The sequence below is a fragment of the Callospermophilus lateralis genome, chromosome 10, assembly GCF_048772815.1.
Source record: "Callospermophilus lateralis isolate mCalLat2 chromosome 10, mCalLat2.hap1, whole genome shotgun sequence".
In the NCBI taxonomy this organism is placed as follows: domain Eukaryota; kingdom Metazoa; phylum Chordata; class Mammalia; order Rodentia; family Sciuridae; genus Callospermophilus; species Callospermophilus lateralis.
The window spans coordinates 22433984-22578162 of record NC_135314.1 but is presented as its reverse complement, the minus strand read 5'-3'; positions in this window follow the sequence as shown (position 1 = coordinate 22578162).

The following is a 144179-nucleotide window of genomic DNA, read 5'->3' as shown; positions in this document are numbered from 1 at the left end:
AAGAAAGTTCCAATTTGGTGCAAGTACATGTCAGCCCTTGCAACCAATAGGAAAATAGCCAGTGATGGGAAGGTCATCTCTAAACAAGGTTCCCCATTTTGAAATTTCAATTATGTCCATTGTTACTTCCACAGCTCTTTAGTGTCATTAAGTTATGATTTTTGTAATATATTAATTTTTTTCTTATTGTTACAGTAGAATGGGAGCATTGTCCTGAATTTCAGAAAACATTTAATTATATATAATTATGTATACATAATGTGGTTTTCCTTTAAACTTTCAAGTGTCTTCCTTATACATTTAAATAAACCCAAAATCCTTTCTAGGGATTAAAAACATTATATTATCCTACTGGAGACTGGTATTCTGACTTTGTCTTGGAAAAGTTGTGGTTGACCAGGAAGTACATTTCCAGTAAAAGTAGATTTCCATTTTTAGACTTTCCATCATAGGATCTACCATCCAGGATAATTCTGAATGGCCCAGTCTCTCTCCTACTACTCTTACACTTGTCAAACACTCATTGCCCATATTTTTTTATACTTGAAAATGCTAAACTGTCTTTCATCTTAATTTTTTTATCACTCGCACATACGTTGCCTAGGACTGATGAAGCAGAAAGCTACTCCTAACAAAGAAAATGTCATTTCCATAGGGAAGGCTTCTCTGAATACCTTTCTTGGATAAGTAAATTAATGTTAAGCCATAATATTCTTTTACTCATTGAGAATTCTCAAACCCTATGAGAATTTGCCTGTTTTGTTCATTCCCCACTGTATAACTGCCACCATAAGGAGAGCAACAATAAACCTTTTGAACTATTTTATTATTATTTTTTTACTAAATTATTTCCAGAACATGCATTTGCAAATCTGCTTTTATATAAAACCCAGTTTTTCATTTTTTTTCTTTGACTAATTTTCATATATTTGTAAAAGAATATCTTATAGATTTATACATCTACCACCAGTGTGTGCACTATAGTTTGAATGTTCCTGTTTCTTCAAAATTCTTGTTGAAACTTAATCTTCAATTTAATAGTGTCAAGGTGTGGGGTTGTAAGAGCTAATTAGATCCTGAGAAGCTTCTTTTTCATGAATGGACTTAAGTTTCTTACACAAGAAGCCTCATGCAGTTTTGGGTCATTTTGTACCCTTTCTCCATGTGGAGACACATCTTGGAAATAGAAGGCATCCTGCCTCAGGTAGCAAACCTGCCAGTGTTTTGATATGGGTGTTCTCAGAATTTGGATCTGTGAGACATAAATTTCTTATGTTTACAAATTACCAAGTTGGTGGTATTTTATTATTTTAGCAAAAAATGAGAAAGGTAATGTGGAGGGTCAGCAGAATTATTAAATTTAATACAAAAACAGCAAAAAAAAATTTTAGCTACTCTACTCTTTGTATTTACTAATTGAATATTCTTAGATATTCTTATAAGCAGAATAAATTTAATTTAAATTTTTTTTGTACTCATCATGTTTTATGCCCAAGAAATATTTTCTACTTAATCTTGAGAAAGTTTTTGACATGTAACACAGCACTATATTTACAAACTTTATGACTCAGAATTAATATGCAATCTATATTGAGTGAACCATCCAAACCTATACAGAGATAATATTGGCTAAAATAAAAATGTTTTTAGAATTTCAAAATACTTCCGAAATAAATTTACACTAACTAAAATAAAAATAGAGTATTATTTCCTTGGATAGATTGAATAGATATTAAAGAGTTTATGTTTTTTTATTCTAGAAAAACATAGTAATTAATGAAAAATATCATTCCCTAGTAGGAAAATCAAATGCAGTTTTTATCCAAATGTTGGTTTTTAAGTGGTGTATTTAATGTTTTTGTCTCATTTTTTTCTGTCTTGTTTCTATTCATCATTATGATTTCTAAAAATTCACCAATGATTTACAAATCTCTCTGTGCCCTGTCAATATGTAAGAGATTAAATGGGAAATAAGAAAGGCCATAGCATTCCCTCTTCCCAACTATAATGTCTCTTAACTAGGAATTTGATATAGCTGATGTGTTTGTATTAATAACATCTGCTGCTCTCATCATTAAATTCCATCCAGTGGTTAATGCCTAGAGCTGCAAAAATATGAACATTAGCTGAAAGAGTCTCAAATTAAAGAAGGAAATTAAAGCTTTGAAAAACATATTACCACCTATAGTTTTTCATAGTGGGCAAAATCATAGTTAGCCCCAAGCCCTACACAGAATACATCCAACTTCTTAATAGCAGAAGAAATTTAAATCATCAAAATTATTATAGAAAATTCAAGTTTATATTGTTGGGTTAAATAAAGATTAAGAGGCTAAAGCATTGAGCTTCATAAATGTGATAAACATATCAATGATCATAATATGAAATGGGGACTCATTTTTTAACAGTTACACATCTGAATGTATGCACTATTAGGTGATTTGTAAGTAAAAAATTTAAATACTATATTCAGATGACATTTTGATTTATGTTTATTATATACATGCATGAAAGTTACATTTATGACTATTTAACACATAATATAAAGGTTACAGAACAATGTACATTCTTGGAGGTACACAAGTAGGTGATCATAGAGACTATAATCTATGACTATCCTTGGTTGTAAAGTTCTTATTCATTATATAGTAAACAAATGTGAGAGCAAAAACCTTCACTTGATGCCATTTATTTAAGGATATGCTTGTTGACTTCATCTATTCTGTGTAAAATATATGAAATGTAGGATAATCCTGACACCAAAATCAAGTTTTATATGATTGCCATAAATTAATCAATATTGCTCCTCCATTTCTAACATAGTTTGACACGCATAAAATTAGGCTCTACCTCTAGGCTTCAGAGATTTGGTTCAGAGAACTTCTGCGATAGTTACCTTGTTCTCATTTAGAGATTGCTGAGATTCTTTTGTGCACTGAGATTGGTATCTTTAATTTCAGAATTTATCACATCATTCAGTTTCTGCACTTTCCCAACACCATCAAAATCTTCAATGTTCCGTGAATGGCTAATATCTCCTTCTTAATAAGAATTTAAACCAATCTCTAGAATTTTAAAAATAATAATAAATATACATTAATCATAGATTATTTTTTCAGTACTCCAAATATTGCTAAAATGTAATCTTACCATCTCAACTTTTTCATCTGTAAATTAAAATTACTGTTGGATATATGATTTCTTTAGGATGGACCATGAGTATTTTCAGTATCTGTAACAGTATTACTGTCCTAATTTCTAATGATGTTACTGATTAATAAAAATTGACTTTTATCTGAATACTGCAGAATTTAAAATGTTAGATAATAAATGTAGGATTCATAGAGTATTAAGACACATATCCTGATTCATCAACCAAAATTTTATTCAGGATCTAAAATCAATGGCAGGCTTAATGCTTTTTAAAATAGATAGCACTGTTTTAATTAAAAATGTCAGCAATGTAATTACTCCTTAAGCAAAAGGCCACAGAGAGGAAAATTGGATGATACTTAAATTGAGCATATGAGAAAATTAATTTGCGTTAAAAAAGTAGCAATTAGATATATCCGTGACAGCAGGAAAAATCAGGATTTGAAGTATTAGACTCCTTTGCAACATTGCATTTATTGAATTTATTTATTTAAAAATATGTAAACCTCTAAAAGTGTGGAAAATAACACTAGTTGTGAAATCAAAAAGTTCATGTTATATTAAAATATTTCTAGAGTAATTCATATTTCATTTAATATTTTAATTTTTTCTTTAGTAATAAATTATTGGAATTAAAATTTTAAATCATCTTCAGAGAGATCTCTTTTTGATTTTTGTGCTTTTTTTGATGATTGCAAGACTACTTAATATCTAAGCAGACTGATCACTTGAAGTGTATGCAAGGGAAGAAACAGTTATTCTTCCCCAAGTTCTATTATTCTCTGTGCATATTTCTTGTCCCAATCCTTAATTAATATCTGTGAGAACATCTCAAAAGATTAATCTTATTCAATACAGTTGATTGTAAGATGTCACTTTCATCAATCCTGTTTTTTTCATCTTTATTTTATAAATGAAGAGAGACTAGACTTCTTATTTATTTATTTATTTATTTATTTATTTGGGGGTAACTGAGGATTCAACTCAGGTGACTAAAGGCAAGTGTAACCCTGTCCACTTGAAGGAATATTAGATTTTTTTCCATTCAAGTACACCCTGCAATAGATTTTTAACTACAAATAATCTTCTCTTTGATTTTCATTTGTGTTAAACTACTTGGAAAATCTTCCTGCTAAGGAGTTCTTTTGTACGCCAACAAAATATAAACAATAATATTCTAGGAAAATAAAATTTATGCTTAACCAATCAGAAATCTCCAACTAAACTCCAACTGAATATTTTTGACTAGAATGATCCAAATCTGGATAAGGGTCAACTTTAACCAAATATGTATTTTATTTTGCTTTTTTTTTTTAAATCTTACTTATAAAAGCCCTTTCTTTTGCTCCGTCCACTGCCTACCAAACTCTTTGTCATTGTCCAACTCATGAGTTGCTAATTACTCAAACTCTTTAAAATTGTATTGTGTCTCAGTTTATCTTTTAACAAATGTTTGAACTGTTTCTCTTTTTCTTTAATAACTGCTGCCATAATTGATAAGTGGATGATGTATGTGGTTGTAGGAGATTACAAATACCAGATAACTTCACTAATCATCATAGTGATGACCTTTCCATACTGTTCACCTGGGCCAAATTTCTTATTTTCAAATTTCTTTAGAAAAGGGCAAAAATGTCTATCTTTCCATTTATTTGGTTATCATGAATCTCTCTTTGTCTCTGTCTCTCTCTGAAATCATAATTATTTTTCATTCCATCTAAGAGAAAAATAAGACCATATTATACAAGATGAAAGAATGTTAATGTGCTTTTTGTGCTGAAAGTTATATAGTTGTGTATTAGAATTAGGTATTGATTTCTTTGCTTCTATATTTTAATACATTTTTTTAGTCATACTGTATCTTTATTTTTTTACTTTTTCATATCAATATAATATCATTAGAATCTTTTAAAAATCTTTTCTCTTTAAAATAAATAAGATTATTTAAAAATTCAAGATTTTTTAAATTACAATATCTGTTCTCAAATGACATATGGAACTGTCAGGGTTTTGCTTAAAATCAAATGAAACAAAATTCATTTGAACAACAGTGAAAATATGATGAGGATTTGTTGATATAAGAAAATTCCCCAGTCAGAATGGCAGCTATTATGAAGACAAACAACAAAAATAATTGTTGGCAAAGATATGGGGAAAAAGGCACACTTGTACATTGCTGGTGGGACTGCAAATTGGTACTGCCAATAAGGAAAGCAGTATGGAGATTCCTTGGAAAACTGAGAATGGAACCACCATTAGACCCAGCTACTTCTCTCCTTGGTCTATATCCAAAGGACTGAAAAACAGCATACTATAGGGAAATAGCCACATCAATGTTTATAGCAACACAATTCACAATAGCTAAACTGTGGAACCAACCTAGATGCCCTTCAATAGATGAATGGATTAAAAAAATATGGCATATATACTTAATGGAATATTACTCAGCTATAAAAGGGAATAAGATCATGGCATTTGCAGTTAAATTGAGTTGAAGAAGATAATGCTAAGTGAAGTTAGCCAATCCCCCCCCCGAAAATGCCAAATATTTTCTCTGATATAAGGAGTCTGTCTCATAGTGGAGTAGGGAGGGGGAGCATGGGAGGAATAAAAGAACTCCAGATAGGGCAGAGGGGTTGAAGGGGAAAAGAGAGGGGCAGGGATTAGCAATGAGGGAGGAATGTGATGGACATCATTATTCAAAGTATATGTATGAAGACATGAATTGGTGTGAACATAATTTTTATACAAACCGAAATTCGAAAAATCATGCTCTAAATGTATAAGTATTGGAATGCATTCCGCTGCCAAGTATTTAAAAAATAAAATCAATTAAAAAAATTCCTCATTTTTGTTTTCTTTCCATGGCATTTCTGTTTATGAGTTTTCCTGGTAGCATCCTTCTCCATCAGTGTTTAAATCTTTTTTTATGTTGTTGTTGCTGTTATTTTTAGCTATACAGAACAATAGGTGTATTTTGACATATTATACATACATGGGGTAAAACCCATTACAATTTTGATTCCATTTTTATAGTTGAAGATAATGTGAAGTTACACTCATTGTGAATTCATATGTGAGCATAAAAACGTTATGTCCCATTCATTCGATTGTCTTTTCTATTCCTGTCTCCCCACCAATCCATTCATAACCCTTGTATAATCCAATGAACTGCTATATTTCTCCTCACTACCCTCCCTTGTTATGGGTTAGCATCCACATATCAGAAAGAACATTCAACCTTTGGTTTTTCAATACTAGTTTACTTCACTTAGCATGATATTCTCCTGTTTCATCTACTTATTGGCAAATGCCATAATTTCATTCTATTTATAGTTGAGTAATATACCATTGTGAATATACACCACATTTTCTTTATCCATTCATCTGTTGAAAGGTATCTAGGTTGGTTACATAGGTTGGTTATTATAAATTAAGATGCTATAAACACTGATTGACTGTGTCACTATAGTATGCTGATTTTGAGTCCTTTGTGGTTATAAACTGAGCAGTAGGATAACTACAAATGGTGGTTCCATTCCATGTTTTCTGAGGAATCTTCATACTGCTTTCTAAAGTGGTTGCCCCAATTTCCATTTCCACCAGGAATGTATGAGTGGTCCTTTTCCCCCACATCCTTACTAATATTTACTGTTACTTGTATTCTTGATAATGGCCATTCTGATTGGAGTAAAATGGAATCTCAGTGTAGTTTTAGCTAGCATTTCTCTAATTGCTAGAGATGTTGAACATTTTTTCATATATTTTTGACCATTGTATTTCTTCTTCTGTGAGATACATTTTCCCATTTATTGAATTCAGCAAAGTAGCAGGATATAATATTAAAACCCATAAATAAATTGCATTCCCATACACCAACAAAAAATGAGCTGAAAAAGAAATAAGAAAAATTGTCCCATTCACAATAGCCTGAAAAAAATATAAAATACTTGAGAATCTATTGAACAAAAGAGATGAAAATCCTCTACAATGAAAACTACAGAACATTAAAGAAAGAAATTGAGGAAGACCTTAGAAAATGGAAAGTCCCCCCCCCATGTTCTTGAATAGGCAGAATTAATATTGTTCAAATGAACATACTAAAAAGAGAATTATACAGAGTTAATGCAATTCCCATTAAAATTCCAATGACTTTCTTCATAAAAATAGAAAAAGCAGTCATAAATATATTTGGAAAAATAAAAGGCCCAAAGTAACCAAAGCAATCTTTAGTTTTTTTAGTGAGAAAAGTAATGCAGGAGACACCATAATACCAGACTTTAAATTATACTATATAACTATAGTTTAAAAACAAACAAAACACAATGGCATGTCATTGGCACAATAACAGAATTGGAGACCAATGGAACAGAGTAGAAGGCATAAAAACATACCAATGTCAATAGAGTTTATCTCATACTAGACAAAGGTACCATAAACACATGTTGGAGAAATTAAATTATAGCCCCTTCAAGAAATGATGCTGCGGAAACTGAAAATCCATATGTACTACATTGAAATTGAACCCCTATCTTTCATCCTGCACAAAAGTCAATTGAAGTAAATCAAGGCCCATGGCATTAGATCAGAGACCACTAACCTTCTAGAAGAAAATATAGGCCTAACCCTCCATTATTGGCTCAGGAATAGACTTCCTCAATGAGACTTGTAAAGCACAAGAAATAAAATCAAGAATCAATAAATAGGATGGCATCAAACTAAAAAGCTTCTTCACAACAAAGTAAGCAATCAAGAATGAGAACAGAGAGCCTACAGAATGGAAGAAAATTTTTACCACCTGAACCTCAGATAGAGCATTAAACTCCAGGATATACAAAGACCTCAAAAAACTGGATGCAAAAACAAAAACAAAACCAAAAAAACAAAACAAACAAACAAACAAAAACCTCAATTAATAAATGAGCAAAGAAACTGAATAGTGTTTAAATGGATCCTGAGAAAACTGCAAAAACAAATTGCTTCTTCATATTATGTAGCGTTCTTTTTCAATTGAGAAAAATTAAAATTTTGCAATTTACTTTTAAAATATAAATCACTTTCTCCTTTTTTCCAAAGAAACACTGATGTAATTAAATATATTTTCTCATTTGTTTATTTTGGAACATGATTAACTTAGAGGTGAAATCACTAAGGAAATGGCTAATATTAAAGTGTAAGTCTGGATCTCATAGAAATGCTGTAAACTAAAACTTAGATTTGGTTATTATAAGCATACATGTAAGAAGTGAGAGTGCTTGGAATGTATGTGCAGTTCTTTTCCAGAGATTTTAAGTAGTTCTATTTGATAGCATAACTATTTGAGGAATGCCAATAGTTGGAGACACTCAGGGAAAAATAATACAGTGAAGACTCTTGAGAAAAAAAATAAGAATAAAACTGCAATATCTTGGTAACTGTAATAAATAAAACAAAACAAAACAAAATATCCCAATGTCAGGGAACATTCCAAAGATATAAAATTTCTCAGAGAAATTAAATGACAATTAGAATTTATCCATTCGATTGAGCAATGAGTAGGTTTATGGGGGGTCACGTTTTTGAGTCATTTATGAAATGGTAAAAGTGGATGCTTAAATGCAGTAAATAAAAAAAAGCTTGAGGTGATGAACTGAATTATAAATATTTGTTTGCATAACCTCCACCGAACTGACTGGCAAACTAAATGAAGAAAATGAAAAAGATGAATAAGGATTTTATTTTATTTTTTTATAGGGAGAGATATACAGTTGGTTAGGTTTTAGCCTCATGTAATCTATATTTTGTTTGATCAGGAGAAAGTTTGAATTGCCTTTTTAGACAAAAGAATCACATAAGATGAGTAGGTCAATATTTCTACATAGTTATCCTTAGTAAAATTAAGACATAAAATCCCTTAAGCAAAATTAATACTTAGCAAGACTAAAGGATTAAAAATAATTATACACCAGCTGGATATGTTGGTGCATGCCTATAATCCCAGCAGCTTTGGAAGATGAGGCAGGAGGATGTCAAGTTTAAAGCAGTCTCAGCAACTTAGAAAGGCTCTAAGCAAGACCTGATCTCAAAATTAAAAATAAATATAAAGAAAGAGCTGGGTATGTGGTTCAGTGATTAAGTGCACCTAAACTTCAATTCTGGGTACTGAAAAAATATTATTAGAAATAATTATACACTAGATTCATATCTCAGTGTCAATGAGACATATTTCCCAATATCAAAATCTACTTGCATGCTAAATTTTATACCTCTTTAAAAATGTGCAAAGGGCATCATTCTTCTGGGCCTAAAACCTCCTCAGTGGTAGTTTTCTGGAGACCTGGTGGAGGCTATAGTCTATGGCCACACCAGTGCAGCATTCACTTTAAGAACAGCTACTGCATATGGTAGGGTCAAGTCTCAGACAGTTGAAGTTTGCATTGGATGTCCAGTAGTGAAATGTTACAGCCATTGTTTTTTAGATTACCGAAGATCCGATATTCATTCCAACTCAGAGGAGCTTTACATATGTTTAAAAATGGTTGTAACAGGGTAGGCTGAAATCAGGTTGGATAGAAGGTGAAGGCAGCAAGATTTGAAGCATCAGAATTTCCCATGTCATCACTGCCTTGAAAATTGAAGCAGTCACATGACATGAAATGTAGGTGGCCTCAGGGAGATGGTCAATTTTTCTGCTCATCACTAAAATAATCTTACTTCTAAAGGTTTTTGAATCCTAGTAAATGCTATTTTTCCTCATATTTTCTGAAGGAAAGACTCAAACATCATGGAAAGTTGTTTGGGTGCTTGTTAAGTTGTTATGGATCTCAATGTTGGTCCTTCATGATTCAAAGGAATAAGAGAGAGAGAGAGAGAGAGAGAGAGAGAGAGAGAGAGAGAGAGAGAGAAGAAAGGTATCTTAGGATAAATGTTTCCCAAACTGATTTTGAGTTTCATGGTGTTTTTTGTTGTTGTTGTTGTTGTTGTTGTTGTTGTTGTTGTTTTGGAGAGAGAGAGAGACAGACAGACAGACAGACAGAATTTTTTTAATATTTTTTTTTTCAGTTTTCGGTGGACACAACATCTTTATTTTATTTTATGTGGTGCTGAGGATTGAACCCAGCACCCTGTGCATGCCAGGCAAGCGTGTTACGGCTTGAGCCATATCACCAGCCCAAGTTTCATTGTTTTTAAAACCTTTGTTTTCATCGCATCATTGGTATTAATCCACATAGTGGAAACTTGCTATGGACAGACATTTATATAACAATGTGTTGTATATTAAAACATTTTTAGATTCCTACTTTAAATGTCTAGACATGGGTATTCAAAAAAAATTTTTTTATGATTCAGATTATGCCATAAATCCTTTGGATTGGATTCTTCTGATAAGGCTGTTAGTCTATATAGGAGCAGATTGAATATCTGTGTAGGATCCTGGACATATTCAATGATTTCACTGTGATTTCCTTATATTGACTTATTCTTTGGATATTAGTTGTAACTAGTTCAGCACTTTTATTGAAGTAATGACAGTAAAATACCATTTGATTGATGATATTGTATCTACAATATTTTGAGTAAAAACTGTAATATTTTTGTGAATTTGAAAAAGCTTATGTAATTAGATTAGCTACATCTAAACAAACTATCTGTATGGAATGTGCTATATGAACAGAACTGTAGATGGTATCTAGAAACTAAAAACAATCACTGGATGAAACCGACAAGAAGGCAAGTACATTTAGAGCTATGACCACCAGAGATTGAATTTGACCAACAATGTTCATAAACTTGGGAGACAATTCTTCCCTAAGACCTTCAGGTAATAATTTAATTTGACCAACATTTTGATTTGGTATCCAAGAAACTAGGCAAAGACCATCAGAATCTGTCTGAATTGATTTCAGATTTACAGAACCGTGCAATGATAAATAGGGGTAGTTTTAAGCTATTGCATTTTTGATAACTTGATACTTAGCTGTAGAACACCAGAACATTCATCTAATGATATTCCCCACAGGCAATCACTGCAAAGGTTCCCTAATTTAAAGCAAGAACAACAGTCTCTCTTTTATGTTCACCATATTTGTCAATGAAAGTGAGCTCGGTTCATGATTGGTTATTATTTTTATTATTTCACAGATATTGTAGATATGGATTTCTCACCAAGATCTAAGAGTATTAACGGCAATTTTAAGATGAGCAAACAAATTTTTTATTTCTTCACTGATGAAATAAAAAGTAGTATGCCAAACCTTTTCCTTGGAGAATTAGTGTTTTATTTGATATTAAAATATTAAGACAAAAAATAATAATCCCTGATGTGTGTGGTGGACTTTATTGTTATCCAGAATTATTTCTGTTCTCTGCAGCTTTTATATGACTTCTCTGTGAGATGATAAGGCTTCCACACAATCCATTGATGAACTATATGACTAACTTTGAACTGTGGAAGGAGGAAAGTAGTACTAGTGAGTCAGTTCTGTAAGGAAGTTGAAGAGGCCAAGTGGGAGTCTCCAACCCTTTTGAAGCTCTTGCTGTAATTCATGAGATAACAGACCCAAGGTGAATGTCATAAAATAACAACTATTTTTAATACTGGGATTTTATTTGTAATGGTTTAAGAGGTGATAAACTCACTGGTAACTTTCTCTGTTTTTTTTTTTTTATTTTTAAATAAGTGTATAAATCATGCCTAATTTTTAAGTTCAGGTTTTAAAAAATCCCATTCTTGCTTAGGTGATTATGCATTGAGACATATAAACATATATGTTTACTTTTAGACATTTCAGTTATATGAATTAATATTACATATATTTTAATATTTAAATAGATTTTATATATTTATTTTAACTTTACAAAATATTTACATCCTTTTTATCATTGAGGTTTCCACATAAGACATAATAAAAAAATTCAATCAATGACCTAGCTATGTGAATTTAAACAACAAATTATTTTCCCTGTTATGAACATTTAGAATTATGGAAAATAGAAAGTAACTTTATGTAATAGAGCTAACTTGTGCCAGGACAGAGAACTATCTTTGAATAATATATCAAATATTAGGCTCTGCCTCATTGCCCGAGTAATCAATTTCACAGTGAGACTATTTAGTCAGCTTTAGAGATGAGTGTAATGCAGGAGAAAGGTTTAGAAATATATTATTATGCCTACTTAAGAAAAAATACATTTTCAAGTACAGTACTTCAGCTAAAAATTTTACAATACTTAATGGGAAACAAAGTGCACTGGAGGCTAAGTGGAAAGAATTGATGTTCAGTTTTGACTATAGGGAAAAAATAGATAGGTATATTTAAAGAAAACTCAAATCCAGCTACTTAAGTGGAACCTGTTTGATGCTTCTATCCTTCCTTGAAACTTTTCTGATATAGTAAATTAATCCAAACTATTAAGCTTTTATACATGCAAAATGAAAAAAATTACTGTAATATTTAATATATGTGTACTGATTAGTAATATTTTATAATGTTGAGCATATAGAAAAACAAAAATATGAAATTTACATGTAACTAAAAATGAACATAAAAATACATGAGAAGAGTTGATAATTTTTCCACACTACATTAAAAAAATGTAATTTATGATAGTAAAACAATTTTTTTCTAGAAACACTTCAGAATATTATTTTAAATATGTATGTGGTTGAAATTAAATTTTTATTAAATTATACTAAAAATAATCTTTTATATTATTTAAAATAATATAAAATGATTTCAGAAATAAGTATTTGTTGAATTACTAGCTTCCATATATTCATATAAAAATGAGAGAGGATACAAATTTTTAATTTTTTTTACATTTTCATTAGAGAAAACACTTAAAGGAATTACATATGCACAAAGATTTGTATATATAAACACTGTCCTAGTCAAGCTTTGGTCTCTATGCCCAAAATAGCTGGGAAAAACAAATTAAGGAAGGAAATATTTATTTTGGCTCTCAGTTTTAGAATTTTTAGTCCATAGTTGGCTGGTACTATTCTTTGGGTCGGATATGGGAAAGAACATCATGGTAGAAGTGTATGGTGCAGGGAAAGTTCTCAGAATAAAAAAAAATAATAATTTTTTACTTTTTGAGAGAAACGTTTAATTCAGTAGTCTTTAACATGCAATAACTTAATTTGGTATTATGGAAAATAAGGTAAATATTGATATATAACATTTAAAGATATATATCTGAATGTTAATCCCAATTTTGAGTAGTACTAAATATTTTATAAGGGTCACTGAGTATCTTTATGGATTATAAAAATAAAATTCGTCATTTAAAAATAAATTAAATGAGTTACAGAACACAAATGGCATGAAATTTAACACTTGGACATTGATTACCATTTTGAAGTTTCAAATTCAATCATATTTTATATTAATTAAAAGAGTTACAAGACAGGAATGGTGGTGCATTCCTGTAATCCCAGCATCTCAGAGACTGAGGCAGGAGGATCGTGACTTCAAAGCTAGCCTCAGCAAAAGTGAAGTGCTAAGAAACTCAATAAGAGCCTGTCTCTAAATAAAATACAAAGTAGGGCTAGAGATGTGGTTCAGTGGTCAAGTGTCCCTGAGTTCAATCCTCAATACCCCAAAAACAAAAATAATAAAGTTGCAAAGAAGGGGTAAAATACATAACTATAGCATTAATTAATTCTTAAATACATGCTACTTGGTTTTAAAATTGATATTCACTCCTCAGTCATATATGTCAGGAATACCTTTCACTCTGAGTTTTTCTTTATTATTTCTTCTGTTTTTTCTTTATTCGTTGCAATATTTCTAAATATCTTATTATTTGATTTGCAAATGAATGATGACTGTTTCTCAGATTCCTAGAAAAATACCAGTGAAGAAGACCTGAAAAGATATTGAATGTATTTAAAAAATAAAAAACAGTATGAAAATGGAGATATTTCCTTATGGTTATTCAAGAAATAAGATAATTAGTGCCTTTAAGTATATAATTAAATATTTAAGACAGGTAAGGTATAAATTTTAGGAACTACATTGACTTTATATTTAGAATGACTTCACCCAGAAATGATGGCTCATGCCAGAAATCCCCAGTGACTCTGGAGGCTTAGAATGGAGACTTGGGAGTTCAAAGTCAGTCTTAGCAATATATTGAAGCCCTAAACACCTCAGGGGAGGCTATGTCTCAAAAAAAAAAAAAAAAAAAAAAAATCAAACCAACATATTGGTTCATTCTCCATATAAATTGAAGTAATCAAATAACTAAAATATCATCTTTTAATTTTTGAATGGCTTATAAGTGCTGGGTAATTCACATACAAATGCCTTCACAGTCGCAAATCATTTCTTATGAATGTAACTTAATTGAAGTTTCTAAGTATATGAATGTATTCAAGTTCATGAATACAATTATATGTGTGTGTTAAAATAGTTCAGATATCAGCATTCTATAACAGCTGTGATAATGGTTTATCTTTGAAAACATTCATCTAGCAATGTAAGAAAACTGTAAGAAAATGTGCTCATATTAACTTTTTAATATAAAAAGTATCATTAAAATTATTGAATTTGTAAATTTATTCAAATTTGCAATGAAAATTTATTCAAAATCCAATATTGTTTGGCACTATTACTATTGCTGTATTCTTCAATGACTGAATGCAATGGAAAAGTTGACAGTCCTTGTAATACATGACTATTTTTAATTGTATATTGACCAATTTTAAAGCTGTGAAAATAGATCTGTTGTTCAGATTTTTAATTCATTAAATTAATTCACTTTCTATGAAGACTGAACCATGGTGTCAGTTCAACTACGAAGTCACATTAGTGTCTGAATTATATTCCTAAATTGTTTTAAGTTAGCAATTTAATGAAATAATTGGCAAGATTTAGAGTTTTTCAGGCATTATTTTAAGGAAATAATTTTAGTATTTGATAATATAAATGGACTGATTCATTACTAATTAGAATAGCAAGATATATTGCTTAATTATAGAAGAGAATAACAGTAAATCATAGAAAACAAAACAAAGATGACAAAATTGTCATGAGTATATTCATTCCCATAACTTAAGAAGATCTGAAGAAATATATTCAGATGAAAAGTTATAAATTTTTGCAAGCTGTACCTCACAGCATTAATCTCCAGGATATACAAAGAACTAAAAACATCTTAATATCAAATAAACAAATAACTCATTCAATAAATGGGCAAAAGGAGCAGAACAGGTACAGAAGAAATACAAATGGTCAACAAAAATATGAAAAAATGTTAAATATCACTCTCAATTAGAGAAATACAAATTAAAACTACACTGAAATTCCATCTCACCCCAGTCAGAATATCAATTATCAAGAATAAAACTAACTATAAATATTGGTGAGGATGTGGGAGAAAAGTTTGACTCATACATTGCTGGTGGGATTGCAAATTGGTTCAACCACTATAGAAAGCATTATGGAGATTTCTCAGACAACTTGGAGTGGAACCACCATTTGACTCAATTTTCCCACTCCTCAGTTTATACACAAAGGACTTCAAATCAGCCTGCTAGAGTGATGCAGACACAACAATGTTTATGGCAGCTCAATTCACAATAGCCAACCTATGGAATCAACCTAGGTGCCTTTCAACAAATAAATGGATAAAGAAAATGTGGTACATATACACAATGGAATATTACTCAGCCACAAAGAAAAAAGAAATTATGGCATTTGCCAATAAATGGATGGAACTGGAGACTATCATGCTAAGTCAAATAAGCCAATCCCCAAAGACCAAAGGCCAGATGTTCTCTATGAAATGTGGATGGTAACATACTATAAAGGGATGGGAGATGGAAGAATAGAAGTTCACTGGAGAAACAAAGGGTGATGAAGGAGGCAGGTGGAAACAGGAAAGACAATCGAATTAATTGAAAAGAACTTTCCTGTTTATATACGAACACACAAGCAGTGAAAATCCACATCATGTCCACCCCAAGAATGGGATTCTAAGTTATGCATCATGTATTTATAATATGTCAAAATTCAGTCTACTGTCATGATTATTTAAACAGAGCAAATAAATAAAAAATGAAAGGATAGAAAACAAGGGTAAATATATTTGCTCTATTTATTTACTTAGTAGTATATGTTCAGTTAAGACAATCAGAAAATTCCACAGATGGCAAAAACTTGAAAGCCATTTGATTACGTCACTTCATGAATGCCATTTTGTAAATGGTTATATATTTTAACATTTCAACTATTTGTGAGTAAAATGGTTCAGCATAAACAACAAACATAAAATTTAGGTAGCAATAATTTTTGCTACTTTTTATTTAAAAATCAGAATGCATACATGATTTTAGGGATTTGGGGGTTATTCTGGTGAATTTCAAAGATGTCAATATCAAACTATATACATGAAAATTTATTTCTATTTATGAAACACTGTTTGGAAGTGGTAAATTAATAAATTAAAAAGTCTCTTTGTCCTCACTGAGAACAAGAGGCTCTGTGAAATCACAGTGAACTTGATGCCCTTTGTTTCATCTCATTGCCTGTCAGCTTTGCTTTTCCATTGAAGTGATATAATACTCAGACATTAGTTATCCAGGAGACTTTATTTCATATTAGAAGCTTTCCATATGTTATAATATGGAGATCCTTTACTAAGGTTAGTCATTATCTTTTGTATCACATCTCATAAAATTAAATATAGCCATTTTTATCTTTCTTCTTCACCTGAGGGACCATTGTGTCATGCTTACTATTTAGCACATAAATGCTCTTTGAAATGTGCTGGATTGATTTGGCTTAAAAACAATGATAATTAAATGCAAACTTAATTAAATTTGTACCTTAATAGTAAATGTAATGGTGCTTCAGTATCACTTGAGGGAACTAGCTACAATTATACCCACTGTTTTAGAGAGGGTACAATTTTACTTTTACATATTAATAAGCAGTTTGTTAGTATTCCAGTAAAAACTACTTTAAAAGTTACCTATGTATTCTTAGTCAAATATGTGTGCTAATTTCCAGTTTAAACAAAAACTTTTGTTCTAAAATCATAAAATTATTTTATTTCTTTTTTGAAAATATCACTGGTTGTTCTTAAATAGAATTAATATATTATTTATTTAGCTTGTAAACTCTACATTTTGTAAATAAATTAATTTTAAAAAAATAAAATAAAATTGTTAGTGTTGTGTATATATATATATTAAATGACCTGTTACTGTGAACTTTGGGGAAAAGAAATTCAAATTTAATCCTCATCATTTTAAAAATGTTTGTTCATAGGTCAGTGATTTAATCTCTTTTTTAATATGTAACTGGAAGAAGTAAAATACATTCATAAATTACACTGAACCTGAAACATTATAAACACTTAAAATAGAATTCATTTTTAAAATAATTTTGTTATGAATTATGAAATATTTTGTATAAAGTTGCCTAAAATTGTTTTGAAAGTCCAATTGTTGATGTTTTAAAAATAATTCTCTATTCTATATTGGTGTTGGTCCAGTGATAATTTCTACTTCAGCTCACTAAACTATCATGAGTGATAAATGTGTAAAAATGTAAAAACCAAGACTTCATAACCCTAGAATTTTGTAGTTGTAATATATCTTAAGGATAATCTCATGTCATCTTAGAGACTAATTGCTTCACGACCACAACTGGTAGTTAGTAGACTAGTGTTTCTAGATAAGCTATAATGATAAGTTAAAGCAACCTATCTGGAATGTCAAATCACTCCGCTATATGCTATTCTTAAACTCTCATTGATTTTCTGACAAATATCACCATACTCATTTTGGAGGAATACTTACATAATAATGAAACTTGTTGAAATATTCTTATTGTATTAATTTGGTAGAAAATACACATGTAGTTAATGTTTTCCCTGATCTTTTCTTTCTTTGTTCTCTATTGATTTCAGGTTATAGGCAATTAGTGCATTTACTAATTAGTGCAACCCGGTGCATTGCTACTAGGAAATTACATTTGTTAAATACATAATTAGAGGACTTTGGAATCTAATGTATATGATAGTACATTAGTTTTTTTAAGTTTATTTTGAGAGAGAGAGAGAGAGAGAGAGAGAGAGAGAGAGAGAGAGAGAGAGAGAGAGACTGATTGATTGATTGGTTGGTTTTCCCCCCATGGACAAAACATCTTTATTTTATTTTGTGCTGAGGATCTAACCCAGCGCCCTGTGCATGCCAGGCAAGCGCACTAACGTTTGAGCCACATCCCCAGCCCCGGTACATTAGTTTTAATTCGTTTTATGTTAAATTATTCCCAAAGTTTGTGACTTAAAACAAAGGCATTTAATACATCAGTTTCTGTGGATTAGAAGGCTCAGTGATGCTCCAGATACCTTCAAGGTGCCAACTAGACCAGCAATCATCACAACACTCCTGAGTTAGGTGCCCCACTAAATTCACTCACTTGTCTGCTGACAGGATTCAGTTCTTCACAGGCTGTTGGGGGTTCTACCTTGGCTCCTTCCGTGTGGGCATCTATGGGGCAACTCATAACGTGGCTGCTGAGATACTGCCAGAGAAAGAGAGAAAGAACATCATGGAAGTTACATCCTTTAAAAAAAAACTAATCTTGCAAATAACATTCCATAATGTTATTTGCTTTAATTATTACTAGCAAGTTACTAGTTCCTACCTATACTCAAAGGAAGGGCATTGGACAAGGAACTAAATATCCGGGGTTGGGGATCACTGGCAGTCACTTCACCAACTGCATATCACATTTGTAAATGAATCTTTTGGTTTAATTAATTTTTGAACTGCAATATAATTTTTTCTTCCTGTGTAAAAGTGGTTTTATCTTTGAAAAGTGGTCAAGAGATTTATTGAAAGTATTGTACAGTTTTTTCTTGATAACTTTTTTTTTTTAAAAAATTGTTGAATTTCCTGCCACTCATTGTAATTCTTTTTTTTTTTCCTTCTCATGAGATAAAGTATCTATAGAGGTCAAGGTGATATTAAAATATTGATAAGCATGTAAGGCATTTTCTTTCTAAATCATATAGTTCACAATCTATTTACAGCTTTCATTTTTCTTGTTATTTATTTGCAGTTATTCATTTCAAATTACAAAACATTCTTTTTTTACATTGCAACTTGGATTTTGTGACTAACATGTTAAACTCAGCACCATTATTTGATAAAAAAAAAAATTCTTTTGAACTCAGAAATACAAATCAAATCTCTAAAATACATTAAAAACTATTAGATATTCCAGTAGTGTTTTTAATTAAACTAAGCCTCACTATACTAGATGGATTCTCTTTTATAATATAGAACAAATGGATTGCTTTTCTACTTCCAAACAGTGGACTCATTAATAGAATATTGGAAATGCAGTTCACACAGATGAGAATCTAAGAGAAGAAGGACAATGGATTTATTAATGTAGAATCCAATAATCTTAGAAATTATAATGTTTGACATATCAAAATCAAAAAAGAATAATTAAAAGTATTCATTAAATGAGCAAAAATGCATAATAAGTATGATAAAATACAATCTGGGTATCAGAATAGTGTACTTTTCTTTAAAATAGAAACAAGTACTTCCTTTCTCAAAATTTGAGAACTCATGAATTTAAATCTTTGTTGAAAGGTTAAATATAATCACAAAACCAAGATAAAGGTTCTTTGAAATCAGGTGATTTTCATTTTCCATTTGTTTTTAATTTTATATTAATTTCACATCAGGGAGCCTGTAATATATAGATTGCTTCCTGAGATAATATTTATGGAAATGTTGAAATGAAATAAAATATTGCAAGTAATGTATTAGAGCTTTCCTCAACAAATGTTCAACAAATGTAGAATACTAAATGAGGAAACATAGTTTCATTTGTATATAGTTCTGTTTTATTATTTCTACTTGTAATCAGGTAAGTAATTCATGATCACTTTTGATGTACATTAGAATATTTAATAACCAGAAAGGAAAAATTATGTATTTCCAACATTACACTCACCAACAAAAGATAAACATATTGTTGTAAATCTTCCCTGGATATATTCAAGAAAATATATACTTATCTATAGTTATTGCAAAATACCTTTACTGCTTAATTAACTGCTTTATGTTTGTCCACATTAATCACACATAACAAGGGATAAATACAGCCACATACTGATTTTTACAATAGAAATATACTCAAATTCTTACAAAGATATACAAAGACCATATTTTCTCTTTTTCAGTGATTTTCTTAGCTGAATCTTCATCCTGCTGTGGAAGAGTTCTTAACATAGGAGTGAAAGTTTGAGGAAAAAGTAAATAGCATTTATATGCTATTAATGTGAGGAAATACCTACATCAATACTTACATCATAAATGAGAAAGCAAACAATTGAGGGCTTTTGCAAAAGTTAAAATATATGTAGCTTTCAGGAAAATGTGATAATACATTAAATTTTTAGTTCTCTATATCTAATTACCACAAATTTACCAGTATAAAACAACAAGTATTTATTATCTAATCATTTTTCTTAGGGAATTTTGGGGGCAATCTGGTCATTTCGTCTGCCAAAATTAGGGACTTTCAAAGAACAAATTCAAATAATTAAGTATTTAATTAAAGTACTACATCATTATCATTTTTTTTTTTTTTTTTTTTTTGTAATACTGGAGATTTAATTTAGGGAAGCTCTACCACTGAGACGCATCCCCAAGCTTTTTTCTTTCTGTTTTTCTTTTTTTGTTCTGTGACAAGGTCTTGCTAATTTGCTGTGGCTTGAGGCTGGCCTTGAATATGCAACCCTCCCACCTCAGACCTTCAATTTGCTAAAATTAGAAGTTTGTAACATTATGCCTGGTGCTTTGATCTAATAATTTTTTAAATGAAGGCAGATATCTTTATAAAAGACAGATTTACTTATACACTTATTGAGTAAAAAAAAATTAATTCTAGAGAAAATATGTGTGGGATTCTATTTTATAGTATATATATGTATACACATTGCATATGATTATGTATACACAAAGAAACATACATAAACATATATATGTACATGAAAAGCAATATATTGTTTATGATTGAATATTTTATATATATATATATTTTTTATATATGTGCATGAATTGGAATGACAGTAAATTAGATACTTTAGGTTATCAGCAATTACTTAGAAATTATTTTAGAAATATTATAGTTTTATTTTGCAAATAATAAAATATGATCAAAAATATAAAATTCATAGGATATTAAATTCTAGATAGATACAGTAGATTAGTAACTGTGGAATTTATAAAACTATATTTACTAAGAAATAATCAATATATCTTTAACTTGTTATGAATAATTAAATTAATTAATATAGTAACAATCAGAAAATATTTGAAAGAAAAATATCACAGGTTAAAATCTATAATTCTGCTTTTAGGAAAATTTCACATCTTATCAAGTTTAGTAAGAATTGGTATCATGTATTTTGGTATTTACAGATATATGTATATGTCTATATATACAAATCTGTATATGTGTATATATAGACATATATATATATATATATATATATATATACAAATGTGTGTGTGTATACACACACACACACACACACACACACACATATATATATATATATATATATATATATATATATATATATATATAAATTTAGCTTTACAATGTCTCTAAGTAAATTAAAGTACAAAAATTTAACATCAACAGAGCTGTTTATTGTCATTTTGCTAATGGGTAGTGGAAATATTATGACAGGGTTTCCTAACTTCAAGACCCATTGTTTTTCCTCCCCCATTAAATGACCTTTACTAATTTTACTCTAATTTTTAATTTTAATTTCAATACAAATTATTCTAATTTACTTTAAAAAAAGCTTTTGGAATTATGTATAAATTGTTATATTGTTTAGGAGTTTTTCATAGTCCACCTCCCACAACAAACAAATTTTGGTCTTTAGCATGAAAATTTAAGAGTACTCTATATTTTACCAAAAATGTAAAATATTATTTCTTTCAAAAACTATCTTTCAGACAATATTAAAACAAAGAATACATAAGATTTATGTATAATTCAAGCAAAAATATTATTTATAGAAGTCTAAAAATTAAAAATTAAAATACCTAAAAATTACTCTAAATTGCAATTTAAATAATGAAGAACTTTTAAAGCAAAATATTCATTTAAATATTCAACTAGAAATTACTATTAATCGTGAATTTGGAATTCTTTGAAATAAATTTGTGTACACTCTCTTCACTGGGCTAACAATCTATCAGAGAAGATTCAATCAAGTTATGAACATCTAATGGAATTTGAACTCCTGTCATATACTAAGTGGCCTCAGAGAAAACTTCCCAGTGAAAGTGATAGTCATTTGATATTGGAAATTATAATTTAAGCCTGGATGAATAACAAATTTGAAGTTTTCCAGCAAGGAAAAAATTTGTTATTGGTGTTAGGCCATAAAGTGTCTATTGTTCATCAAGTGTTGCATCCACATTTGAGGAGTTTGGATATTATTCTAAAACCAAAGAGAAATAATAAAGGATGTTAAATGAGAATTAGTTATTATAAATATTTAAATCAGTCTCTTTTACTGCACTGGGAAGTATAGCTTGGAGGTTAGTTACATGGCACATCAATTGAGTCCTGCTAGCAATTTTAGATGGAAGATAACTTTGAATACCCTAATACCATTGTGGGTCCCCAAAATTAATTATATTCAAGTATTCTGCACCTTAAGAGAGGAGGGAAGCTCAAGTTCACTTTTTAGATTCCATCACATATTACTGGATCTGTGGTAGTATTATTCACTAAGAGTAAAATCTCAGTATGAACAGCAAGCTATTTTTCCTAAACAAAATGATTTATGTCAATTCTGTAGTAGAAAATTGTGTTAATTCATGAGTGGTAATATTATTAATAGATAAGTTACATGTAAAATTATATTGACTTATAATAATGTTGAATATTTAGGAGATAACAATATTGCATATTTATCACTATAGTATTATGAATAAAATATGAGAAAATATATAACAAACTAACAATAATTATTATTAATGTGTTTAATTTTTTAATTCACTTTTATCATATTTATTTTCAAATTTTGAGGTCTGTATACTTTCTCAGAGATAAATAATGTATCAAAACAGTTTGATTCATGAGATATTCAGGCCTTTTATTCTTAAAACTTTAAACAGCAGACTTGAAGTTTACTATTTTTGACTCAGCATGATAAGATTATCCTGGGTTATCTAGGTGGGTCAATGTAATTACAAGAGTTTTTAAGTGAGAATAAAGAAGTTAAAAGTTTGAGAGCCAGAGATGAATCACAATATTTCAAGCAGCTTTTACTGGCTATAAAGATAGAAAGGACTCTCAAATATCAAATTTGGAGAACCTTGATAATCTGCAAAGACAAGGATATAGATTATCTTATAGAGTAGCCATATGAATACATCTTTGTCATACTTGATTTTTTTAGCCTAGAGACATGCATTTGGAACTTATTATTTATAGAACTATAATTAATTTCTGTTATTGTTAACTAATAGATTTGTTGTGAAGTGCTGAAGCAGCAATAGGAAGTAATAAAGGATATTTATGTACTTGACCCCATTTCTCATTAGTTGAGAGTCATGTCTGAGTGTTACCTGTCCTTTTCCTTTCCCATAATAGCTGCTGTGGTCTTGTAGCTTGAATGTTATTTCAAAGACAAATTTTTATGAATACTTTGACAAGTATTAAAACCATCTATAAGACACCAGAGTATCATTTTCAGGTATTTGGTCTCTTTCAAAATGTACTCATATTTTTTTTTCTAAACCACTTGAGAGTTCATTGTTTAAATGATATCCTTACATCCTTAAAATTTTAACATGTACATCTTAAGACATACTTTAATTCCTATCTCATCATAGCACAGTATAGTATAGCAAGTAGTACAGTGTTCAAATTATACAATTTAATGTTAATGCAGTATTTTCATCTAATATAATTTCTTAGGTATTTTCCCATTTATTTGTCCATAAATATCTATTATACTCACATATTCACAGGGCAATTTCTTATGGAATAGTATATTTTTTTCCTTCAAACAATAAGACACCAAGTTCCTGTCTCTTTAATTCCACATTACCAGTTAAAAAGCCCTCCCTTTGTCTTTATTTTGCTCTTTGACTATAAATATAAACTTTTTTCCTCTGACTACATTGGGATTTTCCCTCTAAATTGGCACTTAGAAGTTTTTCTATGCTATTTTTTATGTTTTGCTTTTCTTGTAACCATCCTACTTGCAGTTCAGTTTTCTTACTTTTATAGGTTTCGTAACTTGTCAGTTTTGAAAAACAATGATTAGTATTTCAAGTCAAATTACTTGTGTCATTTTAGATTTCTGTAATTAAATTACTCTTAGATATTTTTTTCAAGCTTCTATATGTCCATTATACAATTTTAACTACATCTTAAAACTGCTTTTCTGTTGTGTCTAAAACTGGGTAAGAACTAATTAGGAAATACAAAGTGTTGAGTTTATACAGAAAAAAAAAACCAGAAAATTGATTTGTTGAAAGCTTTCCTATATTTTAGTGTACCTCTCTAGATTTTATTGCTTTTGTCCTGCTTTATTGGGGTGTCTGATTCATTGATATTCCCTTTTTGAATAGTTTGACTTTCCTCTAATCACTAATTAGAATTCATACAACATATTTGATGCCATTTTTGTGTAATTTTTATAGGTTTACTCTCAGTCCAGGGTGTTTATTTAACTCCTAGAGCACATATTTACTTCCAGAGCTTAGATTTTTGTGAGCCTGAAAGGCTCATCTTCACTTTATTATGGCATATATAGACTTTAATATCTGTTCTTTGCACATTAAGATAATTAAATAGACTGGTAAGTTCCTTGCATCCCTGTTATATTTTCTGTTTTAGTTTTTAATTGCCTTTCATATATGCCAAGTTTTGAAATTAAAATATGATAATATATTATAAAAATATATAATATTAATATTCTATTTTATAAATATTAATTGCATATGTTAATTACAATTAATAGTATAAGCTGCATCCAGAATTTTTACCTCCATTGAATTTTCATCTCTTTAAGCCCCAGTAATTTTGCTTAATCTCCAATTCAACATTTTGATATTACTAAATGAGACTGTTGAAAACCCTAAGTCAATATTTATTATTTCGAAACCTCATTTCAACACCAGAAATTTGAAAATTTCTTGTACAAAGAAGTGGAGGTAAACAAACGAGGGGCAAATCTCAGTTTTAGTGTGCTTCCCTTCTCTCTAGAATTTTCACCCCTCACATTCTATCTGCTTTGTTTTGCTCACTTATACTAAAGGAGAACTAGAAGAGTATTTATTCTGTACCTTGTGGTCTTTATACTTATTTTTAGCTAAGAAGTTAATTTAATTAAAAATGTTCACTCAGGACCTAATGTTGCAGATTCATTCATTGATATTTTAAACAATTTTTGTAATTATCACATATATGTATACATAATAAAAAATTTTACAGATCAAATAATCATTTATTTTAAATCAAACCTCATTTAAAACTGAAGATAATTGAGTAACCATGAATAATATATATTAGTATAGTTTTACTTTGCTTAATCGATAAATAATTTTCATGTGGTACCAATTGAAAAATATTTCATTTCTTCAATGCAATTAGTGATAATAAGAAATTCATGCATTTATTTAGCAATAATCTTCAGTGGTTATAGAATTGTTCAAGCTGAAGAAAAATTTAAATTATTGATTCTGAAATATTGATTATGAGTATCATCTTGAATTACACATTCTGGCAGGATATCTGTTATACTACAGAGTCAAATTTAGTTTATAGAGATTAAGTGTCAAAAAGTGACTCATTATTCCAATAAATGCTATTTAAAATTACATAATTGAAACATTACATATACAAACAGTACTGAAAAATAAAATTTGTAACATTGGTTTTTATCTGAAACTGGGAACTTTGGGAGGAGAAGCCCAGTTTCAAGGTTGTAAAAAGAATTTCAGGAAGATTTATAAAAAAATTAAGAGCAGTGACCTTAGATTATAGAGTGTCCTTTTAAACATTTACAGGGTTTTATTACTGAAGATTTTATGTTTAAGTATAGTAATAAAAATGAAAATTATTTCCTTTCTTGGCAGAATCTTTAAATGCTAAAGAGACTATGACTTTGACTAATCGAGTAGAATCACAATTTGGCTACTCCTATCAAAATATGTCTTTCCATCTGAGCTTCCTTAAGACATAGCATCTTAATTAGAAAGTGATCCTTTCATCTTGAAATCTACATAAAAGTTACAATATAAGTTTTCATGCTGCCAGTAAAAGAAGAATCTCTGTTAATAAACCACAGTCTTAAGACTATGTTATTTTATATATTTCTTGAAAACAATAATGATTTTTCTCCAAGAGAACTTTTTATTTTTAACCCCTTTTGAAAATATAGCTATAGTTTAAACTTTTCTTACTTTTGGCTGCAGTCTTTTATTCTCACCTGTTCCCAGTGGCCTATATTGTGATTTTATGGGAACAACATGAGTAGCTAGTTATGATGCCTTTCCTTTTTGCTTTACATCTTTCTGCTTTATTCTATGTCTTCTACATTCTAAGACATGTATCATAGTATCATTTTTCTTCTGTTTTTTTATTATACAATGTATCTATGTTAATGAACACCATGAGATGAGAAATATACATCCAAGACGCTCTGGGTAAGGTTATGATAAGTTTCTCCAGATGGCAGATCAATGAATGCACTATCTAAAGGATGTCAGAATGATTCAGGAAGGTCAGTCTGTTGATGGCTTTGTTATAGGTAAGGGCAAAAGGGTGCCCACAAGGCAAAAGAGAACTGGACTCTAGAGTTCTTCAGAACCTAAACAGGGAAATGAGAAATATAACTGAAGTCAAGAAATTTTGTTAATTTTTAGTGATATTTCAAGAGGAACATGTGAGTGAAGGATCTTCTCTCTAAACAGTGATCTAATTTTTAACCAGAATTAAAACCCCTGATTCTGTGCAGAATTGAATATTATTAGTAAAAGGTATCTGAAAGGAGACATTGCTTTTTGAGAGAATATGAAATTTAAAAAGAAAGTAGCAAACAAACCAGACATGAAAAAAAATATGGACTTTTAAAGAAGTAGTGGTAATAAAAGTAAATTTTAAGGCAAAATGGTATCTCTAACATATAAACAGAATAGTGGCTGTTTACTGAGAAATTCTTTGAGGATACTCTGAAAATTATATTATTTCTCATAATTTAAAAAAAGTTGTCATGCTAATTAAATTGGTATGCTCAGAGTTTAATACTTTTTATATAAAGTCACATATTTCACAAGTTGTAGAGAATTTAAGGTACTCATAAAATATGGTAAAATACTTGTTTGTTTCATTGATGATAAACTCTTGAATGTCAAAATAAAAATTTAAAAGAACTATGATCAAAATGTCCAGCTAACCTAATCTTACATATGGAAAATACATTTGTAAGATTATAAAAATAATTTGTATTTAAATAAGCCATTTCCTTCTTTTGAAAATAACTAAGTAAAAATTAATATCTATCTGTATATGTATTATATATAGATATAGATATTATATAATATAGATATATGTTACATAGAGAGATTTTCTTCAAATATACGGAATGGATATTTATATTGTTATAAATGAAGTAAATATAGTAAATCTTTTCACTGACCATGAAAATTGGAAGATCCTTATTCATTCTTTTAATCAAATAACCTGAGCATGTAAAACAGTATAAGAATATATAAAACCTTAAACATTTATAGTTCATAATCTTAAATGCTGAAAAGTTATTTTATCAAAGCTCAAGGAGATTCTCTTTTCAAAATAAGAATTATTGTAATGTAAAACACATTTGAATTAATACAAAATAAATCACCAGGAACACTATACCTCACATGTCAAAACTTCATCTGTGACATTATCAGGGCAATGTGTAAAGCAAACAGTTTTTACCCAAGAGCTTTGCTTGTCAGAAGTGAATCATAACATAACAAATATACCTGAAAAGATAAATAAATAATAGCTTAATAAATAAAAATTGATGGCCTATAGAAATTCTCAATTGCAATGTTAAATTCAAGAGTTTTAAATTAAAGAGTTTTAAAATATAAAAGCCATAATTCTGAAAATACTACTTTAATAATAATAATTGATAAATCAAAAATTAAATCTTCAATAAGTAATAAGTAAATAAATATCAGCATCCTGACTTTTTAAAATTTTAGATTGTTTGAATCAATATAGATGTTCATGAAATGATATATTCACATAGAAATTTTACATTTATAGCAGTATTTATATTTAAACTTCCTTTTAAATCTCTACATCTATGGACATACCAAAGTATTTCCTGTTTTACTAAAAATAAATTTCATTTTGCTTTAAATAAATATTTTTAAAATGGTACAATAATTAGCCCAAGTTGCCCTAATAGGTATGGTATTGTCCCATTAAGGTAACTGTCTGAAGGATGTGAGAATATGTTGATTTGTAGGATTTTATATGGCTCTTCATCCTTCCATGTATCATGACAAGCCTTTTATCTATGCTCTCTGACTTGACCTCCCCAAATACATAGCTCACAAATAGAATGCACTGAGCTTTGTGTGGGGAAGAAAACACATTAAATACTCTACTGCAGAAGTATTTCCTTGAAATTTGTGACCAATAAATTCAGCTGGGAATCTATTGACTGTCATAATTTCAATCTTAAATGTATTACAAAGGCCTATGTGTTAAAAGGCTTAGTCTTCAGATTGGCACTATTGGGAGGTGGTAGAAATTATAAACATTGGGGACTGATGGGAGGTTTTAGGTTTTTTGATGTGTGTGTTTGAGGGGATTTACATTCCAACCATGAGGTGAAGGTTTTGATATGCCACACGTCCCCACTATGATGAGCTAAACACCATACCAGAAACCAGAAAGCATGGGTTTCACCTGATTATGAACCAATACCTCCAAACAGGTAGACAAACCAAGTATTTTCTTTTTATAATTTGATTATCTTTTTATTTATCTATTTTGATTATCTATTTTGTTGCAGTAATAGTGAGAATCTAAAACATTGACATTTAATGTCCCCCCCTTCAATTGAGCAAAAATTTTCAGCAATGATTATAAGTATTAAATTCATTTTTATAATCCTGAAAGAGTTTTGTCCCATATCTTAGGCATGTGATATATCTTATATACCCAAGAAATATTTATGGAGATAGTTCTGGCAATTAAGTGCTTTGGTTATTTTATCAGGACACTAAGCATTACAGTAATGCTTCCTTCAAAGCCTGATAATATAGCACCTAAAAAGCCAGATGTGCCTGAAAATGAAAAATATAAGTGATATAATTAACAAACCTAAAATAAATGCATATGGGTAGTAGTACATGAATATAAAATGAGCCCTGAGATTGATGGTGAAAGGTAATATTTGAAACCAAATTTTCTGAACAGAAAAAAGATATGCCTAATGTCAGAAATTCCTACACTTCATAAGATCTCCTTCAAGTAAATTTTCTAATAGTAAAAGTCCATCTATTTCAATTTTAAATATGAATGTGTCTTTAAGATGACTATTTCATTGATTAATTATTAGGCATTGCTAACTTTGACATATTAACTTTTTACACTTTTTCAATGATATTTCTCTGAGAGAAGATTTAGAATGAAGAATTAAAATGTAAAGATTATGCAAATCTTTTTGGTACAAGCATTTCATGAAATTCCCAATGCAATTTATTTGATAATTTAAATGTATGGTTATATAAATGGCCTTCTGAGGAACTTTTCACCATATAATGATCTTCTAATGATTTGAGTTTGACATATCTGAATAGTCATTTGGTTTATTTCACTTTATAAGGGAAAATTTTAAATTTGACTTTAAATTTGACTTCATAATTATAATTGTTGGTAAACTTTGTCTCTATATTTCACCATTTGCACAGAATATATTATTAAGTTATAATGAATTAATAAAATTAAATTAAGAATAATATAAAAGTACAATGAAATATTTTAATAATATAACTATTGGAATCTATTTGTGTTTATTAAACTTCTTTTATGTAATCAAGACTAATTTAATTTTGCACGCACTGGAATATTTTGGTCCTTTTCCACAATTTACCAATTTTATAATCTACTACCAGACAATTACATGCACAATTCTAAAATGAATCCAAACATTTCTTGTCCTATGGGATACAAACATTATATTAATACTTACTCTTGAATGTATTTCAGTCTGTGTATATGATTAATTTCATAACGGCGATCAGGCTACATTATATGACAAAAGTGAAGGGATTTTGCAGATATAGCAGAGTCAATAGTTGACTATGGGAAAGTAAAATGAGAATTATCTGAATTGGTCTGAATTGATCATGTGGAGACTCTAAAATGGAGGAGATAAGAAGAGTGAGAGAAAACAGTTCTGTTATTAGCATCATAATATGTGGCCTTCAGTACCTAAGAGTTGTCCCTGACCAACAGCTGGGAAAATATTAGGGGCCAAGTATAAAGACTGAATTCTGTCAATTACCATGGAAGCCTTATTTAGATACTGAGCTCCAGGAAGGAAGCGATTCAATTTATATCTTGATTTCAACTCTGATGAATTTCTAAGCACAGGATCCAACAAACTCATGCTCAGACTTCTGACCAATAAAAGTATTAGTAACATAAGTACTATGTGAAACCAAAAAAATTGTGATAATTTGTTACACAGCAGGAGACAACTCATACCATGACCAAAGTAAACTCAATCTGAGTTCTGAATGTTAGAACTAAACTAGACAACAAATAACATAGAACCCAAATCCATCACACATGGTCAAAACAGTTTCATATTACTGTTCCTCTATGTTTAAAAATGATGGTATATTTGATTATGAAAGGAATGATATGAACAATAGGAAGAATAATAGTAACAGGTTATTTTTTTCTGTGTGTGTGTGTGTGTGTGTGTTGGATGTGTGATGAATTCAAGTTTATCTTGATCAATTAAAGTAAATCTTGTGGGACTCTATCCTGTATATGCATACTCATTTTGGCCAAATTCTCAACTTCACAACATACAATTTTTTCAGTCAATGTTATACTTTCAAAATTATATTTATCCATCTATTATATAGTTCTGCACCATGCACTTACATTCATGAAAATGAGAATAATTAACAAGTTTTTGTAAACTTCTAATTTTCTCAAGTATAACTAATCATGTTAAGAAAATATTGCTTTGTAATGAAAATAGAGAAGAGTTTACAACAAATACCAATAATGAAGATTCTAATCTTTATATTCATGATAGCAGTATATTTTTTGAGAGTATATCACTAGTAAGGAAATAAGCTAAGAATATTTATTTCCAGTTGTAAGGATCAAACCCAGGGCCTAATGCATTTTAGGCAAGTGTTCAACCACTGAGCTACATTACAGACCTATGATTCACAATTTTATATACACATTTTTCATATGTTTTGACCATACAACAATTAATTGACCATACAACAATTCATACAACAGTATGAATTCCCTTTATTCATACTGTTTTATAGTGAAAAAATTAAGAGCAATAGAAGTTTACTTGCCCATGGCAGCATGGTAAGCAGTAAATTGACAAAATAAAATGAATCATTCTCACTTTCTAAAAATTAAATTAATCATTCTCATTCTCTTAATAAGCTGAAGTTTTTAAGTATTTAACTGTTTCATTCCAATAGACAGATGTGTCGCTTTGATTTTCAGCCTGCTGCAGAGCAGATTTTAAGTCCTCAAAATCTTTTCAGGCATTTGCTGCATTAAGCAGAATTGCACATATTGATGAAATATAAGTTTCTGCTCTTAAAACATACAGTTTATTAGATTGAACTTTAACTATTTACTCCGGCCATTTTATTACATTCCTTCACAATATTTAAGACTGTAGACTTTTAAAAATGCTGACTTTTCCTTAAGGTTTATAATTTTAAAAATACTGGCTTACAAAGTTATTTAAATAAAGACTTCACTAATATTTATGCACATTTGTCTTGTTCTCAGTTCCTCTGTATATGTTTATTAACAAACTTTGTGTCATTACAATATATAATTATTTATTCATATATTTTCTGCAAAACAGTTGTGGTTTTTTTCTACTTTTATTGATTGTAAAATAACATACTTTATATTATAATAGAAAATACATAACATTAAATTTGCCTTGATAAAATTGTAAGCATATAATATTGTTAACTATATGAATAATGTTCAAGAAAATTTTTTTTGTATGACTTAATCTTTGTACCTTTTGAATAGCAACTTCTCATTTCTATTTTCCCCAAACCCTCACAATCAGCACTTTAATTCTTGCTTCTATGACTTTGAATATTGTAAATATATCATACAGGTAGAATTAAGCAATATTTATTATTCTGTGAGTGGCTTATATTAGTTACCATAATGACCTTGATTCCCATTTATGTATAAAATATGACAGGATTTACATCTTTTAAAAGGCTTAATAATGTTGCACTGTATATCGTACATTTACTTTATTCAATCATCCACCAATGGAAATCAAAGATCTCCCTCTTTGTTTATTATGAATGATGCTTATATGAACATGGGAGTGAAGATATTTCTTCAAAACCCTGATTTTGATAATTTTGAATACATGTCTAAATAAATGTTGAAAATTTTAAAATAAATGTTGAAGTTGAATATTTGGATCATATGGTAGTTTTACTTTTAATTTTTGTTCCCCAACTTTTTTCAGTTGTAGCTGTACAATTTTCTATACCCACCAACAGTGTACAAAATTTCTGGTTTCTCCATATACTGACAAAAACTTGTGATTTTCTGTTTTTTTATTATAATTCATTTTTTATAATGAGCAATAGTAAGTGAGAGGTGATATATAATCACAGTTTTGATTTTCATTTCCATGATGATTAGAAATGTTGATTTTTTAAAAGAAATATAACTATTGACCTATTGTATGCCTTCATGGCAGAAATGTCTATTTAACTCCTTTAACCATTTAAAAAATCAGGTTGTTAATTTGTTTTCAAGTCATGTGAGTTTTAGTTTTAAATATCTTTTAAATATTAACCTATTATTATGTATATGGTTTTGCAAATACTTCCTCCCATTCTGTAGAAAACAAATTATAGACCAATGTTAGGAAGCATTCCACTTACATTTATTTTTTCCTTCAAATTCTAAACGTTTTTTTGTCTAAGGTTCACATGCATTTTTAGTGGATTTTTTGTTTCCTTTGTAAAATTTGTTCCCACTTTCACTTTTCTGCATATACATATCCATTTTTACCAACAACTTTGTTGAAAAGACTGCCACTTAACTTTGTGCATTTTGTAGCCTTGACGTTCTTGTCAAAGATTATTCGAGCCAACTTTCAATGGTATTTTTCTAGGTTCTTTATTCAATTTCATCAGTCTATGTCTGCCTGAATGCCAGTATCATACCATTTTGACAACTATTATTACTTTTTTTTAGTATCACTTGAAGTCAGAAAGAATGAGACTTCTAGCTTTATTATTTATTTATTTATTTATTTATAAAGTGTGTTTTGGCTATTCCTGGTATTCTGTTGTTCCATGTGAATTTTAGAACTATGTTTTCTTTCTTTCCCCGCCCCCCCCCCCCCTTAATTTTGAGACAGAGTGTTACTAAATTGGTTAGGACCTCTTTAAGTTGCTGAGGTTTGCTTTGAACCAATAATTCTCCTGCCTAAGACTTTGGAGCCACTGGGATTACAAGTGTGTGCCACCACTCCAAGCTTCATTGAAATTTTGAATCTGTAGATCACTTTGATTTGCCTGGACATTTTAGGAACACCAAGACTTTGACCCATGATCATGGGATGTCATCATCTATTAATGTCTTAAATATCTTTCAATAATACTTTGTAATTTTAAATGTACAAGTCTTTTTACTCCTTGGTTAATTTTATTCCTAGGTGTTTTATTCTTTCTGGGTATTTTGCAAAGGGAATGTTTTCCTACTTTCTTATATATATATTTGTTGTATTATACAAATGTAAATTATTTTCTATATTGATTTTGTATGCTGCAACTTTATCCAATTTTGTAAGTTCAAAAAGCAGGGTTTCAGTGTGTGTATATGTGTGTGTGTTTCTGTGCACATGTGTGTATGCATCTGAGTGACAAAGTGATTTACAAGTTACCATGCTTGTTATCAGCAAAGATAATTTATTTTTCTGAACTTTATGCTTTTTATTTTTTTCTTACCTAATTTCTCTAGCAAAGACTTCCTGTGCTATAATGAGTAGAAAATGTCAGAGTGTGCATCCTTGCCACGTTCCCAATCTTTGAGTAAATGTTTCCACTTTTTCTTTTTTTGTGTGTGTGTGTGTGTCTTTTTTTTTTTTTATTGTTGGTTGTTATGTAATACTAAGGGCTTTTCATACATAATTTTTATTATGTTGAAGAGTTTTCTTCTTTTCCTAAATTTTGAGTGGTTGATTTTCCAAATGTGTCGAATTTTGTCAAATGCTTTTTTATGAATCTACTGAAATGCTTCTTTCTTTCTGCTTGTGCAGAGTAGCACACTGATGGATTTTTCCATGCCAATCCATTCTTGCCTCCAAGGAATAAATTATACCTGATTCTGTGCATGTATGTATGTAATATATACATATTATGGAGTGTATCATACCATTTTGACAACTATTATTACTTTTTTAGTATCACTTGAAGTCAGAAAGAGTGAGACTTCCAGCTTTATTTATTTATTTATTTATTTATTTGTAAAGTGTTTTGGCTATTATTGGTATTCTGAATTTGATCTGTTAGTGTTTTGCTGAGGATTTGTACATTTATGCTCATGTTTTTAAATCATAAGATATTTGTTGGCTTTCTTTTATCTTTGGACTTCTATACCAAAATTAACAGTAATTCTTATACCACTGATATTGTATTGCAATTTTCTGTAGTTGTCTAAATATGTAATTTTATCAGTGAACTTTAAATCTCATGTGAGAAAATATTACATCTACATTTCTTCAATTTTAAATAAAATTACACTTTTCACATTTATTGTAACATAATTCTTGTGGTGATGACATTCTTCAGCTATTTATCTTCAATTTTGAGGAACAATTTTTGTAGATAAAGTATTCTTGGCTGATAGTTTATTTTATTTCCCAGTCACTTTGAACATATAACTTCTATCTTTGTTCTGTCCTACAAGGTTTCTGGTGAAAAAAAAAATCTGCTAATATTCTCTTTTTGACATTTGATTCAGTGTATCTCAGTGTATATTCCTCTTTGGATTCATCCTATTTGTAGTCTGTTTGGCTTCTGAAATCTGGATTTCTATTAACGTTCAAAGAATTGAAAATTTCCATGCACTATTTCTTCAGATAAATTATTTACAAGTTTATTTCTCTCATATTCATTTAAATCACAAATATATTTATTGGTTTGATTAACTGTGACTCCAAATGCCACAGGCTTTCTTGAATACTTTCTATTATTTTTTCATTTTTTCTCCTCTGGTCAATTTATTTTAAGTGACCTCTTTGAGTTTGATAATACTTTCTTTTTCCTGATCTAGTTTGCTATTTAACACAATTAGTGATTTTGTTGTTGTTGTTGATGTCATTAGTTTAGTTACTGCATTATTTAGATACAGCTTCTATGTTTGGCTATTTTTTTGTGTTTTTTATTCTTTTTCTTAATATTCTCATTTTTTTCTTCACTTCATTGAGTTCTTTATGATGGCTATTTTGAATTCTTTGCAATGTAATTCAGATACCTTTATCTCTTCAGTGACTTTCTGAAGATATTTTCTCCTGTCATTGTCTCATGTTTCCCTGTTTCTTTGTTGTGAATTTTATGTCAACATTGTGCACATAAAAGAAACAGCATCCCAATCTTTATCAACCAACTCCATTCAGGGATATAGTTTTACCAATTAGACCAGCTAGAGATCCTTGGGGACTCTAAATATGCTTCTGTGATGCATCAACTTGGTCTTTAATTTTTTATGTATTTTAAAATTTTTATTTATATATGACAATAATGGAATGCATTACAATTCATGTTACACATATAGAGCACAATTTTTCACAATCTCTGATTGTATACAAATTATATTTACACCAATTCATGTCATTATACGTGTACTTTAGATAATAATGATCATCACACTCCACCATCACTTATAACCCCATGCCTCCTCCTTTTCCTCCAATCCCTCTGCCCTATCTAGAGTTCCTCTATTTCTCCCATACTCCCCCTCCCTACCCCACTATGAGTCAACCTTCTTATCTCAGAGAAAACACTTGACATTTGGTTTTATGAAATTGGCTAACTTTTCTTAGCATTATCTTCTCTAACTCCATCCATTTACATGCAAGTGCCATGATTTTATTCTCTTTTATTGCAGAGTAATATTTCATTGTGTATATATGCACCTAGGTTGGTTCCACAGTTTAGCTTTTATAAATTGTGCTGCTATAAACATTGATGTGGCTGTGTCCCTGTGGTATGCTGTTTTTAAGTCCTTTGGGTATAGACCGAGGAGGGGGATAGCTGGGTCAAATTGTGGTTCCATTCAAATTTTCTGTGAAATTTCCATAAAGCTTTCCTTATTGGCTGCATCAATTTTCAGTCACACCAGCAGTGTATGAGTGCACCCTTTTGTCCATATCCTTGCTAATGTTTATTGTTGTTTGTATGCATAATAGCTGCCATTCTGATCTGAGTGAGATGAAATCTTAGAGTGTTTTGATTTGCATTTCTCTGATTGCTAGTGACGATGAACATTTTTTCATATATTTGTTGATTGATTGTGTATTCTCTTCTGAGAAGTGTGTGTTCAGGTCCTTGACCCATTTATTGATTTTTTTTTTTGTGTGTGTGTGCTTAGCTTTTTGAGTTCTTTATATACCCTAGAGATTAGTGCTGTATCTGATTTGTGAGGGGCAAAGATTTTCTCCCAAGATGTATGCTCTCTATTCACCTCACAGTTTGTTTCTTTTGCTGAGAAGAAACATTTTAGTTTGAGTCCATCCCATTTATTGATTCTTGATTTTTATTCTTGCACCACAGGAGTCTTATTAGGGAAGTTTGGGCCTAATTCCACATGATGGAAATTAGAACCCACTTTTCTTCTATTAGACAAAGGGTCTCTGGTTTTATTCCTAAGTTTTTGATCCTTTTGAGTTTTGTGCATGGTGAGAGATAAGGGTTTAATTTCATTTTGTTGCATATGGATTTCCAGTTTTCCCTACACAGTAAATTCCCAGTTATTGAAATTGGCATTTTCTTTTTTTCAGGTGGTCATGATCTCTTCTTCCCTTTAGTGTCTCACGTGGTCCTGCAAGTTATGTAGAGGTCACAAGTTATCTAGGTCTATTTTGTTCTCAGTAGCCTTCAGGCTTCTCGGTATATTGGGTTCTGTTAATGCTCTGAGGGAGAAAAAAAAATTGTATCTTTTCACCCTCTTAAATATTTAGAATATTGAACACTCTGTGCTTTTCTCTAGCATCAAAGAGAGGCCTCCAAACTGTTTTATGAAAGCAGCAGCATCTCTCATTAGTAGTCTAATTTTCCAGGAGTTTAGTGTATGCCAGAGTCTGTCAGTGCTCAGAGACAGATGGGACACAAAACAATTCTACAGAAGTCTGTGATATGTCAGAACATCAGATTCATGCTCCAAATCTTCTTTGTGCATAGAAAACCTGAAGGTCTCATGGAGTTTCTCTTTCTTATTCAATGGAAACTGAGGTAAGGACTGTTGTGAGTAATTTGTAGTCCAAAAGATTCTTTTTGTTCTCAGTGCCCCCTGACATGGTTTACTCTTAAACAGTTTGATTTTGAAAAAAAGAGAAGACAGTTGCTTGAGCAGTTCCCCTAACAATCATAATCTTGGATCTATAAAATATAGAATAACTGTACTTACAGTAGAGTTAATGACAATATTTGGGAATATTGGTTAAGTGAATATTTTTCCATAAAGGCAAAATTTCTAATGAAATATGATTTTAAGATGTGATTTTTATTTACAACCTATCTAATATTATATGTAAAACACATAAGATCAAGATTTTAGATTTTTACTTTAACTGAATAATACACCAAGTTTAAAATAATAGACCGCAGAGTTATGAGACTAAATTTACAAATGGGTTAAGACAAGAGCACACATGCCAATAAGACTGTCAACCACATAATTAACACAAACTTCTGCCTCTGCTTAATTGGCCCAGAATTGTCAGGAGTCAGTTATGACTGCCTGCTGACCTACTTTTGTCCCTGTTTCTAATTAAGGAGTAATCTCATAAAGCCAAATATATTCTCCCCCCAAAAATCACATAAAAATCTTACTGTTAGCTAGCTCATTTCAAGTACCCCCTGACTCTGACCTCTAATATTACCTCTATTAAGAGTGTAAATGGTGTCTTCTCTTTTCTTTACTATAAAGCATTTTACTTCCCTTTCTGCCTTCAAGTGTTTGCCTTATTAAGCTGCCTGTGTAATTACTATATATTTTATTTGTTTAATTTTTAGTTTACTTTTTGTTGGTCTTTATTGTGTAATGCATATTGATAAAAGTATTCACAAATGTACAGTAATTACATAGGCAGCTTCAGGACTGAATAACAAATGGCCAAAGCACTGGTATAGAAATTTTTTCAAAGATATACAGCTGACCAAGGAACACATGAAGAAACTTGGCATCAATAGTAGAGAAATGCAAATCCAAATTACAATGGAATGTCACTTCGAACCCCATTAGAATATTTTAAAAACTAGCAGAAAATAACATGTTTGTGCATATGAAATAATTATAACTCTGAGCGTTGATGAAGAGTAACTGGTGAATCTACTGGAGAAAATAGTGTAATATTTAATCAAAAAGTAAATATAGATTGCAATCTGACTCAACAATTCAGTTTATGTAATTAAAGCAGGGACTAGAACAGATATTTGTACACTTATGTCTGTTGATGAAAGAATAGATTCCAGCCAACAAAGTGAGGAAATTATACATACTATATATGAATGATACTTGAAGATATTATATTAAGTATAAAAAAAAGTTACAAAAGAACAACTATTGCATTATCCCAAAAGTATAAGTTACCTAGACAAAACAAATTCATAGATACAGAAAATATAACGCTACTTACCTAAGCCTGGAGGGAGGAGAGAATAGGGGCTTATTGTTTATAGGAGATAAAATTTCACTTTGGGAAGGTGCAAAAGTTCTAGCACATAAACGTGTGAACTTTACACTTAAAAGTATTAAAAATGGTAAATTGATGATTATTGTGTTTCTAGTGCTTCTGATATAATGTTATCAACACATGAATACTTAAATTTTTGATGCCATTAGGTAATGTCTATTGACCCGAGTGTACAGGTAAGAAAAAAGTTTCAAGAACTGAACTTTGAGTGAAAGAAAATACACCAAAACTCCCTCTTCTTAATTTTTTTTTCCAATACAAGCATCTTAATTTTTTTTGAGTTTGTTGGGTTAAACATTGTTTGCTTTGTACCAATCATAAATATTGTCATATAAATGATTTTTTTCTAACCTCTTTCAGTACAATACCACTTAAACAATCCCCACCATGATTTTAGATACCTTATTACATGTTCTTTGATAGAAAATCAGGGATCTTACAATCTGCATAAAGGTCAGTTTCCAAGTAATTTCTAATGTCTCAGAGTCCAATTTTCAGTCTTTTCAGAGACTGACTGTTTTGGTCAGGACTGTTTTCTGACCAAGATAAGGGTAAATATTTATCATAGGAATCTTATTTTTCAAAATTGCACATAATGTCTGTGTTCCAATGCCAATCAGAACTTCAATATTCAGAGCACTTAGTATTTCCCTGGGACTATGTGGAAAAAAAAAAAAAAAATTCAGGATGCTTTTGGTGGCCTAACACTGGGATTTATTCCAGGATCTTACTTTCTGTTTTGTATACCCACTAAATCAACTGCAGTTAGTCCATTTGCTTTTCTTATTTAGAGAAATGTTCCTCACCTCTTTCTAATAGATAGATATTTTTTTATTTATACTTCATTTTAACACCACTTCTATAATTTTCTGTGAATACAGAGGCAAGAGAAGTTAAATTATGTTTAATCCACTATACTTTCCAGCTAATTTGCCTTCTAATTGCCTCTCCTTTTCTTGTTTCCTTTCTGATTTGTTTGTTTTATATTGAATTGCTTTCTTCTTTCTGAATATGCTTTCTGTGCTTTGGTTAACACTGTTCTCTCTGTTCCTTTGGCAATCCTCTTAACTTTCATTTGCTTTCTTTCATGGTGCATGTTCTGGGAAACTTTCACTTCCCACACTACATATCACATACGATCTCTTTGGGGTAGGATGTTGAATGATTAAATTACAAAGAGAAAATCCATAGAGGATGAACATTGGTTGCAGAAATTAATGGTGTATATATTTTCATGTTTATATGTTTATATTTTAGAAATTATTTGGTGAAGATGTGAATAGTAGAGTATTATTATGTATATAAAATATGAATTTAAAAGAAAACTGTAGAAAAGTTCTTTGCTTAAATATCTATTTGGTTATTTTAATAGAATTTTGCAATATATGAAAAGAAACTTTCTAAAGATAATATGTAGAAAATTAGATTTTAATTCCACAATAATAAAAAGAAGAAAAACTTAAAATTTATTAGTGATTATCAGTTAATTTGTGTGAGAATAATTAATATGCCATATGCCAAAGTCATATGCACAAAAATATTATAATATAAAGTATGCAGAACTATTGATTTATTAAAATATTTGAAGGTTTATTAAGCTACAGAAAAATATTATATTGATTTATTTGTTGGCTTTGTAGATAACAAAAAACTTTAAACAGAATAATAGTTATATATTTATATTAATGTTTATCAATTATATTTAAATATGTTACATAAATAGACTAATATATAAATATTTAACTCTACTAATATATATTTTGTATAAATATATAACTATACATACATCTGTATAAGTGTACATATGTATGCACACTTCAAGAAGTCTAAAAGACTTGTCTACCACAGATATATACTTAATCCTCCCTCTGTTGTTCTCAGAAAAAAATCAGTAAAATTAATTGCTTTGACAATTATAACTAGTGGGCAGCAGGAAAACTGTTAGGCTGGAAGCTTATAATGATGCAACACATTTATAATATTTGACACAAGTGATTTCATTAAAACCACATCACACTTAATAGTGACTGGTACATCCTGTGCAATTATATAGAAGAGTTTTAGTGTTTGATCATTCAACAAACTTTGTAAATAGTTGTAATTTTTTTAAAAAACTAATTATTTAAGTTACTCTTTTAATCAATTTTGATGGTTTGAAATGCATCCTGAAATCAATAATAATGATATGATATTTGACATGTAGACTTAGTTTTTGATCATCTATATAATGTGCCACAATTTTTTAATTTATTTCTTCATTTAAAAAGTAGCACCCTTAAAGTGGAAGTAATTTAAGATTCATGATAACTTATAGAGAACAGGCAATCTGTTATGCATGTTTCTAAGTTTTATCATGCAAACAACCCAGAAATCTCACCAAGATTCAAATATAAAACCCTGCAATCCTCCTGTTTCAGCTTTCTGAGTAGTAGGGTTTAAAGGTATGTATCATCACACACAGATTAAATTCTTTCTTAAAAAATGAATTAGATTTAATACTACATTTAGATTCCACTATTTTTTACATTAATATCTTCTTTCTGTCTTAAAATACAATGCAGAATACCATGTTCAAAACAATGGAGTCACAATAGACAAAAGTACCTAAAATGGAGTCAGGGATTCTTTTTGAGAGGCTATTCTGGCTATTCTTGCAGCACTGGATTTGGTAAGAATATGAAACTATTTGAGCATTTTTTGGAGACCCTCATTGTTATGCAAAATTACATATAAGAGTTTGTGAGGGGAATGGGAAAAAAATAAGAAGAGAAATGAATTACAGTAGATGGGGTAGAGAGAGAAGATGGGAGGGGAGGGGAGGGGGGATAGTAGAGGATAGGAAAGGTAGCAGAATACAACAGTTACTATTATGGTATTATGTAAAAATGTGGATGTGTAACCGATGTGATTCTGAAATCTTTGTAATGTTTTGAATAAAAAAAAAAAAAAAGAAACTATTTGAACTGTAAAGTCATAAACATCTTAAAGGACTGGGGATATATAGCTCACTTGGTATAGTGCTTGCCTCACATGCACAAGGCCCGTGGGTTCAATCCCCTGAACACACCCCCCCCCACACACACACACACAAAACATTTAGAACAACAGCTACACCCTCCACAGATAAACTTTCACCTGGAGATAGTCCTAACAATGAGCCCTGTATAATGATGTTATTATTCTAGCTCACATGTAAAATTCAACCTACCTTGACAAGAGAATTATGCAAGCTGCCTGGAATTTCCTTTGTCTTCATTTCTCCTTTGATTTACTAAAGTTCTGTGCAATTTGTATCTCTTCAGATTACAAACCTCTGGAGAAGGTTGAGAGAATATTGCAGGAATATGTGGAGTACAGTAGTGTAAGTTTTTTATTATTATTGAATATTACAGGAAAATAATAAGCAGGAAGTGGGACCAAAAGGAGGCCTGTCATATTAAACCAAAATTCTTGAGACTCAGTATTTGCTGAACTGAAAAGGTTTATTTAGCCATTATTGATTCTAGTCAGAAAAGGATCAGGTCCTGGGGCAAAATCTGCAACTATAGTCAACAAGACTATTTGAGTATATATTGTTGAGTATATACTCACTGGACCAAGAGCCAAGAGTTTTTTATAGGGAATATCTGGGGAAGGAAAGCATACAAATTTTACAACATAATTAACACCTCAGCTGTAGATAGAGTGGTAGGATACATTGAAGCAGGGAGAAGTTAGAATTGAGCCAACAATTTACAAGGAGAAGTCTTGCTCTTTCTGAATTAGTTGGGGTTAGTGGTCCAGAAAATTTTATACACAAATGGGAGATTGTGGCATCTTCATTCAGGAATGTGGAACAGTCTTTTTGGTTTTGTCCTATAGCTGTTAACTGACTAACTTCCTTATCACTATTTCCCCTCCACCCTTCAGTTTTCGGAAATAAATTTATGACATTCATAATTTACTTTTATTAATCTATGTAAATTGTTTTCATTTTTCTACATGAAAGATTTATTTATCCCTCATTGTTCACTTATTTAATAATTTATTTATAACAACATACCTTGTATAATAACTAGGGTTATATTCTGTTATTTTGTTTGTTTGCTTATTTATTTATTTTTCAAATTTGGTCATTGGGAACTATTTTTGATTGACCTTAGGTTCCTTAACAAACTCCCATTCTTTTAGTCTTTGTGTACTTCCTTGCATTTTGAATCAACAAGGTGTTCCAGACTCATCTTTCATTTTCTACTTTCTGTTGCAGAACCAGTCGTTTCTTTTCTAAACCAGCAACCAAGAGAAGACATGAATAGACTTCTTATGTTTATTTGTTTTTAGTTGCTTGCTTTTATCACTAATTTTAATGAATTAGAAAACTCCCTTTAGTTTTGCTATAGATAAGGTATTGCTCATGATAGAAATGATAATCTGAGCTTGTTTTTCAGGAACTTAGAATGTAGCTTAAACCAGATGCAACAACTGATGCTTCATTTGGATCTGTGTATCTTCTGATGTCAAAGCACACAAATCTTCCCTCAGAGCATACTAATGTCATTCTCTGAACATTAGTCCTACGAGGAACCATGCACAGACCACTGATTCATTCACTTCTCTCACTTCCGGTGACCTCCCGAATGCCTCAGGCCACCTGTTTCATTATTCTATAAATACCTCTAAATCCTATTCTCAGAAAGGTAAATTTGAGGTTTAGGCTCTTTTCTCTTCACCTTTGGCTGCCTCATGAAGAAACTCTTTCTGTTTTGAAAAACTCACTACTGTGTGGCTGGCAAAATAATAGTGCTTCGGTTAAATAGAGAAATATTTTTGACAACAAGGTTTGGTGGTCCTCTGTGTCTGTAGTGATAGGGCCATTGACTCAATGCCCTCAGCAGAGAAAGGTAATCTATTGGTGTACACTGATCTGTGTATACATGCTTATCTATAATTGTTTCTGTATCTATCCATGTGCATTTAGATCCAGCTACACATAAATTCACACTATCTCTAGTTCTAGTCTAGCCATTTATTCTGGGACCTTCTTTCTTTCTTATCTGTAACTTCTACTTGTTTGCCATCATAACCATATATTAATGATTTTTTTTCCAACCAAGTATGAATGGGATGCAGTTTCAGAATATTTCTTCTGTGTTTTTATCTTAAATTTGAAACTTATTTGGAATTATTTCTCATAATCTACATCACATCATGGAGTATTACAACTTTCTGGTTGATTTGTTGCTTGTTTGCTACATAAAGTGCTACTTTATGTACTGTAGAGTTTCATGATTTGTAAAGAGCCATGTACTCACCCTCCTAGCCCTAAAAACAGCACTCCCTTAACCTTAAGACTTATTTCTTAGACTATTTGTAATCAGTCACTGCCTAGCCACCAAAACCTGACAAATGTAATCTCTTACCAGTTTCTAGTGATGTATTCTTTAATGGAGAATAATTTGCATACCAAAATATTTACTTTGTTAAAACACACAATTCAGGACTTTTAACGTATTCTCAAGGTTATGCAGTCATTGTTACTATGTAATTACAGCACATTTTATCATGCCATAAAGAAATATCATATTAACAATCACTCTACAAATGCCATTATATATCAAGTTTCTGTCTCAACTGATCCACGTATTTTGTAAATTAGAAAAAAATGTGGAATGACACCATATGCGACTTTGATGGATTGAGTTTTTTGTTGTTCTGGCTTCTTTCACATAGCATATTTTCAAAAGTTCAACAATTTTGTAAGAAGCAAAATATTTTATTACCTTTTATGACTAAATAGTATTCTACCACATGGCTATATCATACTTTTTTATTCATCTATCACTTGATAGGCATTTGGGTTCTTTTTATATTTGAGCTACTGTGAAAAATGTTATGAGAAAGATTTCTTTGTGAACATGTTTTCAGTTCACTTGGATAAATATTTGGAAATGAAGTTACTGGGATAAAATTCCTCTTTCCCCAAAAATGCACTGAATCATTTTCTATTGCAATCAGCAATGAATGGGAGCTGTGCATTTACTCAACAGTACTCAAAACTTCATTCTAATCATAAAGGAGCAAATGGAATTGTCGAATAATGGAATCTTCTTCATTTGATTGAGGCAATTGTTGCAAGAACCATGTGAATTTGTGTTTTTTTGCAATATCAAAAAACTTTACACTAAGATAGGCCAATTCTACTACATGTAAATAATTTCTTATTAAGTAATATCATTTTAAAATAACTAATGTAAAAAATAATTGTATGACACAGAATTATTAATGAGAAGAGATTTGATAGAATTAATTTTCCAGGGTTAAACAGTTAATTCACTGTTTTTTGAGGTGGATATAAATGTCTAGCCTTTCATATATCAAAGCCTGAATTCTGTAATTATCAAATTAAATTACTATTTATTTATCTAATAAATATGGTAAGTATTTATCAAAAGGTTTCACTAATACTCTATATAAATCCTATATATAAAGCTTTGCCTACTTATACATAAAATTATTTACCACTATTTTATTTATTTATTTTTTTAATTTACTATCACCTCTTTCTAAAGAACCAGAGGCAGACCATTAAGGCCAGAAAATATACAAAGCTATACTCAATCCAAATATTGGCAGAGGAAATTCACAAAAGAGTAAATGCAATTGTTGAATTAAGATGTTAACTAAATATTTAACTTCATCAGCAATAAAAAAAGATTTTTTACTATGTATTACAACAAATTTCTGCTTTGTATAACAAGTTCTTTCATGGTAGCATGGGTAAATTTAGATGACAAAATTTTATACTCTGGAAAGTTGTTCACGTACAGAAATAGTAGAAAAGAAAGATAATTTATGTATGCATAGATCCTGGACTATAGGAGTCAAGTCTTTCTTGAAAAAAAATAGTCAAGATAATGTAAAATCCAAGTCAGAAAGTTACCTATAGTGTCATTTTTCTCAAATTTTGTCCCAAATTCTAATGTAAAAAATGGTGCTTACAATACTGTATGTTCAGGTCTTCTGAACATTGCATAGGATTACTTCCTTACTTTTGCTCCTCAGAAACCTTTGCAATAAAATGTTCAAGGCATAAGGTTGAAAAACTTTAAAGTTGTTCATTTTTCCTTTTTTTATTGATTAGAATTATGTTCAACTTTCTTGGTCAAATGAATTGTAATATCAGATTGTACTATGACCAGCACATGAAAACATAATTTAAACCATAAAATGTCATCCCTAAATCATTTTGCTACTTTGAAGATTTAATAATAACCTTTTCATTATAATGTCAATTTCTTGTTCCCACAGAAAAAATGTTTGGTACAGGAAAAGGAATATCTCTTCGGAGGCTGCATTTGTGGCTGATCTCATCTGTAAGAAAAGATCATAAGTCCATTTTTAACTATTCCAAGTCTAAGTCTGGAAAGTATCAACTTTCTTAGTTTCCAAAGATTCCAGGTAGAGAACAGGACCCATTAGATTAGCAGGGCGAAAGCTAAATGTCCACAGATTCTGTTCTGACCATTATGGACTCTTTAAATTTTGTCTTTCACTAAAAGTTGAGATGGATCTGGCTTTATGTGATGGAGATATTTGAACAATTTGTAACTCAGCAGCTTCTGATTCAAGTGCCATATGGATCCATAATACCCTTCTTAATCAAATTCAGCATATACATTTTCTATCTTGTAACACTTTACTCAGAGAAAATGATTCTAATTAACAATTATAATTCTGTTAGCTATCACTGTCACATTATAATTTATTCTTAGCCCAAGTCTAGTCAATCATTCCAATGCCAAAGTATGCTAACTCCAGTTCCCCACTCTCAAATACAAGAGAATTTCAGCCAAATCTTTGGTTCTTTGCAGAACAAGATATATTAAAAGAAGTAACAGGAGTATTTTGAATTTTCTTTAATCATTAATGTAGAAATGTTATTACTCCAGTAAAATGTATTAGAATAGAACTTTTTAAATCTCTGTAATTATGAGCCCACTAATTTCTTTCCTTTTATAAAAAGCAATAGAAACAGCAATGCAAATCAAGTTCATAACCTACCACTTTTGTATCTTTCCTCCTACTGTTATATGTGACAGAAATAACTGTTTTGAACTAAAACCTATTGCACACAATCATAATTTTATCTATTTTAAATATCTTTAAGTGGCCTTACCGTGAGGTCATGGTCTCTTAGCAAAGCCTATTCTCCTCTAAAGAAATACCTATGAGTGTTTGAGAAAAAGCAGGCATTTTCAATCCCTTTTGAACACAAAGAGAAAATACAGTTATTTAAAAAGCCTGCTAATAATTAAATGGAGATCTAAGGGTCCAATTTGCAATAGACTTTTTAAAGAGGCAAACTCATTGTGCTCAATTGAACTTATAATTGTTCATGGAATATTTGCATATAAGAATTATCTGGAGTACTCAAAATGGTGAGATGAATTTAGAATTCTCCTTTCAATGTATTTGTACGCATCCACGTGAACATAATATAGAAAAATATCTACTACTTCTAAAATATAATAAATATAGAGGCAAATTATATTTAAAAATAGAATTGTACATCTCTGTAATTCAATGCTTTTATTTTATGGATACATATAGGAATTAAGATGACTATTAAAGTGAAGTAGATTAACATCTCCCTCATCTCTTAAAGTTACTGTTTTATGTGCAGCAAGAGCTTCAGAAATCTATTTTAAAATAATTCCTAACCTAATTTCATTCACCTTAGTTCTTGTACATTCAAGTTCTAGAATTTTCATCCTACATTTCTGCTCTTTTGTATGTTTTGATTTAAATCATGTTTCTACTCCCCAAGTCCTGCTGTAGTAACCACTGTTTCATTCTCTGCCTCAACTTTGAAAGCCAGGAGTGATGGACTGTGGAGTAAGAACTGAGAAAAATCTGCCCTCAGTGTGGGGTTTTTATTTATCTGGCTGAGTTGGGCCATCATTTATGTTTCCTGTAGTCACAGGCCATAAACTTCAATTTCCTTGGGGTCTTTTCTTTTTATCTCCACTGCTGTCTTTGGCTATTCCTAAAAACTCCTACTTAAATAAAGTCTGCATCTCACAGATATTTAAACCATGACTAATTATTGTATTGTGGTACTATAATATTGTTTTTATTAATTACTAGAAATAATGGTAAAAATGTTAATAAAAGAAGATCAGAATTTTTCCCACTATTGATTGATTTTCAGATAATATAATAGTTTTTGTATTATTCTTAAAAATTATTCAATCTTTTTTTTAGAAAATAATAATGAAATCATAAATTCATATGCATTTACTAGGTACTAATCTAATAAACTTATGATTTACTATTGAAGCACAGAGAGTACTACCTTTAGCCACTTCAGAATCTCTTTAAGTGGACTTCTGACTCCTTTTAAAATGTCCATAGTGCCTTGATTTTCTACATTGTATTTAATATAATATGTTTGAGCCTCACCATGTGTATACATTTCCTTCCCCAAAACCTGAATGAACTTTAATCAAAATGACTAATCTTTTAAAATTATGAATAGAATTTCAAAACACAGTTTAACACTACTCATTATTTATATTTCTAGTCATTTTAGTTGAATTAGAAAACATATCCAATGATTAAATATCTCATGATATTTTATTGATGCTTTTAACAATTACCCAAGATAGCAAATATCAATAAATTATCGTAGATGAAGATAATTTTTAGGAATGCCACTCCATAAATCCTCTGGATTTCCTAAGTAATGACTGTTATACTATTTTTATAGTAATCACTGCATTTTCATTACTCTTTATTGAATATTTGTTCTCCTTTGCTTTTCTTTTAAATCTTCTTTGCTTACCTGAAAATTATGATTCCAGAGCACACAGAAAATGTCAGAATTTGATCATATAGTCTTTTAAAAAATTATTTGATGCAACACACACACACACAACATTCTCAGAATAGCATTACTATCTTCTAAGTATCTACTGAGTAAATTTTTAAAAGGTTTTGCATTGGCTTTTAAATTCGAATTTTTGATGTACATTCTCTTTCTTCCTCTATTATAGCCTCTAGCAATTTGAGTATCCCTTATAATTTTTGTTTTCTCATCAGAAACAAACCTTTCTTAACTTGGTATTTCTGGATTACTAGTACAAAGAAAAAAAAGGAGTGTAATAGAATGGAATCTGTTCTTCATCACTAAGTATGGTTGATTTGTTATGCAATAATGATGACTAAATAATCTATATAAATGTTACTCTTAATTTCTTCTAACATAAATTTAAAATTTTTAAATTCTCACCCATTTTTATTTATAAAACATCTACATTTTCTAAGTGTATGAATATTATAAATCCCTCCTTTTCCACCAAAATGTTACCAGTTACCTATACAGGTAATCCTCATCATCAATTATTTGTTATTATATCCTTTTTTATTTTGGATACTTAAGATTTCTTTTTCTTCTAGTAGACTCTTTGGAAAAAAATATTTCTTGAATTCTTGCATACAAATATCAGTTTATTTTTGTTCTTTAATAATGAAGTCAATTTTGCTGAATAAGAATATTTGAATAATCCTTTCTTGGTTACTGCAGATGTTTCAAAATATGAAAATCCATTAAATGACAACCATGACTGTTAGAGTTGCAGTCTATGACAGGTTTGTGATCAAACTGATTCTATATGACAACTATGGTAGGCCATAAAAAGACAGTGCAGTTTCTTTGTTGTTTACTGGAAGATAGAACTCCCATTCTGGAAACTGATATGCAGAAGAGGCCAAAGGAATATAGATCATGTCAATTTGTCTTAACCTTAGGTTAACACTGCCAAGACACCCAGAGAGTTCCTTAGAAAAATACGGATTTTTGATGTACATTCTTTTTTCCTCTGTTTTATAAATGTTGGTTTTAATTTTTTCCAACAAAAAGCATTGACATGAAGAAGTCCAATAATTTACTTTACTCATTGGACTGATATTTTTGTATGAAATAGTTTAAAAAATTATTTAATATTACACAAAATACAGTAAATATGTTAGGGTATATCTTGACATGCATCATTTAGATCAGATATCTTCAAATCTACACTTTCAATATGTAGTTCCATTTTGGGGGGGATATTTTTATTTGAGACAAATATTTCTGAATTATATTTTAGTTTTTATTCTGTTCCTTTGTTTAATTTTCTTTGCTATAGACACCTGCTATCTATATATTTGATTTTTATTTAACTATCCCAAATGGTTGCCAATTTTTAATAAGATGATAGACTAAGATGTCAATATATTTCCTGGGAACATTTTTTGTGTATTTTGTTCCTTATCATCTTTTTTTTTTTGTCCTCAGATAACAATAACATACAGATGATGATGATGATGATGATGATGATGATGATGATGATGATTGATTGATTGCTACCAGGGATTTAACACAGGGGTGCTTAACCATTGAACCACATTCCCAGCCCTTTTTTTTTTTTTTTTTTTTTTAGACAGGATCTCACTAAGTTGCTTAGGGCCTGGCTAAAAGCTGGATTTCAACCTGGGATTCTCATGCCTCAACCTCCTGTGCCTCTGGGATTACAGGCCTGAGCCACCTCACTGAGCCAACATAAAACTTTTAATAGTGGTCTGTTACTGACTCATTTCTGTTTTGAAGTACTGTGATATCTTCTTACTCCATTTTTACTTAGTAATATCATGATTTTGGATTTGAAAATCCATTTGTTCCTTGTGTTTTTCATAGCAATACAGAGAAGTAAAAAGATCTTTCTGGAAAGGAAGATTGACAATTTTTAGGTAAACGCTGCTTAGCTTGTATCTACTTTATCACTGCAGCAAATAAAATCTACTTCTCAAAATCCACTCACCAAAAAAAAAAAAATCTGTCAGTAATGATGTCTTTCTGAAACTATTTTTTCATGTTTAGAAACTTTCCTTAGAGATTTATTATTTTACTCTTTTTTTTTATTTTGTGATTTTACAAAAATATTTTGTTCAGTTTTAAATTTATTCAAATCCTGTTTACTTTCTCATATTCTTCCTATCTAAATGGATGACAGAAAATCAACTCAATAGTTAAAATATATAAGCATCCTCCTAGTTCATATACCTTTCATTCAATAGAAAATTTTGATGTGAAGAAACACTAGTTCTGTATGATGATATAAAATATTTATCACTATTAATGATCCAGAAGTAAATCAAGCACTGCTGAGAATATTTAGTTTAAATGCTGTTAAGTTTAGTTTAAATTTAAATTTAGTTTAAATTTAACAGAATTGATTAAATTTAACAGCATTGATTTTGATAATTCAGAACATTGTATCTTTATTTTAAAATATATACTATTATAAAATAAAGGCACATTCTGTTTTGGGGTTACCCTTCTAGTAACATGTGTTGTTAAGAAAATATTGTTGTTTATTTCTCTTTTTTCTACACTTCTTACCAGTTTTAGCCTGTCATAATAATGATGGAATCATTTTTTTTAATTTTTCAGGAAAAATAAATTATTGAGGGTCCATGAGCATCTGTACAAAGTAAGTTTCAAACATATCCAAAAGGTAATTTGCAGTATGATAGTTATTTGTCATCTAATTTATAAAACTCAAATATCAATTCTTGAAATCCATCACATATATAAATTCAGTGTATATAGGATAATCTATGTTTTGTAGATGCTGAAAAATCTTGATGAAGATAACAATTTAATTTTGAAAGAAGTTTATTTCTTCAAATCATTGAGTTTGTTATGTATATAATATGAAACAATATTTGTTAAAGTTATTACTTATCTAGAACTACCACTTAGTCCAAGTAAAGTATTCTGTTCTTTCAGTACCTGGAGGCTTAATATTTTCCTTTACAAGCTTAATGATTTCCCCACATTTTAGTGGGAATTGTTTTTTTTTTTTTACCCTGTGATGAAAAATAATGTATTTTAGGTGAATTGCAATGATATCTCTAATTAAATCAAGAAATTTTAAAGTAGATTGAAGTCAGTTAAAATAATTTATTTCATATGAACTTACTTATTAATAACAATATTTTTTTTTCTTAAAAAGTTTGATTAAAATTTCTTGACTAAGCTGAAGTGATATATTCTTGTCATCAGACTTCTATATAGGGACAACCCTATTTCCACTGTGTTTCATAGAGACCTAAATGTATGCTCTCATAGTTCATAGAGAGAAACATTATGTGGTAGTTGATGCAGAAAGGGGCAAGTAAATTAGCCAAATTAATTTGGAAAGCTAGTGAGTCTAAAATTTGATCATTTAGCCATGTCTCTGAAGAAGTGTTCATTCATGTATTTCTGGTGGGAAAGTTTCAGAATCAATGAACCAAGAAACTAGATTTGATTCCATTTCAATATTGTACAGATTCTATACTACTTTTGCTCATTCATGAAACACAAAATGGAGGGTGTTTATAGCAAGGCTTGGATTTTTTGTGTGTATCTTTTCCTAATGTCCTATATTTCATCATCCCAATCAAAACTATTGTTATATTAGAGTTTTATTTTTCAGACACATCCCATGCAGAAAAATAAAGAGAACATTTAACACCCTAAAACACACCCTAAAACACACACAATCTTTATGTAAATTTTGCTCTGCAGACAGAGCAAAAAGACATGATGACACAAACATGTATTTGTATAGACCATATTACAGAAAGCAATAGCCTAAAAGGAAAAATGTTGCTGAATAAACTATTAAGTTGAAGTCTCATGGCTGAGACACACCCTGTCTGCTACCAGTCCACTCTATAACCACCCATGTCCATGTCCAGAGTTCTATCTAAAGGTGTGAAAACATTTTCAGTGATTGGGAAGATCTTTGAGAAGTTGAGTCACTCACAGCCTGAGACTGTCCAAAGGAATGTGATGAGTTTGAAAGGAACAGAGGGGAACTGTCAGGGAAAAGGGGAAACAGGGAGTTTACTTATGTGATATTACTCAGCAGCTTGCAGGGCATCTTTGGGTTAGAATGTTTGGAAGCCTAGAAGCCCAGGGCCTCATGACATAAGATGGTATCTTGTTAATAGCTACCACATTCAAAGTAAGGTGTCACAGGGTATACAAAGCAAGCAGGCTCTCAGTGGAAAAAATATGCTTTTCGAGGCTAGTTTTAAAATAATCGGATTTTAAAAAATTCAACTTTGATAACAGTGGATTTTTTAACTAGCAGTTCTCATTATGCAACAAAATAAACAACCTGGAGAAAAATACACAAGCCAATTTGATTCATTTTATTTTACAAAGTGTAAAAATAATTATTGTCACAGATCTGCCACAAGAGTGTTGAGGGATTAATGAAATAATATTTGTAAAGTCCTTCGGAGTTCTCAGAACAGGTACTTAATACAACACAGACTATTATTATGGGGAGAAATCTTTTCTCAAGTAGCTTATATAAAAATACTGTTGGCATATTCACAACAATTGAAAAGAGCTGGCCATGGAGATTACAAACACCAACATGCTTTCCTTAGATTATATTAAGAAAGCATTAGTTTACATATAATAAACATCACAGGAATATATTTAAAAATCTAATCTAAAGCATGATTTTAATAGAATTATTAAATCAGTATTAGAATTTGAAAACAAGAATTTATATGATTATTTTGTGAAGAATTATGCATATTTAAATGACTTCTTTTATATAAGCTGAGGAAAACATTCTGAGCATTATAAATTTAAAACAAAGTAAAAATTGTGTTTCAACATATGCAAATATTAGTGCTATATAATTTTACATGTATTTAAATTTGTGCATATCATTATTTCTTTTGGGAAATATATTTTATTTGACATTTAGAATCAAGGATTTTTCTCTTATGTAAATAAGTCCAAAAAACAAAAAGAAAATATATGTATGCTTGTTTATGACCAACTAATCTCATTCTTTTATTTAAAGACATTTATCTTGTAATATTTTATTATTATAAAACAGAAAAAAGTTTCCTTTCATATTTAATAAAATTGAATGTATGTGTTAAAAATGTCTATTAAGCTTACAAGGAAGAATTAATAAATGTCTTTCTTTTATGATTTATTCACATATATACAGTTAATATTAACATAATTAGTGCTGGAAAAATAATTTAAATATATCCCTATATTCTTATGAGGCAAGTGTGTGTGGATATGTATATATAAACTATTTTATCATGTAGAAATAAAAAATTCAGACCAATATGGCTGGTGAACATAGATGCAGAAATTCTTAATAAAATACAGGCAATACACATGCAAAAAGATATATTAACTAGATTGCACACCATGGTCAGGTTAAGTTAATCCCAGGGATGCAAGGTTGATTTAACATACACAAATCAACAAATGTAATTCACCACATCAATAGACTTGAAGAATCACATAGTTATCTCAATAAATGCAGAAGAAGCATTTAACAAAATCTAGCATCTATTTATGCTCAAAACACTAGAAAAACTAGGGATAGTAGGAAACTACCTCAACATTGTAATGACTACCTATGTTAAATGGGAGACCAACATTATTCTAAATGGAGAAAAATGAAAACATTCCATCTAAAGACAGGAACAAGTCAGGGATGCCATCTTAAACAACTCCTCTTCAACATAGTCCTTGAAACCTTTGCCTAAGAAAGGAAAAGATATGAAAAGGAAAAGAAAAGCTCATACTATCCTTATTTGCTGATGATATTTTTCTATATTTAGAAGATCCCAAAACTCCATCAGGGAGCTTCTGGAACTCATAAATGAATCTAGCAAAGTAGCAAGGTACAAAATAAACACTCATAATTTAATTGCATTCCTATACATCACTAATGTATCAGGAAAAGAAATTTTAGGAAAAAAACTATCCCATTCACAATATCCCCCCCCCCCAATTTAAATATTTGGTAATCAATATAACAAAAGAGGCAAAAAACCGGCACAAAGAAAACTACAGAACACTAAAGGAAGAAATTAAAGGAGACCTCAGAAGATAGAAAGACCTCCCATGTTATTTGACAGACAATTAATATTATCAAAATGGCAATACTACCAAAAGTCCTATACAGATTTAATGCAATAACTATTAAAATTCCAATGATGTTCTTCATAGAAATAGAAAAAGCAGTCATTAAATTTATTTGGCAAAAATAAGAGACCCATAATAGTCAAAATAATACTTCACAAGAAAAGTGAAGCATGAGGCATTACAATAGGAGACCTCAAGTTATACAACAGAGTCATAGTAACAAAAACAGAATGGTCTTGGCATGAAAACAAACATGAAGACCAATGGAACAGAATAGAGGACACAGGGACGTACCACATAAATATAATTATTTCATCCTAGACAAAGGCTCCATAAGCATGCATTGTAGAAAAGAAAGCTTACTCAACAAATCATGCTGAAAAAACTGGAAATCCATATGTGGAAGATTGAAATTGAACCCCTATCTATCACCTTCCACAAATCTCAACTCAAAGTGGATCAAGGACCCAGGCATTAGACTTTGCACCTATATTAGAAAAAGTAGGCCTAACTCTCCATTATGTTGGCTTAGGAACCAACTTCCTTAATAAGATTCCTAAAGCACAAGAAGTAAATTAAAGAATCAATAAATAGGATAGTATCAAACTAAAAAGTTTCTTCACTGAAAAGGAAACAATATAAAACTTGGAGAGCCTACAGAATGGCAGAAAATCTTTCCCACCACTCCTCAGATAGAGCATTAATCTCCAGGATACACAAACAATTCAAAAACCTTAACACCAAAAACTCAATTAACCCAATCAATAAATGGGCTAAGGAACTAAACAGACACTTCACAGAAGATGAAATACAACTGATCAACAAATATATTTTTAAAAATCTCCAGCAAATAGTTAAATGCAAATTAAAACTACACTGAAATTCCATCTCACTTCAATCAGAATAGCAACTGTCAAGAATACAAATAACAATAAATGTTGGCAAGGATGTGGGGAGCAAGGTATTGTCATACATTCTGGTGGGAATGCAAATTGGTGCAACCACTCTGGAAAGCAGTATGGTGATTCCTTAGTAAACTTGGAATGGAACCACTATTTAACTCAATTTTCCTACTCCTAGGTTTATATCCAAAGGACTAAAAATCAGCATATTACAGTGATACAGCCACATCAATGTTTATATCAACTCAATTCACAATAGTCAAGCTCTCTAACCAATGTAAGTGTCTTTCAATGGAGGAATGGGTAAAGCAAATTTGGTATATATACACAATGGAATGTTACTCAGCCATAAAGAAGAATGAAATTATGATATTTGCCAGTAAATGGATAGAACTAGAGAATATAATGTAAGTGATAAGATAGTCCCAAAGAACCAAAGCTTAATGTTCTGTCTGATAATGTGGATGCTAAACCACAACAAGGGAGGGTGGAGAGGGAAAGGATAGAAGTCCATTGGATTAGACAAATGGGAATGAAAGGAAGGGAAAAGGGAGTAAACCAGGAAGGAAAATAGAACTAATCAAACTTAACTTTCCTATTCTTGTATTTGAATACACAACCAGGGTAGCTCTGTATCATGTACAATCACAAGGATAGTACCCTAAATAGAATAATTTATACTTCATATATGTAAAAGATGCTAAAATACATTCTAATGTCATGCATATATAAAAAGAATAAACAAAAAGAAAAAAAATTAAATTTCTATATTATTATTAGCCAAGTGTGTATATGTGTATGTACTCATGTATACATATACATGCATATATATATACAATTAACTATTTTATGATGTAGAAAATAAATCCTAAATAGAAAAATGACATTTTGCTTTCTTCTTGTTTTTCACATAATTTCTTTTAAAATTAGAAGTATTAAAAACAGCAGGAAATATCAGGTGAAAAAAGGTGAGTAACGTTTTTCCAATCTGTTTCAGTTGATTTTATGAAGATGCTGTTTACTTGTTATTTACCCTAGATTTTAGAGTTCTACTTTCTCTCTCTACTGTATCTAAAAAACCTTGTCATATATTATCATTCCTTAGATTCCCAAGAAAAATTGGCAGACAAATGAACACTCTTTATCCTTTCTTAGAATCAGGACACTAGGATCAGTTTTTAATGTAGGATAATGTGAATATTTGCCGTATGTCAAATAGCAAAATCTAAGTTCCTTAGTATGATAACATCTAAAGGTGCTTGAAGAGAGTGAGGATGAATAAAACATTGTGTAAGGTATGTGTCATATATATTGTATGTGCCACATATATTGATCCAAGAACAGATACATGTTGTGTGCTAAAGTGGCTGCAACCCACAACCTCAATAGATCCAGCTCCAAGGAGCATAAGTAGGACCTGACACCATCATTTTCAGCACATGCTCCATATCTCAGTATTAGCTTCAATATCTCTGTTCCTAGGAGGAGAATGCTTCCCTAAAGAGAAAGTTTATTAGTGAACTACTGGCAAGTGGTTGAATGTTTTTCTAACAAGTGTTAATGGTTGATATCTGCAGCAGTGATCTTGGTATTTGTAAGTAGCAATAGCTATAATTACTTTTGGAGAAATGAGGCTTATAGACTTTGGCCATTTCATAGTTTCCATCCCTGTCACCATGGCTCCACCAATGGTTTCACTCTGCAAATTCCATAGCAGCTTAAAGAGAAGATAAATGACCACCTGTGTTTGGTGGCAATTATAGTACTACCCAGAGAGCTGTACATGTTTGTGCTTACATCTTTCTTTCTTTCTTAGACTTCTATATTTATCATCTTCAATCGAGTAGCATACTTTCTAACCCCCTGATGATATAATCATTTATTTATCAGGATGCCATACATATGACATCCTGGGTCACTTCTCTGTCCATAGACATCCACATGAGTTGCATGAATAAGCATTATGTTCATGACTCTGTTCATTGGGAAACACTTAAAAGTGTTGTTATGATGTGCCCCCTCTTTTTAAATTTTTTTGTCTTATTATCAGCATCAACACCTCACTCATCTATGAACCAGTCCTATACCTGTTCTTTATCAATTAGTTGTAGAGGAAGCCCTATAAGGATATAGCTGTGAAGTGGGTAAACGTGGTGGTCAGTGCTCCTAATCATATACTTATGTCTTTAAGCATGATCTGCAATGATGTCAAACAAACCATTTTCACTGGACTATGGTTTGTTTCAAATTCTCTTAATATTTTCAGAATAGCAATTATCAAGAATACAAGTAACAATAAATGTTGACAAGGATGTGGGGAGCAAAGTTATTCTCATACATTTCCCACATCATGAAGGTCTGGTATATTTGTGTATGAACTTGATTTCCCATGTTCAAATGTTCATTATTAGTCTATAGCAAAATAAAGAACTAGTTTGGAAATGGTAGCTTTATGATTCAGAAATTACAGCCTTGTTCCAGAATCTTAACGTACTATTCTGCTGTTGCTTGTCTACTAAATTTTCTGAGGGAAAAAGCATCCTTATCTATGGCAGAGATGTCTAGAATCATCAGTTTCAGAATTATGTAATTTAAATTGCAACATAGATTGCAATATATTTTCCATATGCTGCCAAACCTATTTTGCTCTAGATCCATCTTGAAATCATCCGCTTTCTAAATCTATCAAAACTTTCACTATACTATTCCAAAATGCTTACATTATTTCTGTAATTCAAAGTGGCTCACCAAGTACTATGTCTTAGTGGTAGGAGATACGAAATTTATAAACAGACAAAAACAACAACTAAAGCAGTCCTTAAATGCCTAGACAAATTATTCCTAAAATCTTTACTCATGTAATAAAGCTTTGAATCTTTCTAGAATTTATATTCCATATCTTGGAATAAATTTTTACACAAAAAAATTAAATTAATCATCATATCCTTTTTACCTGCAATATTTAATGATATAATTAACATAAAAAGCCAAATATTATTATTTAGGATGTCAGGATCAAAGACTTGGACCACATTATGACAAATGCCTGCAGTTTTAATTAACATATCATCATGTTAGTGTTTTTCAATCAAACCCTACAGTATGTTATACTGGATTTGAGTGAATCCATTACATTAGCACAGAAGATATAAAAATAGTTTTGTCCTAGTATAGCTTCATATCATCTTTAATCAAGTAATATAGTCATCTGGTTTTCATGGAGGGCATAGAGAATAAATGAATGGGGGATCTGTGACAGTGGGGGAGGGGGCAGCTCTCCTTCATTCATTGACTCTGCTGGTGGAACTCAATTAAAAAATTAACCTGAAAAAATGATAATGCTTTCTTTTACTCTTTTGCTCAGGAATAAGTTATTTTCTAACAGTATTCCTTTATTCCACAAATTAAGTAACAAAAATAAGACTTTTATAAGTATTTCCTTCCTTCCTTGTTAGATAAACTTTCTTGTTGTTAATGTGATATGAGTGTGAACTAAAACTCTGCTCCCATATCAACTAACTAGAAAATCTGAGAGTGTTGTGGGTCCTAGTGAAATGTTCTTTTACAGATTATAGAAGTTCCCTTGATTTATCTCTAAGACAGCTTAGAGTTCTGGTACTGATATTTAGCCAAAGTAACATCAGATGGAACAAATAAGAATCTAAATGTGCTGTTTAAAGTTTTAAACTCCCATGGCAGTTCCCAAGGTTAGACTGGTCAGATTCTTCATTAGTGACTTACATCTGATTTAATTGTTATGTAGTCTTCCTCAGTTATGTGATAAGAGGGAAATGGACTTTAATAGAAACTTTTCAACTAAAGATCTAAATGTAGGAGTTCACACTGGCCATTGATCTTTTCAGTTAGGCTCAGAGGTGTATGCATCACATAATACAAATATGTGCACTGGAATTTAAGTGTCTTTGTTCAAGGGGAATTCAGTATTCTTCTAATAAAGGGAATCTGTTGCTAACTTTTATCTGAACACTAAATGTAAAATTACTATTTGTGCAACGGCAATCTTTAGTGCTCACTATTATTACATATTTTTTAAATTTTTGTTATTTATTTATTAGTCTCAAAATTATACAATTCTCAAAACACTAGTTACCAGTAGCCCACATCCTTAGGAGCGCGCTTCATATTACTCTGTTAATTCAGACTACTGATGGTCAAATATTCTCATTGTCACTCTGGACTTTTTGTCTTGTATAGCCATCCTATCCAATTTGCTTTTGACAGTTAAAAGCTGCAGTCTTGAGGTCTCCAATATCAGTAATATTATGGACCCAGTCTCCACAGAAGCAATGCCTACTACCTGCCCCTACCTATTGAGGATAGCCACTGTGGAGTCTGTCAAAAACTCCAGTGGTCACCCTCCAGGACTTGATGTTTTGTCATTTAGGTTCAGAGAATGTCCTCTGTCCCTTCTAGGAAATCTATCAGCAATCTTAAGTATTACAAGGTAAATATCTTCTGAACCTTCTTATCTTTTCCTCAATTCTCCAACAAAGTGATTCTATCAGTTTCACCACATGTCTTCCAGGGATCACCATAATCTATTCTCAAGAAGACATTCCAGACCACTATATTAGTGCTAAGTTCAATTTTCCTTTTAGTACATAGAATCTTTCGTAACAGCAATACCCTATCAGTATTGTCTCTCCTCCGAGCATTTTCTCTACATCCCAGGCGTGAGATTATATTTCTTCCTTCTTGCAATCTACTCACATAATGGATTGCTCCAGGCTCTTCACGGTGTCACGGACAGATCTTAAGAGCAAACTTCTTGTTTGTGAGGATCAATGTACGTACTTAAGAATGAGGATATTTTTTCACCTGATACCGGAAAGGAGGAACTATGTGTGTTGATTACCAGGATTAAGGAGAATATGGCATTCCTGTTTTCTCTTGCTCCATTTCCTTTACCATCTCTCCCGGTGTCAAGTCTCCAACAGTTAATTTTCTGAATCTTATAGGAGTGTTGTCAGGGCTGTCCATGACATTTAGTTGTCAGACTTGCTGCCTTCACAATTAGATCGGTGGTTTAATTTCTAGTAACATCTGCCCTAATCTAGTAAGAAATAAGAGCCTACTTAAAAGTGGCTGTAGAAGCTCTTCTGCTTTTACAGTTTTACAGCACACCAATTTCCAATTGGCTGCCCTGAGCCTGTAATTTTCTTTCTACAAGCCTTTCAATGTCATTAGCAGAAGCCAGCCCACTCCTCAGTCTTTACAATATCATTGCTCTCAATATCATTCAAGTGTTGCAGACCTCATCTCTTTATCAGCTCTCCAGCCACTTGTCCCTTCGTGATTCATCAAGGGTGAAGTCTTAGCACTTGTGGTGTGAATACATGCTGTGCTTGCCGCTGCCAGTTTATTTCTGGTATCAGCTGATCTATCTTATGCTCTTCAAGTGGAACTTGAGGCACATGCTCTTAGGCTCCTCTTTTATTAGGAAATGCTGCCCAAAACTACTTGGAGAGAGGGAAATTGTGAGTCAGGGAATTTCATAGAGTAAATAAAAACCTATGTTTACCAGGGTGAACACCAATTACTTTGTTCAAGTTGCTTTTTTTCTGAAGAGCAGTTGTGTGTCTTTGCCTGAAAGCAATCCAAACCTGGAGTGACTTCTGTCTAACATTGGTCAAAGCCTTTTGTCTCTTCAAAGTGGGGCATGTAAGGGTACTGTGTGTGTCTATAGAGTCTATAGTCTATACTATCAGAGTTAACAACAGAGTGTGAAGCCAAGGTAAAGTGAAAATGTACTGTGTGTGCTGCCTAGAGGACAGCTTAGTTGAGCCAACACAGAGTGTGGGTTGTTGGTGTAGAATAAGTTGGCAAGAGCTCTAAACAAGTTAATCACAAGAATATGAAGTGGTGTAAATGGGGTGTCTTACAAAAGCTTAAACCCAAAGAAACTCAACCAAAAAGAAAATAAAAAACCAAAAAAAAACCACCGCAACTCTCTTTACCACATTTTCCCACACCTCCTATTCTCATCCTAAAGGGCAAAAACTGTAAATTATGTTTAATTTTTTCTTGTTCTTGGCGAAATAAAGAACATGTATATTGGCGTGTAGGCAAACATTTTAATATAATGGTTCTACTATTCTTTTCCCCTTTTAAAAAAATTATAGTCATTAACAGCTGACCCTCTTATTTTGAAGCTGAAGATTAGTGCTTCTGCATTTCAATATTTACGTATTCACATACCCAAATCCACTCATGCCAAATGCACACAACACTGTTCCTACCATTCTACAAATAGGATTGTTTCATATTTTTTCTTTGCATTGGTATTATGATAACCTAAATGCTTTCCACAACTGGCCCACATTCTATCAAATTCCTCCTGGCCGTATCATTGTTCCAGGTTTAACAATGAGCTAATTTACTTATTTGCTTGATTTCCTCTATTGCTGCTACTAATCCAGCAGCAAACACTAAAACAAACAAAAGCAAAAATAAAAACACAACAAATAAATGAAACAAAACACTTTCCTTAGTCTTATTGTGAACAAATACTGCTGTGATCCATATTCTCTAGTTCATGTCTAACTGCCTGATCCTGCTGGGAGGGATGTTCAACAGCGGGCCTTCTGAGATGACCACAGCATTCAAATGTTTTAACATGACATTCCAATACCTAACTTTTCTAAAAATATATTCATATTACTACTGACACTGTTCTGTATGAATTTTCTGCCAATTATTTAGCATATTTAAACGTTTCAATTTCTAATATTTTTTCTTTTGTTTATTGGTTTGTTTTCTCACATTTGACAGGGTCTCCAACCTGATTATTATTTTTTCTATGTATGAAGCTTTTATACTAATATACTTTCTGAATTTAGAAGTGTGTAAATATCTTTGTTTTAGCCAACAACCTTTAATCTTCAATTATTATCCTCAGACTTTTTTATTTTCTGTTAATTCTGAAAAACATTAAAGCTACACAAAGAAACACATGGAACTTCCATTACAACTTGTATTATCATTTTGTTTACCAGTGAGAAGTTCACTTTTCTGGACATCTGATCTTTCAAAATAAATAATATAAACTATATACCAGAAAATACTCAAGTCCACTAAAATATAAAACTGCTACAATTGAGAAGGTCTTTATTGGGCTGTTTCTGGATCACACATCAATTGATAATCAACCATATGATTGATTTTTCAATTGATGAGAGACAATATTTTACAAAATCCATGTGTAGTCAGAAGATATAAAATAATAAAACACTGTATTTAAAACATATTATCACAAAATGTTATGACTATATAGTTTAAATATTAGCTCCCATTTCTTATAAAATATACATAATAAAGGTGATATAAGTTGATAAGAACTTTCTTACCCTACTGGTTGAGATTTATTAGTTGCTTTTTAAATATATAGTGACTATGATAAAATTCAATTATAGGTAACTTCAACTCTCAAATAAGAATGTATTTGCTAAATTTTGAAAATAAAACTATGATAACATTTCAGAAATTAAGGTAATTCATACATACATATGGGGACAACTCTGTCATGTATGTTAATGTTTTTAGCTGTAGAATTTGATTTACTTAACACTTAAAAAAGTACTGAGAGGCAAGTATTTATGGTGGCATTAATTCCAAATACCTTTTGGAAGAATAGAATGTTAGATTTTGCAGGATAGAAAATAAGCAATGTTCCCTTCAGTATTGTAAGAAGATCAAATGTACCCTTGTCTTTGAATACTTAGTTACTGTTTTAGGAATAGCCATTGATGTTACAGGATTTACTCATTCTTTCTAGTTAATTTCATTCACAACTCTTTAGCTATAATATGTTGATGTGGCAGAAACAGATTTACAGAGATTACTATTTACATTCTTTAAATTTAATTTTCAAAAACCCAAGTTTTAAATTTCACATTGTAATAAACTCATGTTTTATTTTTGACATGTACATTTTGCAATATATTTTCTTTACAGATCACACTAATTGTGTTTTAAATAATGATGTTTTAAAAATATCAGTTTTGGGCTTCAGATGGTTTTATGCATGATTTATTAGAAGTATTATACATGAAAAGGACTTAATTGGTAAGACTATAATTATAAATTTGAGACAATTTTTCATCAAAAGCTACTTTGAGAGAATTAAAATTATAGAAAAGGGATTCTTGTCTTAAAAAGACAAATATGTCCATTAATGGTAAGAAAGAGAAATATTGTGACCTGTTTGACAGTTAAGAAAGTCTTTCTGTGTGGGGAAGAAAAAATTGTTTTAATTCTCCTTTAAAATTGTCTCAAAAGAATTTAATAAGAAATAACTGGAACTTCTAGATGTGATTAAGAATCCAAATCTTTACTTTTAACTATATAACCAAGTAATGTAACTCTGTGTTGTGTTAGCTAAAAACCCGTGTTTTACCCCCTCATTTATAAATAACTTGATTCTTTTCTTTAATGTAGTCTTTAATAATAAATAATTATGTTCTAAGTTAAACATATTTAATATTGGTTCAATTGTGTAAGGTAGCTTTATTTGAGGTTTCAATAATGCTTTTTCTTATATATACAAATATTCTAATGATTTATTACTTTTCAATGATGCTGGGAATAACAATAATGGATCTAAAAGTCTACGGCCTTTTAAAGAATATATGAAAGCCTTTTGGGTGAATGATTAATATGAAGTACGTACAAAGACAGATGGTGTAAGATCTTTGACATTATACCATGTTAGTATTTCAGACCAGTTTGTTATAGAAAAAGGTCACTCAATATTAGAGACAGGCTGTAGGAGAAAATGTAGCTTAAATAACTGGGAAAATAAAAGTTGAGAATCTGGTAGGACCTATATGAATATTAACCATTTTATGATTGTAGATAAAAAGCAAATGAAATGAAAACTTGTTCAAGTTTACAAAGAAGTAAAGATGCTATCTCTCTGATACAAGAAGTAGGCAATTTTCCAGTATTTCACCTCCAATTAATTCAGTGTATAAGGTTATATGATTTTTTAAGAAAAATAATAATTTGGCTCATGTTTCCTTTCCCTCTCAAACTTCAACATTTCTTTGTTTATCACAATAACCCTATGCCTGTAAATATTATACACATTATGGAGTCCCAAATATTTGAGTTTACATTTTATAATTTACATACATATTTAAGTCTTCATGTAAAAATTATTTTATATTTCCATTTGAAAGGAAGAAATATATATATATATATATTTTTTTTAAGACAGAGAGAATTTCAACATCTATTTTTAGTTTTTGGCGGACACAACATCTCTGTTTGTATGTGGTGCTGAGAATTGAACCTGGGCCACACACATGCCAAGCAAGCGCACGACAGCTTAAACCACATCCCCAGCCCAAGAAATATATCTTTTTGTTAACATGGATGTAAAATTCTTGTCCTCACATATTCCTTCTTAATATTGTTTATCATAGCACAGTACCTATGATATTAATCAAGAACACATTCCTTATTATTTCATTTTTTTTTTTTTTTTTTTTTTTTTTTATTTTTTTATATTTTTTTTTATTGTTGGTTGTTCAAAACATTACATAGTTCTTGATATATCATATTTCACACTTTGATTCAAGTGGGTTATGAACTCCCATTTTTACTCCGTTTACAAATTGCAGAATCACATCAGTTACACTTCCATTGATTTATATATTGCCATACTAGGGTCTGTTGTATTCTGCTGCCTTTCCTATCCGTTACTACCCCCCTCCCCTCCCCTCCCCTCCCCTCTTCACTCTCTACCCACTCTACTGCAGTTCATATCTCCCCCTTGTATTATTTTTCCCTTTCCCCTCGTTACCTCTTGTATGTAATTTTGTATAACCCTGAGGGTCTCCTTCCATTTCCATGCAATTTCCCTTCTCCCTCCCTTTCCCTCCCACCTCTCATCCCTGTTTAATGTTAATCTTCTTCTCATGCTCTTCGTCCCTACTCTGTTCTTAGTTACTCTCCTTATATCAAAGAAGACATTTGGCATTTGTTTTTTAGGGATTGGCTGGCTTCACTCAGCATAATCTGCTCTAATGCCATCCATTTCCCTCCAAATTCTATGATTTTGTCATTTCTTAATGCAGAGTAATATTCCATTGTGTATAAATGCCACATTTTTTTTATCCATTCGTCTATTGAAGGGCATCTAGGTTGGTTCCACAGTCTTGCTATTGTGAACTGTGCTGCTATGAACATCGATGTAGCAGTGTCCCTGTAGCATGCTCTATTTAGGTCTTTAGGGAATAGACCGAGAAGGGGAATAGTTGGGTCAAATGGTGGTTCCATTCCCAACTTTCCAAGAAATCTCCATACTGCTTTCCAGATTGGCTGCACCAATTTGCAGTCCCACCAACAATGAACAAGTGTACCCTTTTCCCCACATCCTCGCCAGCACTTGTTGTTGTTTGACTTCCTAATGGCTGCCAATCTTACTGGAGTGAGATGGTATCTTAGGGTGGTTTTGATTTGCATTTCTCTGACTGCTAGGGATGGTGAGCATTTTTTCATGTACTTGTTGATTGATTGTATGTCCTCCTCTGAGAAGTGTCTGTTCATGTCTTTGGCCCATTTGTTGATTGGGTTATTTGTTATCTTGTTGTCTAATTTTTTGAGTTCTTTGTATACTCTGGATATTAGGGCTCTATCTGAAGTGTGAGGAGTAAAGATTTGTTCCCAGGATGTAGGCTCCCTATTTACCTCTCTTGTTGTTTCTTTTGCTGAGAAAAAACTTTTTAGTTTGAGTAAGTCCCATTTGTTGATTCTAGTTATTAACTGTTGTGCTATGGGTGTCCTATTGAGGAATTTGGAGCCCGACCCCACAGTATGTAGATCGTAGCCGACTTTTTCTTCTATCAGACGCCGTGTCTCTGATTTGATATCAAGCTCCTTGATCCATTTTGAGTTAACTTTAGTGCATGGCGAGAGAAAGGGATTCAGTTTCATTTTGTTGCATATGGATTTCCAGTTTTCCCAGCACCATTTGTTGAAGATGCTATCCTTCCTCCATTGCATGCTTTTAGCCCCTTTATCAAATATAAGATAGTTGTAGTTTTGTGGGTTGGTTTCTGTGTCCTCTATTCTGTACCATTGGTCCACCCGCCTGTTTTGGTACCAGTACCATGCTGTTTTTGTTACTATTGCTCTGTAGTATAGTTTGAAGTCTGGTATCGCTATACCGCCTGATTCACCCTTCCTGCTTAGCATTGTTTTTGCTATTCTGGGTCTTTTATTTTTCCATATGAATTTCATGATTACTTTCTCTATTTCTATAAGAAATGCCATTGGGATTTTGATTGGTATTGCATTAAACCTATAGAGAACTTTTGGTAATATTGTCATTTTGATGATGTTAGTTCTGCCTATCCATGAACAGGGTATATTTTTCCATCTTCTAAGATCCTCTTCTATTTCTCTCTTTAGGGTTCTGTAGTTTTCATTGTATAAGTCTTTCACCTCTTTTGTTAGGTTGATTCCTAAGTATTTTATTTTTTGGGGGGATATTGTGAATGGAGTGGTTGTCCTCATTTCCATTTCAGAGGATTTGTCGCTGATATACAGGAATGCCTTTGATTTATGTGTGTTGATTTTATATCCTGCCACTTTACTGAATTCATTTATTAGCTCTAATAGTTTCTTTGTAGACCCTTTTGGGTCTGCTAGGTATAGAATCATGTCATCTGCAAATAGTGATAATTTAAGTTCTTCTTTTCCTATTTTTATGCCTTTAATTTCTTTCGTCTGTCTAATTGCTCTGGCCAGTGATTCGATAACTATGTTGAACAGAAGTGGTGAGAGAGGGCATCCCTGTCTTGTTCCAGATTTTAGAGGGAATGCCTTCAATTTTTCTCCATTCAGAATGATGGTAGCCTGAGGTTTAGCATAGATTGCTTTTACAATGTTGAGGTAAGTTCCTGTTATCCCTAGTTTTTCTAGCGTTTTGAACATAAAGGGATGCTGTACTTTGTCGAATGCTTTTTCTGCATCTATCGAGATGATCATATGGTTCTTATTTTTAAGTCTATTGATGTGGTGAATAACATTAATTGATTTCCGTATATTGAACCAGCCTTGCATCCCAGGGATGAATCCTACTTGATCATGGTGCACAATTTTTTTGATATGTTTTTGAATCCGATTTGCCAAAATTTTATTGAGGATTTTTGCATCTAGGTTCATTAGAGATATTGGTCTGTAGTTTTCTTTCTTTGAAGTGTCTTTGTCTGGTTTAGGAATCAGGGTGATGTTGGCCTCGTAGAAAGAATTTGGAAGTTCTCCCTCTTTTTCTATTTCCTGAAATAGCTTGAAAAGTATTGGTGTTAGTTCCTCTTTAAAGGTTTTGTAAAACTCTGCTGTATACCCATCTGGTCCTGGGCTTTTCTTAGTTGGTAGTCTTTTGATGGTTTCTTCTATTTCCTCAATTGATATTGGTCTGTTTAGGTTGTCTATATCCTCCTGCCTTAATCTGGGCAGATCATATGACTTAAGAAATTTATCGATGCCTTCACTATCTTCTATTTTATTGGAGTATAAGGATTCAAAATAGTTTCTGATTATCTTCTGTATTTCTGAAGTGTCTGTTGTGATATTGCCTTTTTCATCCCGTATGCTAGTAATTTGATTTCTCTCTCTTCTTCTCTTCGTTAGCATGGCTAAGGGTCTGTCGATTTTATTTATTTTTTCAAAGAACCAACTTTTAGTTTTGTCAATCTTTTCAATTGTTTCTTTTGTTTCGATTTCATTAATTTCAGCTCTGATTTTAATAATTTCTTGCCTTCTACTTCTTTTGCTGTTGTTTTGCTCTTCTTTTTCTAGGATTTTGAGATGGAGTATGAGATCATTTATTTGTTGGTTTTTTCTTTTTTTAAGGAATGAACTCCAAGCAATGAATTTTCCTCTTAGAACTGCTTTTAATGTGTCCCATAGATTCCGATATGTTGTGTCTGTGCTTTCATTTATCTCTAAGAATTTTTTAATTTCCTCCTTGATGTCTTCTATAACCCATTGATCATTTAGTAACCAATTGTTCATTCTCCAAGTGATGCATGTTTTTTCCTTCCTTCTTTTATCGTTGATTTTCAGTTTCATTCCATTATGATCAGATAAGATGCATGGTATTATCTCCACTCCTTTATATTGTCTAAGAGTTGCCCTGTGACATAATATATGATCTATTTTTGAGAAGGATCCATGTGCTGCTGAGAAAAAAGTGTAACTGCTTGATGTTGGGTGGTATATTCTATATATGTCAATTAAGTCTAGGTTATTAATTGTGTTATTGAGTTCTATAGTTTCCTTATTCAACTTTTGTTTGGAAGATCTGTCTAGTGGTGAGAGAGGTGTGTTGAAGTCTCCCATGATTATTGTATGTTGGTCTATTAGACTCTTAAACTTAAGAAGAGTTTGTTTGATGAACATAGCTGCACCATTGTTTGGGGCATATATATTTATGATAGTTATGTCTTGTTGGTGTATGGTTCCCTTGAGCAGTATGTAGTGTCCCTCTTTATCCCTTTTGATTAACTTTGGCTTGAAATCCATTTTATTTGATATGAGTATGGACACTCCTGCTTGTTTCCTAAGTCCATATGAGTGATATGATTTTTCCCAACCTTTCACCTTCAGTCTATGCATGTCTTTTCCTATCAAATGCGTCTCCTGTAGGCAGCATATTGTTGGGTCTTGTTTTGTGATCCATTCTACTAGTCTGTGTCTCTTGATTGGTGAGTTTAAGCCATTAACATTTAGGGTTATTATTGAGATATGGGTTGTTCTTCCAGCCATAATTGTTTATTTATGTTACTAAACATGGTTTGTTTTCCTTTTTTGATTATTTTCCCCCCCTTTACTGTCCTACCTCCCACTGTTGGTATTCATTGTTATTTTCCATTTCCTCTTCCTGTAATGTTTTGCCGAGGATGTTTTGAAGACATGGTTTTCTAGCTGCAAATTCTTTTAACTTTTGTTTATCGTGGAAGGTTTTAATTTCATCTTCCATCCTGAAGCTTAATTTCGCTGGATACATGATTCTTGGTTGGAACCCATTTTCTTTCAGTTTTTGAAATATGTGATTCCAGGATCTTCTAGCTTTCAGAGTCTGTGTTGAAAGATCAGCTGTTATCCTGATTGGTTTACCCCTAAATGTAATCTGCTTCCTTTCTCTTGTAGCTTTTAAAATTCTCTCCTTATTCTGTATGTTGGGCATCTTCATTATAATGTGTCTAGGTGTGGATCTCTTATGATTTTGCACATTCGGCGTCCTGTATGCTTCTAGGATTTGGGATTCTGTCTCATTCTTCAAGTCTGGGAAGTTTTCTCGTATTATTTCATTGAATAGGTGGTTCATTCCTTTGGTTTGGACCTCTATACCTTCCTGTATCCCAATGACTCTTAAGTTTGGTCTCTTTATATTATCCCATATTTCTTGGATGTTCTGCTCATGGTTTCTTAACAGTTTTGCTGAGCTATCTATGTTCTTTTCAAGTTGAAATACTTTGTCTTCATTGTCTGATGTTCTATCTTCTAAGTGTTCTACTCTGCTGGTAGTATTCTCAATTGAGTTTTTAAGTTGGTTTATTGCTTCCTGCATTTCTAGGATTTCTGTTTGTTTGTTTTTTATTACCTCTATCTCCCTGTATAGTTGATCTTTTGCTTCTTGGATTTGTTTATGTAATACATTGTCGAAGTGGTCGAAATGATCTTTCATTGTCTGATTTTGCTGTCTAATGTCTTCCTTGAGACTCCAGATCATTTGCAGCATGTATATCCTGAATTCTTTATCTGACATTCCATCTGCTGCAGCTATAACCTCTTCTAAAGTTGAGTTGACCTGCATTGCTTGTGGTCCTTTCTTTCCTTGTCTTTTCATGTTGCTCGTGTTTCTTTCTGCTTAGTGAAACTATTGTGTTTTTGAAATTTTTCCCCCTATATATTTATATTGCTCTTGTATAGTTGAAAAGTCTCCCTTGCAGGGGTGGGCGGCAGCTCTGCTCCTCCTCCAATTGGGGTGATCTGTCTACCACGCTGGTGGGCCGCTGGGACTGTTCTGCCGGTCGGTCGCAGGTCTGCCTACCTTGGAGGCGCGGGCAGCGGCTCTGCTCTGCCCTTCCTCCTATTGGTGTGACGTGTCTACCACGTCACCACGTCCGTGAACCCCTGGGCCTGTTCCACCAGTTAGTCGCGGATCTGACTACCTTGCAGGCGTGGGCGGCGGCTCTGCTCTGCCCCTTCTCCAATTGGGTTGTCGTGACTACCACCCCGGCAGGTCGCAGTGCCTGTTCTGGGCGCGGGCTGCGGCTCTGCTCTGCCCCTACTCCAAATGGAGTGATGTGACTGCCACGCTGGCGGGCCGCTGGGCCTGATCCAGGCTCGGGGAGCGGCTCTGCTCTGCCCCTCCCCCAAGTGGTGTGACGTGTCTACCACGCCGGCAGGCCGCTGGGGCTGTTCTGCCAGACTGTCACAGGCCTGCCTACCTTGCGGACGCGGGTGGAGGATCTGCTTTCCCCCTACTCCAATTGGGGATTCTTGACAACCACGCCGGCGGGTCGCTGGGCCTATTCCGGGCTCTGGCAGCGGCTCTGTTCGGCCCCTGCTCGAGCCGGAGCGATGCGACACCACGCCGGCGGGTCTCTGGACCTGCTCCGGGCGCAGGCGGCGGCTCTGTTCGGCCCCCGCTCTAGCCGGAGCGACGAGACACCACGCCGGCGGGTCGCTGGACCTGTTCCGGGCACAGGCGGCGGCTCTGATCGGCCCCCGCTCCAGCCGGAGCGACGTGACACCACGCCGGCGGGTCGCTGGGCCTGCTCCGGGCCCCGGCGGCGGCTCTGTTCGGCCCCTGCTCTAGCCAGAGTGACGCGACACCACGCCGGCGGGTCGCTGTGCCTGTTCCGGGCTCTGGCGGCGGCTCTGTTCGGCCCCTGCTCTAGCCGGAGCAATGCGACACCACGCCGGCGGGTCGCTGTGCCTGTTCCGGGCTCTGGCGGCGGCTCTGTTCGGCCCCTGCTCTAGCCGGAGCGACGCGACACCACGCCGGCAGGTCGCTGTGCCTGTTCCGGGCTCTGGCGGCGGCTCTGTTCGGCCCCTGCTCTAGCCGGGGCGACGCGACACCACGCCGGCAGGTCGCTAGGCCTGTTCCGGGCTCTGGCGGCGGCTCTGCTCCGCCCCTCTGGCCTTCACAGTATTCAGCAGGACCCGGACCGAGAGACAGTTTCCGCGGGTTCTTTATCCCTGGGCCAGAGCAGTTCCGGGAGCCAGAATTCGGCCTCTCCGGACTTGGTGCATGCTCCGACAGGAGCAGGCTCCAAGAAGCAGTTTCCGCGGGTTCTATAGCCCTGGGCCAGAGCAGCTCCGGTAGCCGGAGCTCCGCCGCTCCGGGCTCGGTGCGTGTTCTGATAGGAGCAGGCTCCAAGAAGCAGTTTCCGCGTGTTATTTAGCACTAAGTCTGAGCAATTTGTCTGCGAGACGCAGACAATTGTCAGCCTGAAATTACCTGTTCTATAGCTGAAAGAGCTGCAATCAGTCAAAAACAAGGATGGTGACGTCAGCTCTCCAAGATGGTGGCCGCTGGCTTCCTCCGTGGTCTGACCGGTGTGGAGAACCGAACTGGACCGTTTCCTTCCCCGTCTCCAACCCAGAATTCAGCTCCGAGCTCAGCAAATGCCTAGCTGGCAGGAGCCCGCAGAATCAGCATCGCTGTATCTCTGCGCCACCAGCCCGTCGTTTCCCAGTGCGCTCCGCAGACTCCAGCCGCAGGGCGATCTGCCGAACAATAAGCGCTCCGTACGGACAAATCGCTCGCTTTTGAGCCCCTGAAGCTGATCCTCGTGCGATGAAAATCCTTCCACTAGGTTTTGGAGCACCCCAATTTTGCTGGAAATTCCTAACCAGATAGCTTTTAGCCGTTCTAACTCATCATTTTCCCTCACAGTGACGCAGTACTCGGATTTACTGCACTCCCTTCGCGGCCATCTTCCCTCCTTATTTCATTTTTTTAAAAACCCTTTATCACGTTTCATCATATTTATTTTATCTTCATCTCCAAAATGTATGTAAAATTCTATCATATGAAATTCTACCATATATTCCTTCTCCACCTCCAATATCCATACCTCTAGATGACCTCTAGACTACTGTTATATGCACTTAATTATCTCTACATCGAATCCAGACCTTTATATTTAATTTTTATATTATGAGTTACTATAAACTTCTACAAAAAATTATGAACCTTGTTTCCCTGATTGGATTATTTTGGTAGTTTCCCAAAGCATTAAAAAAACAAAATCCCAACTCTTTAAAATGAAGTACAAAACAGATATGAGATGACCCCCACCTACATCTTTCTTTCTTTCTTTTTTTTAAAGAGAGAGAGAGAATTTTAATATTTATTTTTTAGTTTTTGGTGGACACAACATCTTTGTTTGTATGTGGTGCTGAGGATGGAACCTGGGCCACACGCATGCCAGGCAAGCATGCTGCTGCTTGAGCCACATCCCCAGCCTTACATCTTTCTTAAACACTGAGTTTCCCACATTCATTCTACTTTCCAATGGCACTGTCTTTTTAAGTGCTCCAGATTCACTAGATTAGGGCCTCTGCAATAGCTGGTTGATATTCTTGAAATATACTTTCCCTTGGTATTTATGTATCTGGTATCTACTTTTTTCTCTCTGTGCATTAGTGTCTTTGTTGCAGAGAGGACTTTCCTTAACTAGCACCTTAATATCACATTACCACATGATTCTACTTTATTTTGCTGCAGAACAACATTTGTTTTCTAATGTATATTTTCACTTTTCTTTCTGATTTTTAAATTAATTTCTGACTCTTTGTTATGGTTTGGATATGAGGTGTCCCAGCAAAGTTCACATGTGAGAGACAATGCAAGAAGATTTGGAGGAGAAATGTTTGGGTCATAGCCTTAACCTAGTCAGTGAAATTAATCCCTGATGGAATTCACCATGTAAAAACTGGAAGCAGGTGAGGTATGGCTGGGGGAAGTGGTTCATTGGGTGTGTGGTTATGGACCATATACTTTGTATCTGGAGAGTGAGATTTCTCTTGTTCTTTCTCTCTGCTTTCTTATCATCATGTGAGCTGCTTCCCTTTGCCATACTCTTATTCCATGATGGAACTGGCTACATATGGATTGAGACCTGTGAAACCATGAGCCCTTAAATAAAATTTTCCTCCTCTATAATTGTTCTGGTCAAGTCTTTTAGTCATAGCAGTGAAATGTAAAGAATAATAATAAAGAGGAAACAACAGACAAGGTGCAGAGGCAGGAAGGTGAAAAGTGGCTCTTTGTCCAAGCAGCCAAGTTTATTTATAACAATAGGTTCCATTAGGTCATTAGTACCATATCTACATTATAGTTTAGAGTATCAGTAAGGTTGCTTAGTTTGCAGTTACATTTCATAGTTACAATATGCAATGTTAGGAGTTTTGTGAGTTCTCAAGAAGGTCCATTGTCTGAAGTTACTGTTAGGCGGGCAGCTCCAGGAGCACTGAAGCTTGGTGAAACATTGCAGTTATCAAGCAAGCAAGTTCCTTTATTCCCAGGAGTTGTATGCCTAAGATTAAGGTGGAAGCTGATAAGACTGGAGCATGGAAGGCATTACCATAGCAACCCAGGGTATCCTATGCCTTTGCACAGAAACTTTCCCAGGCACCAAGCATGCCACAGTCATGAAGTCATCAGGGACCCTAATTCCAAACACAGAACCCCTACAGTGAGATAACTACACTCCTGATTAGGAAAAAAACGAAACAAACTCAATGGTATATAAAAAAAATGATAACAATGAAATTAAAAAAAAATGGTACCCAGAAAATAAATTTTTAAAAAGGGGGAAATCCTGGAGTTACACTGCATAGAAGAACTAGAAGATTAATGTAAAAGCTTTCATTTTGTACTTCTGTTGTCAAATAGAAATCCACTTGGATATTAAGAGTGAATGACTGATTTTTTCATACCATCTCAATATGTTCACTTTCCTATTGCCAATCCATCCTTTTGGTAACTCACATAAATCCTCTTAAGTTCGTCCTTACAACTCTTTCTATCATATCATGTATCTAGTATATCTATATTTTTTGTTAGACTTTTAGAATGTGTCCAAAATTTAATCATTTATCATCACATTAACTGTTACACCTGGGATTAAATTAACATTTCATATGGTTACCTGAAATAGCCTCCACAGGGAGGCTAATAAAAGTAAGACACACCATATTTCTCTTTTGGTCAAAACTCTCTGTGGATTTCATATCTCTCACAGAGAAGAATGAGTGGTTGCTAAAATGAAAAAAAGTGATGACCAGGATTTGGCTTCTGACACAAATCTGTGTTATCCTCTACTTATCACCTGATCCTCATGCATAGGTCTCATTGATTTTTTAAATTGAACTCAGCCTACATATGTATCTAGGGTTTTTCTCATTTCAGTTATCTGCCTTAAAGTTCTCTCTCTTAGCAGGCATCTGCCATTTATCAACATTTCAAGTCTTTTCTTGGAAAACTAGATATTCAGTTAGAAACACCTACCCACTACATTTAAAATTATGTTCTTTATTCTCATTAATGGTTTCTTTTTCCTACTTTATTCTTAATACATTTTCAACATCTAATTCACTGTTATCTTTATTTAGTTAACATGATCGCCCATCCTATTTATCTCTTTCAAAATAATATATATTATATATAGGTAAGAATTCTTGGTTGTTTTGTTCAAATTTTTTAACCCCAGTACTGAGAGAGAAGATGGCAAATATTAGATTGTAAATGACTACATAGTTAAATGTATATATGAACAATTAATGAATGAATCTAACATAAAATATTTAAAACTTTAAAAAAGTCGAGCCTCATGAAGAGATCTTAAAGACTATATAAATCAATAAGCTTAAACCCAAGCATAAGAGTGATCAACATTACAAACTTTCTAGATGGGATTATAAGCTCAATGCAATTTAAATAAAAAATGAAAATAGAAAATGTGTTGGAAATTTGGTAAACTTATTAACATTATATAGACAAGTAAGAAATAAATATAGTATATATTTATTCAAAGAAGGATATGCTAATGGCATATGTCTTCAGTTAGAAGTTCTAATCATAAAAAATCCACAGTGTGGTAAACAGTCTTGAAGATGGTTTCAGTAATTACTATTTCCTGTTTTCCAACTGTGTTATTCTACTCTATTTCATCTCCCTCCCATGAGCATTTCTTGGATTTATTAACTTGCACATAATAAAAACCAAAGAGAATATATAGTGAGTTGCCACTTTATAGATTATGTGATGAAAAAAATTGGTTTTATTCTGGGTGTTCCCTCTCTTCCTCTTCCTCAGTTGCTTTCTGTGGAAATCAAACTGCAATGGTATGTGGAAGCTCTGTGAAGAGATTGAGGTGGTAAGAGACCAAGGTTGAGGTGGTAAGAGACCAAAGCCTGCCAATTTTGGATATAGATTCCCCTAGTAGAGTACTCAGATGACATTAAAACATCAGATCATACATTCTCATGAGAGGCCCTCATACAGAGATTCCCAGGAAGCCATTCCTAAATTGCTAACCAAAGAATCTGTGGGATAATAAATATTTGTTGTTATCATAGTCTAATTCTGGGGGTAATTCCTAATCCAAAAAAAATGATGGCTAAAATTTGCAGTAATTAGGAAATGATGTATTTGCAAGAAGATAGCAGAAATGTTAAAAGAAGACTACACAAATCAGAAGCATACAGAATCTTGTTATAAAGTATATGTTGAACTGAAGATTTAGAAAAAGAAATGGTTACTGCTGGTTACTGACTCCTGTCTAGCTATATTTAAAACACATGATTATTTCTTACAAAATTACATAAGTGAATGGGAAAATACTTTCCAATAGACTACCATGTCTTTCCCTGGGACTGGTATATTGGGAGTTGATGATTCTAGCTTGTGGAAGGTCATATCATTATGAGAAAATTCTGCTACTAGAATATCAAATGCTAAAACAAATTGATACTGACAGAAGAATTTGATTGAATTATCAAATGCACTCAGCCCAATTTCTAACACAAAAAAATCAATTGCATTTCTGTTGCTTTGTCTTGTAATCTTATTTGTCTTAAATGGAGAAAAAAAAATAGGAAAAAGAAGTCAGAAAATAAGGTTTTATTTATTCACCAGTGTATTTCCATTTTTGGGCTGGAATTAAACCTTTGTATATTACCTGTTATTAATAATAACAACAAGCTTAATAGACTAATATAACAAATGTATAATTAAATTTCTAATTATTTCTTACTTATTAATAAGTATATATAGATACTCAAGTGTTTGATTGATTTTTAAAACCCATTGAAGATACAGTAGTAACTAACACCAATCATCACTTATTTTGCATAGAACAAGTTACTTGAGTGACATCTAAGTGCCGTATCAAAAGCCATAAAACAATTTGTATTTGAAAAGAACAAAACGTATTTAATCATTAAGAAGAAAAATGCCATTTAAAACACTATGCAAATACTTCTTGGATAATGAACAACTAATTTATTACTTTTGATCACTACTTTCTTTATTAATGTCAATAAAACATGTACGTGGAATTGACAGTTTTTTAATTTTTATACCTAGTTTATTTTTTTTTACTTTCATAAAATAGGATGTAAGTACCAAAAGAATTTCTTACAATATAAAACTTATCCACTTTAGTCATCAAATTTATGGAATACAATAAATTTGAATTAGAATTATATAAACAAAAGATTAGAATGTATAAAAAAGGCACAAACAATGTGCTTCATAGACTTCGTATGGATTAGTTTGAGAAATGATACAAAGCTATTAATTGAAATATCTGAACATGTAACAAAAGTTTTAAAAGCAATTTAATATTTTCCTGTTCCATTGAAAATGTATAATTTTAGGAATTGTTACCAGGCAGATTTTCAAATTTAATTGTATAAAAAAGATATTGATATATATATCTTAAAAATATAATTTTTCAATTAAATATAGAATTAATTTGATTAAGGGAAGCTTCTGGTAGCCTTGGATTTTTATGTATGTAGACACACACTCACATGCACACATAGAATATTTACAGATATAAAATATATAATATCACATATTTTACATATATGTTTATATCCTGCCTTTAATTTTCTTCATAGTTCATGTATAAAATATGGTGGTACCTCAAGGTTACACTATTTTAGCTCTTGGTGTTATGAATTCTCTACCTTGCCCTTAAGATATATTACTTAAACCAATGATTGATAGAAATTCTGGGAATTAATCGCTGTTATGACACATTCATTAAAATAATTTATTTTATTTTCCATTTAATATAAAACCTCAGACAATAAAATATCAGCAAACCATGTATCAAAGTGAGGTAAATTTACTCTAAGAAGTCAAGAAGTTTCTGGAAAATCAGTTTGTGACTCTACCAAATTCCTTCCTTTAAGACACAGCATGGTCAATATTGGGAGAATAACTAAGTATATGAACAAAAAATTCATAAGCTGAACTTTGTTTAAAAAAGTCATGTTTTAAAAAGTCATGCTAACCTGTAACTTATCATTTGAATTTTATCAATGTTAGTTTTATTTTCATATAATCTTTTGAAAGTTATTTTAAATTTACGAGTGTAATTAGTTAAGATCCTAATCAGTAATACAAAGCACTGGTGTAAAAAAATAAGTGATTAAAAGAAATAGAAACTTTTGCTGTGCAAAAGACCTTGCTAATTTAATAAAAATAAAACTAACATAATAGGAGAAAATATTTGCAAATAAATACTATACATATGATTGGTATTTAAGACACAGGAAGAATACTCTGCACTCCACAGTAAGAAAACAAATAATCCAATTAGTAAGGATTACAAAGTCACATCCTACAAAGAGTTTCAGGATATTTTCATTACTCCTATCTTATACTGTGAAATTTCTGGGACCTTTCACTCTTTTACCTGTTCTCCAATAATCACCTGTTTGAAAAATCCAGAGTTTTTTTTTTTTTTTGACTGTCTGTTCTTGAATCTGCCTAATTTTCATTGGTTCTTTCTCTCCACAAAAGATAATATTGAAATGGTTCAGTTGTGAATCCAAAGCCCTCAGTAGTTCAGGAAGAATGCACAAACCCCACACAATGATATTTTAATTCTATCAAATGACTTATTAATTGACAGATCAAATTTATAAAGTTTTTGTTTAAACAATTTTTATGTGAAAATTTGCTGCTTTTATCAACATGGTTTTTCTCTCAGCACACCTAATATTTACCAGGAAATATGAAAATAATCTAAGTTTTTCTTGAAATTCTAAAATTAGTTTTTATCAATATCTATTTCTAATATTTGCCACTGATTCCTTTCTTTAAGGTAATCAAAAAGAACATACCTGTGTTTAACCACATAAAAGGTAAATTTAATAAGCATAATTTATATTTTCAGTATTATGTCACTTCCAAATTAATGAAAAATGATGATTGCATCTCATTTGCTAGAAGATGTTTTAAAAAGTCATGCTAACCTGTCACTTATCATTTGAATTTTATCAGTGTTACCTTTTATTTTCATATAATCTTTTGAAAGTTATTTTTAATTTATGAGTGTAATTAGTTAAGATCCTAATCAGTAATATAAAGTACTGGTGTAAAAAAATATGTGATTAAAAAGTTCACTTAGAGAAGAACTAAAGAAAAATAACACAATATATTATAGAATACTCATGAAAGTAAATTTCATGTGTTCAAGCAAAATATTGTATAAACCATTACTAAATAAATAATTAAGCTGTCAACACTTTCATTTTCTGTTTGTAACTTAATAGAACATGAATGCTTTTTAACATTACCTCAAATATTTTATTTGGTTCTTAAACTTAGGATTTGATATTGTTTTCTAAACATGTCAAAAAGAAGATATTTCTCTAAGGTTTATTAGTTTTTAGCCATCTTACAAAATAGCAACAAGCAAAAAGCATCATGCCTTAAGTCTCACTTAGTAGGGAATATTCTAAAGGTTCTTTTCACACCTATTGTCTGCTAATACTATAACTATAGGAAACAATTCAAATCAGAATCTTTGTCTTGGATGGCAAATTTTCATTATAAAATTGTTTTGAACTAGTTTTCCTATATTTTATTTACAGTATATTTTAAAATAAATAGAGACTAAACACCTGATTCAAAAAAAAAAAATATATGGAAGCCAGGTGCATTGGCACAAGACTGTAATCTCAGTGACTGTGGAGGCAAAAGTAGGAAAATCACAAGTTCTAGGCCACCCTGGGAAACTTGGTGAGACTCTCATTAACTTAGCAAGACCCTGTACTAAAATAAAAAAGTAGTTGGGATGAATCTCAATGATAAAACATCCCTGGGATAAATACCTACAACTCTAGTATATGTGTTTTCATATGTAGATATGTCTGTATGTTTGTGTGTGTGTGTGTATAAAATAAGAGTGGTACTCAGGATTTAAAAAAAAAAATATTAGTTAAGTGTGTTATTCCATAATACATGGAGTTTTACCAGTTGTGTGTGTTTGTGTGTGTGTGTGTGTGTGTGTGTGATTTGTATAAAATATAAGTGGTACTCAGTACTAAAAAAAAAAAAAAAAAAAAAAAAACCAAAACATTAATTAAGTGGGTTATTCCATAATACATGGTGTTCTGGTGTTCTACCAGCTATGGATATATGACTATAGGGCCTCATCTACCATCTCCTTCAAACCAAACATATATGCTTTTATTTCTGTCATGTACTGGCTACCCTACTCAACTGTGCTTGACAAAGAAGGAGATAGAAAAAGCAGAATGAATAGGAGGAGGAGATAAAAAAATGAGAAGGCGGGTAGAAGAAATAGAAGCAGACAGCCACCACTGAACACTCATTGGTGAAGGATTCAATTTCTTCTCCCACTAACGTGCACCCAGACTTCATATAGAAACTGGACTGACCGGATGTTCCATTTTGTTGGACCATATATATTTTAGGCTTACTTTTTTTATTGTTGCTTGTGCTGCCTTTCTTGAATAGTAAAAATAATTTAAAAATAGATAAAAATAATAGTAAAAACAATAAGAAACAAGTTAAAAGTTACAAAACAAAGACTTTTTAAGATTTTTTTTTTCCATTTTGGTTTTTCTTTTTCTTTTTTTGTTCTAATTGTTGGCTATGCTTAAAAGGAATTAGATAGACAAGATTAAACGAAATAGTTTCTGGGAAGTACAAGCAAATTTAGGCACAAAAATTCTGAAGAATATTCTGCTTTAGCCTATAATGGATTTTTTAAAAATGTCTTATTTAGTAATTTTATGATTTTTGTTTGTTTGGTTGTTTGAAATTTAGTAGATACTGGGTCATGACAGGCTAATTTTGTGTTTACTTGTGTTTTGGCTTGCAGGGAACATGTATATTATTATCTGGGTTTTATTGATATGTGTTTACAAATGTAGCCTGTCTGAAACATTAGAGTAGATAAATTTTTATTATTTGTATCTTATCGACCATCACAATCCCTAAAATATCACAAAAATTTTGGTACAACTTACTTTTAGCATGAATGTAGAACAAGATAAAATAGATAACCTAAAATATACAAGGCTTCTGGGATTTTATTTTGATCTTTTTTATTGTGCAAGCAAGACAATTCAAGGATTTTTTATTGTCTAGCTTAACCTGCTATAGAATCACTGACAATATCACATACAAGAGAGGATGTGCCAAGACCAGCATGCTGATCCCTACTGTCAACACAGTCAGGAGGAAAGTCTGTTACATGTTAAGGAGAAAAAGATTTCAGTTATCACCATGATTAAATACACGTAAAGTGACTATTTGGGCCCTGTTTATAACACTAAAATGTTACAAAGTTTTCTAATCATAGGATATAGATTTTTACAAAATAAAGTATTAATTATGTGAGAAGTAAATGCAAAGGATGTGATCAAATTGTATTAACCTAAGTGCTATGTGCTCAATTCTGCTCATACCTGAGGAAATTAGATGCCACGGTGAGAGCACTAAAGTCCACATTCATCTCCTTTGACCAATATAACTAATAAGCTATGTTTTCCTTAAAATACATTTGGAAGTTATTTTAATATCAAAATACTCAATTACTGTTTACCTGAAATTTGCAGCACATATTTCCTTATAACTTTCTAATATTTTTCTTTCTTACATTGAGATCAGAGAACAAAAAATGTTACAAGTAACTTGAGTAGAGATAAACATAATGTAAAACTGTATCAAATGAAAGATTTCATAGATCAATAGCCCATTTACACTAATGCAAATGACACTTTATTTCTTCCTATAAGAAGTTTTCAAATGTATTTTGTAAATTAAGAACATCTTATTTAATAAAAATTTTCTGTATTACCATTCTCCAAAAAGAATCAATAGGATGGGTAGACAGGTATAATAAATGATAGATAGATAGATAGATAGATAGACAGATGCAGGCATTTATTATGAGAACTGACAGGTAATTATGGAGACCTAGATATATCTATTTTTTCCTTCAAAGTTCAGAACTGAGATATTGATGTTGCACAGTCTGTATTCAAAAGCCCGAGGACCAGAGAAAATGAAGGTGGAAGTCCCAGTCCTGAAGTCCAAAAACCTGAGAACCAGGAGAACTGATCTTTGAGAAAGCAGAGAATAGAAAAAGATGGATGTCTCAACTTGCCCAGGGAGCTGTGTGACAGGAACAGTTGTGGTTGCGAGAAGAGAGAAGTTGTACTTCCTCTGCCTTCTGATTCTAGGTACATAAGCTCTCAGTGATTGTATGATGACTGTCCACATGGTGGAAAGGGAACTTTCTTTTTTCAGTCTATTGATACAAATGCCTTTAAAAATGTTAATCTATCCAGGTAACTGTTAAATCAGTCACCATAAATGTAACAATGATATTCCCCTATGTTAATTTTTTACTTATCTAATCTTTAATGATTGAGAATATTGAAATAATCAAGAGACGTACTCCTTTAACATTGAAATGTTTATACTGTGGTAAGTTACCTAAAATTTCAGGGTTTAAAAATAGGTATAACTGCTATAGTCCCTGAAACTCAGGAGACTGAGGCAGGAGAACTGCAAGTTCTAGGTCAGTCTCAACTACTTAGTGAGACCTTGTCTCAAAATTAAAAACATAAATGGACTGAAGATGTAGCTCAGAGAAAAAGCATCCCTGGGTTCAATCCTCAGTTTCAAATATGAAAAAAAAAAATTGGGATTGATTTTTGTAAATCCATTTTCTTTTAGATTTGATATTTTTGATGTTATAATATGGAAAACAAAATTAAAAAATCAGATATTTCACAAATGGAAAAAATATTTCTTACTTTCCTGCTATACTTCTTTTAAGTGTATAGTAAAATAAAATGCTACATTATTTGCTATTCCTTCTCAGAATAAAGTGCCAAGTAGCACCAGGTACATAAGAGGCAATGGAATAAAATATGTTCAGAAACATGCCTAATGCAATGTTGTAGTTAAATGTATCAGAAAACAAACTTTAAAAATGAGATAAAATAAGAAAAGACACTTTAGTCAAGGACTTGCTAGATCCCAATCAATAGTCTTCTCAGTCTAGAAATTTTTTTATTTTTTACAGGGATCACTATCCTCTAATAATAATCATCATGTGTCCAAGATTTGATCCTCCATAAGAACTATATATAAACCATATATTTAATTAAAACTCTAAACTTTATGAGAAGCAGAAAATCCAGTTGATATATCTTAGATCATTAATGTCCCCTGGAAATCTCAAGTGTTAGGTAGTGCAGGAAATGTTGAGAGGTGAAATGATTAGATTATAAGTGCAGCGACCTAATTAGTTAATAAATACATTTGATGGATCAATTATTTGAATGAACTACTGATTGGTAACTGTATCTCCTAAAAGCTCATTTGTGAGACAATTCAAGAAAATTTAGAGACAAAATGTTTGGGTTCTAAGAGGCTTACATATACACTATCTTTTCTAGGTATCTTAAAATATTAGATACTGTCTAATGTGTAGAAGTCAATTGAAGAATGTAAACAAATCCATTGAAAGAATAAATAAAGATTTAGATAAGAAAATATAAAGTATGCACTATATTCCAAAGTATCTACATAATCCAGAAAATTTAAACCAAAATATGAGACTGATTTTTTATTTTTAGTAACCAAACAAAATTATAATCATGCAATAGTATAGCCAAGAGGAGCTTTCAAAAGTAAAAGCATTGAGAGGGGAGATTATGTTCAAAGAAAATATACTATCAATCTATATTTATTAAAATCATTTAATGCAGAGGACAAGTAATGACTGAAAATATCGGCATAGAATCACAATTAAATCCAGGGATTATAATCAGATCTAATAATCAGATTTTTCCACACACACCACACCACCACCACACACACACAGACACACACACACTCACATAAACACAATTAAAACTATGTTTTTGGCAACAAATAATTAGTAATTACTTAAGTCACTCAATTACTTGCCAAGATTATTAGTTATTAATCCACAAGCATTTCCAAGTGGCATTCAGAGGAGCATTCAAATATCCATTTCTCTGGAGGATATCCATCACCAATGATTACTTACAAGAAAAACATAAGTATTTTAAATTCAGATCATGCACATTATCTTGAAGTCATCAGACAAAAATAGAATGTCATCAGAGAAGTGTTGACTAGTCAAGCAGCAAGAAGTTTCCATAAATAAAGGAGAGATCACTTACTTTTCTCAAAGAAACTTTCTTGGTTGCATTAACTGAAAAGGAGGAGATTAGAAAATTAGCAAAAGTTACAGAGAACTTTAGGAATACTCATTAAACTGAACATGTAATTTTCATGTTTCAGTGTTATATACTGATTGGTACTCTGTTGATACAGAGTCACTTCAACAGAAACCGTTCTATTTTATAAGGAATGGTCTGAACTGGGCACAGCAAGCAGCTCTTGTCCACAAACCCCACCTAACCAGAGGCTGCATGAGGCCAGGAGTTCCAGGCCAGCCTTGGCAATATAGACCTTTCCTCCAAAAAACTAAATGAAACACAACAAAATACATGACCAAACTACCAGAGAAGCAGCATTGGAAAGAAAAACAAGCATTTACTAGACTGATCTCCATTCTTTATTAAGTACAAATTCAAATATTCACACACCACTCAATAAATAAAGCAATGGCCAAAAGAGACTCCTTTCACTGCTCATTAAAATATGTCACTACTTCAAATCAGACACTTAGGCTGAATGCTATCATTTTACACTAGTTACCCCTTTTACTTTTGTGTTAATTTTAATAGATAATTTTAGAAATCGCAAGAATATGATTATTGTTGGCCCATGTCAGTCCAAATACATCTCAGTAACAATGCCTTAGATCTGCATTTCTGGTCAGAAGCTAAAATTGAGAGTACTTCTTTTATGGAGAATTCAAATAAGTAAACTTATAACCCCTAATTAGCATAACAGTGATAAGATGAAAGAGGAAAATATTTCGGTGCAAAAAAGTTTGGCCATTGTTCAAGGCTTTAAAATTGAACTAATATTTAATTGTAAATATCTACAAACTTGTCCTGAAAATAAACAATAATAAAAAGTGTCTCTTAACTGTTGTTCTCCTTTTGGACATGTGTATTTGACTCTCTAATAGAAAAGCAAACAAGTTTAAGTGAAAATAGTTTATTGTTTCAGATAATCTAAAAAAATAGTTTGACTTTATTTGTATATATAATAATTTGAATTCATGTTATTGAAAATGGGTTTTTCAGATGATTAGATTCCATTGTTTTATAATGTAGTTATTTTATTTCAGGTACTTAAAACAATTAGAAGAATATTTGTATTAAAATTGTATGTATGCTCTGTCATTCACAAAAAAAGTTATATATATATATATATATATATATATATATATATATTATATATATATGTGTGTGTGTGTGTGTGTATATATATATATTATTGATGTTCTCTGACATTAATTTCTTATTTACAGTATGGAATATTTTAATGTGATTTTCATCTCTTAAGATTAATCTATTTTTCTTGTTTTAATTTTCTTCTAATTTTAGGAAAAACATCCTTAAATACAGTGTAGTTCTTTTGAATCTTTAGTTTTCTTAAAATTCATAACTTTTCTTCAATTTAACTCTTTACATTGACTGTTTAAATTTTAGTATTAATCCCCATTTTTGTATTATTCTTTATCTTGTGCTATTATATTTCTATACACCAGAAGATTTTTAGAAAGTATTTTTGTATTTTATTTAAGTATTAAATAGTGGTCAATTTTTTAAATTATTTTTTCCAAATTTCATAATTAAAAAAAATTGACCACTATTTTTTGTTTGGTTTTTGATATTTAAGAATACAGTGGGTTTTTTTTATTATATATTAATAAGGCATGATTCCACATCATTTGTCTATAAAAACAGAAAACAAAGCAAATATCTCAGTTATTTATTTGTACAGAGACACCAGCTAACCAAACTATTTCATTTTAAGAGTTGTCACTATTCCTCCCTCAAGCACATGGAATTTCATGGATAAAAGTTTTCCCTTGATAATCTGAAGACACTATAAAAACCTTAGCTTTCTCCTGAAGCATTAGAAAATTTACCTATTTTAAAATGTTCCTCTTACTTTAATTCTTCATTTGTCAAATTAAATCCTGCACAACAATTCTTCCTATCCAATCCCTGTGAAATCCTCTCTGATAATGTAATTAGAAGACTGGAATCAAGTTCCCTTCCAGTGACATCCAATCTGCAGTTGCTTCTGTTCTGTCTATATTTTAACAATATTTATAATTCTCTATATTCTTGAACATTGCTAAACTAATTTATTCAATGATAAAGGTCCTTTCTGTCATGTTCCTTAAGATACTCTTTATACTTATGCAGTTTTTGCTTTAGTCAAAAGGGGTGTTTGGAACAGTGGCATTTATATGATCTTTTTATCTAATACTTGAATTGACTAATATTTCAGTATGTTCAGGTATAATGGTAATTTCTGAGTGTGAAGTTCAAACTCAATTTATTAGTACTCTTTGTGATAATATTTGGCTTATTCAAAGCAATAATTTATATTTTCTACTTTATTCAGCTTTGTTGAAGATATAATATGCCACTGCCTACTCAGCAAACATTGCTTCTAAATGTTAGCAAGTACTGTGTTTTATTATATTCAATTGACCCAAATTCAATAATCAAATCAATTATCTCCAATTGTCTTTGTAATCCTACTCTTTTGGGTTAAAAAACAAACTTTTCCAAAAGACTAACCAAAGAACGTATAGTAAAATTTTTATATAATGCATGATGATATTTTTAACAAAAAATTATTTACATAGTTGAGCAATATTAAAACAGCAATCAAACCAGTAAAAATAATTGCAAAAAAATAAGAAATGAGCATAATAGGAACTTTTGTAGGTTAGTATGACATGTCCTTCTTAAAAGCAATCCATTTAATCAGCAATTTGTACATATTTTATACTGGACATACAAAGTTTTTCTGGAAAAAGAATTGAAAATTTATGTATATTAAATTAAGACTATTCATACCTATTCTAAATAAATTTCCATTATTATTTTTTATGCTTGTTTTATATTAAAATCATTATTTTTACTAATATATATATATATATATATATATATATATATATATGTGTGTGTGTGTGTGTGTGTGTGTGTGTGTGTGTGTGTGTGTTTGGGGGGCATAGAAGTTCCTGGAAATAGACCTACTCAGGCACACTAGAATACTTGACCACTGAGTCATATTCCCAGCCCTATTTTGTATTTTATTTAGAGACAAGGTCTCACTGAGTTGCTTGGTATCTTGCTATTGCTGAGGCTGGCTTTGAACTTGGGATCCTCCTTCCTCAATGTCCTGAGCCACTGGGATTACAGGCATGTGCCACCGTACCTGACTTAATTTATATTTTGTATTTCTCTTTTTAATTTTTTTTTTTTTTTAGTTGTAGTTAGACACAATACCTTTTATTTTACACGCTTATTTTTATGTTGTGCCGTGGATGGAACCCAGCACCTCTCACTTGCCAGGCCAGTACTCTACTGCTGAGCCACAACTTCACCCCCTATTTTTGAATTCTTCATTAATTTCGTTAATCCATTGTGACTTCTAGTTAAGCGAATTTCTCTGTTATATTTTGCAATGTATGGAGCCCTTTTAAACAAATAAAAGTGAAAATTTCAACATTTACAACTTTTCTCAGGCTTTTCTACTTTTTTCCAATCATATGTTTTCAGTAGGAAAAAACTCTTTCTCCCCAGTACTTAACATTGCAAAGAAGGATGATTATGCTTAGATTTAAGCAGTAGTTCTAACATATACTAAATTCTTAGAAAAATAATTATCATTTTGAGCAGTGATATACTTAATTTTATTTGTAATCTTTATTGTATAAAGATTACCTAAAGAATGGTGAAGGATTTTTAATATGTCTGTGAGAACATTTCCAGAGAAAATTATAGTGAGTCGGGAAGTTTTGCCATCAATGTGGTTTGGACACCTTTTGATGGACTTAGAACATGGAGAGCAATAAAAAAGAGAACATGTTTTGCTCTACCTCTTTTTATATATTGAGTTGGGACAAGGTCTTCCTCTTACTCTTGAAAATAACAGTCCTGGTTCCTCAGCCTTGGGACTCCAGAACATACACCAGCCCCTCCTCCTCATTTCTCTGAGTTCTCAGGTACTTGACCTGGACTGTGAATCAGACCATACATAGAGTTTCTGGTTCTGAGGCCTTCAGACTTGGATTGACCGCTTAGCTACTAGCATTCCAGTGTCTCCAGTTGTTAGCAGCCTATCTTGAGACTTCTCATCTTCCATTATCACCTATGCAATTCCCTTAATACCTCCCCTCTCATGTATCTCTATTTAATTACCTATTTGTCTGTCTATCCATACATCCAGCTGATACTATCATGTCTGTCCTTCTGTTTTCTTAGCTGTGTCTCTCTGAAGACTAATACATATGCATTTTTTCATAAAATTAATCTTGAGAAAATGAAGAATTAATTTGAAGATATTTTAAATATCTTATTTACTTCATTGTGGCATGTTTGAAATAAATCACTGGGTCAGTCTTGAAGCAAGATATTAAATTTTATATGCTGGTGGTCAAGATGCAGTGACCAAGTGGCCTATGCACACCTTGACCCCTTGCACAAGGTTGGGTGTCTCTTTTATAGCCTGAAATTACAAGCCACCAGTAAGTCATAATCATAGCAACATAGAAAGTGTCCTTAGCTCCTTTAATGATTTGGTCTACATGTCTATTTTGGTTGCAGTAATTTACTATAACTTTGTAGTGTAGTTTAAGTCTAGTATTGTGATGCCACCTGCTTCAATTTTCCTGCTTCACTCTGGTATTGTGATGCCTCCTGTTTTACTCTTCCTGCCTTAAATAAAATAAAATAAAATAAAATACTTTGGAATCAACTTAGCAAAGGAGGTGAGAGGCTTCTACAATGAAAACTATAGACCACAAAAGAAAGAAATTAAATAAGACCTGAAAAGATGAAAAGATCTCCCATGTTTTTGGATAGGCAAACTTAATATTGTCAAAATGGCCATACTACCCTAAGCGCTATACAGATTTAATGCAATTCCAATTAAAACTACAATGTTATTCTTTATAGAAATATATTAAAAAAAACAACGATCAAATTCTTTTGGATAAATAAGAGACCCAGAATAGCCAAAGCATTTCTGAATAATACATTGTAAAAGAATATCAGAAATATTTTTTCAGCCATTATGCATTGCCAAACAAGGTGTGCTTAGCAGAAGGCAGATTACATATGTGGGGTTTTCACATATGAAATTTCTTATATGAAATGGAGTCTCAGTGTAAAATGAAGTTTGTCTGGTTAAGGCACATATAGTTAGGCCCATAACAACTTCTCTGTACTTTAATTTGATGACTAACATAAATAATATGACTAACATATTATTTATCTTTTTGATAATATACTTCTGTTAAAATGTCATTTGTAATCAACTTTATTTATTGAACAAGAAAGTAAATAAAATCATACCTAATTATGCAAAAGAAAGCTTCAAATAAATTGAACAATATTTTACATTTTATATATCCTTGAACATATTTTTACATTTAAATTCAGTGTACATTAAGTGTGGCATATAGGGAAATGATAAAGATTAATGTTTTCCTTCATAGAATAGAGTGCCAAGAACTTTAATTTTCGGAACTAGTTTAATTAGAGTATTTATTTAGACAGCATGCTATCATTCTACCATACAAAATTATATTTTTAAATATCTACTTTTTTTGGTTTGATAACATCCATTTTTATTACAACAATTGTAACTTTAATACTTCCAATACAATTTTTCCAAAGTTAAATTTTTACTTTGAATCAACTTCATAGCCAGAACCTGATTCCATGAAGTAAACATAAGCTGAACTTGGTTGCTTTTCAGTATATCCTAAATTAAAGAATGAAAATATTTTTTTGTCTATAATTTTTTCTTCAGTTTTCTTGGCTTCATTATTTATTGTCCTAAGTTGTAAAATATACAATCTCTGAAAGAATGTAAGAAAATTTCAGCTACTTCAGCTGATGTCACCCTTCACACATTTTAACTGACATATGCTGAGAAGATGACAAACTGAAAAATATAGTCTGTGCAGCAGCAAGATTTATTGGGATGCAACATCTATCTGCAAACTAACAAATAATTTGCTTACCCCAAATTCTAGTTGGCATCTCCAAAAGGTCATAAGGATATGTTTATCTAGTGTTATAAATACACATGTAGCAGTCCTGGCATAGTTGGGCTGGTGAAAAAAAAATCTTTGCCATTTGTATTTTGTGTTATTAAAGGCTTCAACATATTTTATGATATTAAGTCTTAGCAAAGTGTTACAGGATGCCTAGCTAATATATAATATTTATTTTCATTGTATCCTTGGAATTTCATAGTCAAAATATTTGTACAAAAATTCATTTTTAAAATGTAGGTTAGCAACTTGCTATACTTTGTGTCTGATTTAATGGTGTCCCTTAAGGGTGAACATATTGAAAGTTTATCCACATTCTTAGGTTTCAAATGGTCAAAACTTAATCTAACTGTGGTGTTTAGAGGTGGGGCCTTTGAGAAGTGATTAGGATTAGGTAAAGTCATTGGGTGGAGCTCTGCACATTATGTTTCCTACCCTGTGATGATCTGTCCCACCTAGGGACTCACCAGGTGTATGAAGGGCCCACCCCCGTGATGATGTAAGCTGTTGCTTCTAAAGGTGTTGCTTTCAAATCCCTAATCTTGTGTTCTGGCTAATCTTATGTCTTCTCTTTCCAGAAGTTGTAAGTGGTGTGTGTGTGTGTGTGTGTGTGTGTGTGTGTGTGTGTGTGAGACCCTGGCTAAATTTTAAGCTATATATTTTCTTAATTTCTTTTATTTTTTTCAAAGTGTTAGTTTCTCAAGAAAATTAAAGGAACACATGCAAAGCTTGAGTAACATCTTAATCTGAAAGTTCTATGTTTACCTTTTATATAGAAAACATATATAGGCTATATCCTAGTATTTATATTAAGTTAAGCATAATTTGTTGAAAATCAATGCAATATTACAAGTTACTTTTGTATTATTTCATATGATTCACATGAATATGTGTGCTGTTATTTAGTCTTTAAAATAAATAAATATTTAAAGGACCTTAAATATTATAAATGGTCAGCTGTACATGTAAGGTGACATTTTAAAGTAAATGGTGAATTAAAAAATTTACTTTACAGCATTTTCTAGAAAATGGATGGATCTGGAGACTATTATGTTAAGCGAAATAAGTTAATCCCCATAGCCAAAGGTGAAATATCCTCTCTGATATATGGATGCTAACACACAATAAAGAGGTCGGGGGGAATAGAATTTCAATAAATTTGACAAAGGGAAATAAAGTGAAGGAGGCAGGGCAGGAAATAGGAAAGACGGTGGAATGAATTTGATTAAACTTTCCTATGTACATACATAAATACACCACAATGAATCCCACATCATGTACAACCACAAGATTGAGATTCTACTTAAAATAAGATGTACTTCATGTTTGTATGAATGTCAAAATATACTCTACAGTCATTATAACTAAAAAGAAAATGAAAATGGTGAAAAAATGTAGAACATTAGCAAATAGGTGGTGTTTTATTTTAATATATACTATCAGTTATCACTATTGAATATCTTACAGGATGAATTAATTTCCCCCAAATCCCTACTCTAAAGTCCCAACCTTTAGTACCTCAAAATATGATATCACACAGAAATTGTGTGTTATAGATATGAGTTGAGATGAGGTTGTTAGGGTGGGCTATCAAGAACAAATGGTGTCTTTATAAAAGGGGAATGTGATACACACACACACAAACACACACACACACACACACACACACACACACACACACACCTACCTCCAGGTGAAGATTAAAGTTGTGCTACCACAAACTAAGTATGCATGAGAAACTAGGGGGAGGCTTATAACAGATCCTTTACTGGAACTTTCAAAAAGAACATGACCTGCCAACATTTTGATTTTAGGACTTTCTCCCTCTAGAAATGTTAGATAATAAGTTTCTGATGCTCTAAGTCACCCAGTTTGTGGTACTTTTTTACAGTGGTCTAGCCAACTAAAATGCTTTCCTTGTCCTCATCAAACAACAATAAACAAATAAACAACAACAACAAAAAAAAAACCTGGTTCCTGTGTTGTTCATTCTTGTTTCTTTTTGTACCACTACTAAAAAGATAAAGATAAAAATATAATTAATTAATACAAAACAGTAAATATTTGGGCATTTGTCATACATTGTAGCTTTATCTTGCTTTTGCTTAACAACTCTGCTCCAACCACACTTGTTCACTTCATTACTAAACATCTCCCTGCTCTCACTATCATCACCGCCATCACCATCATCATCACCATTAACTGTGAGTTTGGATCTCACCTATTCTCCAAAAGTCTGATGTATGGAAGGCTTTGTTACCAGCTGTGACCCTATTAGTAGGTGATGGAGACATTAGGAGATAGGGCCTGGGTAGAGGAAGTAAGTCACTGCGAAATGCCCTTGAAGAGAAAATATTGTCCCCAGCTCCTTCCTAGCTCACCCTCTGCATCCTGAACACCATAGATTGATCAGCTCTTTTCCATCATACTCTTCCTACTATGATAGTCTACCCCACTGTGATGGGGTCAAGTGATCATGGACTGAAATCTCTGAAACCATAAGTCAAAATAATTTTTTTCCTTGTTCAAGTTGATATTTTCAGGTATTTTGTCACAGTGGCAGAAAGCTGACTAACACATAGTCAACATCATTACCATTATTATCATAGTCATCATTTTTCTTTTTGGAATGGACATACCTTCTCATGTCATATTCCTTTATAAATGCTAAGGGGTTTTGATTTTCTTTATTATTGGCTTAATATTGGCTTGATTAATATTCATAAACATTCTGAGAGAAGAAACTGTGTTTGTTTTCACTCATAATAACCTTCCCAGTGTCAAAAAAAATCCCTGGCACAAAACATAAATGAATCTTAGAGAAATACTGCCAGAATTAATGATTGAAACTAAAATAAATAATACAATCAATTTTGTTAAAAATTGCTCTATTTTTACTATGTGGGCTTTGAATTTATGTGGAAAAATAAAAATACTCTACTTATGAATAAATAATGTTTAGGAAACAACTATATACCTGTATTTCCACATTCTTTCCATACTAGTTTATGAAGTGTGTATAACATTTTGCTCTACTTCTTTTGCAGTGAAGAAACAGAACCCCATTAAAATTATTTAATGGTCTTGATTACACTGATAGTTATCATATTCTGATACAGTTTAAGTAAATATAAGACATAGTGGTCAAATGGTTGGAGTAAATTTTGAAAGTGTTATTGCTTGAACAATGTTTGAGGAAAGAAAGAATTTTTTAGCCAATAAATCAGGTATGGAGGAAGACATTGCTAATAGCAAAAACAGAAACTTTATTTTGAACCATTCCAGCTAGTGCACTTTCAGGTGCAAATATTTCTCCTTTCTGTGATTTTTCAGACATGAGCTGATGTTTATGTCCCTTTAATCAACAAATGAGAAATACCTTAATTGGTTGCCTACACTATAGAATTAAGCAGAACATCTCTTGTGAGGTCCTTGTGGATGGTTACATGTGTCTCTACCTAACATTTTACTTGCTTTATCCTTCCAAATCAATCCTTTAGAAAATACATGTGCACATAAGCTTTCACATTTGATTTTGTTATGTCAAATTTTTGTATGTTGGTTTCTCTTTTCCATGTTTTGCTGTAGCCTGCAAATTAATGGATCATAATAACACTGGTAGATACATTTCCGAGATCCTGTAAGATCAGGGTAGAATGAAAATGGGAAACTTTACACTAGCTGTATAGATGATATAAGAAATGCCAAACTTATTTGATTCTTCTAAGTATTTACATTTTAATGTACATTCACCTTGTTTTTATAATTGCAGAAGCCTAGGACAGTAGAAAAAAGAAAAGATGATGAAATTAAACAACATATGAGACCAATATTTAGACCAGGTTTTCATGAGTCTCAGAATTCTGACTGTATCAGAAATATCAGAAAATATTCCCTATTTAGCATGACATTTTCATCAACAAGAAGCTAATAACATTTATTGTATGCCTACCATGTTTAAACTGTTACACATATAAACTGGATAAATGCACATTATATTCATTTATTAACTTTTGGATGTGGTATATAGAACTAAACTGTTCTGATTTGTGTTGCAAATGTTAGGGAATGTTTAAATTCTAATTCTTAATTTTCCCCTACACAATTATCTCAAACCACTATCAAAATTATTCTCTAGGTATTCACTTTTAGCACATGTAGGTCTTAACTGATCACTAACAGCACAAATTTATCTGGCACGGGAGATCCCTAGAGATGTGTGCTCAGCTGTTATGCTTCTACCAGCTGAATAAATTCTGTAATGTTTGCAGCCTTGTCCTAGATACCCTTTCCTTGTGTGATTTATGGTCTTCTAGATACAGGGAATAGAGATAGACTCAAGTCATTGTATGGACCATAAAAAATATATTGTTAATATAAGTTTAGTTAATAATTATCATTACAAAACTATCAGAAATTTGCTTATTAGGGCCAACTGTGCTATCCATTTTTATGCAATGGAAATCTGCTTCATTCTGGACATTTTCTCAGATTTTACTTACTTGTTATCCACTTCCATAATTATCTGTAAAAATCCCAAAGATTGTAAGTAAGCAGTTCTTTACCTTTAGCTGTTTGTTATAACCCAGGTAATTTTAGTTAGGGAGACAGTTGGGAATAGTTATGTATTGCGATGTAAGTAAGTGCACATAAATTAACACATTATTTACATGATTCAATTACTTTAGATTCTCTTCTTCTGAAAATAAAATTCAAATTTCGAATGTTATCTTTACCCTAAAATCAGCTATAATTATTCACTCTTCTCAAAATTTCATTTTAAATGCAGAGAATTATTAGAATTTAAATTAATCCTATACATATTAGTAACTATCAGCTAATGACAGATAATGTGCTAGTCATAAGGCATTCTGAAATGATTAAGATGTAAGAAGTATTAATGTGAAAAAATGATTGGAGTCTAGAGAATTTGTGATTGTATATGACATTATTATTTATTGGCTGCAATTTTCTCCTCTTACTACTGAGGAAAATTCATGAAAATACATTTATCTGGGTGCATGGAAATGAGAAAAAAAGAGAGAGAGAGAGAGACAGAGAGAGGGAATGGATACATTTTGTTTTAGAAGTTTACTGATAATTAGAGTTAAAATTAAGGAACCACAACTAATCATCACTGAATGTCAGAGAATTTAAAAAAAGCAATCCAAGTTGACAATAGCAACTTTATAAAAAAAAAATGTAAACATGAACACACGTTTTATTTGAGGATGAAAGAAAACAGCAGACCAGTAAATACAGTGAGAGACAATGATTTTACCACCAGTTAAATTACATTTCTACTAAAATCATGAAAGCATCTAGAAGACTACAGAACTACAGTAGCAACAACTTTTTAAATGTAGGACTCAGAAGACAAATTGGCCCCATATGTCCTTTGGAATCTATAAAAGAATGACTTCCATCCAAAGAAGGCATAGTTTTGAAGACTTTTCAGAGGAAATGCTAGTAATATTTAATAAAGTTAAAAGTGCCCCTAAAATTAAAAACCAAAATTATATACATGGATAGAGCAACATATGTAGGCATTATGTGTCATGATGAATAATTAATGTAATAAAAGAGAAAAATGACAAAACATAATGTCAGTGGAGTAAGCTCATTGTCTGATGAAAATGCACTTGTCAAAGACTAACATTAAATCTGAATAATCAGATAGTAAAATATCAGATATTAAAAGATTAAATAAAAATCATCTCAAAAGCCATCAGAACAGATCTAACTATTAGCATGAGACTACAAACTTTCTTAAATGTCAACATAATTTTAAACTGCAGAAAAAAGCTTATCACATAGGGAAAGAAAGTAAAATACTATACAATAAACATAATAAATACAAAAAAAAAAAAAAAACTAATGGAAAACGAGATCTCCTGTAACAGCATATTCATAAATTAATGAGAATAACCTGGAAATTTTCTGAAGCTTAACTTTTATAAATATGAAAATACTACTAATTGTACACATTTTTTTAAAACATATTTTTTTATTGTTTACATGGTGCTAAGGATCCAACCCAGTGCCTCGCATGTGCTAGGCAAGTGCGCCACCACTGAGCTACAACCCTAGCCCAGTACCCATGTTTTAGACCATTTATTTTTTTTATTTTTTTTATTTTATTTTTTTTGCTGCTGTGACAAAAGACCTGACAAGAACAATTGTAAGGAGGAAAACTTTATTTTCAGGCTCACTGTTTCATAGAACCCAGTCTACACACAACAGGCTTCATTCACTGGGGCTAAAGGTGAGGCAGAACATCATGGCACAAGAGTTAGGTGAAGGAAGTGGCTAGGAACATGGTCAGGAAGCAGAGAAAGACTCCACTCACTTGATAAAAATATGTCCCCCCAAATCATGCCCTCAATGACCACTTCCTCCGGCCACTCCCTTCAGTTACCACTCTATTAGTTAAGGCTCCCTAACCCAATCATTTCACCTCTAATATCTTTTGCATTGTCTCACACCTGAGCTTTGGGGCGACATATAATATCTAAACCATAACATATCATTTGTAACTACAAAGTATTGGAAACAAACCAGATGCCCAAAAGTTGGGATTAGTTAAATAAGCCTTTGTAAAAACTTAGAAAGAAGTAACACCCACCTGCAAAAGAAATGTGAAGGGTTTCTTTTAACAAATATTGACTGATTTCAAGAATATATTGTTACATAAGAAAAGCAGACTGCCAAAGATATGTGTATTTTACACTTTTTTTCCTGGAACAGAGGAAAAATATTAAATTTGTTCTAGAAGAACTAGTAGAGATAAGCCAGGCAAAGTCTTTTATAGTGAATGTGTTGAAATGTTGGAGCTTTTATAGTGAATGTGTTGAAATGTTGGAGCTATTGGTTGAGCATACTCTACATCGACTTTTTTACAATTTGTTTTTTTTTGAGAGTCCACTACCAAACAAAACCAAATCAACAAGGATGAAAAATATAGACTTCAAGAAACACAAGCAGAAATAAACATATCTTATTTCAAATGAAAAACATAACCACAATAAAGAGGAGAAAGGAACTAATTAATTTTTACATATACTATTTTAGTGCCATATCATCAGTGTACAAATAAAAAGTTCAAGAAACATACTGAAGTAAGATTGGTGGGCTTTGTGTTTTGGGCAATAATATTACTAGTAATTCTAAAACTAGACTCTTTTAATGTTAAACAAATTAATATATTGAGGGAAAAGAAACCAGCTTTGTCATTGCTGAAGAAATTAATTATAAATAGAGATATGGGAGAAGATCCAGTACTGTTTGAGTGAATTTGATGTATTAGTATGAACATATGCTCAAACTTTATGGACAAGACACTTATTTCAGAAAAAAGTATGAGGAGAATGTGGAACATTTTCTTTGGCAGAAAGCAAATGCATATATACTAAGTGGATTTGTCATGAAGGGTCTACCATTGGATAAATCTGGCAATTTTCAATATCAAAGTAAATAATATCAGCAAGTTATATTTCTATAAATAAAATAATATCCATATTTAATTATTAGATAAATTTTGGTTATATAAAGATTGGAAAAGAAAAAAATATTTTTAGGATAAAATTCTACCTATAAAGGAAGTCATTATCTTTATAATTCTTTCAGGTAAGATTCAGTAATGAATGCTGAGACTCTTTGGTTAAAGTTTGCTTAAAAACAAAGGATGAAAACTCCAATATACATGTATAAACATGTATTTTAGGAGATTCTTATGTGAATATATATGTATGATATATGTATATATATATGTATATGTATACATATATATTTTTTTTTCTGCATATGACTTTTCAGGTTTCCCAGTACCATTTGTTGAAGAGGCTATCTCTTCTCCAATGTATGTTTTTGGTGCCTTTGTTTTATATGGGATAATTACATTTATGTGGATTTGTCTCTGTGTCTTCATTCTTCATCTTGCTAAGGATTGCTTTGGCTATTCTGGGTCTCTTATTTTTCCAAATGAAAAATTACTTTTTCCATTTCTATAAGGAATTATGTTGGGATTTTAATAGGAATTAAATTGTATCTGTATAGTGCTTTGGGTAGTATGGGCATTTTGACAATATTGATTTTGTTTATCCAAGAGCTTGGGAGATCTTTCTATCTTCTATGATCTTCTTCAATTTCTTTCTTTAGTATTCGGTAGTTTTCATTGTAGAGGTCTTTCATCTCTTTTGTTAAATTGATTTCCAAGTATTTTATTTTATTTTTTGAGGTTAATGTGAATGAGTAGTTTTTGTAATTTCTCTTTCAGAGTATTAATCAATGATGTATAAAAAATGCATTTGATTTATGAGAATAGCTGAGCAGACACTTCTCAAAAGAAGATATATAATTGATCAACAAATATTTTTAAAAAGTTCAACAGCTGTAGTGATTAGAGAAATCCAAATCAAAACTACTCTAAGATTCCATCTCACTCCAGTCAGAATGGTAGTTATCCACAATATAGACAACAATAAGTGTTGGTGAGGATGTGGGAGGTAAGACACACTCATACATTGCTGGTGGGACAGCAAATTGGTGCAACTAATCTGGGAAGCCATATGGAGATTCCTTAGAAAACTTCGAACAGAATCACCATTTCTCAGCTATCCCACTCGGATACAGATGGAGATCTGTACCCAAAAGTCTTAAAAACAGAATACTATAGTAACCCAGCCACATCACTGTTTATAGCAGCTCAATTCATAATATCTAAACCGTGGAACCAACCTAGATGCTCCTCAATAGATGAATGGATAGAGAAACTGGGATATAAATACACAATGGAATATTACTCAGCATTAAAAAATAATATATTTGGCTGGGGATGTGGCTCAAGTGGTAGCATGCTTGCCTGGCATGCGTGCTGCCCGGGTTCAATCCTCAGCACCACATACAAACAAAGATGGTGTCTTATGAGAAGTAAAAAATAAATATTAAAAAAATTCTCTCTCTTTTAAAAAAAAATACTATTGCATTTGCAGATAAAATGGATGGAGTTGGAAAATATCATGCTAAGTGAATAAGCCAACCCCCAAAATCCAAAGGCTGAATGTTTTCTCTGATAATTGGATGCTGATCCATAATGAGGGGGGATGGTAAAAATGAAGGAACTATAACTGTGCAAAGGGGAGGGAGGAGAGGTGGCATGGGGGCAGGAAAGTTGGTGGAATGAGATGGACCTCATTACCCTAGGTACATATGTGACTGCACATATGAAGCAACACCACATTGGGTACAACCAGAGAAATGAAAAGATATGCTTCAATTGTGTACAATAAATCAAAATGCACTCTGCTGTCATATGTACCTAATTAGAATAAATAAATAAATACATAAAAAAGTGAGATGCTAAGCAACTCAATGAATCCCTGTCTCTAAATAAAAAACAAAATAGGGCGGGATATGTGTCTCAGTGGTAGAGTGCTCCTGAGTTCAATCTCTGGTACCCACTCTCCAAAGATCAAAGAAATCCTTGGTAAAGGATATCTGAGGATACATAATATTATGAAAATAAGAAGTTACAAATATGGAAAATTAACATGTTAACTACAGAAGGAATCTTATGCATAAATGTAACATATTTTTTACCTTATACATGGCAGCAAGAGTCAATATAAAAAGAGTTACATGTGCAAGGGCCAATGAAAAAAGTTTCAGCTTCAAGCATTAAGGTCTTGGTTTATAAATATTGAAGAAAATAGAATAAAAACATTAGAAGAAGATATGGACAAATATATAAGGATAAATATCTCTATCATGAATCTTTGGGAATCCATGTCAACAAAGTATAAAATAAGAGTGTATGTTTTTATAAGAATGACTGTGAATTCAGAAGTTTTACATCAATGGAAAATAAATTCACAGTATTTGTGTAATAAAAAAATAGAAAATTGTTTTACACATGTCACTCAATGATTTATGTCAGTTGCAAATAATATAGTGCAAAAAACATAGAAGTATTATCGAATTTAATATATTCTAATCATATAACAGTTTTCCTGTGATTCTCCTGACTCTCAAGTGTATAAGGTTAATTTTATTTTGTCAACTATAAGCAACGCTAATTTATTTGTTTATTTATTTATTTCTCTCTACAGGGGTGCTACCATAACACTAACATCTTGCATGATAATTATTTTCTGCTTAAAAGTGGGGGTAAATTTTAGTAAAATAGCAAGAAATTGTGTCGTATAAAAATATGACCTTGGCTCTAGAAGCAGACAGACACAGCTTAGGATTCTGGCCACCCACCTTCCAGCTGCTTGCCTTGGAATAGCTACTCAAGTTCTGTCTTGTGTAGTTTCCTTATCAATAGCATAAGGGTAACTGCGAATTCTCACTTTATGAGTTTCATGAGGAAAAAGGAGAAAATTCAATAAAATACCTAGCATAATGAGAGTATCAGAATTAACTTGTAATAAATGTTAGTTCTAAAAATTATTAAGGATTACAAATAAAACATCTAAGTACTACTTCCTCTCACACTACTACACAGTTAAAATGGAAACCCTTCAATAGGTATAAAATCTTAACCAACTCATGCTCCGAAATTGAGTTGGTAATTTATTTCATTTATACATTGAAGAGAAGGAGCATAGATTTTTTAAAATACTTTATTTTAGAAGCAGTAGAAAAATAAAAGCACAAGTCTATCTCACGTGAGTTCCCAAGGTGACACTTCAGATGATTTCCATTGCTTTCAGTTTCTACTTTCATTTGGATATATTCTGAAAATATTACACTACCTGATCAAACACTTCGTAGTTTTATAAGAACTTTTAAATTTTTTTTTTGTTCACGACACTCTTATTTGAAAATGCAAAGTGTCTGTTTATTTCTTTTGCATGCTTTTCTGTAACTTGTAACTTACTAGATATTAATTTAAAACATCTATGTTGTTATTTAATAAGCTTTACCATGTAAGCTCAAATGTTTTGACTTACTATTGTTTCAATGCAACAAGAGGAGAGAAAATTGGTTTTTTTTTCTCAATTTTTAGGCCGAACTCATTAGACTAGTTCTCTGCTTCTGGATACTCTGCACATTTTGATGCATACTGACTTCAGGAATTTTAAAACGTGAATTGAAATTTAATAAAAGATATTTCTGGACTAGAAATATTTTTAAAATTTGGTTTATTATGTTAAGAAATAAGATATCTTCTCTGAATTTCTTGCTTCTTTCCCTCCGGTGTGTTTTGATACTTTAAATTCATTAAATTAGGTAAAATTAATGTAAAAAAATGCTTATAGAGGTTTTATTATAAGGTAAGTAGCTATGAAATTACACTCAACCACAAGTGAAGAAACGTACTATATCAAGTAGTTTAGAAAAATGAAGGCATCATTTAGCACATTAATATTCCTTTAATAAAAATTAATGTATTTTTAATATTGTTGTTATTTCATGGTTATTATTACCAGTAAAATATAGAGATATTTGACAATATTCAAATTACATTTTAATTGTAGTCAAATCATACACTAGGAAAATATGTTTTTATTAATAAACGTATTTTTATTTGATATATTAAAGCAAATTGTCATTTTCTCTGTAATGCAAGATTTTTAATTTTTCTTTTTAGTTGTTGATGGAACATTTATTTTATTCATTTATTTATATGTGCTGATGAGAATTGAACCCAGTGACTCAGAGATGCTAGGCAAGCGCTCTACCACTGACCCACAACCACAGCCATGGTAATACAGTTTTGATCATAGACTTAATCTTTGCAAAATCAAGAAAACTTACAGTAATTATAAGTATTGTGTAATACCTTAGGGCCATTGAAGAAGCCTCTGGTGTATGAGACTTAGCACTTCTGCGAATCACAGTGTAAGTTGGAATAGCTGAGGACAGTGGAAATTTGTGCAGTGCTTCACTTCTTTGATTTTTATGGATCTGTACAGGAACACTTTTCCTAGAAAATTAACCACTGAATTCATTTCTGGGGCAGCATGTGCACTGAGAAATGTTATTTTCAGGCCTGTGCATATCAATAATTCAAAATAAAAGGGGAAAGTTACTATCAACAGTTAAGCTCTTAAAATGTGCTGTTTAATTAGAAAACAATGTTAAAATAGGGAAACACTTTAAGGTTCTAAAATGAAACCCATTTGTAACATCTTGGCAAATAAACATATTCCCTTTTTTATTATCCCTTAGGTACCCTGTGCTATACTTATAAGGCAATTCTAATCATTTAATGCTACTTTTAAATCACAAGTTTAATCTGACCATTACTAGGTTCAGTTTTTTATTTCAGATTTTTAAGTTCCTACATATTGCTTTTGAAAACTGAAAGAGCATTTCCTTCTTTAAGTAGTTATGTCTTTGAAAAATCCATATGATTTCTTGAATTATACCAATTCATTTTTAAAGTGTATGAAGTATAACACAATATTAAACAAAATGTACATTCATGTCTTATACTATTAATGAGGGTCTGAAGACATTGTTACCTTACAGTTAACGTATTTGAATAAACAAGAACTTTTATCAAGAAGCAGAATGTATAACCTAAACATTGTTGAAAAAATGATGATATTAACCATTTCCTTGAGGTATAACTGCATATATTTAACGACAATTTAATGGTTATCTAATATTTGACAGGCAATGAGAACCAATGGTTGACCTTAATTTATTATTATTATTAAATTAAAAAAATCTCTGCAGGGAAAACTTATGATGGTGTTGCATTTGCACAAAACACATTAACATTTCTCCTTCACAAAATAAGTGGAATTTTTCACTTAAACTACTATTAATAATAAGAAACAGAGGACATTCTGTACTTAAAGGCTTAAATACATGTTAGACTTCTGTTCAGATTGTCTATTTTATACAAGAAAATACTTTCTGTTTTTATCAGAGGAATGGTGCATATAATGCAGTGCACAACCCCAAAGACTGACATGGGTTCTAGAAGTCCCATCATCCTTCTCTGTCACACGAGTTAATGTGGGTTAGAGTTTGTCTCAATAATTCTGTCTTCTTCCACATCCCCGTATCTTTCATAATTTATCAGATTCAACTTCAGGCTATTCATATGGAGGGATTGATTACTGTGGGATTAGCAAATGTCAAAGGTTTATACTTCTATCATTTCTTTATTTGACCAGTATTTAATGGGATCAATTATGCTCCTAGCATTTAGTTACCTTTGTATGCACCTGTGCCATGTTTTAAATTTACTTTTATACCTTTGGGCCTTCACATGTGCTATTTCTCTTGTCTGTAATGACCTTTTCCTTATTCTTCAGTTAGATTTTTAATTTGCTTTTCATTCTCAGGCAAAGTTTCACTTCAAGGAAGTTTCTCCTGATCTTCAGGAGAATATGGTTCAGAAAACTCTTCAGTCTTCAGAAATTACTCATTGCTACTTCTATACATGTATTTATTTTAACATAACATGATTTTGAACTTTCTGATCTACCAGATAATAAGATTCTTTACAATAATCAGCCTTCAAAAGAGTTAAGGTTTTTATTTATTTTTGTTTATAAAGAGTCTGCTACATATTTCAGATTGCTTTAGAAACAATAATATATTTATAGTTTTCTGTAATTGTCATTTTGTGTGTTTTTTAAGGGTTGCATTATTAGAATGATTTCTATAATGTTTTGTTAAACTAATAAGTAAAGAATTGTATGTGCCAGATATTGTGATGGGCACTAAAGGGCAATATATATTTAAAACACAGGAAAGAAATTATGAAAATTTTCTGATTCTGAGACAGGCTCCATGGCACGTGCCTGTAATCCCAGCAGCTTGGTAGACTAAAACAGGAGATTCACAAGTTTAAAGCCAGCCTCAGCAATGGTGAGGCACTTAGCAATTCAGTGAGACGCTGTTCTAAATAAAATCCTCTGCTGGAGATGTGGCTCAGTGGTTGAGTGCCCCTGAGTTCAATCCCCAGTATTCCATCCCCCATCCCTGCAAAAAATTTCTAGATTCTAGATGTAACACAGAGAAGGAGATACTACACTAACTCTCTGAGAAAATTTTAAAGTTTCAAAAATTATCTCTAACTCTCCAAAAACAATGTCTTTCTTCATTTCACAGAATAATTAAATAGAACTTGAAACTTCAAAAGAGAAGCAGCAGCATCAGTTTTCTATCATTTTAACTAACTTGGAAATACTGTGGTTGAAATTCAGACTTTGAAAGTGGCTGTGAATTGAGGATGCCAAGATTTTGAAGAGAATAGTATTATAAATCACTGAATTTGAACGAAGCATGTGGACACAGACAAATCTGTACATTTATATATACATCTGCATACACAGATGTGCACGCACACGCACACACACACACACACACACACACACACACGAACTGTGGTATGGCTAAAAGTTATGAAGAGAATTATTATCTCTATGAAGTTTCTGAAGCTACTGATTTGACAGTTGGAGTCTGTGGAAATGGAAGCCTAGTAAAAACACCACACCTTTATTTGAGACCCTTAAGACGAAAAGGTTCATAGGAAATCTCTTCAGGAGTTCTGCCAGTAAATTACAGATCAAACTGGGTCAATATTGTCTATATAAAGAGATTTGTGTAGAAATAAGTGGGAAATGAGGAAGACCAGAAATCAATAGACTTATATCTTTAAGTGGTTGGGGGGATTTGAAAACACACACACAGAAAACTGAAAGCTGTCCAACTAGAATTCTACCTTGTTATGTTTTTCACTGGAATATCCTCCAGAGGTACATATGTTGAAGGAATTGTCTCCAATATGCACAAGTGGAACTTTCTGGAAATGGTTACAATGTGAGAGCTCTTGCCTCATTGGTGAATTAATCCATTGATGGATTCATAGTTTGGTTATTGGGAGGTCATGGAAACTGTAGGAGTTGGGGCCTAGATAAGGAAATGGTCATTGGAGGTACGTTTTTCTCCCACCCCCACTTCCCTTTCTCTGTTTCCTGGCTGATATGTGATCATCTTTGCTCTGAAATGACCATCTGCCTTAATATTTTGCCTCAGCATAGACCCTAAAAATTAAACCAACTGACCATGGACTGAAATCTGAAAGCATGATCCATAATGTTTTTTTTTTTCCTTTAACCTGTTTTCTTAGATATTTTAATCACAACATTGAAAACACATATACCTGGAAAATATATTCCAGTACACTAAAATGATACAAAGATATTTTCTGCAATTTAAGAAAAACATACAGTTTACATGATGATACATGTCTGTAATCCTAGTAATTTGGGAGGCTGAGGCAGGAGGATTTCAAATTTGAGACTAACCTCCTTAATTTAGTGAAGTCATGTCTAAAATATTAAATAAATAAAAGGGTTAGGTAGGTACCTCAGATATAGAATACTTCTGGATTCAATCTCCAGTACCAAAATGAAACAAAGAAACAAAGAACATTGATATAAAGTGTTTGGAGTAATAAGTCAAGATACAAATCATAAAATAATTACTGACAACATTCATTGTAGTTTGGATTTGGTATTCTCTGACACACTCATGCTATAGACAATGCAGAAATTGTCACAAGTGAAGCAATTATATTACAAGACTTATAGCCTAATAGGTGGAATAAATCATTTGATGTATTAGTGTAAGGAAAATAAAAAGAGACACAGAGACAAGATGCAGAGACAGGAAAGATGGCATAATGGCCAAGCTGCCACCTTTATTTATATAAACAGGTTACTTTAAATCATTGGCATCATTAGTACCTATTGTTCATCAGTATTACTAGGCAAGTTATAGACTTAGCAACATTATACAGCTTTTTCCTCAGTTGCATACTATTTTGCAATGTGCAAAGTCAGGAGCTTTGTGTGGCTCTCAATAAATTCCATTGTATAAAGTTACTGTTATGTGGACAGGGTTAGGCTCAGTGAAACTTTATGGTTGTTTAACAAGGCAGTTCTTTTAGTCCCAGGAACAGTGTGCCTGAGATCAAGATCCAAGCTGATAAGACTCTAGCACAGAGCCTCCTCAAGCAGAGCATTGCCACAGCAGCTAGATATAGCGCATGTATTAGTCTTGTCACTAGTTCCTAGGAGAAACTGCAGGGCATTCTAAGGGTGGGAAATAGAGTGCCAGTTACCCTCTGGGAGTTTGCTCACCAAAGCTTCCCCATATATTTCCATGGTCAGAATACCCAGAGAATAGTAATTTGAATTAATTACTAGATGGTAACTGTAGGCAGATAGGATTTGAATGAAAGACGTGGTAGAAATTATCATGGAAAAGCTATCTTCTCCTTGTACTAATAGTGGACTTTTGACCTTGTACTAAAGATGAAGATGTGCTTCTTCTATGACCCTACAATTTCACACAGAAATATATTCTCAACAGAATTAATTGAAGAGAATTAAATGAATATCCAATATATGCATTAAAATGTTCTTATAGGCCTTATTCATAATGGCACCAAAGTAATTTTTTAATATGTTGCATAAGTTCTTGATAATCTTGGAAAAGATTGGGGAAAGTTTCTAAGACCACTTTCATCTTAAATAAACTTTAGTTTTCATATTTGACTTATCATTTATAAAAATATTTGTTTAGGATTATGGTATATGAATAATTAAGAGCAACTCATCATTTTTTATGAGTATTTTTGAAGCATTTGCACAGGTCAAGAAGTAATTAATTGAAGGGCAAAGGAAAATATTTGTCATGTACCTGTGAAACAACAATAACAAAAAATGACCTCTCCTTTGTCTTTTAGCAATGCCAGAAATCACAGTCCTAAGCTATATTCTTTTATTCAGTTTAAAGTTTTTATTCATAATAAAGCTGTTTTCAGGAAATATAAAACCTCCTATTGTTCTCTGTTCTTCTCTCTATATCCCTTATCCTTTCATGAAGAGTCAAAATAAAATATGCCTACTTCAAGACCTCTTTCCATTTCATCTCTGCTTTAGTGATCTGTCTTAACCTTGTGTCATATCTTTACAAGGGGGGAAGACACCACCAGCATGATGCTGGTGCTATTTCTTTGTTAATGACCACTATGAAAATGGTGCATATCCTTTCATTTTTCCAGCATCCTATTTTAGCCACCCTCTGATTGCAGTATGCCAACTTGGGTACATGGTAGGCATTTCTCTGCATTTTGCCAATTTTCTTTACTGAAACCACAGAAAAGTGTAGGGAAGAAGTGGTACTGATTTTTCATAGATTCCCCTCTCTCCTGTCACGAAGCTGTAGAGGATGGGAGTCTGGTGATAAATGTCCCAGACCACCTTCCTTTAAATGGATTTGACAGATAATCAGGTTCCTGGAAGAACTGAGACTCTAAAATCTACATGACAAATTTCATTTTCAGACCTTTAACTCTTCATCTGTGCCTGAGTTTGTTTCCCACACTCCTATTCAATGGATTTCCCCCTTCCCAACCAACTCCTAAAGCAAACCACCTATACCCTAGCTAGTCCCCTTTCATGTTGTGCCTCAGAGGTGGCATAAAAGTAAAACTATGCTTTGGAACAAAGCAAGAAATGACCTTTAATTGAACATGTGAAAGGCAAAGGGAAGTTGAACATCACTTAGAGGTTTATGTAATAAGATAGCCTAGAAATAATTCTGGCTGTAATTAGGAATGAAATCATGCCCATATTCTTTGCTTCCAAACATTAATGAAAATGTAGGTCATACCATTTGCAATATTGCAGATAGTTAAATGTGAGTTGGAGGGTATACTCCTTTTAGAGATAATTTTAAAACTGATGATTTTGGAACTGTTGGAACCTGGTCTGGTCAGAGAGAAACAATCTTTCCCCGCTGGGAGTCATTTTGTTTAAATTTCTTATAAATGTTGTCATTCAATTGGGAAGTAAAAATACAAAAAGCCTTCTAATGAAAATACAACAGAATTCTCTAAGTTTTAGTTCTATTTAAAAGTAATGCTGCTATCTGAAACTCAATTGTGATTTGCAGGCAGTCCTTAACTTTATTTTTAGGAAGTTTCTTCCATTTACTTATTTCCCTATAATGTTGCTAAGAACTTATGTTCATAGACCAGTGAGTTTAAAAATATAATATTTGGGGAAAACAGTGAAATTTTCTCACAATATACTTTTCAGTATATTTGCTACCACAAGTAGTTTATTATATGATATTTTTGTTTTATTCCTTACATAAAGTGGAAAATATACAAAAATCAATGGACTATCATTTATATTTTACTCCAAATTACAATATTTAGAAAGTCTTACAAACTTTTATTGCATTGCCTGCCTAATGTGCTCATAGTAATCTTTTTATTATAGTGTTGCTTTAGTTACTGCTGTTTTACTTGTTAACAGTATTATTTAATCAATGACATCAAACTGTGGTGTCAAGAGTAGAGCTGTACTTCTTTATGAACTGCTGGTTTATAGTGCTGTGTTAAGTAAAACAAAGAACAATTTATGCCTGTTGTTACTACGTATTTTTTACTGTTCATTTTCCTTAAATTCTTTTCTGTTGAATGAATCACAGGAGAATATTTCATAGTAAATTTTTTTTACTCGTTTTTTACTTAATGGCATCTCCTATTTTCCCTACTAAGTTTCCTGAAGTGGAAAGTTGACAGCTAAATATAATATATAGTTCATTCTGCTTAAAAATAAAGTATCTGTATATTTATAGCTGTACGATAATGGACTTGACCTAATAATTACTAAGGTATTTTGAGCCAAAAGTACTTCAAATGTTCAGAAAGTTTTAAAATATATTGGCATAAATATTCACCCTTTAGGGTCGGGAAGTTATCAACCAGAATGAATCTTGGATATGAGTGTAGAGTGAACCAAGTGAGTAAAGGTTCTGGAGATGAGCAATTTCCTCCTGCAGGGTAAATGCAAATGTTTCAAGAGAGCAGCTACACACAAAGGTGCAGAAATGATTGAATACATTACCTACAGTTCTGGAGAAATTAATTTGCTCTACAGTGAAAGTTATCTATTCTCAGAATATTTTGCTGGTCTTCATGCAAAATTGGCTCGAATATACTACTTGCTGCTTTTGAGTAGCCCTACTTTAAAGAATTTAAGAAGGATATTGATAGATTAAAATTTAAAAAAAAATCTTTGAAGGTAGGAAGTATTGGATGGAAAACATGGAAAAGTTTAGGTTTCTAAGAATTCTGGCTTTCTTTGGTATTAGAAAATAGCACATGCTTATAAATACTTAAATGTGTAATCTTAATAATAATTTATTTACTTTTAAGACATTTTAGTTTCTTACATATTAATGACTGATTTTGTAAGTAATTATGTAATACCTGTGTATTTTTTACCATATAGAAAAAAGGTTATCATGCTTATTAATGTTTATAGCTATTAACATATTGTTATGTGGTGTGTTATTTATTAATAAAATGAAAATACAATTTAAGCATATTACAAAAGTTTTAAATAGGCTTAATTTCAACCTCAGACTATGGATATTAATATGGTGTTCTACGAACATAATTTTGCCTAAATAATGTGTACAAGTTATATTTTTCTCTGTATTTTTAGTTTTCTACTATTTGCATATGTTTACCTGCCATTTTAAAAGGAGAAAAGAACAGAAAGCAATTAAGAAAAAAAAAGTATCTTTCCTATTAAGCAGTTGAATAAATTATTAATCTCTCTCCTTACTTACTCTTGGTTGAACAAACAAACAAAATAATTAAATTTGGTTCAATATTCTCCACATAAAACCAAACACATATAAATATCTCCTAAATTTTCCAAGATTTAGAGACACTGACCAAGTGCAATTATTGGACAGATCTATCACAATCATGATCTTTCTCTTTTTCTTAGTACCATAACTTCTATCAAGTTTGCTAGTGGACTGGTGGTTAAAGCAATGCAAACACAATAATGTGTACCTTTTGAAATATTTCTGTATGAAAATACATTGGAGATGCACCTGATATGCTCATAGAGAATGTATTTAGTGAATTAGTTACTACTATGTTTGCGTAAAGTTGATTTATTTCTTCTATTTCATTTTGATTTTGACTATAGCATATAAAATCAAGCCCTTCTCCAAAAGCATTCTAAAATAAAAATGGCAAATATACAAAATATCAAACATCAGTATGAAGATTGCATCAAGAATAATCATTCAGTTAATCCTATCAGCATTAAATATGAATATTAGTAGAAATAAACATAATCTAACTATAACATCTGTAGAAAAATTAAAATTGACATTTATTACATAAAGCTGCATGAATTATATGACAGATTATGAGGAAATGTATGTTGAATCTTTCTTTCTTACTTTTGGTTTTCTAGCATTATTTGTTCTAAGTCGCATATGCATTTACCAGTGAATAAAGTTGATCACATTAATGCTCAACATAAAAGTTTATTTACAATAAATAATCTGCAACCACTGACTTCATGAATGCTGAATTTTTGAGTATAAGACCACTATAGATATAACATAATTGTGGAAAGTTGCTAAATACCTCTTTGTATAGGAGCATTTTAGATATGGCAGTGTTTTTTCTAGTCAGCTCATTACAAACAGAAGCATTGTCACTGTTTGAGTTATGATCAATTAGAGTCAGTTATCTTTTTAGCAGGCAGGAAGAGGTGCATTTCTTCTGATTTGGAGAATCATAATAAGTGTCTTATAAGCCACTATCTGTGGTTTCAGCATGTCAATCACTTCAGAAAATTTCCCAGTATTTCATAAGGGATCCAAATTAATTAGGGTAGAAGTTTCTCCTTTCATGCTATCATTTTCACTAGTGTCTTTAAGATTCCCTCCTCTTTCTACAGGACCACCTACAAGAGTCTAGGTCTGTTAAGAGAGAAGGGTACCTGGAAAATAACACTCATTGGGTAGGTGGGAAATGTGGTTCATGCTTGTGAACAATTCTAAACTCCTCCGGGATTATTGTAATGTAATCCTCCAGATTGATCTTGCCTTCTCCTCTCTTTTTATTCCTCTTGCTCCCCATATCTAGTCCTGAATATTCTTACTAAGTAAAAAACAAATTATAAGAGCAAACTCTCACTGGTAATTCTTTTGAAATTTGTGTGTGTACATGTATGTTTTCATTCATATTCTTAAGTATATATGCATATATTCACATGGAAATATATGAGAAATACATCCACATAGGAGAAAAATAATAAGTTTTAAACTAATACCCATATTGCAGTATACCAAACATATATGGATTATTTAAAATAACAAATTTTACTTTGCAAATATTAAATACAGGGGGAATATGACAGCACATATTTAATAGCTCATTTCTCATAGTTCTGGAAGGTATATGTGTGAGATCAGGTGCCAGAATGGTATGGTTGTGATGAGGGCCCTCTTCCATGTTGCTGATTGCTATCTTCTCATTTAATAAAAATATTTAGCCACCTGCCTTATCTCTTCTTCTTCAAATGCTTTCAAAGTACCCATCCTCAACTTAGATACTTCATAGTTACATTACAATATTAAGTTAAATAATAGATAACTTTTATATTATACTCATTACATACTAATCAATTGTGAGTCTTATAATTACTCTTTGCTTTTGTGATTCTTTGTTTTAGCTGTTATCTCATTATATTCACATAATAAAAATTTCTATGTAATTATAATGAATTTTATAATGTCAAATAATTTTATCACTTCTCTTTCAGCAATATATTTAATTAATGTTTGAAAACATCAGTTCTATTTCCTTCTCTAAAGCTCTCCACCTGGAATCCATAACCCTCTCAATTCTATTTGTTTTGTTTTGTTTTTTGATAATTCTTTTTTTTTATTAGTTGTTCTCAATTCTATTTGAATCATTTGCACTTTGGGTCTTACCTTAGTTTATTTTCTGTTGCTATAATGGAACACCTGAGATGGGGTAATTTGCAAAGGGATGGGTTTAGTTCACCCTATAATTTGGAAATCCATGAGTATGATTCTCACATTTGTTTGATTTCTGGTGAGGGTCTTGTTCAACTCCATGTATGGCAGAAAAACTGAAAGGGGAGCTGGAGTGTGTGGAAGGGGGAACATGTGATATATACATGGTATAGGATTGCTTTATCCTGCTCTTATGGCAGCTAAACCAGTTCCCAGAGAGGAAGAACTCACTTTGACCAGAAGGGAGTAAGCTATTTATGATGGCTTTTATTCCCATGTCCCACACATCTCTCACTGGAAAATACCTCCTAACACTGCCATGTTGAAAAAATAAGTTTCAATATAAATTTTATGGGGACTAACTGTAATCAAATCATAGCAGGTTAGTAATATAAAACCTTAACTGTGGGTTCTTTATGCAATCATTTTAGGATTTCCAATCATATTTATCTTGCTTGCATCCACTGTTACATGGATTACTAGTTTTCATCCTCTTTGACTTACATGATATTTCGCAGGAGCACATCATTTATTTTGAAAAGCACTGGAACTTTATATTATTTTTATAATTAAAAATATAAACATACATATAAGAACAAATATAGGGGTCAATCATAGAAGTATTACAAAAGAAAATGTTAACAATAAATTAATCATCATTCCTTATTATTAAATTCCCCCAAACTGATCTTACATAGCTTTTAAACATTAAGAAAATGAACTTAATTTATGCAAGTATAATACATTTAATATTATGTTACCTAATTTTAATATAATAGTTATAATGTTATAATAAAACTTAAGGGGTTGTAGCTTAGTGGTAGACACTTGCCTGGCACATCTGAGGCCCTAAATTTGATATCTACCACTGAGAAGGGGGAAGTAGGAAAAGATAGCCTAAAACATTATACTAGCACTTCAGCCAAAGCATTCTGTTAGTTATTCATGTTAATATTTGTATATATAACTCATATTATATAATTGATTTATATAATTTTATATCATTAAAATTCAATTTGCTAAAATGTTTCTTTATTTCTTACTGAAGAATACTGACATTCCCTTAGAGCCCTTTTATTCTGTAAAATAATTAAGGAAATGCATAAAATCTAGAATTGTATTTTTTTAAAAGAAACAAGTAGAAGTTATTGAATGGTTCCTAAGTATACAGCACTTTTTAAAGGTACTAATCTGTATTTAAAAATGCAATCCTTACATTACTAAAATTACCCACATTTATAGGGGAGCTTAGGAACTGAGAAATTCAGTAGTTTGTCAAGGACACAGATTCACTACTGTATTTGTACATAATGCTTACTAGATAAATGATCAATTGTTAACGATTCTTAAACCACTTAGCTGGAACATGCATAATAGATGGAACTCCATAATTTCTCACTATCGTGATATTTTTTGAAATTTTATTACTTTCAGAAAGTAAAATCTACGTCAATACTCAAATTTTGCATTTTTTAGTGATACAAATACAATAAAAATATTTTAATTTGCCTTACTTTACTAGAAGTACAAATTGTTAAGATAATAATTTTAACCTAATATTCTGATAAATTGAACATGTTTATTTCAGTAATTTGAATGAAATGTAGTCAATAATAATAATATTATATAAATATTTAATTTCATCTAACTTTTTGAGTAAATTACAGTTATACTTAATTTTTTTCAAAGTAGGTATCACTGCTCAGTTATTTTTACTTCCTTATTAATGATGAAAAGTGAAATAATGAGATGATCTCATCATATAGAGAATTTCAAGGGGGATAGTAAAAATTTACTTGATGAAATTTTTGTAACATTATCATGAATATGGTACATAACTACACTTATATAGTTGTGGAAATAAATATATTATGCAGGTGGGTGGGATGAAAGTTTACTTTTTGGAATAACACATTGCTTTCTGAAACTAACTTTAGTTAAATGGAGTGCTGAAATTACAGGTGCATACTTGTAATCCCAGCCTCTAGAGGCTGAGGCAGGAGTATCAAGAGTTCAAAGACAGCTTCAGCAAAAGCAAGGCACTAAGCAACTCAGTGAGACCATGTCTCGCTGAGCCTGTGGCATAGTGATGGAATGCCCTTGAATTTAATCCCTGGAATAATGTGTGTGTGTGTGTGTGTGTGTGTGTGTGTGTGTCAAGATGGAGGGAATCTTGGTCTTCAAATGGATTTTCTATGAATAAGAAATAGTGAAGAATTTTTAGATTTGAGCCAACAAAGTTTTTAAACACATATTGTGTGCACTGGCCAAAGGAAACTCAAGAAATTAAAACTTCTCTGCCAAAGCAAATATTTTTATAACTTGTTAGTATGCCTACATATTCCACACTGAAACTTTATAATATGTTCAAAAGACATTCAAAATCTAATTAAGCAAAGATGACTTGTGAAGGAAACTTTACTGATTTTTTTTCAGTTTTAGAGATTTATTTCATCAATATCAATACATCTGTGTGAAATTATTTTGCATTGACTTGAAATCACTAAAATCAAATTACATCATTCCATATCAAAACACATACAATAAAGCTGTAATTATGAAATGAAGTTTTTCAGAAAGGAGTTTATTTTTTAGAAAACAAATAAAATATATTTGAGATATCTATTACACAAATAAAATGATTACTCTCAAAAAATATAATCTCTAAATTTTTCTCTGATTAATTTTTCCGAGTCCAAACAGATTTGTTTAGTAAGAAAGTGTTACATTAGACTCATAAAATTGTAGTTGGAAAATAAATGATCTTCATGTTTTATCTGACATTTTATGGCAGAAAGTGAGATAATTTTAATATACAATTCTACTGCATGTTCATTCCTTTCTTTTTCTTTTCTTCATAGGATAAAATTCAAATAAAATAATTTGTTAATATTTTAAAATGTCATTTTCATACCTTAATTTGAATTACAATGATATTGCTGTTTCAGAAAAAAACAACGCAAACATTTTTATCTATAAGTTTGACTTATGCTTTGACAATTTTATAGGTAGATAATTATGTTATGCTAACTGAATATATTGAATTTCTCTGTATAATAGAGCAGAAACTAAACCAAAAAAAAAAAAAGAACCTCTCCAATTTCATCCTAGACAATGCAGGTATAGAGATTTAATACAGGTTTATACTGGTCTCAAATTTCATGATCAGAAAATTATGGTAATCTTCTTGGTTTTTGTTTAAAAATCTTGAACATTATATGCCTTCTATATTGTTATTATACACCTGACTTCTCTGAGGATTAATTTTAGAAACAGCAACAGTTCCAGCAATTAAGCATTTGAATAGATAAAAGTAAATAATGTAGGTCTTGGAATGGCTTAGTGGTAGAGCATTTACCTAGCATGTGCAAGATCTTGGGTTCTATCCCCAGTGCTGAAAAAAAATATTTTAAATGAAGGAGAAGGAGAAGGAGAAGAAGAAGGAGGAGGAGGAGGAGGAGGAGAAATAATGTGATAATAATAATGATAATAATAAATCTTTAATAATAAATAATAATAATAAATCTTTGTCTTTATTTTGACAAAGGATCTTGCTAAATTGTCTATGTTGGTCTAGAAATTATGATCCTCTTGTCTCAGCATTGAAAGTCTCAGTGATTTCATGAGTGCACCACAATGCCCAGATTATTTTTTCATCCTTAAGTTTCCAGTCAGACTTCAAAAGTTCCCTAATAGAATAGGCATTTATTTTTTAACCCAAACACTTATGTAAGAATCTGACCATGATGTAGCAATTGAAAAATTTTGGGTAAGATAGTCAAGACCTTCATAATTCCATGTTTCTAACTAAAATATTTACCACAATATGCAGAGAATAAATAACAATATTTCAAATACATAAGTTAAGAGTTTAACAGGTGCCTACTTCTGATGTGATGGAGGAAAATTTTGAACAGAAGCAATAAAAATAATAGGACCAGCAAAGAAAATGTCTTGGTCAATTTACACTCATAACTTTATATTTGGAAAAGAGAAATCATGAATTTTGGTGATAAATGACTAGCAAGAATAAAATACCTTGGTCTCATTTAGATTCTACAACCAGCAACAGTCAGACTTCATTTAACTTCAGAATATCAGTCACATTAAATTCTTAGTCTCAGGAAGTTAATAGTTCATTTGTATATTTAACACAGATTTATTTCAGTATGAAGTATGGAGATCCCATTATGAATAAAAGGTCCAAATTCTATCCTTGAGGATCTCAGAGACTAGATAGATTCATCTTCAATTGTATTTTAGTATGACATATTGAATGACATGAAAAAAGTAGTATATTTAGAAGTACTTAAAGGTGTTTGCCTTTTATCAAACAGACAGAAATCATAGATGTAAATACAGAAGTCATTATAAAATATTGTACAAGTAACATCTTCTAATGTACAGAAAATGTACAGATGCTTAAAATATGCTTGGTGTATAGTATGGGGTAATTAATATTTATTGACCTTTTTATTATACTCAGTATTCAATAATGAACACACAATGATTGAAATTAAAATTTATATTTTTGTGTTCTCCATATATTAAGCTGATCAAATCAAATAAGTAGTTCACTGAATTTTTTATGAGTGTATAATATGGTGGAAATGTATATTTATATAAAACGACATTGGTTACATGGTCCTGAAAAATTGTGTCAAGTGCCTGTCACTGTGGTGGGTAGTAGTGAAGTGACAGGGTCACAATTCCATTGGAACATATGATGGACCTGAAAACATAAGTTTTTTTTTTTTTTTTGATTTGCAGCTCCCTCATCTGAGAGATATGTAATCTTTATAATGCCACTTCTTCTCTGAGCCTCTGTATTTACACCTAAACCTTATCTATGCCCATAGTTATGAATACTAAAGATCAATATTTTTGAAAGCACTTAGAAAAGAGCTTGTTATGCAATATGTTTTTAACAAGCACGCCATTAATTAACTTATGGTTAAATTCTACCGGGTCCATACATTTCCTAAGTTAGTAGAAAGTCATATATATTTTTTAAATCTTGATACACATTTCAAATAACCTTTTAGTCAGTATCATATTATACATTTTACAGAAATAAAACATGCTAAATCAAGAATTATTTGGATTTCAACTAAGTGTCCTGTATTATAATTAGGATAATTACTTCACACAACGTTAGGTTATTTTATCACATTATTTCTATATAATATGAGATTATTAATTCAATGGAATTAGATGGAAGGAAATACTCTATTCTTTCATTTAAGTAGGTATTTTGTTTTCCTCACAATTTTAAAGACTAAACAAAAATTGTCAGGTTAAGGTAAAATGAAACAGAACAAATTTATTTAGAAATGTTTCATAAGATGTCTTTCTGTTCAGCCTTTTTTTTTAATGTCACTGGTCTTATCATGCTCAGATCAATGCAGGGAATAAAAGTTCAAAAATAAATTTACTTGTTATATTGCAAATGAGAATTTCTATATTCTTGATATTTTCCTGGGTTTATTTTACCTACTTTCTTTTGTTTGAAGTCTAAATTCTTTTTGTCTTTAGGACTTTGAATTTTCATGACTGAATTTATTTTTGATGTTTTATTATTTTACAAGAAATCAGCTAATTTCTCCAAGAAAAATAAATAAAAGTTGCAGCAAGATATGAATATGTTTTGAATTGATTTTGAAATCAATTTCAAGATGCTGAACAACTGTTCTTTGTGATATTATAGAACTTATTCTGAATTTTTCATTTGATGTCTGAGGTGGGTCCCACAATTTACCCATTTATATTTTCCTTAAAGCATGTATAGATTCCAGCAGGGAGATTTCCAGCATATAATCAATTTCCTTGGCATTAACTTTTGATTTTTCCAATGAAATAAAGACTTCTGCTTTATCAAGAACATCAGTAGAGTACAAGAATAAAAGGATTAGCCTGTGTTGGTTCAAATGGAAATGTTGAAATACCCTTTGAGAATCAAGTGCTCATTGGATTCCATCTCCTATGAATCCACACCATGCTTTTATCCTGATTTAAACACCAAAAATGCTCTAAATGCTTTTTATGAGATTTTTCTCTTTTAAATACTCTTAACCACCACCTTCTCTTTCTAGATATTTTCACTGAAATAAATTTTCTTAGATTTTGAGTCAATTTTATATAAATAATTATTTTGTTAAATTCATGTTTCTTTTTGTACTTTTACTTCGTTATTAAAATAAATTTTGTGTTTAAAAATGAGCTCTATTAACAGACTTCTTCCTGCAAAATGTTATGGATACCATCATTAATAAAATGGGATAATAATGTCACTACTCTCTTTGCTATCTATCCTAATTTCCTAACAAGGCTGTGAAAATATTGTATAACATATAACAATTGCTTTGGTGAAAAAGAATAAAATAAAATAGAGTTTGTGTAAACAGGCACATCCAAGTTTGTCTGTGAGGCTATAAATTCTCCAAGAAATTTTAATTTACCAAATGTCAAAAAAAACTCCAGAAATTGTAGCATTTTTATATCATTTCCCAGGAACTTTATGAAAGGATGAGTAATAAAATTATATTAGTAATATCTGAATACCTTAGTAATGTGAATACTATTTTTTTTTCCTGGACTAATTTCCCAATACTCATGTGGTAAAGATCTGCTTCCCAATCAATAGTTGTTCAGAGACGGGTTTTTGGAGAATGAGTGAATCATGAGGGCTCCACCTTCATCAGTGAATAAATCCATTGATGAGTAAATAATCTGATGAATATTAGTAGGAGATGGAAACTTTAGATAGTGGTTGGAGGAAGTATGTCACTGGGGCATTCCTTGGAAAGGCATTGCTTGACTTTGACCCCCTTTCTCTGTCCCTCCCTCTGCTTCCTGCTGTCATGAGGTCAACATCTTTTTTCCACCATATCCCTCTGCCCTGATATTCTGCCTCACCTCAGGACCAAATTATTGGATCCAGTCAACCATGGACCAAAACCTCTGAAACTAGTAGCAAAGATATTTTTTCCCTCTTTCATTTTTTTTTTTTTATTTATTCAGGATTTAGTCATGGTGATACAAAGCTGAGTAACACACCACCAAAGACTCAAATTGGAAGCTTTGAAATGTGAAAAAAAAACAGCATTTTTCTTATTTACCCTAAAGTGCTGTGGCAGAGTTGTTAGGAGGTCATAAAGACATTAAGAGATCTATATAAAATATTTTAGATGAGTACTAAAGTTACATTTTATTTCTTCAACATGACCCACCAATAAATCAGGGACACAATGTCCATCAGGGGGCTGTGAGCACTTCCAAATGGTAAAGGAACTAAACTTTCATGGAGAGAGATGGCTGATAGCTACAGATTGCTTCCAGGAAAACCAATAGAAGTAATGATTTATATAACTATGTCCACTTAGGGTTGGAGAATCATCCTAGAGCTCAAGGAAAAATAAACAAACAAGAAGATCTGTTGCTACAGATAATTAATAGATAGAAATATGTGATCCTTGTAGAAAGAACATAGTTCCCCTGCAGGCATGTGAGGTTTATGTGTACAAAGGGAAGTGAGAGTTCATTCATTATACAGAAACTCCCAGTGACACAAACTTGTGCTGTGGAAACAATTGGGCTTGTTCTGTTTGATTTGTGAAATTTGGAACATTTTGGGACAGTGAATGGATTCTAGAGCAATTTAGGTGAATAGGTAACACAATACATAGATCAGTAAACTTTGAAAAGTGAAATGATAGAAGATTGCTATTAATAATTATTATGAAACAACAGGCATAAATCAGAATTATCTAGATAATTTGCAGTGTATATGCACTCTAAATTTGGAGCATCTTTTATCCAATCCTAAGACAAGAGATATTTAAACAGAGGCAGAAAGGTCATCATAATGAATTCAGTGAAAAAAAAAGTTTAACAAATCAGATTAAGAAATAACTAAACAGCATATATTTATTGGTGTCTTTATAACCTTGTGTCTTTGAAGCAGAAAATGTAGATACGTTGATCAAATAATTTATTGACTCTAACTATGCATATCCTGTGAAAATCAGAAATCTTATTTAGTGAAGTAAGTAAAATTTCTCTTTATAGATTGCCTATTTATGTCTATAGTGATAACAACATACAGATCATGTTATAAAGTCAAGAGATTCACTTGAGAAAAATTCAAATGAGTAAGAATTCTTAATTTAAAAAGTTAAGATTTTACTTGTCATTAGTTTCAATTTATGGGTTTACTAAGGACTGGATATTTGTGTTCTTCCAAAATTCATATAATTAAATCTATTCTCAGTAATTTTATTTGGAGAGAAAGCCTTTAAAAGGATGAAAGAAGAACTTTGATGAATTTTGTTTGTTTTTGTTTGTTTGTTTATCTGTTTTGTTTGTTTACAGGGCTGGAAACCCCACTTAGGGCCTTACATATACTAAGCAAACTCTCTACCAAGGTGCTACACCCCTACCTCTGTGTTCCAGTTTTATTGTTTATGGAAGGTAGAACTTGTAAACAAGGAAAGTGTTTAGCTGAGGAGATTTCCAACTGTATTATTGAAGAATGGTTCCATTTATCTTTATAGTAAAATGAAAAAAAAAAAGAGAAATGATTTGAACATGGAATTATTAAGCAAAAAGAAAAAAAAAACTAGAAGTTAAAGGACTGGAAAATTCTTAGCCTACCAATTCTTCAAAAAGATAAAAGAAAGAAATCATGAAAAACATGAGAGAACACTGTGAGTGTGAAAAAGCAACTGTTTAGAATATGACTATGTAAGAAACAGACAGAATCAGCTTAAACTGAAGAAAAAGGAGACAAAATGGCATAAAGGATAGTTGTCACACTTACATTTCACAGGATGGGTCCATAGAGCAAATGTGTTCTATTTTTCAAGATCAGAAGAGAGGGCTGAGGATGTGGCTCAAACAGTAACGTGCTTGCCTGGCATGCATGGGGCGCTGGGTTCGATCTTCAGTACCACATAAAAATAAAATAAAGATGTTGTGTTCACTGAAAACTGAAAAATAAATATTAAAAAAAATTCTCTCTCTCTCTCTCTTCTCTCTGTCTCTTAAAAAAACAAAACAAATAAACAAACAAAGAAACCTCCATCTCATTTAGAAGAGAATGACTTCCAGGAGAACCAGAGATCATTAGAGCTGCCTCTTCCATTTCAAGAGGGAAAAGAATGGCAATGTATTGTTTTCAAGAGGCCAAAGAACATCAACCTAAACCCATGAACGTGGGCCCACCTGGAGTTCTCAGAGCTTGACCCCCACCTGGAAGAGCTGTGAGGGCAGGATCACTATTTTAGTAACTTCAAGGCTGGACTTCCCTGCATTGGACTCAGAAATCTGGACATGAAGCCAGAGAGATTTATCATAAAGGCTTAAAGTCTTACAGAGTTTACTTTGTTAAGTTTTGGACTTGCTCAAGACCTGACACTGTTCCTCTTGCCCTATTTTTTCTTCCATAATGGAATATCCACCCTATGTGTGTCCCACCAATATATGTTGGTTAATTTTGAAAATAAAACCAATAGCTGTATTAACCTAAGACAAACTACACATGCCTTTGGTTAACACTTGCATTGCAATTTTACTTCATTATTTTCAGAGGAATAGGTTTAGTTTTGAGTGGTATTGCCAGTTTTCTCACAGTCCTTGTATTACAATGAGATAATAATTTGACAATGCCTTACCCACTATTTCCAACTACCACCACTTTTGGATGTGATGAATATCTATTCCTTTATAGAGAATGTGAAAATGATATAATATGTATAGTTTTTAAAATTTGCGTTTATGGTGAGAAGACTGTCTTTGTCCATTTGACTGCTCTAACAATAGTATCATACACTAGGTAACTAATAGGTGAAAGAAACTTATTTCTCAGAATTCTGGAAACTAAGAATAAAGGCAATGATAAATTCAGTATCTGATGACAGCTGATTTCTGGTTCATAGCTGGTCTCCTGGTCACTGTGTTCTGAGGTGGAGAAGCAAAGAGGAATCTCCTTAGTCCTCTCTTATAACATCACTAATCAAAGTCTTGAGGTTTTTATCTCCAGAAGGTCCTACTCCCAAACACCTTCACACTGGGAATGGAGTGTACCTTCTCTCCTTTTCTCCTTTTTCGTATGAGAAGGGCTTATACAGCAAAAAGTGACATAGGCATCCAGACAGAAAACTTTATTTTCAATTGAGTTTTTTGAACTTTAGTGTTGGTAAACATATTGAACACTATTTTGGAGGAAAATAAAAGCTCTAGAATGTGAATACACGGTGTATGTTAGATATCTTTTAAAAGCTTAGCAAATGAATCAGGATGCCCACGGTTTTTAGCAGGACATGCACAAACCTAGTTTGAGTGTTGTCCTGCTAAAAACCGTGGGCATCCTGATTCATTTGCTAAGCTTTAAAAGATATCTAACATACACCATGTATTCACATTCTAGAGCTTTACTTTCAACCTAAGCAAATGTTTGCTGTCAGGAATTATAACAGTTTTATGTTTCCCTACTTTCTTATTTCCATTGTCTAGGGAGGCCATAATCTGTTTATAAATATAGAGCCTTTTGTGAATATTCAGAATTACCAGTGCATGAGGAAATGCAAAAATGAAAATACAATTTAATTTGTCAAGCATGCTTTTTAAACAACCCATGGATATTACAAGGGAAAGTTCTTATTTTAAAAATAATTGAATAACTACAATTAATTTCCCTGTTGTTTTAGGCATCTTCTTAATTAAGTATTTAGGTGTTTTCTCTGAAGTTACAGTTAAGATCTGACTCTGGAAGATTGCTTTCAAATCTAATTCACATGCTGTAATAAATTAAAAATCAATAGCATTATGAAAAGCTATAGACAAATCCTATTAACTTCTTATTAATTCTTACAGAAAGAATAATTTTATGTTCTATTTTGTGCTTTTTAGTATAAAGCTTATTTTTTCTTATGTTTTAGTTTAGAAACTTTTGATTGTACATAAAATAAATTTTATCTGCTTCCATAAGGTTTTTATTTACACTAATCCTAAATTTATTATTTTATTATTAAATATAGTTTATTTAATATGACAAAGTGTAATTTTTAGTGTGGTAAGTAAAAAACATGATGTTTTATATATTAAATATGAAAATTGAATGAATGTATAACATTTAAATTTACAAACATCAGGTTTGATATTCATTGTGTGTCACTTAAATGAATACTCTGTGAAAGACATATTAGCATTCTTGAAATTTCAGTGCATTGAAACTTTATTTTTATAAATATATATTAATATTTATTTTTATATTACAAATCTTGAAATGCACACAAATAAATACTGCTGCACTTCTAAAACTACTTTCTTTTTTTTAAAAGAGAGAGAAAGAGAGAGAGAGAGGGAGAGAGAGAGAGAGAGAGAGAGAGAGAGAGAGAGAGAGAGAGAATTTTTTAATATTTATTTATTTATTTTTTAGTTTTCGGCAGACACAACATCTTTTTTTGTATGTGGTGCTGAGGATCGAATCCAGGCCGCAAGGATGCCAGGCGAGCATGCTACCACTTGAGCCACATCCCCAGCCCTAAAATTACTCTCAATGTACTTGTTTTATCCATAAATACTCCACTTGGACAATATTTTCAAATTTATAATACTCTATAATATATTTGTAGAATTGTTACATGGCATTTCCCATTAAATATTTACTTTTCTTGGAGATTCTTCTTTTCTAGACCCCATTATCATCTCATCTTGACTAGAACTTTTTCTGTTGTTTTAATAAATTGTTTGACCTTAGTCTAGTATGGTACTTTCTGTTTCTGTTTCTAAAGCATGAAAATATTTAACATTAAAACCCTCACAATGGTCCCTTATAACCAGGATATCTATTTGTTTCAATCTCCTGTCTTCAAGCCATCTAATAGGGATGGGGCTGTTTCAAGTATCTATGTGCAAAGGGAAGAAAATCTATTATTAATTTATGGCATATTAAAAATTTCCATATTTTTCAACATTACAATCTTAGATTTTATGTCATTTTTTTTCAAAGCAATTACCTAGTATGGATTGAATAGAATTGGGAAAAAATGATATTTCTATGAGGAGAGATGCTAAGAGCAAATTTATAGTAATGCAGCTCCTGATAACCATTTTTTTTTCTTTTTTTTTGCATTACTAAGGCGCACTCAACCAATGAACAATACCTCCAGACCTTTTTTTTTATCTTTTTCTTGTGATATTGAGTCTCAATAAATTAATAAATTGCTCAGGGTGACATAGAACTTATAATCTTCTTGCCTCAGTCTTCCAAAATGTTGGGACTATAGGTGTGCACCACTGTGCCTCACCTGCTTACAGCTCATTAAAAAAACTAAAACCAAGAATAAAACTCTCACATAATTCCACTTGGAAAATTGTTTTAAGATTTTAATTTGTACCTGATCTGATGAAAGACTGACTTCTAATTCTTATGGTATCAGTTGCTCACTCTGTTTTATATGAGGTTGAATGGATATTATATTCTCTCTCAGAATAGCCATATATTCCCAGGAAAATTGAAAGTATATTACTCATTAAAAGGTGTGAATCTACCTCAAATTCAATCTATGTTTTTGTATTTTACCTTCAAAAAATAAATTATTAGTAATATTTGTATTCTAGTTTATATTTAAATAAACTGATATTCTTAAGTTACTTGCTTTATTTTTATTGGACATTAACCTGGTATGCTTGATAAATATTATGCTATTATTTTTATACTGTCTAATTTTGCAAGATTTGTGATATTGAGTTCACACTCTTTGGAACACAGGAAAAAAGTCTTCTCTTTAATATCAGTTTGCATTGTAGTATCACTAGAGCTTTACCATCAACTGCTTCTTTATGTATTGCTTCAAGTAATCTTTTCTTGAATAATATTTATAACTAGAATATAGTAATATTAATATAATACCTTGCCCTATTATCTCAAATAGTATTACTGGTTTTCTTAAATTGTCAATTTCAGACTAGGCTGTTTTCCAACACCATAAGGACTTGGCCCCATAATTCTTTTGAGCAATCAGAGTCTTCCAGGAATGAACTCCCTGAGTAAAAGTTCAATGTACCTCTGATGACATGCACTTATTCTTTTGGAAAAAATATTAATACTTTCAAGTCACTTGGGCACCATTTGCTCTATATAGCCTCATATTGGTTGCTCATACTAATGCAAGGATTGTCATAGAATATTTGGGTCGAAAAGGGTCATAAATAAGCAAACAGTGAGGGTTTGTTTTTGTTTTTTTAAGTTTCTGAGTTTCTGCAACAAATATTTTCTTCTGTTTCTGCCCTCACAGGTCTCAGGTTATTCCTTGAGACTAAAACCCTGCTCCTTTATTGATCTACTTTCCTGAACCCCAGACAAATCTTAATTTTTCCAGACCAACATGCCAGTTCTTCACATTTGAACCCTCAATTAGTTTACCTGAGAGTAACTTTCACAATCTTAGAGTACATGCAGACTCATTCTATGACTTAAACAGGCATGCTTTTAGAGCAGATCTATTCCCTCTCTTTTGACTATTATAAGAACTGGTGAGGGAACAAAGAAGAATGGAAAGTTGTGAGAAGTTGAAGAGGATTATGTGCACAAATATTTAATTTTTAAATATTTCAGTGGCAAACTGTTTGGTGATTTTTTTTTTACATAGAGTTGAATGCCATGAATCAAATAAAGTGTATTGAGTTAGAAAAGGGATATTTTACAGTAGATGGGGTAGAGAGAGAAGATGGGAGGGGAGAGGAGGGGAGGAGGGATAGTAGAAGATAGGAAAGGCAACAGAATACATCGGACACTAGTATGGCAATATGTAAAACAGTGGATGTGTAACTGATGTGATTCTGCAATCTGTATATGGGGTAAAATGGGAGTTCATAACCCACTTGGATCAAATGTATGAAATATGATATGTCAAGAACTATGTAATGTTTTGAACAACCAAAAATAAAAATTAAAAAAAAATTACAAAGAAAAATATGGCCAATACCAGGTCAGGAATATTTCTCTTACCTTATAGTGTATTTGTAAGAATACTCTTAATGATAAAGAATTTGGGATTTAGATTAAAAACAGTGTTTAGCTTTGATAGTACTTTTTCATGAGTATCTTACTTGCAAAGCAATTTAAAAACATTCCATCATGCACCCTGTGAAAGAAGTGAAGATGTACATCTCTGTTTTTCTTTGTTTTATTCTGTGCCATTACTAATGAGAACAAAGAGCATACTTGCATATTTCCCCCAATCTTTGAAGAGTTGCATCACACAGTGCATAGGTCAGTGCTTTATAGTTTTCTTGTATACAACTTCTTGGATTTTATCACTCCTATTTTATGTGATATAAGCATTCCTCTAGTACCAAGTTCACAATACAGGTGTTTCTGGGGAGCTAACAAAAATGTATAAAGATGTACCCTAAATTGGCTTTTCTAAGATGAGAAAAGTCAGCTCTGACCCAGCACTTTATTCAGTCTTAATGCAGATGCATGGTAATGGTATTGTGGTTATGCTAAAGGCTAGAGAAAGAATCTGCGCCTGATTTGTTCCCAGTATTTATATTTTCAAACATTTATTAATAATCTATTTACATGTGTCCATTACCTCTAACATACCTTCATTGCATTAATACATAACAATCTGTCTTATTGGAAAATTATGTTACTGTACAATTGCCAAAGCTGCATGTAATGAGACATGACTTTCAGCAACATTAGCAAATTTAAATGAATCAATCCACAATTTTGCACCCATTCAATCTTGTTACCAGGGCATTTATCTTTCCAAATCTTGCTATGCTCCTTTTTATATTCAAACAGGGCCAAGTTAACTAATATAGAAGGTGAAAGCCATTACATTCTTTCACATGTATACTTAATAAACACCGTTTCTTATGGTTTCTAATTCTTTTATTCACCAAAATTCTGCACATCATAATAAAGTATTTTAAAAAGTCTCAGTCATTAGTGCTTTATTTAACTTTGAGGTTATTAAAATGTTTATATTCCAAACTTTAAGCTAAGGAGTAGATGTTCAAAAAATACGATTTTAGATATATTAAGAACTTAGCATATGTGATCATTATTCTAACCACATTTTAGTAGTAACTTATTTTCTCCCTAATCTAAGCTTTAATGATGAGGGTTATATCATTATCTCTCTCTTTTTGACATTTTTTTCTTTGTATTTTTTTTCTTTTTAGATATAAGAAAACAGGTTTATTTAGACCATGAAGGAAATGTTATGAAATTATGGAACTCATAACTTCCAATAAGATATGAACCCAGGAAGTCATGTTAATTAAATCTTGCTTAGCCTCTCTACTGCACACCTTTGAAGAATGTTGGATAAGAAAACAAAAGAATCAGAGAGGTAAGAATTCCAGAATGGATTAATTATAAGAACTCAACAGCTGACCAAATTTCAGCAAAGAAACCAAGGCACATGCCCTTCATGAAATAAGAAGAAATTAATTACAATTGTCCAACACTCTGAAAATCTTTGCTTGGGTGGAGTAGCTCTAAGAAATGTGTTTTGTTCCATACTGCTGAGAAACTACCTAAAATTATGTTCCAGGTGTAAACTTGATATCACATTTTTTTTCTGTGTGTATTTAGCCATCTTTCTTTTCAATCTTTTCTCTGGTTATTTTCTCTTGATGTTATGTACAACATAATAAAATTGTCTGATATGATCATTTTTTGTTATATCTATTTTATTTTATGATATGTTGTCAGCTCTAGAATTCCCATTTGATTTTTTTTCCTATTTACTTCTGTTGCATAGTAAAATTATGTACTTTATCATTCTTTTGAATGATCACTGTTGTTTTAAGTCTGCTTTTTTGCAATTCCAATATTATGAACCATTTTGGGTCAGATTTTATGGTCTGTTTCATATCTGTGTCTTTTTCATGCTTGATTCATTAATTTGTACACATGAGAAGGAGTCAATATAAGATACAGTCATGAGAAAAAGAAAAAGTGAATCTTACATTGAAGTATTCCCCCAAATGTATATTCTGGCAAGTAGCAGAGGAGCCGGTCACAACAGCCTTCTCTTGAATCTAGATTTTATAGTTTAGGCCATCTCTAGTTCATCTTTCACTCTCTATTGCTCAAAGGGGTCCACACTCAATTTTTTTCGGTTTTATTCATATATTCATTTGTTTGTTTCTATTCAGGACCACCTCTTTCCAAAATTCTGGACTCTAATATTTGTCTCCTTAGCAATATATGACTACTGGAAATTCTGCTTTACTTGTTTTTGTTTGCACTGTTTACTTGGCTTCTTTGCCTCATGATCTGCAAAGCTTAAGAAGCAACAAATGTCCCCAAGGAAAAGCCAAACACCTGACTGCCTTCTCTTTTTCTTCCTTCCATACAGGATCTTAGATCTTTATGTTGCAGCTCCCTAGGAAGTCTGGAGTGCCACTTTTTATTTCCTTATGACTGCAGTTCCTCCTGAGAGATACCTAGCATATAAGAAGCTGTCTTCTCCGTGCTTTATAAAACTAGAGTTAACAAATTCTCCAAGAAGAAAAGCAGCATGCAGAATACTGGGCTCAGTTTAATGGAGCTTTCTTCCCTGTTGGATCTTATTTAAAAATACTGCATGAACACAATTCTAGGATTCATCCCAGTTCCCTGAAAATTTCCACTGTAAGGCAGGAGTCATGGAGCTTAAAGATTTATTAGCTTAGCAATAAACTCAGCTGTGATTAAAATAAAGATTTTAATAAATATCTTGATGCTTTCTAAATATCAGTAGATTTCAAAAAGTGCTATGAATAAAAGCATAGTGACCCAAATTTGGACTGTGTTAGGAGAGACCAATACAGGTTTTCTAGTGTAGGTCAAATTTTATTTAGTTATTAAAAGTCATTAATATAAGAATAAAGAGGTTTGAAGGCAGGAGGTCTGAAGGAAGTAGAAGCTTGTGTAAGGCTAAAGAGTTATGAAACACTATCATCAGTTGATCAATACTGCTGGAGAACTGAGTATGACTAGGAAAAGAACAAAAATAATAAACTATAAAAATGAACAGTTGATTAGAAGGCAGTTGACAACGTGCTTTATATATCAAGATAAAAATTCACTCTGTTAGATGTTTCATAACATTATTATTATTATTATTTTAATAATAACCATTGCTATTATAAAAACAAAGGTTTAAGCACATATATAATTCAAAAATGAATTATTTAAAAACATGAGCTTAAATGCCAGAGACTATGGATATCATTTGTTGACTCCTGCATTTCATTATTCAAAATAAAGCAGATTGTTTTGTATTATTGAGATTTTATTCCTCATAAATACCAGGTATTTTAAAGAATCCTTATAGAATAAAATAAATATTTCTAAATAACTATATAAACTTAAAACAGAAGAAATTATGTTGGACTGACACAGTGTAATATTTTTTCTTCCTTTTCAATTAAACCATAGACTCTCCTGAAAACAGAGTGTGTTTACAGTCAATGTAACTACATTAGATTAACTGCAAAAAAATTCATTTCAAAATCACATATACTTAAGAATAATGCTTGTTACAGCAGTCAGAAATCATAGCATATTTACATATTTTTCAAAGACAAGATCCAAACTCATCTAAAATGTCCTGTCAAAGCTGAGATGCAATAATCCCTCCTGCACATTTAGGGAAGGTCAATGAAAAAAGGAGCTCCAATTGCCTTATTAAAATGGCAATGAAACCAGTCAATACTGCCAGACAAATGAGAATTTGAAGAAGTGTTTAAACCTCCTCTGGAGCATGTCCAGACATTATGGGACTATACCAAATTGCTTGTGTTCTGATTTCATTTTGTTGACTCTTGGGAATATTTTCAATTCACCTCAGGTCTTACATTTCAAATGGCACAGTGTTAATTCACACTTGACTCCACTTACTTTTGTGGTTATAGTCTCTACTCCTCTCCCTTTTACTTCTCCCTCTCTTTATCTTTCTGTCATCTCTCTCTCCTTCATATATCTGAGGAAAACATCATTTTTGCCTTTCAGTTTTAAGATAGGTTGATTAAATTTTGTCAAATATGTACTGTGTTGTCATTATAATTTTTCTCAGGAAAAAGTATACATACTACCCTATAAAGTAATTTGGCATTTCAGGGTTAATATTTGTATCATCTATCTGGAATGATATATGGAAAATTTTATTTTTCACCTCAAAGATATGAAATAATTCATGTCTATTGACTGCAATATAATTCAGTCATAAATATTTTATTCTCAATAATATTTGATTGACATAGGAAAGCTGTCATCATATAAAGCTTATTGAAAGAGTTGATGCAACACCTGTTTTTCTCTATTCATCGAGAGAGTAACATATTTTATTCATCCCTTTGCTGATCCATCTATCTGTCACCCAAAATAAAAGAATTAGCAACCTGTATTGCGTCTTTCTGAATAATCATGTTGACTTTCTGTTTTGCATTTGTTTTCCTCTATAAGGTCTATGTAATTTTTAAGTTATTTTTTTAATTTACAGAAGTAATACACCAATGTTGCCTACATATTTCAACAAAGTTAAGCATTAAAAACAATCTTCCCCTCGATCTGAAACTTCTAAAAGTAAATATTCTGAAAAAATATGGCAGTATAGTTTGAATTTAGGATACTGGTAATTGGCCATCCAATGAAGCTGCACTAGTTGAAACTTGGCCAGTATGCATATACAACTTCTTGTTTCACTTGTGTTAACATTCTTATCAAATTTAAACTTTTATTCTAAGATAATTAAAGATAATTATAGATTAAACAAATCACAAAAACAGGTATGTGGTAGGAGTTACATAAAATATATAATTCTATCAGGTAGTGGAATTACCCTTCTTAAATAAAGAGAAAATTAAATAGAAAGGCAAGAGAAGGTTTGAAATACTTAAAAAGTGAATAGAGGAGAGGCATAAGATGGATGGCAGAAAACAGCTATAATAAAGAAGTGAAAAATAACTAAAATTAATAAAAGGCTGAAAGAAAGGAGGACTGAACATGAAGAACTGTCTATTAGAGGGGGAATATATATATTTTGTGAGTTTAAGCAGCTCCTGTAGTAAGTTTTTTGATAATTTTTCCCTACATAATTATACCCCTGCCTTTTCCATTTTTGAATTATCAGCTATCCTATTCTTTGGGGTGAAAAAATCAGCTTGATAATTCAAGGACTTTTCAGCATGTTTCTTTTATCTTTCTAAGCAACAATTTTCACTTCCAATCAATCAATCCAATACCTATAAAGGTACTTTGATATTATCTTTTTACTATACTATATAGAAAGATAATTAGACAGTTCCTTAAAATCATTTTTTTCTCACAGAGAAGACAGGGACGAGTAGAGGAAGGGTGCACTTCCTCTCAGGTCCTTAGCTAAGGATAAAATAGAAAGATGAGGGCTCCTCAATGAGGAGGAAACTAAGAGAACTCACTGAAATTCAGAGAATCTTTGAACATAATAAAATAAACGATCTGTTAGAGACTGGCTGGTGGCACTGCAGTGGTGGTGGTTGTGGCAACTGCAGGAGCTGCTGAGAGGAGGGAAACACAGGTAAAAGGAAAGTAATGCATGGGGGAAAATGGCTTGGGGAAACCCATGGAAATGAGAAAGAGGTGGGTTTTGGGGGGAGGCAGATTATCTGGGATTGAACTCAGGGACATTCAACCACTGAGGCAGGTCCCCAGATCTAATTTGTGTTTTATTTAAACACAGGATCTCACTGAATTGCTTAGTGCCTCACTTTTGCTGTGGCTGGCATTGAATTCCTGATCCTCCTGCCTCAGCCTCCAGAGACGCTGTGATTATAGGCTTGAGCCACCGTGCCCAGCAAGAGGTAGATCTTAATAGAGCCAGAGTCAGTGCATAAGGTTGTTGAGTGAAAGAAAAACAACGAAAATCACTTGGCCAATGGATGGATAGTTTAGTGGGAACTGGGATATAGAGTTCAGGAACCATTTATAAGCACCACAGCAGCAAGCAGAAGCAGGAGATCAGGAATTCATAAAAAAGAAAAAAAAAAAAAAAGAAAAGTTGTCAGACCCATAAGTCACCTATTGTGGTCCCAGAGTATGCCTGGACCAGTGTGAATATAACTGGCACAAAGAAAATTATTCTCAAGGTGATATAGTCATGGGTTATGAAGGAGAGAGCCTCCTCTTTTGCTGGCACCCCATAAAAGCTTTTGGGAAGAAACCAATTATAACCAGATAGGAGTGACTTGCTCCAGAGAATTTTATCGTAGGTTATTCACATCCATAGTAGTGAATGTGAAATCTGTGGAGATTTACACCAATACCCTGAAAGTGAAATTTATGGGAAGTACTTGAACAAAGACATCCAGCAGAGATCAGAGACCTGCATAGGATATACATATATGTATATCCTATGGAAACATTAAGAAATAGGTAAAAAAAACCTTAATCACAATTCATACTCCCCCCAAAAAATGATCCCACAAATGTGGAAATTATTAAAATTTCAGAGAAAGATTATATATATATATATATATATATATATATATATATATTCATTTGTTGCTAATATTGTTGATATTTCTAGATACATATTATGAGTATACACACATACATATATATTTATATATACAAATATATATATAATTTTCCTTCACTTTAATTGCTGTCTTCTTATGTTTATTATGTAGCTTTTGTTTGAATTTGGTCAGGTAAAATTATAAGTGTTTTGATTTATTTTGATCTAATATTTGCTTATTTGTATTTGGTATTTGTTCCTCTTATTGCCCCTTATTTACTCCCTTCCCCCTGTAATAAACAATTCTTCATGCTCACTCCTCTGTTTTTTCAGGCTTTTTAAATTTTAGTTATTTTTCACTTTTTTATTATAGCTGTCTTCTGCCATCCATCTTATGCCTCTCCTCTGTTCACTTTTTAAGTATTTCAAATCTTCTCTTGCCTTTCTATTTAATTTTCTCTTCACATATGAAGGGCAATTTCACCACTTGATAGAGTTATATAATTCATGTAATTTCTACCTCTTACATGTTTTTGTGATTGTTAATACAGTGGACATTAGAGTAGAACCTGCTGTTTAATGTCTGCTCTGGTTCACACAATTTATTTTGTTGCTGATATTAAATGCTGACTCCACCATTCTTATATAATTGGCAATTAGTATTATATATTTCAAAATAGAGACAGGATATTTCTTGTAAGTTTGTACATTTGCTAATATCATTGATATTCCTAGATCTCCCCACCCCATTCATGAAAATTTATTGGGACACTTCAAGTTCACAAAGCAGAGTTTTTGTTGCTGAACAATATCCACATCCCAGCCAAATAATCTCATTCCACATATGTTTAACTGCCCTATGACTTTCACAATAATTCAACAAATAGAAAAACCTCAAACCAACAACCAGATCCCAAGAAGAAATAACCAGAGTGGCTTTAAGGTCACATTTTCAGATATCTACTCATAAAATAAAAACATAAAATTCAAAGAATAAGAAAGATAACAACACACACACACACACACACACAATCTGTATAACGAAGGGGAATCCATTTAAATTGATGCATAAATCCAAGACCTATGAAAACATAAGGAAATAGGTAAAAAAAAAAATTTCCATCACAATTCATACTCCCCCAAAAAACGATCCCACAAATGTGGGAATGATTAAAATTTCAGAGAAAGATTATAAAACAATGACTACTAAAATTTTAAGTGAGCTAAAAGAATATCTAAGGAATTAAATAAGAGTAAATGCAAGAGATGAAAGGCTATTTTAATAAAGAGATACAAATGTTGAAAAGAAACCAATCAGAACTAAAAGACACAACAAATCTCATTGAAAATTTAAATAAAACAAACCAACAGATTAAATTACATGGAAAATTGAACATTAGACCTTCGAAACAACTTTTGCCCTTGAAGACTGGGTATATAAACCTAAATACTCAGTATGCAATAAAGATATATATTGGAAACTTTTACCTCCTTTGGGACCAAGGCCATTATTGGGTGTTGGCTGAGGTGGCCTCATGGGCTCTTCTAGAGCATTTCGTATATGTGACCACGTGCTTTTGACCTTAGCCCTGCCTAATGGTTTAACCTGAGATCTGCCTAGGCCCTTAGTGATAGTAACGTAACTGGTGATAGTAAGGTAAAGCTGAGATCTGCTGCGCCTTCACAGGTTACACAACTCCTGGCTCAGTGTGGTTTCTTCCCAATCTTGGGGTGGGGACTGAGACGTCGACCTTTACCCTCTCGCTTAGCCCCTCTGAGATGACAGGCTGGTCCTGCCTGTCTCCCACATACTCTTGTTGCAGGGAGCAACAGGTATATGTGTTGTGGGGGGTGGGGTGGAAACATCATCAGAATATATAAGAACATGGAACAACTCAAAACAACAAACCTGTGAATCATGGGGATAGAAAAGAACACAGAGACAGGAATTAAAGGCAATAAGAATCTCTTTAGTAAGATAGTATGAGAAAATTTTCTACACATTATAAATGAGATCAACATCCACATATAAGGGGCATATAAATAAGATAAAACAGACAAAATAAAGTTTAAAAAAAAAGACAAGATTTTTTTTAAAAAAGACAAAAATTTAAAGTAAAAAAAAAAGAATATTAGCATGTAAGAAAAATTTATGTCATTTTTAGCAGCAAATCGGTAAGACTTACTTCTGGTTGTTCAACTCAGACCCTAAAATCAAGAAGAACCTGGAATGAAATATTTCAAGCTCTAGAAGAAAACAATCACCAGTCAAGTTTGCTATATACACCCAAGCTATTTTTCAGAATCAATATAAAAATAAAAACTCTATGACCAAGATAACCTAAATGAATTCACGACCACTAAGCCAGTACCATAAAAAGTACTCAAAGCTATACTACATATGGAGGAACCCCAAAACAAACTCAAAACTCTCAACTATAAGTAGACCACTAGAGCAATAAACTAAATGGATATCAAACAGAATGAAGTATAGATAACAAACCAAAATAACAGGAAACAAAACAGATCCAGAATAACACTGATATAGCACTGAGAACGATATAAATGTCTTAGCTCCCCAATTAGAAGACATATAATAGAATAGATTAAAAAAACAAGATACACCTAAATGTTGTTTGCAAGGCAAAAATACTCACAGAATGGAAGTAAAACAATGGTAAAAATATTCCTTGCAAATAGAGACTGAAATCAAACAGGAGTAACTTTTTGTATCTGACTAAGCAGATTTCATGCAAAAGTGAATCAGAAGACAAAGAAGGCCATGTCATATTTGTAAAAAGAACACTATAACCAGATGATATAATGATGAAAATACATGGCCAAATGTCAGTATACCTAATTACATTTAAAAAGTACATCTTAACAGTAAGTTCCAGATTTGTAGGGCACGTCACATCAGAGAAATAGAAACCTATGATGGAGAAAAGGAAACCTAACTTGCAGACTGATGCTCACTTCCTGGTCTTGGGGGCGCACATGGCTAAGATGGCACCTGGTGATCAGCCAGAAGGCGTTACCATAGGTTGTGACAAAAAATCGGACCACCTCTAGGATAGGCTCACGCCCTCGTGGACAGCTCATGTCTCCCCTTCCTGCCTGTAGAATGGGTGTACACGTGAACTCTCCTCACCCTGCTGACCTTTATCCTGATTGGCTCCTGTGCCTTATATTAGCTGTGTGTGCTTCCTCAATAAACAAGCTCTAGCCTTGACTGGTCTCCCTGATGCATCTGATTATTTTCCAGGAGGGAGAGCTGGGTGCGGGCAGTCAGTTGGCCCTCTACTTTCTTGGCTCATTCTGGCCAGGACCTGTTCTCCCTATCTCTCCTGCAGGTCAGGAGAGAACGAGGACTAAAAACCCCAACACCGATTGACACAAATACAGTTATACTGAGTGGTTTCAACACCCATAGACAGTTCATCCAAACATAAAATCAATAAAGATAATTCTGACTTAAATAAAAGTAAAAGTCTAATAGAACTAATAGACATCTACAAAATATTTCACACCCCAAAAGTTGAATTTATGTGCTTCTCAAGAGCTTATGGAACTTTTCCAAAGCTGACCAAATTTTTATATCAAAATATAAATCTAAGTAAATACAAATATATGTGTGTAAATACAAATATGTATACATATATATGTATACGTGTATTGTTCTGTGCATCCTATTAACTCATAATAAAATAAAATTAAAAGTCAATAGCAAGAAAAATAATTGAAACGACATAAACACATGAAAATTGAATTCTATTTTAAATGAAGAATTGATCCTAGAAGAAATGAGAGAGGAATTCAAGAAATCCTTAGAAAGAAATGGAACAAAGATGTAGCATATCAAAATCTCTGTGACATTATGGAGGCAGTTCAAAGAAGAAAATTTATCGCATTGAGTACTGAGATTTCAAAAAAAAAATTCAAATAAATAATCTTATGCTCCATAACAATGCCTTAGCAAAGAAAACTTAATTCCAAGTTCAGTAGAAAATAGGAAATAATTAAGATTAGCATCAAAATAAATGAAATTGAAAATCAAAAAAAAAAAATACAAAGGATCAATACAACAAAATGTTGGTTTATTGAAAAGGTAAATAATTTTGATAAAGCCTTAGACAAACCAAAAGAAACAGAAAGATGACCAAAATATAAATAAATAAATAAGAACAAAAGATGTCACCACAGACATTTCTGAAATCCAGCAGATCATCAGAAACTATTTTGGAAAATTTCTACTCAAACAAATTAGAAAATCTAGAAGACACTGACTAATTTCTAGACATATATGCCTGCCCAAAATTAACCAGGGAAATACAGAAAACCTAAACAGACCAATATTAAATAATGCAATGGAAACAACAATTAAAAAACCTTGAGGGATCCAACATGGTGGCCGGCGAGGAAACAGCACTGTCAATATCTCCACATTAACGGGATCAGAAACACTCATTAAAACAGCTACATTCTACCTACTGAGGATCATCTAGCAAAATTCCGTTGAAAGAAGACCTGCCGAGAATTAGTAAGTTTATTAGACGTGACAGTTTGCCCCAGACAAGTGAAACTTGACCCGCGGGCGCAGAGTCCAATCCCGCGGCCACCGGCCGCTTCTGCAAGCGGCAGGCGGCCCAGAGCAGTGCGGCAGAAGGGTCCCCGCCCGGCCAGCAGACAGCTTCCGCCATCCCGGCTACCCTGGCGGCCCCGCTCTTGCCCTGCAAACAGCCACCCCGCCCGCCTGGTTCTTAGCCACGCGGCGGCAGCCACCCGGCTTTACAAGCGGCCACCGGCGGCCCTGCTTGGCGAGAAGGGTCCCCGCCCGGCCGGCAGACAGCTCCCGCCATTCCGCTCTTGCTCTGCAAACAGCCACCCCGCCCACCTGGTTCTTAGCCACGAGGCTGCAGCCGCCCGGCTTTACAAGTGCCGCCGGCAGCCCTACTCGGCGAGAAGGGTCCCTGCCCGGCCGACAGACAGCTTCCGCCATCCCGGCTACCCTGGCGGCCCCGCTCTTGCCCTGCAAACAGCCACCCCGCCTGCCTGGTTCTTAGCCACGCGGCTGCAGCCACCCAGCTTTACAAGCGGCCACCGGCGGCCCTGCTTGGCGAGAAGGGTCCCCGCCCGGCCGACAGAGAGCTCCCGCCATTCCGCTCTTGCTCTGCAAACAGCCACCCCGCCCGCCTGGTTCTTAGCCACGCGGCTGCAGCCACCCGGCTTTACAAGCGGCCCCCGGCGGCCCCGCTCGGCAAGAAGGGTCCCTGCCCGGCCGGCAGACAGCTCCAGCCATTCCCCTCTGGCTCTGCAAACAGCCACCCCGCCCACCTGGTTCTTAGCCACCAGGCTGCAGCCGCCCGGCTTTACAAGCGCCGCCGGCGGCCCTACTCGGCGAGAAGGGTCCCTGCCCGGCCGACAGACAGCTTCCGCCATTCCCCTCTGGCTCTGCAAACAGCCACCCCGCCCGCCTGGTTCTTAGCCACGCGGCTGCAGCCACCCGGCTTTACAAGCGGCCCCCGGCGGCCCCGCTTGGCGAGAAGGGTCCCCGCCCGGCCGGCAGACAGCTCCCACCATTCCCCTCTGGCTCTGCTAAGATAACAATGCAAAGATACAGCGCTACGGATTCTGCAGGCTCCCGCCAGCTGTGCAAATACTGTACTCAGAGCTGAATTCTGGGCTTGAGACGGGGAAGGAAGCCATCCAATTCGGTTCTCCACATCGGTCAGACCACAGAGGAAGCCAGCGGCCACCATCTTGGAGAGCTGACGTCATCATCTCTGTTTTTTTTTTTTTTTTTTTGACTGATCACAGCTCTTTCAGCTATAGATCAGCGGGGAAAACTTAAGGGCCCCTCCCAGCTCTCCTGTGAGCGCAATAGCCAGACCGAGGGCGGCACGGGAGCCGGCGGCAGCCGCGGCTGCGGCAAGGGAGCCGGCGGCAGCCAGGGCAGCGGCACGGGAGCCGGCCGGAACCGGCGGGAGCCGCAGCAGCGGCGCGGGAGCCGGTGGGAGCCGCGGCGGCGCTGGCACAGGAGCCGGCAGGAACCGCGCGGCGCGGGACTCCCAGCTACCGCTCCCACCAGTGCTGACAACTGAGGTCTCTTGCACCGACTCGCCTTGGCGTGGGACTCACGGCTACCGCTCCCACCAGTGCTGACAACTGAGGTCTCTTGCATCAGATACGGGGGCGTGGCTACCAGAAGGTAAGCAAATTTGCTGGGGGTTCTCAGCCCCAAGCTCTACAAACTTAGGGCCTGAGGGAGGCAAACAAGGAGAGTGTGCCCAGGCACTAATGAAACAGCTGCTCCACGCGTGTGCAAGGTAGGCGGAACTGTGACCACCGACAAAACAGGCCCAGTGGACTGCCAGACACATCGCTCAGATTGGGGGAGGGGCAGAGCCGCCGGGCGCCTGCAAGTTACGCAGACCTGCGAATCACCAGCAGATCAGGCCCAGCAACCGCGGAGCGGCAGAGCCACCCCCGGGCCTGCAAGGTAGGCGCACTTGCCACACACCAGCAGGTCAGGCCCAACAAACTGCGGAGGGGCACAGCTGCCCCACGATCCTGCTAGGTAGGCAGTACCCTGACCACCAACAGAACAGGCTCAGAGGACGGCCAGACACATCGCCCGCCCCGGTTGGGGGAGGGGCAGAGCCGCCAGGCGCCTGCAAGGTAGGCAAACCTGCGTCTCACCAGCATATCAGGCCCAGCAACCCGCGGAGCAGCAGAGCCACCCCCGGGCCTGCAAGGTAGGCGCACTTGCCACCCACCGGCAGGTTAGGCCCAGCAACTCTCGGAGGGACACAGCTGCTCCACGCACGTGCAAGGTAGGCGGAACCGTGACCACTGACAAAACAGGCCCAGTGGCCCGCCAGATACATCGCCCCGGTTGGGGGAGGGGCAGAGCTGCCACCAGCGCCTTTTAGGTAGACAGACCTGCAACCGACAGACAGAACAGGCCTAGTGGCCAGCGGAGGGACAAAGCCGCTGCTCACGCCTGCAAGATAGGCGGACCTGTGACCACCGAAAGAACAGGCCCATCGAAAGTACAGGCACAGCGGCCTCCTGGCGTGGTAGACACATTGCCTCAATTGGAGGAGGGGCAGAACCACCGCCAAAGCCTGCGAGGGAGACTTTGCAGCTATACAAGAGCAATATAAATATATAGGGGGAAAAATCAATAACACAACAGTTTCACCAAGCAGAAAGAAACGCGATCAATATGAAAAGACAAGGAAAGAAAGGACCACAAGCAATGCAGGTCAACTCAACTTTAGAAGAGGTAATATCTGCAGCAGATGGAATGTCAGATAAAGAATTCAGGATATACATGCTTCAGATGATCTGGAGTCTCAAGGAAGACATTAGACAGCAAAATCAGACAATGAAAGACCACTTCGACCACTTTGACAATAAATTACATAAACAAATCCAAGAAGCAAAAGATCAATTATACAGGGAGATAGAGGTTATAAAAAACAAACAAACAGAAATCCTGGAAATGCAGGAAACAATAAACCAACTTAAAAACTCAATTGAGAATACTACCAGCAGAGTAGAACACTTAGAAGATAGAACATCTGACAATGAAGACAAAGTATTTCAACTGGAGAAGAACATAGACAGCTCAGCAAAGCTGTTAAGAAACCATGAGCAGAACATTCAAGAAATATGGGATAACATAAAGAGACCAAACTTAAGAGTCATTGGGATACAGGAAGGTACTGAGGTCCAAACCAAAGGAATGAGCAATCTATTCAACGAAATAATACGAGAAAACTTCCCAGACTTGAAGAATGAGACAGAATCCCAAATCCTAGAAGCCTACAGGACGCCGAATGTGCAAAATCATAAGAGATCCACACCTAGACACATTATAATGAAGATGCCCAACATACAGAATAAGGAGAGAATTTTAAAAGCTACAAGAGAAAGGAAGCAGATTACATTTAGGGGTAAACCAATCAGGATAACAGCTGATCTTTCAACACAGACTCTCAAAGCTAGAAGATCCTGGAATAACATATTTCAAACACTGAAAGAAAATGGGTTCCAACCAAGAATCGTGTATCCCGCGAAATTAAGCTTCAGGATGGAAGATGAAATTAAAACCTTCCATGATAAACAAAAGTTAAAAGAATTTGCAGCTAGAAAACCATCTCTTCAAAACATCCTCGGCAAAATATTACAGGAAGAGGAAATGGAAAATATCAATGAAAACCAACAGCGGGAGGTAGTACAGTAAAGGGGGGGGAATAATCAAAGAGGAAAACAAACCATGTTTAGTAACATAAATAAACAAATATGGCTGGAAGAACAACCCATATCTCAATAATAACCCTAAATGTTAATGGCTTAAACTCACCAATTAAGAGACACAGGCTAGTAGAATGGATCACAAAACAAGACCCAACAATATGCTGCCTTCAGGAGACGCATTTGATAGGAAAAGACATACATAGACTGAAGGTGAAAGGTTGGGAAAAATCATATCACTCATATGGACTTCGGAAACAAGCAGGAGTGTCCATACTCATATCAAATAAAATAGATTTCAAGCCAAAGTTAATCAAAAGGGATGAAGAGGGACACTACATACTTCTCAAGGGAACCATACACCAACAAGACATAACAATTATAAATATATATGCCCCAAACAATGGTGCAGCTATGTTCATCAAACAAACTCTTCTCAAGTTCAAGAGTCTAATAGACCACCATACAATAATCATGGGAGACTTCAACACACCTCTCTCACCACTGGACAGATCTTCCAAACAAAAGTTGAATAAGGAAACTATAGAGCTCAATAACACAATTAATAACCTAGACTTAATTGACATATATAGAATATACCACCCAACATCAAGCAGTTACACTTTTTTCTCAGCAGCACATGGATCCTTCTCAAAAATAGATCATATATTATGTCACAGGGCAACTCTTAGACAATACAAAGGAGTAGAGATAATACCATGTATCTTATCTGACCATAATGGAATGAAATTGAAAATTAACGATAAAAGAAGTAAGGAAAAATCATGCATCACTTGGAGAATGAACAATAGGTTACTGAATGATCAATGGGTTATAGAAGACATCAAGGAGGAAATTAAAAAATTCTTAGAGATAAATGAAAACACAGACACAACATATCGGAATCTATGGGACACATTGAAAGCAGTTCTAAGAGGAAAATTTATTGCTTGGAGTTCATTCCTTAGAAAAAGAAAAAACCAACAAATAAATGATCTAATACTTCAACTCAAAATCCTAGAAAAAGAAGAGCAAAACAACAGCAAAAGAAGTAGAAGACAAGAAATAATTAAAATCAGAGCTGAAATTAATGAAATCGAAACGAAAGAAACAATTGAAAAAATTGACAAAACTAAAAGTTGGTTCTTTGAAAAAATAAATAAAATCGACAGACCCTTAGCCACGCTAACGAAGAGAAGAAGAGAGAGAACTCAAATTACCAGCATACGGGATGAAAAAGGCAATATCACAACAGACACTTCAGAAATACAGAAGATTATCAGAAACTATTTTGAATCCTTATACTCCAATAAAATAGAAGATAGTGAAGGCATCGATAAATTTCTTAAGTCATATGATCTGCCCAGATTGAGTCAGGAGGATATTGACAACCTAAACAGACCAATATCAATTGAGGAAATAGAAGAAACCATCAAAAGACTACCAACTAAGAAAAGCCCAGGACCGGATGGGTATACAGCAGAGTTTTACAAAACCTTTAAAGAGGAACTAATACCAATACTTTTCAAGCTATTTCAGGAAATAGAAAAAGAGGGAGAACTTCCAAATTCATTCTATGAGGCCAACATCACCCTGATTCCTAAACCAGACAAAGACACTTCAAAGAAAGAAAACTACAGACCAATATCTCTAATGAACCTAGATGCAAAAATCCTCAATAAACTTCTGGCGAACTGGATACAAAAACATACCAAAAAAGTTGTGCACCATGATCAGGTAGGATTTATCCCTGGGATGCAAGGCTGGTTCAATATACGGAAATCAATAAATGTTATTCACCACATCAATAGGCTTAAAAATAAGAACCATATGATCATCTCGATAGATGCGGAAAAAGCATTCGACAAAGTACAGCATCCCTTTATGTTCAAAACTCTAGAAAAAATAGGGATAACAGGATCATACCTCAATATTGTAAAAGCAATCTATGCCAAGCCTCAGGCTAGCATCATTCTGAATGGAGAAAAACTGAAGGCATTCCCTCTAAAATCTGGAACAAGACAGGGATGCCCTCTCTCACCACTTCTGTTCAACATAGTTCTCGAATCACTGGCCAGAGCAATTAGACAGACGAAAGAAATTAAAGGCATAAAAATAGGAAAAGAAGAACTCAAATTATCACTATTTGCAGATGACATGATTCTATACCTAGCAGACCCAAAAGGGTCTACAAAGAAACTATTAGAGCTAATAAATGAATTCAGCAAAGTGGCAGGCTATAAAATCAACACGCATAAATCAAAGGCATTCCTGTATATCAGCGACAAATCCTCTGAAATGGAAATGAGGACAACCACCCCATTCACAATATCCTCAAAAAAAATAAAATACTTGGGAATCAACCTAACAAAAGAGGTGAAAGACTTATACAATGAAAACTACAGAACCCTAAAGAGAGAAATAGAAGAAGATCTTAGAAGATGGAAAAATATACCCTGTTCATGGATAG